We start from the raw sequence: 144,179 nt of genomic DNA, 5'->3' as shown, positions 1-144,179 counted from the left end.
GCCATTTGCCATTTGCTCAAAAAAAAAAACCAAATGAGCTAACCTGCTTGCAAGACCCATTATGAGCTGCTCCCCTCCCCCGCCACCTCTTACCACTCTTCCTCTCTCCAGAGGGGGCTCAGGTTTTCCTGTGTAGAAGGCAGGGTGTTTTGAGGTTATAGTGAGCTATGATTGCACCATTGCCTCAAAGCAATACTTGCATTATGCTTTGCATAAGGCTGAGACAACCTCGATTTGCCATCTCAAAGAATGGAGGCAGTGAGATACAGAAAACATGGAAGCCACCTGTTGGCATCTCTTCTTTTGTGTGTCAGTCATGTGGAGCTTGGCTTGGTTCCTCTTATAACTGATGACTGAGAGTCTGTGCTGTGCTTGTGCTCACCCTGGGGTCTTCATGCATGCTGTTCCCTCTGCCTGGAGCGTATTTCTCCTTCCTTCCTTCCTTCCTTCCTTCCTTCCTTCCTTCCTTCCTTCCTTCCTTCCTTCCCTCCCTCCCTCCCCACTCCGTCCCTCCCTCCCTCCCCGTTCCTTCCTTCCTTCCCTCCCTCCCCCCTCCGTCCCTCCCTCCCTCCCCCTTCCTTCCTTCATTCCTTCCTTCCTTCCCTCCCTCCCTCCCTCCCCCTTCCTTCCTTCCTTCATTCCTTCCTTCCTTCCTTCCCTCCCTCCTTCTTTCCCTCCCTCCCTCCCCTCTCCGTCCTCTCTCCCTCCCCCTTCCTTCCTTCCTTCATTCCTTCCTTCCTTCCTTCCCTCCCTCCTTCCTTCCCTCCCTCCCTCCCCTCTCCGTCCTTCCCTCCCTTCCCCTTCCTTCCTTCCTTCCCTCCCTCCCTCCCCTCTCGGTCCCTCCCTCCCTTCCCCTTCCTTCCTTCCTTCCCTCCCTCCCTCCCCTCTCCGTCCCTCCCTCCCTTCCCCTTCCTTCCTTCCTTCCCTCCCTCCCTCCCCTCTCTGTCCTTCCCTCCCTTCCCCTTCCTTCCTTCCTTCCTTTCCTTCCTTCCTTCCTTCCCTCCCTCCCTCCCCTCTCTGTCCCTCCCTCCCTTCTCCTTCCTTCCTTCCTTCCTTCTTTCCTTCTTTCCTCCCTCCCTTCCCCTTCCTTCCTTCCTTCCCTCCCTCCCCCCTCCATCCCTCCCTCCCTTCCTCTTCCTTCCTTCCTTCCCTCCCTCCCTCCCCCCTCCGTCCCTCCCTTCCCCTTCCTTCCTTCCTTCTTTCCTTCCTTCCTTCCTTCCTTCCCTCCCTCCCTCCCCCTTCCTTCCTTCCCTCCCTCCCCCCTCCGTCCCTCCCTCCCTCCCCCTTCCTTCCTTCCTTCATTCCTTCCTTCCTTCCTTCCCTCCCTCCTTCCCTCCCTCCCTCCCCTCTCCGTCCTTCTCTCCCTTCCCCTTCCTTCATTCCTTCCTTCCCTCCCTCCTTCCTTCCCTCCCTCCCCCCTCCCTCCCTCCCTCCCCCTTCTTTCCTTCCTTCCTTTCCTCCCTCCCCTCTCCGTCCTTCCCTCCCTTCCCCTTCCTTCCTTCCTTCCCTCCCTCCCTCCCCTCTCCATCCTTCCCTCCCTTCCCCTTGCTTCCTTCCTTCCTTCCCTCCCTCCCTCCCTCCCCTCTCCGTCCTTCCCTGCCTTCCCCTTCCTTCCTTCCTTCTTCTTTCCTTCCCTCCCTCCCTCCCCTCTCCGTCCCTCCCTCCCTTCCCCTTCCTTCCTTCCTTCCCTCCCTCCCTCCCTCCCCTCTCCGTCCTTCCCTCCCTTCCCCTTCCTTCCTTCCTTTCCTTCCTTCCTTCTTTCCTTCCCTCCCTCCCTCCCCGCTCCGTCCCTCCCTCCCTTCCCCTTCCTTCCTTCCCTCCCTCCCTCCCTCCTCGGTCCCTCCCTCCCTTCCCCTTCCTTCCTTCCCTCCCTCCCTCCCTCCTCGGTCCCTCCCTCCCTTCCCCTTCCTTCCTTCCTTCCCTCCCTCCGTTTTTTGTCTTTCGACAGAGTCTTGCTCTGTCACTTAGGCTGGAGTGCAGTGGTACAATCATAGCTCACTGTAGCCTCCAATTCCTGGGCTCAAGTCATCCTCCCACCTCCGCCTCCTGAATAGCTGGAACCACAGGTGTGAGCCACTATGCTTGGCTAATTTTTTAAAAAAATTTCTTTTGTAGAGGCAGGGTCTTACTGTGTCGCCCAGTCTGGTCTGGAACTCCTGGCATCAAATCATCCTCCTGCCTTGGCCTCTGAAAGTGCTGGGATTACAGGCGTGAGCCACTGTGCCTGACCCTGGTACACATTTCCTGACCATGCTTTGCCTGGATAACTTCTACTCATCCTTCAGATCTTAACTGTAAAGGCTCCTCCTCCAGGCAGCCCTCCTTCCTTTTCTCCCTTTTCACTATCAGTTGATCCTGTATTACGATAGTTTAAGTGTCTGTCTCCTGTGCTAGACTATAGACATCTTTTGTACTCCAGCATCCTGCCCAGTCCCGTGCTCCTGGCCCAGAGCAGACATTAATAAATGTCTGTGGAATGACACGTCAAATGAATGAATGAATGAACGAATGAACAGACGAATGAACGAACTCCGTGAGGCTCCAAAGAAACAGTGAGCAGACTCAACCTGTAGGTGGCGCAGTTGAACAGGCGACCAGAATGGGAAGGGCTTATGGCCAAGGATCTGTCACCTTTGTTGCTGTTAAACCACGTGGCGCATGATCCCTGTGCAGTTGGCTTTTGAGGCTGAAATCGTGACTTTATCTTTATCAAACTGTGGGTGCTGTGGAGTCACCCGGTGATTACATTAAAACCATTGGTTTTGGACTATTCGAGTTTAAATCCAGGTTTTTGCTCCTTCCAGCTGAGAAACCTCCGGAAAGTCATTTAACTTCCCAGAGCCTCAGTTTTGCCCTCTGAGAAATGGGCAAGGTAGTAACAGTACCTGCTCCCTCACAGAGCTGCTATTAATACGATCAAAAGGGGAGTGAGTCGCTCGGGCATGCCCGGCCCAAAGCAGGGGTGCAGGCAGCTTAGGGATGAAGAGTGTGGGATTAGGGCAGGTCTCTGTGGCGTCTTCCTCCCCTCCCTGCGCCATGGGGGGCGCGTGCAGGCTGCGCTCTGTGCACCAGTCCTGGCACAGCCTCTCCTGAATGCGCGGAGCGGGGTGCAGCCGAGATTTCTGGGGTTTCGAGCCTACTGGGGAGTCGCAAGGCGGCTCCAGGGCTTGCGGACCCATGGCTGCTCCTCTGATGGTGAAAGCAGCGCTGCGGCTCACAAAGTGGCTCTTTCAGTGGTTTTTGCAGCGGCAGAAAAGCGCCTGCGGGCGGCCGAGTTCCTCCACGGTGACCTCCGAGCTGGTGGTAAATTGCATCTCTCGGCAGAGGTAGCTGCGGGAAGCGCCGGGATCAGTCCTCACCCGGGTGGGGACAGGGCTGGAGCGCTGGACCGGCACAACCCTGAGTGCAGTGCGGTCGGGGTGGAGGGTCCACTGGGGCTTGGCCATGCCAAAAGGCGTGCTCTGGAAGCCAGGCCACGACAAGTCCTCCCAATCCCGCGGATTGCTGGGGAAGGAGGAGAGACTCCACCTGGAGCCCCCAGATCCTAGGAACTCCTGGGGTGGGTGGGAGTGTTTGGAGGATGGGCTCAGAAGAGTGGAACTTGGATTCTGGAGCTGCAACTCCGCCAGAAGCAGCCCTTATTATCCCCTTTCTGCTGAACGTCCACACAGGGGCTGGTGTCACATTAGGGGGCGCTGTCATAACACCATGAGAGCTGCCAGCATCAGCGCTGCACTCAACACACTTAGGGGTGATTCAAGCTTTGCCTCTTACTAACCGTGACTTTAGGAGCATTATTTCTTTGGGCCTCAGTTTCCTCATCTGTAAAATGGAATTATAAAGTAACTTCCTCGAGTTGTCGCTGTTACAGGATTGGCACACACAGTTTGCTGCCGATCCTAAGCCATGCAGAGGACTAATCGATGCACACAGTCTTTCCCGCTAAGTCTAGATAGCCTCAGTGTGGTGCTCCACACTCTGATCAGTTACTGCACAGTGTGAAACCTTCAGGGCATCGCTGGCCTTGGGCCTTGCCAAATCCCGGGCATCAAACTTCATTACAATTACACGTTTCTAGCCTCATTCAAGAATGAAGAATCTGCAATTGCACATCACTGCGGTTCAGCTTTCATTGCACTAGAGAAGTGTGTGTTGGCCAATGTATAAATGTGCATATCTTCTCAGCATTATTTAGAGGATGACAGTGTGTCTGGGGATACTTCATCAGCAGAATCTAATAAACTCAACATCATTAGATAGTTACATAAAACAAATGAAAACGTTGATGTATCGTTTACCTGTTAGGACGTATTATGTAATAGCTCATCGGGTTGGGGAAATTAGATGAGATAATGTATGTAAATCACTTAGCACGGAGCCCGGCCCATGACATTTGCTCAATAAAAGTTAGCTAGAGTAATATTAAGACATAGTGAAGTTGAAATATTGATAAGGTTTGACTGTGTCCCCACCCAAATCTCATCTTGAATTGTAGCTCCCATAATTCCCACGTGTTGTGGGAGGGACCTAGTGGGAGATAATTGAATCATGGGGGTGGTTTTCCCCATACTGTTCTGATGGTAGTGAATAAGTCTCATGAGAGCTGATGGTCTTATAAGGGAAAACCCTTTTTGCTTGGCTGTCATTGTCTCTTGCCTGCCGCCACATAAGACATGCCCTTCACCTTCTGCCATGATTGTGAGGTCTCCCCCGCCACGTGGAGCTCTGAGTCCATTAAACCTCTTTTTCTTTATAAATTACCCAGTCTCAGGTATGTCTCTATCAGCAGCAAGAAAACAAACTAATACAGATACAGTGGAGTTCACAGAGCTGTGACCGTGCATCATTGTTTTGTTAGGATTAGGTTCTGCTGCATAAACAGAATCTACTCTGCTTGGTGCCACACCCTGACTTCATTCCTTCCCTTCCCAGTCCTACTTTCGACTCCCCTGCAGGCTTTTCCTAAGAGCATGCCTAGTAAATTACCTTCAGGTGAATCATTATTTTGAGGCTCCTAGGGAACCCAATCTAAGAACCACCATCACTCATGGACATTAGGACCTATCAGATTCCAAGCCAGTTCAACCAATCACAACTCAGCACCTCATCCTTGCTGGTCACATTCACATTGTTGATAGCAGTTAATATTTGTGCCAGACACTGTACTAAGTGCTTGATATATATTAATTCATTTAATCCCCACGGTAACTCTATGAAGTAGGTAGTCTTATTATCCACATTTCCAGATGAAGAACTGAGAACCAGAGAAGTCAAGTAACTTGCTCAAGGTCCCGCAGGTAATAGGTGGCGTGGCCTGAATTCAAACCTAGACGATTTGGGTTTTTGAGTTTGGGTCTTAACAGCACGCTCTGTAGCTACTCACTGCAATGCACCCAGTAGAACTCAGTAACTAAATGGTAAGAATTGTTAATGTGAGCAACAGAGACTAATTGGGAAGTGAATTACCCATGGCTAATATAATAATTTGGTTGTAAAAGCAACCAAAGTGTCTATAGAAAGAAATTTTGAATAAAGCCCTGGGCAAAAATAAAATAAAATTGAGCGATTTTGAAAAAAATACAACAGGTTTGTGTATCATGTTTTCCTGGGGCTTTGCTGGGGTTACCTCTGACCTCTAGACATCCTGCACATATTAACACCACACACACACACACATACATACACACACACACACACACACGTGGAGATGTTGTCTTTACAAAGCTAAAGAAGCCCATGCTATTCTCATGAGGCCTCTGTTGTCTGAATTTCTGCTCACAGAAGCTGGGGCCGTCTTATCTGGGTGATAGCCAAGAAAGATGGTGTTGGGGGTTACTTGAAGCTTGAGCTAGGATGAGGGAGGTAGGCACAGAGATGTGGACTGGAATGTCCTAGATGGCTTCTCCCATCACATGTGTGGTGGTTGGGCTGAGATGGCTGAAACAGCTGGGTGCCAGCTAGCACCTCTCTTCCTCTCATTCACTTTCTTTTCACGTGGCCTTTCTTGTGACTGGCTTCAGCTTCCTCACAATATGGCAATTTCAGGGTAATCTGACTTCTCACATGGGGAAAGCATTCCCTCAAGAGTGCCAGCAGAGGCTGTCTGACCTCTCTCAAAGGCCTAAAAGGGGCACAGCATCTCTTCTGCCAAAGTTCATTGATCAAATCAATCATAGAGGCCAACCCAGATTCCAGGAAAGGGAAAAGGATCTCCCCTCTTAACAGAATGAATGGCCATCTTTACCCTGCCACAGACTGTAGTTTAAGCAAGATTGACATGAAGTTTTATTGTTATTAGGATGTTGGGATTGTTTGTTACGGCAGCTGACTTACGCTGAATAATGCACCTTGTCATCGCTGCATGTATAGGGGCTTATTCTCATCTTCCATCAAAAAGGGTCATCTAGTAAATGAAGCAAAACTGAGAGAATGGAAGACACTGTCCAGGGAATATTCAATCTCTGTTTCTCCTCAAGACCTTAATTTCTGATCTTCTTCCAACTCCTTTTGCACTGAAGAAAAATAAGTTCAAGTAGGAGATGTATGAACTCTCATATCTGGTTCAAAGAACAGTTTTCATCAGGGAAATTGAGCTAGTAGTCAAAGTGATTAAAGCCATTTGGAGGTAATGAGCACCTCATCACTGGGAGGCATTTGCGCAGAGGCTGGTTTCATTGGGATGTTGGAGTTGAAATTCAACCACTATCCCTTCCACTACTGAGGCTGCTTTTCCTCAAACCCAACGAGATCCCAGTTTGGTGGAAGTCTTTTCCAGCCCATGAGACCACCTGGGTGGAAATCTAAGCTCTTGATTGTCATGAGCAGGCAACCAGGGAGTGTAAACATACATCTTTCTAGAAAGTTCCAAGGCCAGGTAATAAGAAACTGGTCCTTGGCATTTGATAGAAAATAAAGGATTTCAGAAGTTTTTTCAAGCAAAGACTGGAGGCTGATAATAATAAAGATGTGTGAGTGTGAAATAGATGAGACTTTGACTTCTACTTTGCCTGGGTATGGGGAGGGGGTCTTTTGTAATCTACTGTGGATTTCTCTACAATAGTGACAATGTCTTAAATATGCTTGGTTCCTGTCTTTCCCTCCTCCTCAACATCCTATGCTTCAGCTTGACCTGCCATCTCTAACTCCAAAATACATACTGAATGTGTCCCTTTCTCCCCATCTCTGCTGCCCACACCCTGATCCAAGCCACTATCATTTCCTGCCTGCACCACTGCCCCAGCCTCCCAAATGGCCTTGGTCACATGCTCATCTCTCCCCCCTACAATCCATTTTGCACACCTGAGTCTGAGAGATCTTTCTGAAACAAATCACGTTACTCTTCTGATTAAAACTCTCTCATGGTTTCTCATGGCACTAAGAAGAGAGTCAGAGTTCCTGCAATGACTAGATGCTCTACAGATTCCAGCCCTTTCGTGTCTCATTGACCTTATCTCCTACCCTCCTGTCCTCAGGACTTGCCACTCAGCCATACGGGCTTCCTTTCAGTTATTCATTCATTCATCCAGCGCGATCCCACTTGCTACTCTCTCTGCCCGAAATGTTATTACCTTCCCATTCTTCTTGTCATCTTGATCTCTGCTTAATGTCACCTCATCAGAGAGACTTTCCGTGATCGACCTATGTAAAACACAGCCCCTCATCCTTCTGTATCCCCCCACCCTTCTTTTCTTTTCTTTATGTCATCAATTTATTTGCCTATTTATTTATCCAACGTCCTCTACTCCAAAAGGTTATGCCCAGAAGACACTTTGGCTATCTTGTTTTCTGCGATATCCCTCTAGCCTAGAATAGCACTTGTCATAATCAATTGAATAAATGAAAAAGTATCAAATAAATTAAAAAATGAATGACAACTTGGCACTCCCCCAGGTTCCAGCAGAGATCTGGATATGCAGTAGGCAACCACTAACTTTCTTCCATTTGGTGACTAAATGGAAAACAAAGTAGGCAATGGCTTCATGTCGTCACTGTGCTGTGGTTGTGTTTCAGTATATGCAACATGGTGATTTTGTTCTTCAGAGGGGTTCCTCACATCCCAGAGAAAATGACTTGAGACACAAACTGCAGGACAAGGTCAGTTTACCAGGATCCTTCCCAGCTCTATCTGAGCTCCCAAAAACTCATTCATCTGCCCTCTCCCTGAACCACTTTACACACTCCAAGCTGACCCAGCAAGGAGCTGGTGGGCGAGTGAATATCTTCAAGGCTTTTTTAAAACAGACCATCAACACTCAGAATGTATAGCCTTAAGTGTGTTCCTAGAAAGACAGACTGTCTGGGAAGATAGAATATATAATCAGAATTTCTTAAGTGGTACTGCTTGGATACTGTTGTGAGACATTAATTTGTATTTTCTCTCTTTTCCTTCCTTCCATACAGGCAGGTGGCTGGCTTGGTGGTTGATTGCTTTAAGGGAGGAATGTGTCAGGACTAAAGGCAGAAGTATCCCCCGAGATTTCTGTCTTTGTTGCTGAAAACTTAAACATGTGAGGATAGGTTTGTGGGAGGAGGTGGAATGGCTTAGATGACTCAGAAAGGAGAGAGAGAGAGACTTCCCTGAGATTAAGAAAAAGAGATGTCCTCTGGGCTGGGGTAAGAGAGAGAATCCAGTGGGTTCCCAGAGAAATAGGCAGGCAGAAAGCCCCCAGGGAAAAATGGTACATGATGTGTCCATGGACATAAGACCACAGGGACCTGGATCCCCAGCCTTGCCAGAGATCCTTGGGTCCCGTGTCTGGGGTGAAAGCAGCATGCAGAACTTGGAGCTGAAGGTACCACACAGATGAATGGAACTCTCAGGGGTAATTGACACCATAGATCTCACACTCCATGCCTTGGCACTGGATAAGATCCTGGATCTTTGGCAGTACAGATGCATTGAGCTGAGGGCCACTCTAAGAGACAGAGGCTGAAGTTCCTGCTAGTGCTACAAGGTTCAGAATGGGAAATTTGGCTGTTTTGTTTGTTTGTTTGTTTTTTATAAGGAGATGTGACCATTCTTGCACCCTACACTTTTGAGACAGAGATTCCCATCCACTCTGTGTTTATTATTGGAGGGATGAGAACTAAATGAGAGAGGAAGCAATAGATGGGGCACAATGACAGAGTTTCCAGTTGACTAAGGGGGTGGCCAGGCCTCTCATACTTGCTTTCCAGGGTGTCCTTGAGGAGTTCTCCAGGAGTTGCTTCCCCTGGCTCTGTATTCATGGTTAAGGAAGTAATCCATGCCTAATGATGCCATAAGCATGATCACACCTTCTTTTGTGTAAATAATGTCTGATAAAATGAGGTGTGAGCCTGCTGTTGCAAAGAACAACACTTAGCTCTTAAATGCTTTCTTTTCCACTCCATTGACTTTCCCTATTTATAGCTTTTCCAGCAGAGCGTTTGTGTCATATTCCTTTCCTACCAGCTGCTGGGCTCCTCAACTTAGTTCTGAAGGAAAACCCACAAGTACCTCCCTGGCACTACCTGTTCCGTATGGCACTGGCCTCTGCTTGGGTCAAGAGTCAATAGACAAAGTATGGGGTGAGGTCTTGTATTAGTCTGTTTTCTTTTGCTTGTAACATAATACCTGAAACTGAGTAATTCATAAAGAAAAGAAATATATTTCTTACAGTTATGGAGGCTGAGAAGTCCAAGGTGGAGGGTGCTGCATCTGGTGAGGGCCTTCTTGCTGGTAGAGTCTCTGTAGAGTCCCCAGGCAGCACAGGACATCACATGGAGAGGTGGCTGAGTATGCTAGCTCGGGTCCTTCTTCCTCTCTTTTACTTTCTTTTCTTTTCTTTTCTTTTCTTTTCTTTTCTTCTTCTTAAGAGACAGGGTCTTTTTAAAAATTTCAATAGGTTTTTGGTGAACAGGTGGTGTTTGGTTACATGAATAAGTTCCTTAGTGGTAATTTCTGAGATTTTGGTGCACCTTCAACTGAGCCGTGTACACTGTATCCAATGTGTTGTCTTTTATCTTACTCCCCTCCCACCCTTTCTCCCAAGTCCCTAAAGTCCATTATATCATTCTTATGCCTTTGTGTAGAGACATGGTCTTGCTCTGTCACCCAGGCTGGAGTGCAGTGGCTTGATCATAGCTCACTGCAGCCTCAAACTCCCGGGCTCAAGCAATCCTCTCGCTTCCAACTCCTGAGTAGGTGGGACTACAGGGACACATCCCCACACCTCACTAATAAAACAAATTTTTTTGTAGAGACGGGGTCTCCCTATGTTGCCCATATTGGTCTTGAACTCCTGGTCTCTTCCTCTTAAAGCCACCATTTCTCTTCTCATGATAATCCATTAATCTGTTAACCCACTGATCCATGAATGGGTCAATCCATTCATGAGACAGCCCTCATGATCCAATCACCTCTTAAAAGCCCCACCCCTCAATACTGCCACATTGGGTATTAAATTTCAATGTGAGTTTTGGAGGGGACAAACATTGAAACCATGAAAGTCTCCTCTCTTCCTCCCTGAACTTGCCCCAGAAGCCTCTTTGCCAGATTAGTTAGTAACAGTCCCTTGACCTTGTTAACCTGGTCAGAGGTGACAGGCATCTACTGAGAGGGGAGAATTATAGAAACTAGGATGAGAGGAGGCTTTTTGTCTTGAAAATAGGACAAAGGGTATTGAAACAAGAACAACAAAAACATTCCAGTGAGGGTGATAACATACTAATATTAACATTAGTATTAATGTTAATGGGAATACTGTAGTTAACCTTTATTGAGTTGCTTACTGTATGCTGAGGACCATACGAAGAGTTTAAATGCGTTATCCATTTAACCTCACACCAACCCCACAAGGTAGGTTTTGAGTGGGCAGTATTGATCAGAGGCGAGTCCACTTAGAGGAGGAGATAAGGTATTGTGGCTGCTGAATGAAAGTAAAATGAATTATGTGAGCATGTTCAGGAGAAATCATAGAGGTCGATTTAGTCTTATTTGTAGAAAGACAAAATAAGGAACAAGGGTAGGCAGAATTGTGGGATGCTTTTTTGTTCTTTGACAGCAAGAGTGGATTTTAGATGTGTTTTTCTTATTTTTTAAATTTGTATGAATTTAGGGAGAAGTGCAGTTTTGTTACATGGATATATTATAAGTGGTGAAGTCTGGGATTCTAGTGTAACCATCACCTGAATAGAGTACTTTGTACCAACTAAGTAATTTATCATCCCTCAGCCCCTCCCACATTCTCACTCTTCTGAGTCTCCAATGTCTATCATCCCTCAGCCCCTCCCACATTCCCACTCTTCTGAGCCTCCAATGTCTATCATTCCATGCTCTCTGTTCATGTGCACACACTAGCTGAGAAGATGCAATATTTGACTTTCTGTTTCTGAGTCCTGGATTTTAACCCAGTAAAACCGAGGTCTCAGTAAAGACAGAATCCACACAGGCATCATTTCTGGTTGCCCCAGTAATAGGATCCTCACTTTAGGATAATATTATAATGAGAAAGTGAAAATGAAATAAACAGGAAATCAAGAAAGAACTGTGTATGCCTAGTGAATGCCATCTTGGGAGGACGGAGATGGGAAAGGAGGGCAGGAGGGAAAACATATGGGTTATGTATAAAAGTTACCTTGAGATAAATTGGCATGGCATGTATCTTTGGCATCTCCCACAAACTTTAGGGAAAAAATGGGATGGAAATAAATAATGAACTTGCTTATCCCCATTGACTAATCCTTTTCAACAATGGCATAGCCTCCTGGAGAAATGTGTTCACAGGAAATGGTGAAAGACGATCTTCCTGGTGCTCTGTGGCCTTGTACTTAGCTTTGAACACTGGGATCATGGTTGACCTGGAATCTGAGATGCACACCCTAGAGTCAATCCTTGCTTCTCAGGGCACCACCAGGCAGTGATTTTGACAATCTACTGCTTAAAATTTTCTTCCTGCTCTTACTAACACCAGAGAGTTGGACATGTCCCAAAGGAGTAAAGGGGATAAGAGAGGAGGTCAGCAGTTCTTATGTTTGACGCCACTTTACAGACAAGAAAATTGAGGTTAAGAAAGGTTGAGTAACACATGTGGTAGGGCTGGGGTTAGAATGCAAATGCTTCTGTCTCTAGTTCAAGCATGTCATTCTTTCCAGTGTCTTATTTACCTTCTCAAAACCAAAGAAACTCAAGGAGGAGAAAGAAGAAACAGTAGATTGCTTGCTAAAATTTGTCACAATTCTTTCCTTCTCTGAATCCTTTTCCTATGCCATGGAAACTTCTCCCATCAAGAAGTAGAGTTTGGCCAGGTACAGTGAGTCACACCTATAATCCCAGCACTTTGGAAGGCTGAGGTGGGAGGATTGCTTGAGGCCAGGAATTTGAGACCAGTTTGGACAACATAGCAAGACCCAATCTCTACAAAAATTTAAAAAAAAAAATAGCGGGACATAATAGTGTGCACCATAGTCTCAGCTACTCAGGAGTCTAAGGCAGGAGGATCCCTTGAACCCAGGAGTTCAAGGCTGCAGTGAGATATGATGATGTCACTGCACTCCAGCCTGCGAGACCCTCTCTCTAAAACAAATAAACAATCAAAAAAGAGGCAGAGTTTATGTCTCACCCCTTGAAATTGGGCTGCCTATGAAACTTGCTGGCTTGAAATTGAGCTGGCCTTGAAACTTGCTATGGAAGTGAGGGTGTGCCAGTTCTGAGCCCAGGCCTCCGGGGCTCTTCTGGGCTTCCATTCACTCTGTGCCAGCCCTGCCACGGCCATGTGAACTAGCCCAGGCTAGCCTGCTGGAGGACAAGAAACCCTAGGGAATGGAGCTGAGGACCTCCGCTGATGCAGATACAAGAGATCAGCCGATGGTGGCCCCGGTCAGCAACCCAGGGATTCATGAACAAGAATAAATGTTGATTGTTGTATACCACTGGAGTTTTGTGATTGCTTATTACATGGCACTGCTGTGGTAATAGATGACAAGTACAGAAGGCTCTGGAGACTCCATCCTGGGAAGACGCACGATGGAATATTAGACAGCAGGATGAAAGAGTATGTTTAGCAGGTCACAAGGACTCTGGGAATCCGAAACCCTCTGAGGAGTCTGCACTCAGTGATGGATGGAAAAAAAATAGATATTATCCAATACCATCCTCGGAGACATTGCCCTTGGAGAAACAAAAAGGAAACCAACATTCTGTGCCAGGTAGTCTAGAGTCATTCTTCTGTTTTCTCTTTGCAGCTATCCCCATGAACACCATTTCACAGCTGAGGGAGGGAAGGGACAAACTCAAGGTCACACAGCTTAAAAGTGGCAGAGTAGGGGCCGGGCACAGTGGTGCATGCCTGTAATCCCAGTACTTTGGGATGCTGAGGCGGGTGGATCACCTGAGGTCAGGAGTTCGTGACCCAACCTAACATGGTGAAACCCTGTCTCTACTAAATACAAAACAAACAAACAAACAAACAAACAAAAACCAGGTGTGGTGGCACATGCCTGTAATCCAAGCTACTTGGGAGGCTGAGACAAGAGAATCACTTGTACCTGGGAGGCGGTGGTTGCAGTGAGCCAAGATTGAGCTATTGCACTCCAGCCTGGGCAACAATTGCGAAACTCCATCTCAAAAAAAAAAAAAAAAAAAAAAAGTGGCAAGGTAGGAATTCTCACCAAGGTCCAATGGACTCCAAAGACCACCTTCTTAATCGACTCCATGTTTTCCATGTAGTCATTGAGCAGGCATTTACTATGCCAGACCCTGTGCTAGGCTTAGAATTTCCTAGTTGACTGTAAGATAGTCTCTGTCCCCAGAGAACTGGAAGTCCATGTGAAATAGGGTGTTTTTGGTGCTATGAGACTAGTCACTCATGGACTTCCAAGGTGCGATTCCTTCTCAGTAGAGGAATGTTGGGTCAGAGGGTTCTGGATCCAGGTAATCATCAAAGGGCAATGGATTTCAGTTACTCAAGTACTTTGGCTTCTTGTTTTGTTCCTCATCCTGAAATGGGCTTGGGATTTAGGCCCTGGTTATGGACTTTAGGCAATAGTGAATTCAGAGCTACTGTTCCATTGGGTTCTGGGCCTGAGAGTGCTTTAATATGGATTATGGAGGGGGCTCTAGGGTTAGACTTGGATTAGACTTTGGCTTCTGTCTGAATTGCGCAGGGAAATGTTAGGTCTTTACATAGCTATGATTTTCATTAGGCTTGGGATTAAGTTTTGCGCTCCATTAATCTCTGCACTTGGCTTGGAACACCAGTATCTTGGCTGGGCTGGAATCTAAGATGGTTGAGGCAGGTGGGCTCAGGGCCACCACCATATCTCAATGCCTTGGCTGGCCTGTCTTTGATTTCTCTCTCCTTCTCTTGCTCAATCAGCTCCTACTATCTCATCTCCTGGGAAGTTTTCCTCAACTTCATTGAATGAAGTCCACACTTTCTCCTTCACCCAGGTGTGAAAATAAGAAAGCAAGCTTGGGCCGGGCGCGGTGGCTCAAGCCTGTAATCCCAGCACTTTGGGAGGCCGAGACGGGCGAATCACGAGTTCAGGAGATCGAGACCATCCTGGCTAACACGGTGAAACCCCGTCTCTACTAAAATACAAAAAAAATTAGCCGGGCGAGGTGGCGGGCGCCTGTACTCCCAGCTACTCGGGAGGCTGAGGCCGGAGAATGGCGTGAACCCGGGAGGCGGAGCTTGCAGTGAGCTGAGATCCGGCCACTGCACTCCAGCCTGGGCAACAGAGCTAGACTCCGTCTCAAAAAAAAAAAAAAAAAAAAAAAGAAAGCAAGCTTTCCATGGTTCTTTAATCTATTTGCCACTTCCCAAAAATAACTCTACCACTTCCTTAACCCTTGCTATTGGCGAATCCCGTGTTGATCTTATGTCCTAGAATCTAGAAGAACTCTAAGAACAGATTCTGACTGCAAAATCCCAAGACTACTGTTTCTAAGGGCTCCTGGCCACTGGATTGAAGGTGACCCTAAGGTCACCTTCTGAAGGGGTTGGGGGCCACCAGGCCATGTGCTGAGGGGTTCAGTGTGTGCAAAGCAAGCTAAGCAAATCAAGGGAGCTGGGATGCTTTGTTTTGGAGAATTTTTTTTTTTGGAGGTGGGGGAGTTCCTAGCAGAAAAGTTGGTAGCTGCCATATTTCTATAGGTTCTAGGCCAGCAGGTGGCTGTATACCCAAGCCCACCAAAAAGCCCATAGGGCCAGAAACAGGTGTACAGAAATACATTTCAAGATTCAGAGCCAGGATTGACAGAGAATGGGGCCACAGCTGGAAGCCACAGTGAGAGAAGATACAGGAGCAAGGAGATGGGAAATTTAATAATCACATTAAAAACTTAAACAGCAGGCCCCAGTGCTTGTCACTTTCCATCCGTTGAGATTCACAACACTTGACATCCAATTATAATTGTGGGTTCCTATAAAACAGCCCATTAACTGCAACTATAAATTATTATTGCTTATGTGGAGTAGGCTGCTGGCTTAATGGCTGATACTGAGGATTATGGAAATTATTATCAAGCAACAATGTCTCTCTGAGTCCTCTTGCTCTGGGGAAGATGTATGGACCCTGGAAGAATGAAGAGGGCTGCCTAGGAGTTTTGACTACATGTTTTGCCACAAATGGCAACTTCCTTTGTAATTGACAAAGGGAGGGCTTCTTTCTCTACCACTCCTCAAATTTCCCATCTAGTCACCTCCCATTAGACAGGAACTTGCATGGCTGTGCTTGAGGACCTGGTATACAAGTATACACATACACACACATGCACGCAGCTACAGATGTTATTAATGCCTCTTATTTGCTGAGTGCTTTCTGCATACCTGGAAAAAGGTGATTTGTCTATGTTTTCATTTTGTCTTCATATCTCCTTATGGGATGGTGATACAGCTAGTCCCATTTTACAAACGAGGAACTGAGGCACGGAGTGATTATGAGTTATTTGCCTAAGGTCACAGAACTAGTAAAGGATGGAGTCTTGATTTAAACCTAGGCAATTTCACTCTGGTCTGGGCTCTTCACTACTTTCACACGCTGCCTGCAGCAGATACCCTTTCACAAACAGCTGCTGACACTTCTGGATAGAACAGACATCCACAGATGCACTCCAAACACTTTGCAAATACAGTCCTGCAAAAGCTACCTGCTTAGCTGCTCATGGATTTATGCATAGACACTCCAATATGCACACACACACACACACACACACGCTCATGCATGCATATGCCATATGCATGCACATACAAGCACATACCACACACGCACACGCATGCACACACCACACACATGGATATGCATGCAATAACCCCCATACACACGCTTGCAAATGCCAGCCACACACACACACACACACACACACACTACACACACACACACAGTATAACTCTTGCCAACCACTCCTACTCCTGAAAAATAAATCAAGGCTGGGGGCGGTGGCTCATGCCTGTAATCCCAGCACTTTGGGAGGCCAAGGCGGGTGGATCACGAGGTCAGGAGATCGAGACCATCCTGGCTAACACGGTGAAACCCCGTCTGTACTGAAAATACAAAAAATTAGCCGGGCGTGGTGGCGGTCGCCTGTGGTCCCAGCTACTCCGGAGGCTGAGACAGGAGAATGGCGTGAACCCGGGAGGCGGAGCGTGCAGTGAGCCGAGATCGTGCCGCTGCACTCCAGGCTGGGCAACAGAGCGAGACTCCTTCTCAAAAAAAAAAAAAAAAGAAAGAAAGAAAAGAAAAATAAATCAGCATACATCGTGGCTCCAAATAAATACTTTCTAAAATTCTTTAAAGAGCTTATTCCATTCTTTATCAATTCCTGAGTCAGCAACTTCGACTCTCCTTTCCTCCTCTGCAGATAGCACTGCTTCCTGGGAGGGGAGAAACACCAAGGAGCCCTGGGCGACTGCCGTCTTGCCATGGATTCTATTGCAGAGTAGGGAGCGCTCAGCCCGGATGGGATTTTCTGTCAGCTTAACAGTGTCACTTCATGTCTTCCAAGAATTCCCGAGAGCTTCTTGTCTACTGGTAGTACCTTTCTCTTCTTTTCCAGATTTTCTACAGTTTTAAAATTTCTATCATTTCAGCGGCATTTGGGGACGGAATAGAGATAAACATGGAGGTTAGATTTACCCTTTAGCAAACAAAGATTGTCCATTGCATTTTAAAATTTGGCAATTTTTGTTTTTGTTTTGGTTTTGTTTTTTGAGACAGAGTCTTGCTCTTGTCGCCCAGGCTGGAGTGCAATGGCATGATCTTGGCTCACTGCAACCTCCGCCTCCCAGGTTCCCGCCATTCTCCTGCCTCAGCCTCCCAAGTAGCTGGGATTATAGGCATGTGCCACCACGCCCGGCTAATTTCTTTTGTATTTTTAGTAGAGACAGGGTTTCGCCATGTTGGCTAGGCTGGTCTCGAACTCCTGACCTCATGATCTGCCAGCCTCGGCCTCCCAAAGTGCTGGGATTACAGGTATAAGCCACCGCGCCTGGCCAGCAATTTTATTTTTATAGCAAAATAATATGTACCACTAATGACTGCTTTGCCACATATGACTTGGTATATATTGTCACATTTCATATCCCCTAGCAGTCTGTGAGGTAGGAACTATTATCGCCAGTCCTTTTAACAGCTAAGGAAACTGAGGCATAGGAAAAGTTTACCTGATCAAACTCACATCGCTAAAAAATGGCAGAGCCAAAATTTGAACTCAGTTGGTCTAACTCCAAAGCTTGTCCTTTTCACCTACCCTACACCTTCTTTTGGCCGAAAACAATATGTCTTAACCATTCCCTTTTTACAAGCGTAATCTTCTCAAGTCTTAAGAAAATTTGGAGTAGGAATAATTATAAAAAGTGTTTTCATTTTTCTTGGCTTACATCTAAGAAGAACCTTTTAGCACAATCTCATTTTAAACTCCTGAATCTTCTCTTACTTTTTTCCTTTTCCTCTATAATTTTTCTTTCCTGGACACATTTACTGAGGGAGATCTTCTTGTTCTTTCCTGTTTCTTTCTTTTTTTTTTTTTTTTAATGGGTCTTTGTTTGATCCTTTTGTCTCATACTAAGGGGAAATGGGAGAGCTTGTTTTTTTGTATTTTTCTTTTGCTGGATTGGGATTTGGTTACTTCTGATAATGAGTAGGAAGTGAGTTTCTGGGGGAGTCAGCATTACAGAAGAGAAGTTTCCTGCTAGGCAAAGCAGTTTCCTTTCTGAGTTTATTTTGGCAGCAGAAGTTAGTAGGGCACTGCCCTCTCCTCTAAGTGCCCTCATTAAGAGCTCACTGCAGAAATGCCTCCGCTTGGCTTGGCGCACTGTCCAGGGGAATTGCCAGGGTGGACAGCTCCGTGGTCTAGCGCTAATGCTGCCCGTGTCTCATGTCCTGTGTCCTGTCCTGGTCCCATCACTCTGCTGGGGGGATCTTTGTGGAAATCCCTCTTCCAGCCCCAGCTTTTGAATGGCTAGCTTCCCTGTCTCCCAGTATTAATGAAGATCTCCCCCAACCCATTTTTTCTATTTCTGTGACCATTTCAATTGGACTTTATGAAGGAGAGGAATTAAAAGCAGGAGCTTCAAGTATTCTAATGAAAATGCAAATTTAAAATTTTCTTTTTAACAAGAAAAAGGACTGAAAGGATAAATATTCAAAGGTATATCTGGGTAGTGGAATTATAGGTGATTTTTATTCTTTTCTTTGCAATTTTTCTTATCTCAGTTGAGTATCTGTTACTTTTAATTGATAGGTTTTTATCTCTTAATTTTAAAACGTCAAACATATAGAAAATAATATGACAGACATCCACATACCCACCATAAAAGTTTAACACGTGTTAACATCTTCCCTATTTGTTGCAAACTTTTAAAAAAATTTTCTGAGGATATGTATTCCTTTTCTAAACAAAGACTTCAGTACTCAGAGAAAGCTAACTCAGGGACTCTCTGAGTCCTGGAAGTAGTTCATCGCTTAACAATGAAATAGGCAGTTAGCACTGCCCGAGAGGCCTGGTACCTGGCCATCAGGGGAACCAGTTCAGGTTTTGGGGTAGTGCTGCCGTTAAACAGACTCAGGGAGGGAAGCTGGAGGGTGTGTATACCAGTTTAGTGCCTGGGAAGATTTCCCCCAATTCCAGAGTCTACAGACGTCCACTCCATGCCTTACAGACCTCTTAGAGCCTTGCTACTCAAGGTAGGGTCTCAGACCAGGATCCCTTGGCAGCTTTTTAGAAATGCACTGTGTTTCTCACATGAAAATGTGCATACGAGTCACCCGGGGATCTTGTTATAATGCAGATTCTGATCCAGCAGGTCGGAGTCAGAACTGGTGTTCTGCATTTGAACAAGCGCCCAGGTGATACTGCTGATGCTGGTCTGCAGAACACACTTTGGGTCGCAGAGTCTTAGAGGGCTCTGTGTTACCCCAAGCTGAAGGAAGCCACCCTGGCTATACGTGGCTGGAATCTAGTCTCATTGGTCAGAGCCAATGTTGCACTGGTTTTTACATTTTTGGAATAGCACCTTGCTCTTGGAGAAAACGTTTGGCCATTAGATCACTTTAGGTTTTGCTTTCAGTTTTGTGTGCCTCAATTATTACAAATTATTGTAATTAACTCTTTGAATAGAGTCCATCAGGGCAAACTCAAAGCATAACCTATTCTAGCTAGAAAAAAAGGATATACTTCTCTAATTTCCCAAATCATTATCCATATTCAGTATGTCTCAACGTGGGATGAATGTCTCATTGTTGGTGTGTTTAAGTAGTGCATTGATGGTTTAAAAAATTTCTTTTTAGCATTTGTTGGGCTTTGAGAGAACCAAAAAGGCACAACCCTATTATTTTTTTCATCTGAAGTCTGATCCAATTGAGAAAAAGACAAAGCATAAGTCAGATGGGAGATTACAATAACGTTCTCATTGTGGTAAAGACTCAACTGTGATCTGATTTTATTAGAGTCAAGGGCCCTACTAATGCCCACCATACCTCGTACCCCAGCTGGAACATTGGGCAGCCCACCTGAGGGTAAGTGTGATTCTTAGGAACAGACTCAATTGCCCAGATCACTGCGTGACTGTAGTCAGGTTGGAGAGGAAGGAGAAAGAGACAGAAATGAGTATTTACGGCCGGGTGTGGTGGTTCATGCCTGTAATCCCAGCACTTTGGGAGGCCGAGGTGGGTGAATCACCTGAGGTCAGGAGTTCAAGACCAGTCTGGCCAACATGGTGAAATCCCCTCTCCATTAAAAATACAAAAATTAGCTGGGCATGGTGGTGTGCGCCTGTGGTCCCAGCTACTCAGGAGGCTGAGGCAGGAGAATCGCTTGAACCCAGGAGGTGGAGGTTGCAGTGAGCCAAGATCACGCCACTGCACTCCAGCTTGGGCAACAGAATGAGACCCTGTCTCAAAACAAACAAACAAACAAGGATTTATGATAAATCACCTCCACCCAACCAGGAAATGACCAATGACTGCACCCACCAACCAGATAAATTGTGTGCAAAAGGAGAAGGAATAAGTAAAATCTAGGAGTGTTTTGTGAAAACCCCTTCTCTTGAAACCAGATAAATGTGGGAAGATATTCCCTTATAGCAATAGTTATGCTTTGGTATTTTATTTTATTTCATTTCATTCATTTATTTAGAGACAGGATTTCTGTCACCCAGGCTGGAGTGCAGTGGTGTGATTATAGCTCACGGCAGCCTCAACCTTCTGGGCTCAAGCGATTCTCCTGCCTGAGCCTCCCGAGTAGCTAGGACCACAGGTGCATGCCACCACATCCAGCTAATTTTGCTTTTTTGTGTGTTTTGTTTGTTTGTTTGTAGAGACGGGGTCTCACTATGTTGCTCAGGCTGGTCTCAAACTGGACTCAAGTGATCCATCCGCCTTGGCCTCCCAAAGTTCTGGGATTACAGGCCTGAGCCACTGCGCCTGGCTGCTTTTGTATTTTAATGAATTAGGGTTAGTGGAACTGACTTTTCATTTATAATTGTCCTGCCTCAGCCTCCTGAGTAGCTGGGACTATAGGTACATGCCACCAAACCCAGCTAATTTTGTGGGGTTTGTTTTGTTTTTTTTGTAGAGACGGGGTCTCAGTATGTTGCCCAGGCTGGTCTCAAACTCCTGGGATCAAGGAATCCACCCGCCTTGGTCTCCCAAAGTGCTGGGATTACAGGCCTGAGCCACTGCTCCTAGCTGCTTTTGTATTTTAATGAATTAGGATTAGTGGAACTGATTTTCCATTTATTATAGGAACATAAGGTCTCCTTTTTAAATAAATTGAAGTAAATAAAATGGAGATAACTTAAACGAAGATTAAGGTAATAATAGTACACGTAGTATGTGGATATGGCAAAATTGTAAAGATGATGCTCAAATGTCCAAAGTCTGGGAAACACTGGCCCACTGACTAGTCCCTGAAATCTCAATGCCACATTTCATCTTCATAAACTGAAGACCAGGGTCATTTGTCCTCATGTTTTCCACAAGGGACAGAAAAGGAACAGAAGGCTTTAGTTTAGTTCTTCAACCATTGATCATTTTTGATTTGGTTTCACTCAATAGAGTGGTTAGAACAAATAAACTAAGACCCTTGACATATTATTGGTCTTGATTTCACATATATAAATCATTTATGAGTCGAGTCATATGATCTTAATAGTATTGATCCAAGGCTTTTAATTCTGTCTCTCTCTTTTTAAAAATTCACTGAGAGAATCTAAGTGGGTTGGATACCAAATTCTACCTTTAAATGGCATGAGATGAGACTGTGTCCTTCAACAATTTGATGCAGTTTTTAGACGAACTAGAAACATGTCCGACGGCCATAGCAAACAGGGACACCAGTTTCCTTTTATCCGTTACATGTCAAGGTTATAGTCACAGTTTCCAGGAGGCAGCATGATACAGCCAAACCTGTTGACTAAACGGTGCTAGGTAGAATTAGCTAAATGCGACTGATGCCAAAAAGAAAACATGGATTTGGCAGATAAATCTCGGCATCCACATGACGACATTAAATTATTCTACCCCAGAGGTTCATTCACTCTGTTACCTGGGGCCATGTTGCTGCCAAATCTCCCTGAAAGGTTGACTGCTATACATTTGAAGTCAAAATCAAAAGCCCTCTGCAAGCATGCTTAAATAAGGTATGACAGCTGCCCCCACTAAAAAATCCCTTCAGAAAAGATGGAGCCATCCTATAATTGAGTCCTGATAAAGTCTGTATATTAAAAGGCATTCTCTACTTTCTTTTGAACCATGAAGTACTGTCTGTACAGTCTCGTGTGAGCTGACTTAATGCTAATCTGGAATGTTTATATAGGTCACCGGATGGACTTGGTAACAGAGAAGGCAAAGAAATTTAACACAGATTTAGTCCTTATTCTTGGTGATGTGAACTCATAGTGCAAGTGTTGGATGTAAACAATGTGCTGGAAGGTCATTTGAACCAGAAAGATGTGAAGTGGCTAAAAAAGAAGACAACGTGTATCTGTTCTCTAGTCCCAGGTCTAACAAGCTTTGCTGATGGAAAGTTCTTCTTAAAAGACAATTTAAAGTTTAGTGTTGCAGCGTAAGTCTTTTCCTCGTGAAGATAAGAAGTTAAAGTTGTTGATTTGAGTTCTGACTGTGTAACCTCAGACAAGTCACTTAAAAAAATAAAAACAAAAAATTGCTGGGATCATGACTCCAGCCCTTCATGACCAACCACCAGGTAGGTCAACTGTCCTAACATCTTGGGAATGGGTGCATGGGGCTGGGAGAAAATTTCCCCAGTGTCACCACACATGGATTTGAAAACTGGGGCCTCCCAGACAGCTGTTAGATAATGCAAAACAAGATCCTGATGTCAAAGATTAATGAGCATGTAAATAATATCATTTCATAAGATTTGAGGGGAAAAGCAGTATTTTAAATTCATATATTAATGTAATTTTAAATACAATCCGTCAGAGTAACTAAAATAAATGAGACATTACAAGCAGATGGCTATCTCATCTAAATTTCTAAAAGTTTATATTATGTTGAAACGTATGAAATTGCTACTTTTGTAAGTCAAAACAGCTAAGTATTGGCAATTTCATGTGGTTCAACTTTACAAACTCAAATTGGCAGAATACTTTAAAAAATACCATTGGGAAAATGGTGGATCATGTTAGCGGGGGCAGGCATTTATGCTACAAGGTGAAAGTGGCACCTTGGAAGTATCTGACCTCAGAATCTTTAAAGCTAGAGCCGTGACGGCATTTTGGAGATTCAGTGGAGTGTTTGTTGAATTTTTTACTTAACTGAGAACATTTTGGGAGACAAACTCTTGGCTCTTGACTCTCGGTGATATGGAAATGGAAATGGAAATGATATGGATATGGAAATGTTGGATGTACACAATCTGTTGTAGGGTCATCTTAACCAACAAGATACGAAGTGATTTCATATTTCAATTATGATGATATACCTAGAAATTATAATGTCTGTTGACTATTTGCCCAATTTTTTTGACAGATAGATCTTCTTTCATACAATGTCATAGAATACTTGTCTTTCATACACTCACCAGTGACGTTAGTGGCGAATTGCTTGCCTCCAGCTAATGCCAAAATCAAACGGTGGAGGTTCTAGGGAGAATAAGATCATCACTGTGCATCTCTCAGAATTCTACTGGCTTTCTCACTCTATCAACCCATACCACCTATAATTTGCAGTTCTTGCACTGTATCACCTTGATCCCCCCTAGACTCGCCCTAATAGAACCATTATTTCATACGTTTTCTAATTCATACTTATCATTAGTTTGTATAGAAAATAGCAATATGAGGATTATCCTAGGATTTCCTGTGAAAATAATTATAGAAGATCCATTATGTTGACCAGCATCTCTTATATAAAGAGGAAATAAGCCCTGTCTCCTTGGAGCTCACATCATGAGACCATATGATGTCGTAAGAGACACATGACCCATCAGTTTTCCTCCTTGCTTTTACTGTTAGGAAACTCACATCTATGTTTGAGCTCAATCATCAGAGAGCTTTTCTCACCATAGTATTTCTTTATATGATTCTACCTCCCTCTTGATTCCACATGAAATTGCCAATACTTGGGTATTTTGACTTACAAAAGTAGCTATTTCATAATATATTTCATACGTCTTAACATAAACTTTTAGAAGTTTAGATGAGATAGCCATCTGCTTATAATGTCTCATTTATTTTAGTTACTCTGACGGATTGAATTTAAAATCACTTCACTTTTTGTCAGGAATTTTGTGTTGACCCCTGTAGCAACTCTACCCCCAAACGTCAGCTTAGTTTTGGAGAGCAGGCTTGGTCACATTCCCATTCTATACCCCTGTCTGCTTGTTCTTGTTGCTATAAACAGAGCACCAGGATTTTTGTCTAATTTCTTAGTATGAGCTCCACTTCTCCATTAGTAATATACTGGACTTAATGAACAGTAGGAAAAAGATAACGTGTATCTGTTCTCCCAGGTCTAACAAATTTGCTGATGGCAAATTCTTCTTAAAAGACAATTTAAATTTTACTGTTGCAACATACGTCTTTTCCTCATAAAGATAAGAAATTAGAGTTAGAAGTTGTTGATTTGAGCTGGCTATGTAACCTCAGACAAGTCACTTCTAAAAAAAACTTCTGGGATTCAATTTCTTTCCTCTGCAGAATGGGAATAAAAATCTTTGTTATTACAAAGATTAAATGATATAAAGTATATGAAAGGACTTTATTTCCTTAAGCCAGTATACAAGTCATGTTACAATTATTCAAAGGCAGGAGGAAAATTGAAGTCTTGTATAAAATACCTTTGTGCCCTAAGTACCTTGCCTCTATTATCTTTGTTTCTTCTTATTACCCAGAAGCTCCTTGCTATACCTCTGTCCAAGGGCTTGAATGGCTACAGCTTTTGGAAAAGGATCCAGGGCTCTGACGGTGGCGTGTATTGCCCTTAAAGCCACTGTGAGGACCCTGGAACTCTACCCCATGAGGGCCAGGTTCATCTGAGTACAGTGAGCTGCAGAGCCCATGCTGATCTGGGACACAGCAAAATGCCCAGCGTGAAAGGGTAGCTAGGTCAGGGGCTGAGCTGCAGCTACAGTCAAGCTATAAATACATCCTTCCCTCTAGGCCTGGAGAGGAACAGAGTGTCTTCCTAGAAGCCTGAGGGCAGGATAGCAGGCCCATCAACAGATGGCAAGATGCCAGCCCCACGGCAAGGCTGAGCATATGTCAATTGACTGGAACCCCACAGATAAGCTGCAGACTGAGGTGTGCTGGGGTGGGTGCTATCCATTAAGTATGTGTCAGTCAGCCATGATCTAATTAGTCATGTGCAGTCAATCATGTTCTGGTCAGATGTGGATCAGCCAGACACATGCCAGTCACACAGACTCATCTCCAGTTCTTCAAGGCTTGTGGGAGTAAAATAAACGTCAGTCACACACACGTCCACCGGGTGCATTTCCATCCAACGCTGTGTTGCATGAGAAAGGGGCACAAACCATGTGCCCCCAGCAGCATGCAGGAAAAAGGCTGATGTAAAAATTAAGAAGTTGCTAGAAGCCCTTCCATCCTCCCTGGCTCTTCTCTTACCACCTTTCTGGTCCCTTTTCCTGCAGTCTGAGTGTGCTATGTACCCAGCAGTGCAGATGCCACATGGTGGGGGACAAAGAAAGTGGAGTGGCATTTTACTCAGAGATTGGGTTCTGGAGTGAACAGGTCAGATGACAAAGGCACGGACGCAAAGTCGCCTTGAGAAATCCCCTCAGTCCAACTTCGCCCGTTTTACCTTCTGTGCATTGGGGCTGCTATACAAAATACCACAGATCTGACAATTTATAAATAATAGAAATGTCTTTCTCACAGTTCTGAAGACTGGGAAGTTCAAGATCAAGGTGTTGACAGATTTAGTTTCTGGTGAGAGCCCGGTCTTTTCCAAGATGGCATCCTGAACACTGTGTCTTCGCACAGCGGAAGGGATGGAAGGGCCAAAAGGGGCCAAACCCACTCCCTCAAGCCCTTTTTAAAAGAGTGCTAATCCCGCCCATGAGGGTGGAGCTCTTGTGGCCTAAACCTCCCCAGAGCTCCACCTTTTAATACTGTTGTATTAGGGATTCAGTTTCAACATGAATTTTGGAGAGGACAAACACTCAAACCATACTGCCTTCCATCACTGCTGCACATTGCTGTCTATTCAGTTGGTCCGAGGAAGTAGGTAGCTTGCATTTGGGGACCACAGAGGATAAAAAATAAGTAATAACTAACATTAGAATCACAGTTAGTAGGGAAAAATGCTCACACTGTGAAGGGTATGCCGAGATCGAAAGGACGAAAGATCTATATCTCCCTTCTCATGGTTATCCTGCAGTGTATGTTCATGAACAAGATAGCAGGTAAAATTGCTTATACTATTTAAGTCATCTCTTTTTTTCTCAGTTGACAGAATAGGATTGGATTTAGGTGAGTTAAATGCCTTATGAGACGACTCCCTTGCATCATCAGATGAAATGCAATCTGATTTGTTTTAGAGGTGTTGAAAATATGTTTGGTCCAGTTCCCAGAGCTCAGGCTAAATCCAGGTACCAGGCCCACAAGTGCATAAGAAAACTCCAGGGCCTCGATGTGTTCTCTCAGGTGTTCCCTGGCTACGGGAAGCAGGGAGAGTGGTGTGCCTGAGCTTGCTAGTTCTATCTCCTGAGAGCTGATTGCGCTTATCTCTTCCTAATTTGCATGCAGCGATGCCACTTTGGTAGCTTGAAATTGGCCCAGGTGAGTGTATTTACACCAGGGAAATTGGCAGATGCTGCAAATCAGACGTCTTTCCTTCCCCTGATACTCCTTCAGAGAGCCAGTTTATGAGCTGGAGATAAAGGCAGGGAGAAGTTGGTGCTGGGGGCACTTGCCTTGAGAAGTCAAGTGGAAGGGATAGTGAGACAAATTGGAGGTCTCTAATGTGGGAGGTGCTGGAGTCATTTTGAAGATTGGTTGGAAAGTGTTGGTAAGCTAAGAGACAGCTTTTTCAAATAGTTGAAGTTTCATTGTAACACAGATTGTTAAATTTTTCCCCAATATTCATTCTCTCCTTCTTCCTTAGCAGAAACTTCAATTCTGGGTTGTCAGGGAAGCAATGTGTTCAGCCAAGAGATTACATTTTCTGGTCTCCTCTGTAGTTAGAGGTGGCCAAAAAGATGTTCATATAAGTTACTGGGCCAGGTGTGGTGGCTCACGCCTGTAATCCCAACACTTTGGGAGGCTGAGGCAGGTGGATCACCTGAGGTCAGGAGTTCGAGACCAGCCTGGCCAAGATGGTGAAACTCTGTCTCTACTAAAAATACAAAAGTTAGCCAGGTGTGGTGGCGCTCACCTGTAATTCCAGCTACTTGGGAGACTGAGGCAGGAGAATTGCTTGAACCCAAGAGGCGGAGGTTGTGGTGAGCCAAGATCACTACACTTGCACTCCAGCCTGGGCAACAAGAGCTAGACTCCATCTCAAAAGAAAAAAAATAAAAGAAAGAAAGAAAAAAAAAGAAATAAGTTACTGGGTAGAATTTCTGGGAAATATCCTTAAAGGGAGTTGATTTAGTTAGAAGGAGTAACTTCTTTCTTTTCCTTTTCTTTCTGGCTACAACATAGATATGGTGGTTGGAGCCCCAGCAGCCATTTTGGACCATGAGGATGGAAACCATGGAATAAGTATGGTGTGGCAGAAAGACCAAAGGAGGCTGAGTCCCTGATAATATAATGGAGCTGCTGCACCAACTCTTAACTGTCTGACTCCAGACTTCTTTGATTTGAGAGACTAAACCACGGATTTATTTAAGCCACTGTTGTCAATAAAAAGCAGTTAGGAATACAGTTCCTAGAAGGCACATTCATAGTTTCATTTCACACTAGAAAAATGGAATGAAATGTGTTATAAGTTGTTTGTGGGGGGGAGGGGGCTTGCTTTTTTCCCTTGAGGTGATAAAAGCAACATGTTCTCAGTATTTACCAGCAAACCAAAGGCAAAGTTCATTGTCACAATGTGAGGAGCCCCACTGAGACAACTATTTATTGGCCTAAATTGGTTTTTCAGATCTCTGGAGCTGAACACTGGGAGGTGGTGTGAGAGGGTGAGGAGACTGCGTATGTCTACCTAGGAAGGGGACTAAACAGGAAGGAGACCAGCAGCCCATCTTATCCTTGGAAAGGTGGGTTTGTATTTCTGCCCCTAGTACAGGTAGGTAGGTGTGAGATCCACCTTGAATCTATGGGAAAGCTGAGTATACTCCCTGGACTGGGATATGGTGTAGATGGGTCCGGGGTCAAATCTTGTGACCAGAATTTAGCCCAGTGGCCTGAATTCTTGGTCCCGATTTCCCCCACCTAAAACAATCACGCCTCCAGATGCTTTTCAGACTGGCATGTAACACTCTTCCAAAAGATGAAAATTGCTCTCATTCTTTAAGGCGGGACTCCGCTGTCACCTCCTCCTGTCCCGATTTTCACCAGGAAAGTCTCCACTCTCTTCTCTGTGCCCTTCATCACATAGATTCCACTTATTACATTATATAGTAATTACTTGTTTATATGACTCTAATTCTCATTAGTTTGGGGGCTCCATGGGGGTGCAGGAAGGAAGGCCAATATGACTGCGCATCTCTGGAGCCCGGCTAGTACACCTAAGTGTTCAAGGTTAAGTGAATTAAATCCCATCAATTACTCATTTTAAAAAATTCATCTAGTAGGTTCTTCATCAAGTTTAAGGAAAAAATGTAACCTCATTGTCCCTCTGGGGCAAGCTTGTCCAATGAACGATTTGGTTCAACTTTTATGTAACAAAGTTGTGAGTTGTTTCTCAGCTGCCACAAACCCTCAGCTCATGTAACCTAAGCATGCTTACATGAACCAAGCTTGCAACTTCTGGGGAAATGTAAGTGCCCAGACCAAGGAGCGGGGACTGAATGGAGAAGCAGATATCACACGGCAGGATCCAGAATCCAATCAGATCAGGCTCTGCTGTCACCTCATGGCAGGACCCAGTCAGATCAGGCCTCCTGACATCACCTCATTTCAAGATCCAATCAGATTGCACCTCATTACCCTATGCTTATAAAACCTGACCCAGCCCCAGCTCGAGGAGGCACTGCTTTGGAAGCTATCCCTGGTGTTCCTCTTACTTGTTGCGAGTAATAAAAACCCCCTTGTTAAACCCCTCTTGGTTGTGGTCATTGGGCTGTCACCGGCCAAGCTACAAAACCTATCCATTGTGTGGGTAACAAGCTGAACTTCATCTAAGAGGTTGAGAGATTTATCATAAGTGGGAGAAGAGTGGGAAGGTGTTCCATGGCCTTCTTCATGAAGTTCTTGCTGATTCTGTGGTTGTTCTCCTCGTTTATATGACCGTAAATTCTTGCATTGCTCTAATTATTGCACTTTGCTCACTGTCTCATGTGTCTCCTGTGTGACTTGCTCCAGGGCAGTGCTCATACTCTGGCAATCAAGGGTGTGGCCTTGAGACTAGAGCCTGATTTGACTCCTGGCTCTACCAGATGTGAGAACTTTAGACATTTTCTTTACTTTTTTTAAGCCTTACTTTTCTTATCTCAAAGTGAGGAGAGCATCAATATCAGCTATCACGTTTGAGTGTGATTCCAAACACTTCATATGAATTAAATTTGTTGAATCCTCATGAAGCCACTATGATATTGGTACAATTCTTAATCCCCCTATTTTATAGATGAGGAAACTGGCACAGGAACCTAAAATAACTTGTTTAAGGTCTCAGAGTAAGAGAGTAGTAAGCTAGGGTTAGAACTTAGGCATCCGTGGTCTTAACCACCACACCGAATAGTTTCACTTTTGACTACGCTTTGAAATAGTACTTGCCTTGGCCGGGCGAGGTGGCTCATGCCTATAATCCCAGCACTTTGGGAGACTGAGACAGGTAGATCACAAAGTCAGGAGATTGAGACCATCCTGGCTAATATGGTGAAACCCCGTCTCTACTAAAAATACAAAAAAATTAGCTGGCCTGGTGGCAGGCGCCTGTGGTCCCAGCTACTTGGGAGGCTGAGGCAGGAGAATGGCGTGAACCTGGGAGGCAGAGCTTGCAGTGAGCCGAGATCGCGCCACTGCATTCCAGCCTGGGCAACAGAGCCAGACTCCGTCTCAAAAAAAAAAATAATAATAATAATAATAAACTATTAACAAAAAGGAAATGGTACTTGCCTTACAGAGTTATTATAAGATATGGAAAGCACAATTGTTGGCATACAAAAAGCACTGAATAAATGTTAGCTGTCATTACATTTGCACTTCCCTTTTGCACACATTCAGTAAATTTTTGTTGAATAGTTTTGAGTGTTAATAAGTGTTTATGAGGCTGTAATAAAGAGACACATACACACAAGAAGACACAAATCCACATATAAGTATGCATCCATGGAGAGACACACATGTGCATACCAAAAGGACTGAATGTGGAGTATGAGGAATCACTAAGGATCACAATACCAGCAGAGTTGGAGAAGCTCCTGAAAGGCAGAGCTAGACAAATAGAAAGAGTCTTGGATGTCCAAAGGCAGAAGTATCTCATTGCTAATTTCCAGATCATTCAGGGACATGGAATCCCAGTGAATGGGGAGGAACTGCAGACAGGGCTGCCATGCAAGACTGCAGTTTGTGCCTTACAAAAAGATGCCAGCTGGGGGTTGGGGGGCAGTGTGGGGCGTGATATCCAATCTGTACTCCATTCACCATGCTGTATACTCAAAACGCTGTGTCCACCCCAAAGACACACCTTTTCCCACTTATCTGCCAATGAAGAGTGCCTTTTTCTAACCTCACAAAGGCTAATGATGGCAATAAAGATCCCAAGAGACCTGAGTGATTTCAGGCAGAAGACAGAGCCGAGGAACAGGGTCTATTCTTGTGGTTAAGCAATGATCAAAAGGGCTAACATTCAGGTTAGAGAGCCCCAGAAGTTCATTCATGTACTCAGATAATTATTAAGTACTTACATATGTCAGGCACTATGCTGAAAAATATGAGCACAGTTCCCACTCTCATGTAGCTCCTAGACCTCTAGAAGAGACAGATATCAAACAAGTAAACTAATATATAATGTCAGATAGTGATAAGTGCTATAATAGACTTTTAAGAATTACAAGATTGAGAGTGACTGGGGAAGACAAAGGGCAAGTTTTGAGTGGATATTTGAGCTTAGAACTGGATGATAAGAAAGAGATGGCCATGAAATCTTGAGGATTAGCCCTTTAGGAGGAACAAGTTGGTGTCAGAGTTTGGGGACAATAAGGACACCTAGAGATTTACCATCCCAAGTGGGGCATGGTTGAGAGTGAAAGAGGCAATGTTGATAATTATGCCAGGACAACAGGTATAAACTGGGTCTGAACTGGGAAAATCAGAGTGAGAGAGAGCACCTTACCCTAGGGGGCACAGGGACTGGGTTTATTTGGCCAGAGAATCTGGAGCCCAGCGTTTAGACTGAGCCACTTGATTCTGGGTTGTGAAAGTGATTTAATTCACCCATTCATAGGAAAAAGGAAATTGCTATGAGCAATTCTGTAGTTCTGTTAGAGCTGCAGCTGATCTCAGCCAACAGAAATATTGGAGCGGTAGTGGATTCCACTGCCAGGAATAAAGGGGATATGAATGGACTGCCTACTACGTGTGAGGCAAGTGTTTTCTCACTTAATCTTCACAACAAAAACTCCTTATCATGGGTACAAATTTATGTCCCAATTTACTTATGATACAATTGGCTCAAAGAAGTTAAATAATTTCCCCAAGGTCATGTAGCTAAGGAATGACAGAGGTGGGATTCAAACTCAGACCTACTGGGTCTGAGCAAATTGTGCTTGCTTCTATACCATATTGTCCTTAGACAGAGGCAGGGGAAAGAAAGCAGGGACTGAAACAAGTACAGACACATTCCAATATGTGTGGAGAAGCATACTCACATATTGACACAAAGCCACAGAGAGAATCAGAGACACCTGGAGGCTTTGCTACACTGATATGGTTCTGTGGCCAAGACAGCTAGATATCCCTCAATATCTGTTCTCCCCTTCTTTCATAGAATATCCTAGTTTTAGCTCAGTATAGTGACACCCAAATTAAAGATTACATTTCCCAGCTTCCCTCACATCTAAGTGTGACCAAATAACTATGTTCTACCCAAGAGGGTGTAAGTCAAAGTGGTACCACTACCTTTGCACAACCACAGGAGGCACCATTCACAATATGAAGATGCTGTGAGTAGAAATGATGTTGCAACCTCAAATGGAAAAGGCATGTTCTTCCTGTGCCCCTTTTTGCTCCTAAGAGATTGAATGTACCAACGAACAACGGCAATAGAACTCTGATCCACAACCTCTTTAGCAACCCGCTTGGGAAGCCAGACCACAATCCCTGCAGCAACCGGCCCAGAATGAGAAAGACTTGTTCAATAACTGCCAGCTCCTCCATTTTTTGTCCCTGCTTCCAACTCAGGACCAGACAGAGAGTCACATAAACCTCTGAATCAATCACATAAGATGCCCGTTTTTGTTTTGTTTGTTTTGATTGTTTGTTTGTTTTGATTTTTGTTTTTGTTTTAGATATCCAGGCTACAGTGCAGTCGTGTAATCACAGTTCACTGCAGCCTCGACCTCCTTGGGCTCAGATGATCATCCTGCCTCAGCCTCCCAAGTAGCTGGGATTACAGGACATGGCACAATCCTAGCTATTTTTTTTTTTTCATAGGGACAGGTTTTCACCATGTTGCCCAGGCTGGTCTCGCACTCCTAGGCTCAAGGGATCTGCCAGCCTCAGCCTCCCAAAGTGCCGAGATTACAGATGTGACCCGCTGCACCCAGCCAAATGACCCACTTCTAATGAGCTCGCTTCCAGCTTTCCTATGCTAACTACCTACAATCAGGCACCCCTGAAGCCTTCTCTCTTTTCCAATATGAACCTTTCCCACTGTTCTGCCAGCCTGTGAGTTTCTGCCAAATGCAAGACTCCTTGCTAGAGCAAGCTCTGAATCGATGACCTCTGCTTGCTCTCTTTTGGATAGTCTTCATTTATTTCTACACCCTCTTCCTGCTGGGTGGAATGCAGACATAGTAGGATGCATGGGTCTCCAGTCTCTGGTGTCATGGAACTGCCGTCCACTCTGGGCTGTTAGTAAGAGAGAAATACATTTCAGCCTTTTAAGACACCGCCATTTTGTGTCTCTGTTTCAACAACCTAACCAAACACACACACACGCAGACACACACACACACCCTGAGGAGCCTTTCTAGTTCAGATTGAACATTCAAACTTCATCTATTTAAAGCATACTAATTTGGAACTTGCACAAGTTTGCCCTGGGGCAGCCTGGGTAAAAGGGTCCATTTGCACTGGATTAAAAAATCAGAGTTTGCTGAGCAGATTCATGTACTCCAGATTTTACTCATTTAAACTAGGATTTTTAAGCATCTTTCATTTGCATACAATGATTGAGATGATAATTACGAGAGACTCATACCTATTCATTAATACTTGAAATTTACTTAGTCCGGGCAGTCTGAGAGTGCTTGTCATGCAAAGGAATAAAGCTGCATTTATGCGCACAAAATTCAAAATTTTCATCAATTCTGACTGATCTCTTCAGAATAAACAAGCAAATTGCATTGACTCCTTCTTAGGCGATTCCTTTGTGTCTCAATGCACTTCCGTCTCCCATTGGATATGGCTTTGGCCCCTATAAGGCCCAGAGTTACAGAACACCAAATGCTTTTGGATGGGAAGTGTATAAGGGCAATTAATTAATGCCCATATATAATCTGCCCTTTTTCTGATCACCAGAGGCTCAGGGCCCCAACTTCCAAGCAGGAATGGCTTGCACCCTGTCACTTCTCCAGATCCACAGGGGAAGCACAGAGGCAGACCTGCAGAATTGATTTCTTGATGCCACGGATCCAGTCATCTGATTCCCTGTAAGACGCTTGGGAAAGGAAGATGGACCAAGATGCAGAATTGTTGCATTACACTTTAGTGTCTTCCACCCTTATAAGTCAAAACTGATCTTCAAGGAGCTTCTACTGTGCCTGACAGAGGACACAAAGTCCACGCGGTCCCCAGATGTTCAGCAATCCTTCCTTGCTTCCTATGGATACATGGAGCTATCTGGGAAGCATCCCCCAGAAATGCAGTTCCTTGGGACACCCTTATCCACAACCCCAGACCTCCAACATCCATCCACCTCTCACACATTCAACCATCAGACATCTGCTATGTTCCTACTACATCTTAACAAGATATAGTCTTGACTCTTGAGGAGTTCATCGTCTATGGTGGAGGCAGACATTTACACATTTACACAAATAATTATAATCTAGTATGATAAAAGCTGCCATTGAGTCATGTACAAGCTCCCCAGTGAACAGAAGAGTGAGCAGATAGTTTAGCTGGAGAAGGCTTCAGAAATATCAAGCAAACGACACTTGAGTGAAGGGAGCATGGGTTTCCATTAGCTGGAGATGTGTCAGGGAAGAAAGCATTCCAGGTGAAGGAAATGGCATGGGAATAGGTAATGGAGGCTTGAAAAATGCAACAAAAGGCACATCGTTCTGCAAGTTTGGAGCAGAGGATGAAGGAGAAACTGTAAGTTGGGGTCGTCTTGGGTGCCATGCTGGAGGATTTGGGCTTTACTAGAGGTTATAAGACACATTCAAGCCAGGGCTGGGAACTCAAATGCCTACAGGAGCCTGGCAAATGACAAACCAGCAAGGGAGGGTGCCTACATGGGAGTTGTAAAACTGGGGAGTGCAGGTTCCATCCAAAGGCAGTGGCCAATTGTTGCCATGATGCGAGGTGGGCTTAGTGTAGTCAAGTTTCTCTCTCTCTTTTTTTAATAGGAAGCTGGAAATCCATAATTTTTACATACGAATGCTCCCAGTTTCTAACTGTTGACAGTTATTTCAAAATATCATCCTGGCCAAGCAAAAGGATATCTGATGTCCCATCAACCTTTGGACCTTCAGTGTGGCACTTCTGATCTAAAATTTCTAAGCAGAGAATGAACACAGACTTGTGTTTCAGATAGAGGGTGTCCCCATAGGTCTCACATGATCTTTCTGCCTCAGCTTCTGCCACCAAGAACTTCCTTCCTCATCTCCACCACCTTGCCTCTGCCCCAGGTAGTCCTTGCCCTCCTCCCTGACCCCCAGACCACCCCCAGCACCAGCTACCTTCTAGCACTGGGAGAAGTTGAATTAATGAACTGTGCTGCAGACCCAGCTTACAGAGAAAAACCCAGCATTAAGGACATGAGAGAGCCATATTTATTTCACATGGACAAGCATGATTCCATTGCATGCTGAACATGAAAGCTCGAATGAGCAGAGTACCCGTAACAGCAGAATTATGTGCTTTTGTCCACAGGGAGCAGGGAGAATCACAAAGTGGTTTTCAGAGACGGTGTTTTTCAAGCACAGTTGAGACCACAGGCTCTGAAGTCACTGGTTTATTTCATCACCAAAGGGTCTGTCTCCCAGGAGCGGCCGGAGGTGCTTTCAGCTTTGCAATTTCTCAATGAATTGCTAAGGTCTGAGGAAGGCTAAGGATGGTCTCCCATCCCACCACCCAGAGCATCTTGAAGAAACGAAGCTCAGAGGGAAGATACGTGCCACTTGGATTTAACAAGGCCACTCCTGCGTGGACAATGACAGAGACTGACCGCTGTGCCCACAGCAACAGAACCATCATCGCTTATAGTATCTATCATCACTGGAACATTCACTCTTCTTAAAGCAATTCCTCAAGGACCCTTATGGGCAGAAAGGAGAATGATTCTGGAATTTACTGGACATGCCAGGAGCAGATCAACTTTGCTTGAACAGACTGATGAGAGATAGTGGCAGGGACTTTCTGTTCTCTCGGCTTTACCTGGGCTTCCTGGTTCCAAGATGATGCAGCTCAAGGTGGGAAAGGGGGCTGGAGCTGAGGTGTGTTGGAGGGAGAAGATCAGAGGGTCTGGGAGCAAATCTCATGGAAGAGATAAGCAGAAGAGCCCTTGCGAGCCCTTTCCTCTCGTGGGCTTATTCCCATCTGAAGTCCTGCCCAACAGTTTCATAAAATTTGATATTGTAAGGTCTATAAAATTCCCGGAGCTGGTCTATCACTTCAGGGTCAATCTGTACATGAGTTCTCCCTTTTGATTTGCCCAGGCATCGAGGCAGGAGGCTCGATTCTGTTTTTTTCAAGCAAGGGAATCCTTTGGTCTTGTTGAAATAGAAGTGCTTGTCCGTGATGAATCTCTTAATGCCCAGGAAGTCCTGGACTCGCCCCATCTCGCCGGCCGGGTCAGTGATGAGTCGCTCGCCACTGACGAAGTGAATCTGAGCTAGCGGGAAGTACTGCAGCCAGCTCTCCAGGTGCAGCACGTACATGCCGATGCGGATGGCGTTCCACGACACGTCCACCAGGCCCAGGGTGCGGTTGCGGAAGGAGAGGCCCTCAAAGGTCGGGATGTCGGGCTTCTTGGAGAGTGTCTGGGTGTAATCAGAGATGGCGCGGGTCACAGGGTTCCGCACGACCACAATCAGCTTGGTGTCTCGGGACATGTTGAAGATGCGCCGGGGAGCCTCTTGAGTGACGAAGTAGCTGGGCGTCTTCTCGAGCGTAATCTGGCTCTCCAGGGTCCTGGGCATCAGGCTCCTGTGTGGGCAGAAGAAACACATCATCAAATAGGTTTGCGTGGGGCCAGGCCTCAGGCCCAGCTACATCAGCCTTTCCACCCAGGGACCTGTTGCATCCCCCTCCTCGCCTCTGTTCCGTTCAAAGCTCTCACCTGGTGAGGGACTCACTTTAAATCTTGTTGCTTTTCTTTTCTTTTCTTTTCTTTTGAGACAGGGTCTCACTCTGTTGCCCAGGCTGGAGTGCAGTGGTACAGTCACAGCTCACTGCAGCCTCCAACTCCTGGGATCAGGCTATCTTCCCATCTCAGCCTGCCAAGTAGCTGGTACTACAGGTGTGCGCCACCATGCCTGGCTAAGTTTTTCTATTTTTTTGTAGAGCAGGGTCTCACTATGTTGCCAGGCTAGTCTCGAACACCTGGGCTCAAGCAATCCTCCCACCTCAACCTCCCAAAGTGCTGGGATCACAGGCTTTTTTTCTTATTTAATGTTTAACCTGTTTGCTTCAAGACTGGAAACAATCTAAACATCCATCATTGTGAGCTAAATAAATTGTGGAATAGCCAATTAATAGGGTTAGGTAGATCTGTATGCATTAATATGAAATGAGTTCCAACATACGGTGTTAAATGAAAATAGGCAAGATACAGCTTGTACATCTTAGGAAGGATACATAAGGAACCAATAAGAGCAGTTGCTTCTAGGGAGGAAACTCAAGGTGACTGCAGAATTAGAAGATGAGGGATAAATGAGAATTACTTTTCTTTCTTTTTTTTTTTTTTTCAAGGGACAAGGTCTCACTCTATCTCCCAAGGTGCAATGCAGAGTTACAATCATGGCTCACTGAAGCCTCGAACTCCGGGGCTCCATGATCCTCTCACCTCAAGAAGCCGGGTCTACAGGCTCATGCTACCACTCCTGGCTGATTTTTAACAATTTTTTGTAGAGATGGGGTCTCACTGTGTTGCCCAGGCTGGTCTTGAACTCCTGGGCTCAAGTGATTCTCCTTCCTCAGCCTCCTGAGCAGTTGAAATTACAGGTGTAAACCACCATGCCTGGCTTACTATTTTTTTTTTTTTGTAGAGATAGGGTCTCACTATGTTGCCCTGGCTGGTCTCAAACTCCAAGCTTCAAGTGATCCTCCTGCCTTGGTTTCTCAAAGTGTTGGGACCATAGGCACAAGCCACTGCACCTGGATAAGAATTACTTTTTATTTTATAACCTTTAAAACTGCTTGAAAATTTTAATGCATTTATTACATATTCAAAAATTACAAAGTAAGCCACTGAATATTGTTCTGGCAAAAGATATTTCTCCAAATATATTAAGAAAATCTTTTTTTGGGGAAAAAGTCTTGTCTTGCAGGAATAGCAACTGTTTTAGATATGAGTTCTGACGTCTTCTTCTGCTGAAAAACGGTTGAAACACATCCTTTGTGTAGGCTTGAACAAGCCAAGAACTCCAGGCTGGTTGGGATCTCAGTCAGGAGCCAGGCTATGTAACCTCTCTTTCCCTTGTTTTTTAATTTCCTGGCTGTGCTGGAGACCTTAAGGGATTTGGGAAAAAGCACTGAAGTCTCTTTCCCGGGAGCATCTCATTCAGACCTTGATGGAGGGGAGCATCCCTGGTTCCCAACCGCTACTTCTTGATGAAGGCACTGTTGACCCTTACGTGCATTTAGAACTACCTGAGAAGTTCTTTTCCTTTCTTTCCTTTCCTTCCTTTTTCCTTCCTTTTCTTTCCTTCCTTCATTCCTTCCTCTCTCTCTCTCTTTCTCTTTCTCTCTTTCTTTCTCTCTTTCTCTTCCTTCCTTCCTTTTCCTTCCTTCCTTCCCCTTCCTTCCTTCCTTCCCTCCCTCCCTCCCTCCCTCCCTCCCTCTCTCTCTCTCTCTCTCTCTTTCTTTCTTTCTTTCTTTCTTTCTTTCTTTCTTTCTTTCTTTCTTTCTTTCTTTCTTTCTTTCTTTCTTTCTTTCTTTCTTTCTTTCTTTCTTTTTCTTTCCTTCCTCTGTCTTTCAAACATGTCTGGGCTCTGTCCTAGAACAACTGATTCAAAATATTGAGGGAGGAGATATGCTTATATAAAGTTCCTCAGATCATTCTAATGGGAAGGCAGAGTTGAGAAACACCTTTCCCAAGCCTAATGTGATAGGAGGCTGGTCTAGACTCCAGAGGCAGGGCTTGGATACAGGACCAAATTGAGGACTAGCTAAAACAGGGCGGGGCGGAAGCAGCTTTCCACAAGACACGCCCACCAGTGTGCCCTGTCAGCTTACCACTGCCATGGCAACACCTGGAAGTGATCATCCCTTTCTATGGCAACAACCTGATGACCTGGAAGTTACCACCCTTTTCCTAGGGTGGTAGATTTCTGCCTAATCTGCCCCTTAATTTGCAAGTAATTAAAAGTGGGTATAAATATGACTGCAGAACTGCCTCCGAGCTGCTACTCTGGATACTCTGCCTATATACTACCCCTGTAGGGTAGCCCTTCTCTGCAAGGAACAGTGCCTCTGCTTCTGCTGTACACTGCTGCTTCAATAAAAGTTGCTTATCTAACAACACTGGCTTGCCCTTGAATTCTTTCTGGGCAAAGCCAAGAACTCCCCGAGGCTCGCCTGCCCTGCATCACTAACACTATGATTTACCAACCCCCAGAACATTCATTCTCGCATCCTTTGGAATATCAACTCCCAGTTTTTAGCTTTCTGCTTCCCGGCTCCTATCACTCTCTCCACCCAATACCCTGGCCTCACAGTTCTTTGACCTTTGCTACTCCAAGTATTTCCATTTTCTCTTCCCTTCACCAACTCTTTTTCTTGGCCATACCTTGGGTCATGTCATTGAAATTTGCTTAACTCTGAAGTGGTTAATTCAGAAATTTCACTCTAAGACTATGTAGAGGTTTGAATGGTGACCCTCCAAAAGATATGTCCACCCAGAACCTTTGTTCTGTTTTGGGTTTTGTGTGTGTGTGTGTGTGTGACAGAGTCTCACGCTGTCACCCAGGCTGGAGTACAGTGGCGCCATCAGGGCTCACTGCAGCCTCAATCTCCCCTGGCTTAGGTGATCCTCCCACCTGACAAATCCCAGGTAGCTGGGACTACAGGCACTCGCCACTACTCTTGGCTAATTTTTGTATTTTTTGTAGAGACAGGGTTTCACCATGTTGCCTAGGCTGGTCTTGAACTCCTAGGCTCAAGAGATCTGCCTGCCTTGGCTTCCCAAAGTGCTGGGATTACGGGTGTGAGTCACCATGCCCAGCCCACCCAGAACCTTTGAATGTGACCTTATTTGGCAAAAAGGTCTTTGTAGATGTAATTAAGGACTTGCAGATGAGATCATCCTGGATTAGAGTGGGCCATAAGCACAGTGACGAGTGTCCTTGTAAGAGAAGGGAGGAAGAGTCACACATTAAATACGGTGACCTGAAGACGAAGGCAGAGTGTGAAGTCAGATATCTACAAGCCATGAACACCTAGGACTGCCACGATCAGCCACTGGAAGCTAGGAGAGAGGCACAGGGCAGATTCTTCTCAGAGCAGTCAGAAGGAACCAACCCTGCGAACAATTTGGTCTCAGACTTCTATCCTCTAGAACTGTGAAATAATGCATTTCTGTTGTTTTAAGCCACCCAGTTTGCAGTAATTTGTTATGGCAGCCACAGGAAACTACAGATTACAACCTCGTCCCTTTCTACCTTTTCCAGTCTCAAACTTCTTATACCCATTTTCAAATTCATCTGGGATTCTCTTGATTTCACTTTATTCCATACCTTCTCTGGACCCAATGAACAATCATTTCAATAGCATCATCTTCATCCTCATCCATTTTCCCATTCTAATTGCTCTCTCCAGTCTCTAATAATGCATCCTTCCAGCCTTTTCTCCTTTCCAGGTCTGTCCCTGGGTTGCCAAACAGCAGTGGAGAAAATTGCTGGCACTTACAAGTAGATCCTTACTATGTTCATGGATTCTAGCTTCCATTGAATCTTCGATACTCCTCAGTGATCTTATATTTGTCTTATCAGAGCCTTTCCATCATTTTTCATAGTAAGTGTTTCCAATTCTCATCATACACTCCCAGCCTGAATCCTGTCATCCATCCTTAACATGCAGCTAGTCTCCTGACACTAGAAAGCCATAAGCCTTCAACCTAACACCTCAACTCCTTCAACCTGCCTCTCCTCCAGCTTAAAGCTGATCCTTATGTGCAACCATCCTCAGTCCCTCCTGCTAGTCTCAGAGAACAAGGTACCCGAGGGCTCACCCATCCACCTGTGCTTAGATCCCTTCCCCTTCTGCCTTTCCTGCAAACGCACCCATTAGCGCCTTGAACCTTCTAATTCATTGCTAGGCTGATACAACTGATCTCTTGCTTCCAGGCCCAAAGTCTATGTGGACCCTTTTTGGTCGATTGAAATAGTACTTATTAGTATTAAGTAGGACAATTTTTAAAAATAGTATTTATTAGTATTGAGTAGAACAATTAAAAACAATTTTTTAAAACTTGAGTAGAACTAATTTTAATAAAGTAGTATTGAGTAGATAGTTTGCATTATGTGCAAACAATCACAAGGGCACTTGAATAGAACTCTTTGGCTGGATTTTCTTAGAAATCAGGACATATTATATCGTGACTGTGGCATATATGGTAATTAGGTGTTGGCCTGTATGACAGGAATAGATGAAATTACATAAGGATAACAGTGCATTTAAACTGTGTTTAAAGACTTCCCAAACTCTACAGGGGCTATTGAAATAAAGGTCTTTCCCAGCACAAGGAAATTGACTTGACTTGCCACTAAACAGATTCCTTTGCAATATCCTTCAATACGCTAAAGAATATCCAAGAAAGGAATTGAGGACAGATTTTCTAAGCTTACTTGACTATAGAGCTGTGAAGCACCAATTAACATCTCTTTTTGTTACCAGTTTGGAAAATGCTGACCAAATCCAGTGATCTCCAAAGTACCACATTATTCCCCCATCTGTGCACTAAAGTGAAGCTCCACCCTTCTAATTTCTTTTTTTCTTTAATTTCCTTTTTTTTTTTTTTTTTGAGACGGAGGTTTGCTCTTGTTGCCCAGGTTGGAGTGCAATGGCACAATCTCAGCTCACTGCAACCTCTGCCTCCCGGGTTCAAGCAATTCTCCTGTCTCAGCCTCGCAAGTAGCTGTGATTACAGGCATGTGCCACCACACCCAGCTACTATTTTGTATTTAGTAGAGACAGGGTTTCACCATGTTGGTCAGGCTGGTCTCGAACTCCCGACCTCAGGTGATCCACACACCTTGGCCTCTCAAAGTGCTAGGATTACAGGCATGAGCCACCGCACTCAGCCTACCCTTCTAATTTCTAATTGGTGTTATCAGTTGCAAAACCAAATGGCAAATACTAAAGAAGATACAAAAATCAGGCTGCAAACACGCTGTAGTCATGCCGCAAGTCAGAGGGCTCCTGGGTACTTCAAATTTTCTCTATCCCACCAAAAAACATCCTTGAATATTTATTTCTCCTTGTGTCATTGGAATAGAGTGTTGGAGTTCTGTGTGATGATAATGTGCAAAGGTACTGTGTATACCTTCCCATGCCCTGTGCACATTGGAGGAAGGCATAATTAGACTTTGCCTTGGGGCTCATCTTTCTTCTTTATGTCACTATTTAAATTTTGCTTACTTGTTTCCAGCTGCTAGCAAACAGCTGAACTTTTCTCTCACCCTGCAACCCTTTTAAGCTTTTGCCTCCTTTGTTTTCTATGTAGCTCTGCAAAAGTTACTGAAAGAATAATCTAATGCTCATTGTTTGGACTTTCCTCCCATCTGTTATTTTAACTTGCTTAGGAACTATTTTCCCTACATCTGGTAACAGCCCCAGATTTTTCCTTGAGGACTACCACTCCTGCTTTGGACAAAATCTTGGTGGGCCAAGGGTGGGGGTGCATGTCCAAAGTTAGGCTATTGGGAACCAATTGTGTTACAAAGACTAAAAAGGTGTCATAAAGATTGAAATTCCAATCAGATATAAAACCCTGGAAGAATTCCTCATTAGTTTCTGTTGCCAAATCCCTGCAGCTATGTAGGTTCTTGCCCTTTCCGAGACCTGACTCTTCCCCTTTCTTCTGGATTCTCTGAATTACTACACATCTTTCCAGTAAGTTTCTACTATCTTAAGTTAGTTAGAGTTGGTTTTTGTCGCTTGCAATCCAAGAATTTTAACCTTTTATAGTCTGGCCTCTTGCGATGGTTTGAATATTTGTCCCCTCCAAAACTCATGTTGAAATTTAATCCTCAACATGGTACTATTGGGAGGTGGGGACTTTAAGTGGTGATTGGGTCATGAGGGCTCTGCCTTCACGAATGGATTCATCTATTCATGGATTAATGAATTAAAGGATTAATGTGTTAATGAATTAGTGGTTTATCATGGGAGTGGAACTGGTGTCTTTATAAGAAAAGGATGAGAGATCTGAGCTAGCAAGTGAGCACACTCAATCCCCTTGCCATTTAATGCCCTGTGCTGCCTCGGGACTCTACAGAGAGCCCCCACCAGCAAGAAGGTCCTCACCAGATGGAGCCCCTTGACCTTGAACTTCTTAACCTCGATAACTGTAAGAAATAAATTCATTTTCTTTATAAATCATCCAGTTTCAGGTAATCTGTTATGAGCAACAGAAAATGGACTAAGACACTTATGTTCTGTAGAAGCTATACTCACCACTTGAGTATAAATTCCATGAGGGCAGGGCAGGGTGTATCTTAATTGCAGCTGTATCTCCAGAGTCTACCACACTCCATGGCACAAGTAAGGTCTTTATCAATATCTTTGAAATTTAAATGGAGTCAGCAACCTATCTAATCCATTTATGCATTGAAGCCCTCATCCCCTTTACAAATTCCTAACTCTCCCCAAACCATTCCGGAACTTCTCACTGGCCTGCATTCCACTTCTCTCATGCTGGTTTGTGTTTGTTTGTTTGTTTGTTTGAGGCAGGGTCTTGCTCTGTCTCCCAGGCTGCAGTACAGTGGCACAATCTCAGCTCACTGCAGCCTTGACCTCCCAGGCTCAAGCAATCCTCTCGCCTCAGCTCCCCAGGTAGCTAAGACCACAGGTGCCTATTTTTTTTTTGTATTTTCAGTAGAGACAAAGTTTCGCCATGTTGCCCAGGCTGGTCTCGAACTCTTGGGCTCAAGCAACCCATCCACTTCAGCCTCCCAAAGTGCTGGGATTACAGGGGGGAGCCACTGCACCCAGGCCCACTTCTGTCATTCTATGTGATCCTCCTGGATGACCTCATTCCTTCCCCAGCCTTTAACCATCACCTAAGAGATGCTGACACACAAATCTGTAACTGCAGCTCCGACTGAAAGCTTTCCTATGTTCTTAACTGGAATGCCTGCCTATGGACTGGATACCTCACTTCAACAATTAACATTTTCCTCCCCAGATTTGTTTCTCCCTTTTGCCTGCTTTGCAAATATCATTATGAAAGGAGGAAAACTTCAGAATCATTCTTTTCTCTTCCTCAAATGGAATGTCTTTCATTCTTATAAGTTTACCTCCCCAACCTTCTGAAGTCTCCAGCCTCCTCCCTTAGTCCACGAACACAGCCGCGGGCCCTTGTCAACTCTTCCACAGACCACAGATTTCTCTCTGCCCTCCATGTTCCTATTCTTTTTTCCCTTTTCAACTCATTTCATGTCCACCAGGGAATCCAATCATGGATTCTAAGCTTTCTGGAGCAAATCCAATTAAGTCAGGCATCAATGATTCTTTTGAATAAGGTCCGTATTCCTTGGCTTGGCATTTGAGGCCCTTGTCTACCTTTCTAGAATTAATCTCTTGCTCCTTCCTTGGTAGCCCGATGTTCATGCCATGCTGAACATAAAATCCTCTCCCTAGATAGGAACCTGCCCTTTCATGTGTGTTTTGCACTTGCCAAGTGTTTTATTTTTATTTTTTAAGACTCTGGTCCATCTTACTTGTCTCTCTTGCCCTGGTGAATGCCTACTCATATTTCCAAGTACAAACGAAAAGTCACACACGCCCTCTGTAAACCCTTCTTTGTAACCTCATGGCACTTTGTATAACCGCCTACTAGCACCCTCATCCCCTTGTGTGGGAATTGTTAGTTACGCATCCATTTATGCCAACAGATCCTCAGCAACTTGCACGTCTCTTGTTCATTTTTACCTGCCTCACATCACACCTAGCATACCATAGGTGCTCCATAAATGGATCAAAGATCCAGTGTCAGAGGTGGGGCCCATTGAGAAGTGGCCCTTGAGTCCTCAGAAGTTGTCAGTGCTGTTTTATAAAGTTCAGCCCTTCTTTAGCATTCTGGCCTCGGGCAGCTAGTTCTGCAGGGAACTTTTCTGTTGTTTTTAAGATTTCATTGTGCCCACAGGGGCTCTGGCTCACGACTGAGGAGGAGTCCAAGCTCTACTTCACCAAACTTTCCAAATGTAGGAAGGTAGAATGAGATTTAAGCGAACATCTCACGCCATTTCTGTTTTGCCACACGTACACTGTCCCTAGCCCAAGGCTCTGCCCTGTGGCTGCTGGGGAGGGGGTGGTGAAGTTAAGCTGCATGCCAGGACCACTTGAGGGGGTTTTGGAGCAGTATAAATGTCTGGGTCCCACATCAGACTAATTAAATAAAAAACTCTGGGCATGAGGCCCAGGTACCTGCAATTTTATTTATTTATTTATTGAGAGGGAGTCTCGTTCTGTCGCCAGGCTGGAGTGCAGTGGCACAATCTTGGTTCACTGCCACCTCCACCTCCCAGGTTCAAGCGATCTTCCTGTTACAGCTTCCTGAGTAGCCGGGATTACAGGCATGCACCACCACGCCCAGCTAATTTTTTGTATTTTTAGTAGAGATGGGTTTCACCATGTTGGCCAGGATGGTCTCGATCTCTTTACCTCGTGATCCGCTCACCTCAGCCTCCCAAAGTGCTGGGATTACAGGCATAAACCACCGCACCCGGCTGGTACTTGCAATTTTGAAGCTCTCCAGATGATGCCAGTGGGCCACCAGTGCTAAGAACCACTGTGGCAGACTGCACCTTCCTTTAGCCACGTGTCCCTTAATACAGTTGCTCATGAGAATTAACTGAGTGCATCTTGGAGAAAAAATTCCCAGGTCCCTCTTCAGTACATTCCAATTTCAGTGGGTTTGGGGTGCAGTTCAAGAATATGCATTTTAAACAAGCTCCCCCCATGATTCTTATGATCAGAGAAGCTTGGGGCATACAACCTCAACAAAAGGTATTCTCATAAGTAACATGGGCACACTCATTACTACCTAATATATTTGATGTTGATTCGCGTGTTTACTGTCCCTGGCCACACCCATCCCATCCCACGGTAGATGGTAAATTTTGAGAGTGAAGATTGTTGTCTGTATTATTTACTGCTGTATTCTCTATGCCTGGACAAAGGCTGGCACTTAGTAAGGGTTCAGAAAATACTTGCAGAAGGGAAAAAATAATAAAGACAAGGCTTTAATCTCGGAACAATGAGGCAGAATAATACTGTTTGTACTGATGAAGATGTGTCACTCTTTCTATGCTATAAAAGTCTGTACTCTTTCACCCTAAGGGAAACATCACAGACTTCCTGTAGCCCCTTGCTAAAGAAAAAGAAAAAAAAAAACCCACCCAAGTACTCTCTTGTCATCCTGAGGCTTTCTGGAAATTATATTTTTAACCCACACTAGGTTACCCAGTGGAACATAAGACAGCTCCCTTAGAACCCACTGTCCACCTAAGCAACATCCCTTGCACGTGTGAGCACGTGGGAACCTGCCTGATGTCCGGCCATCATTGGAAACTTACAGAGCTGGCACACCACTGATTATTACTGATAGGATTCTCTGGAAGGTTTCATTTTCTGCTAAATTTGTACACTCTTTATATGTGTTCTGGAAGACCCGGCTGCCTGGAGGCCTGTGGTGATTTATTAGCTTCTAACTGGGCAACCAAGCTCCTTGAAAATCATTGCAGTCTCCGGAGAGATAATTAAGAGCGGAAGAGGAGGGAAAAGGCCTTATTGCAGGAAACCGGTTCTTCAAACCAAACCTGCTAAAGCCCCATACACTGAGCCATGTGGCAGGCGCAGCACCTGTGGCTGTTTATCCTCGTCTAGTTGAGCGTAGTCATGAGCTCCCTCTCACACTGTGGGACCATTTCCTTCCAAGTCCACAGCCCCAAATCCTTACGCTTATGTGACCCTGGAGCAGGTCACTAAGTCTCAGCTCAAACTCCAGCGACCATTCTCATTGCTCACAAGATAGAGACTTCACCAGGATTTCTGTGGCTCTTCCTGATCCTGCCCATCGCCCCTCCTGGGCTCTGGCTAGACTAGATTATTTGAAGCCAGTCTGTACTCCTCCAAAAACTGTATCTTTCATGCTAAGGGAACTTTGACATGTTGTACCCTTTGCATGAAGCCCTCCTTAACCTGCCTGGCAAAACTTCATCTCTCAGCTCATTGTCACCTCCACCATAAAGCCTTCCCTGACCATGCCCTTATTATTTCTCCCTTCCCGGAGAAATCACTTTTGTGATTCCATGGTACCCACTACAGACATAACCCATTTTTGATACATTATCTGAGTCTATCATCCCTCTAGAGTTCAGTGTCCCTGAAGGCAGGGATCATGACTGTGGCATCTCTATATCGACAGTGTCTAGTCCTCTGCTGGTATGCAATCATGGATTCATTCATGAGATAAGTGTTTATTGAGCACCTACTATATGCTGGGGATACAGAGATAAGTGAGGTGCAGTCTCTTTCCTCAGAGTTAACAGCTTTGTGGACCAACTGCGACAGGAGGCGGCAGGGTCCCCTTTTCCTAGTGTGAGGGGCTGCACCTAAACTTGGCTCTCTATAAGAAGTGGTAACTTTCTTCCTCTGGCAGGAGAGGTTGTCCTTGAACCCAGTTTCTCATAGGTCCTCAGGCATTCAGGTGCTGGGCAGCTGGCTGTCCCAGATAACTCCTGTAAATAGCTGGTATCTAAATCCAGTCAGCCAGTTGTTTGATTATTCCCCAACTGACAAGGCTGCTCTAATCCCTGCACTACAAGAGGGAAGTTGATAAAGCTGAAGGGGCAGAGTTCCTTCATCCTTGGGGCATATACCACATTGGGTCCAGGTCCCAGCAGTCCCCTCAATGAGATGGTGAGAAGAGAGGGTAATGTTGTCCTTCCCCCTCTTCTGTTGTGACCCATGGCTTGCAAATGTCCCCAGTAAAGCCTATTCCTTTATCCATCCCTTGTGTATTGTGGAATTTATCCCTAGTCCTGCTGTGTGACAAGTGGAGACTACAAAGGGATCCTTCTTACATGGTATGTCCACATAGAGGACCACTGAGCAAAGAGATTGCACCTCGCTTATCTTTGTATCCCTGGTATATAGTAGGTGCCCAGTAAACACTTGCCTCAGGAATGAATACACTACGCATGCCAAACACAGGATGAAGCATTGCCAATACAGAGATGTGACAGTCATGATCCCCACTTTCAGCTACCAGCTACTTTAATGGCTGGGTATGAGGATAGGATTTGGAATCAAAGAGACCTGAGTCTTGTCACTTGCTAACCATAAAAAATGGGTACACAGCAGTCATCAGACATACACGTGGTCATTGGTGCTTTGGACATAAGACAATAGCTGACACTTATTGCACAGTGACTGTGGGCCACACGCTGTTCTAAACTCTAAATCATCTCACTTGATCTTCACAATAACCCTACAAAGTAGGAACTCACGCTATTCCAGTTTTTGTGCTAAGGAAACTAGGACACAGAGAACTAAAGTAAATCAGCAAAGCAACACAGCCAGTTTGCAGAATCTAGATTCAAGTGTGACTCTCACACAAGAAGAAAACGTGAGAATATAAAAATGAATCTTGGCACGAGGACAGCCTTTCTAGGCATGAGACAAAAATCATGAAGGAAAAGATGGAAAAGTTAGACTCTCAAAAAAATGTAAGTCCCTGGAATAGAAAAATATCACAAATAAAAAGAAAATGACTAATTGGAAAAATATCTGCAGCACCTACACTATAAACACAAAGAGCTGATTTCATATCTATTTTTCATATCTTTTTATGTTTTATATATTTTTACAGACACATTGCAAATCAATAAGTAAAGAAGAACCAGCCAGTAGAAGAAAGGATCATAGGCATGAGAAAAGAGTTAATAAAGAGCTATGAATAGAAAATAAACATATGAAAAGATAAATCTCTAAAATTAAGGAAACACAAACTAAAATCATGATGAGACAATATTAGTCACCTGTAAGGCTGGAAAAAATTGTTTTTTTAAATTGTAACAATTATGACACCAAGAATGTGAAGAATTAACACTCTCCTAATTTTGGTAGCCATATACACTGATGCAGTCTTTAGGAAGACAATTATATATTATCTATCAAAATGTAAAATGCACATACTCTTTAACCCAGCAATTCCACTCCTGGAAATGTATTTGCACAAGTGCGTAAAGACTCATGTGCCAGCTGTTCATTGCAGCATTTGAAGTAGAGATGGGAAGGCATCTCCCAAGGACACCTGCCTAGGTTGTTCCCAGAGGGCAGGTCTAAAAGGTAGAAAGGATATGGGAGAACACCTACAACTAGAAAACAACACCCTTGGACTATTGTCTAAGCAGGAAATAAAATTTTCCTAGGGGTTTGCTTGTTATAACAGCTAGCATTAACTTAGCTACTGCAACATTGTAATAAAAAAAAGACCAGAAACAACATGTCTATCAGAACAACAGTGAGGCCATATGACAGATTATGATTTGGCTGTCAAGAAATGAGGTGGATCTACAAATACTGACACCAAAAGGAGTCAACATAATATTAAGTGAAAAAAAGCAGGTTGCAGAACAGTAAGTTTAATATGTCCCTATTTACGTACAAAATATACACATGCGTGCTAGTGCCTATATGCATAGACCTCTTCTAAAAGGATACACAATACATTTAACAGTTATTATCTTTGGAAAATAACCTTGGGGAATCTGGGCTGGGCTGTAGTGTAGAATGGGACTTTATTTTCACCTTTAGCTTTTTGCATTTGGATTTATTTTTGTCTTTGCCATGCACATGTATTTTTTGTCATTTTAAAAAAAACTAGCTAATGAAAAGCTATTTTTAAAAGTCTCCATTGATATTATTTAGGATGAAGAAAGCCTTTACTGTGGAGTGAGGGGGAGGAAACATGTCTGGAGTGGCTGAGGTGTGGGTGGGAAGGAAGGATATGGAAGGTGAAAATGTATAGCTCCTTTCTCAAGAAGCTCGCTTGGAAAGGAGGAACGGTGATTGTGGGTGTTGAAGGAATGTTTTTGCTGCTGCGTGTACAGCTCTGATAAGTTTCCAGGCAACTGGACTTCAATTTCTTCAGCCCCATCTGCAGCTGACCATGGGACACTATCTGGAGGTAACTCCCAGGATATCTCTTCTTCTGTGGTCTGGGCTTAACTTCTCTCCCTGCCCTCCCTTCTCTCTGGAAGTGGACCCCATAAGCCTGTGCCTCTCACACTTTAATGTGCATTTGAATCGCGTGTGGGGTTCTTCTTGAAATGCAGATTCTGATTCAGTAGGTCTAGGGAGGGAGTGCTAAGAGTATGCACTTCTAGCAGGCTCCACGGTGAGGTTGACTTTCTGCTCCCTGGGCCATCCATTGAATTGCAAGGTCTTAAGGCAGCCCCGGCAATACTGGTACAAAGGATATAGCCAATGAATGTTTATTGCCTTAATCGGAATCGGCTAATTGATGTTGGGTGAAAAATTGCGGATGACTTGAATTCAGAAAGCCTGGATTGGAGTCCCAGCTTTTCCTTTTCCTGGCCATGTGACTTTCATGTTAGTTTCTTCACCTGCAATGTGTGGATCATGGTAATGCCGACTTCACCTGGTTGTTGTGAGGTCTAAGCTGCGAGAGTCCCATATAAAATGTAATGCACCGTGACCATCTATCAGTGAGTTCCTCTTTCTCTACTTGATTTCCCCCTTTGGTTCAAGTCTTTTTCATTTTCAAAAAGCTAGCCATTTATCCCTTCACCTGCTCCTGCGACAGTCCTGTATATCTCCTTTTCTTCCCAGCCAGAGTTCTTGAAATAAAGCTCCATGGCTTCACTTCCTCACCTCACATTCATCCTCTTGCTCCGTCTCCTCCCACCCCATCACCCTCTGAAGCAGTACTCTCCGAACACAACCCTAAATGCTAACTCCACCTCGAATCTTGGTCTTGTTTCACTTTTCTGTGGCCTCTGAAGCACTTGCCCACTCCCTGCTTGTAGAAACTTGTTTTTCTTCCTTTGAGAACACATTCTTTCTTCCTCCCCACCCCTGCCTCCCACTGACCATTCTTTCTCCATACACACTTCAGTTATTTCTCCTCAACTTACCATTTCTGATGTCTCAATTAATGGCCCCACTATTCACCAGTTGTCCCAGCAACACCCATGTCTAATCTATAACCAAATTCAATTGGTGATCTCTCCTCACTCACTCCCTTCCGACGTCTGTCCCAGCCAGCTCAGGACACACCACAGCTCTCTTCACTCATGGTCAGAGCTGTGGGGAGCAACTCAGTGCCTATCTCTAGCTAGGCTCTACTTAGTAGCTTCCAGCCTGAGGCAGCTTGCTCTCGTGAGATGTTCCCCAGTGACATTAGCATCCAGGAAACAAAATGGCACATGGGGACAGTGATGGTGCCAAGTGGAGGCCAAAGGGATCTTTATCCCCCTCTAGTCTCCGTCAGTCAATCAGAGTGAATGCATGCCATGAAACAGCATGCATGGCAACTCCCAGACGAGCTTTCTATCCTTCCTCTGATGGGGCCACTCCTACCCCTTCCCCCATATAGAAATTTTGAAGCCACCACCTCCAGAGTGAATGATGGATCATCCCTGAGTACCTGCAGGAGACCCTCAAAAAGGGCCAGGAACCTGTACAAGAAGCTTCCTGAGGCAACACTGGGAGCCAGGAGCACCTGACTGCCCTCTCTCTATACTCAGCAGGGCAGAGCACTGCTGGAGAACACCTGAAATCACAGGTTGGTTCCACTCCAGACACCTGATTGCCAACACAAAGGGGGCTGATATGGTTTGGCTGTGTCCTCACCCAAATATCGAATTGTAGCTCCCGTAATTCCTATGTGTCCTGGGAAGGACCCGGTGGGAGGTAATTAAATCACGAGGGTGGGTCTTTCCCATGCTGTTCTCATGGTAGTGAATAAGTCTCATGAGATCTGATGGTTTTATAAAGGGGAATTCTCCTGCACATGCTCTCTCTCTTGCCTGTTGCCATGTAAGATGTGCTTGTGTTCTTCCTTCACCTTTCACCATGATTGTGAGGCCTCCTCAGCCATGCTGAACTGTGAGTCTATTAAACCTCTTTCCTTTACAGATTACCCTGGGTATGTCTTTATTAGTAGCATGAGAACAGACTAATTCAGGGGCCTTTAGTACACAGCACAATTGTGCCATGTGTCTCTGGACAACTGGCTCTCTCACTCTGCATGACTATTTCAGACCATTCCCATTCTCTGCAAATGACCAAACCCTGCCCTTTCTTGCCACTGTCAGTAGGTGACCTTGCATCCCATTCCACAGACAATATAGAAACCATTAGAATGTAATGCCCTCAATATCCTGCTACCAAGCACATAACATTTTCTATTCTGCCCAGCACTAGGCTGAGGATGGAGCAGGTCAACCCAGCCGTTTCCTGATGCCAGCTTCCCTGCTCTGAAACCTCCCCCACCTCCCAGTTTCCTGCCTGAATTGTCCACGTAGTCCCCACCCTCCACCATCTGCACCCTCATCCTTTCCCACCAGATCTGAATGCTTCCCAGGCAAACTCCCCAGCCAACAACTGCATGAGTCAGTGAGTTTATTTTGTTTGTTAACACCAAGCTTTACAACCTCACACTTCAGAGTCCCCCGGGGGTATTAATGGTTTTGCAGGGATGAGTTCCGCAAGCCAGCCCCACTTCTTGCAGCATAGCAGCGCCCCCTAGTGGGTAGTGGGAGGTGATCCAATTGCAGTGGTTGGAGCCAACACCTGTTGCCTCCCTGGAAGAAATTAACCAATGATAGGAATGTTTTCCATTCTGACTCCCGAATGTTGTCGTTGTATCAGGATACATTAAGCTCCATTATTGCAATGGGTGAGCAGGAGCTGGCTTTCTCGTCATGGAGGGAGCAAGGGCCATGCACTGGGAAGTCAGCTGCCTACACATAATTCATGTCTCAGATGTGCCTAAAACCACACGTGTAGTTGTTGGGTCACTAATACTCCTGCAGGTTCAAGGCCTGCCTAAACTATATACATGTGAGTTCTTTTCTAGGCTTTTGTGTAGAATGGTCCAGCTCTGCACGTCCGTTCTGGAAGACATTTGCAAAACCCAGCAAGATGAACTAGCAGACACTCTTGAATCCCCCAGTCATTTCCCTTTCTGTCTCTAGGGCTGTGCTGTTCTTTCTGCCTGGATCACTTTACCCTGGCTCTTCCTGTGGCTCAATCCTTCTCACGCTCAGGTCTCAGTTAGAATGTCACCACTTTCAAATGTCACTCTCTGAAGTGGCTTATTTCCTCATCACTCTAAGCACAATCTGTAATTACCTTGCCTCTCTGTTTATCTATTGCGTTCCCCCCTCCCCAGGTTAGACTGTGGACCCCATCAGGAAGGCACTGTGCCACTCTCTGAAGTGGCTTATTTGGCTTATTTCCTCATCACTCTAAGCACAATCTGCAATTATCTTGCATACCTGTTTATTGCCTCCCCCCTAGTTAGTCTGTGAACCCCATCAGGAAGGCACAGTGTCTTGCTTGCTGGCTGTGGTATCTTCAGTCCTTGTCACTGTGCCATGCCATCTTAGGCAGGCAAAAGAGAATGAATCATACCTACCAAATATTTTGCTTGTTAAATGAATAAGATGGGAAGGAATCAAAGCCTAAATCAAGAAGATATGAGCTCCTGGAGGAAATGCAGCAGCCTGAGATCTTCAGAAAGAATTTCCCAAAGTGTGTTTACTTATCATTTGTGGCGCACAAGTGATTCATGGATGAAATTTACATTTTTTACAGTTACATTTTTATTTTAATATATTTTAGAAAATTGGAACCAGGACATCACTTTTACTTAACTGACTTCATTGTTTAGGATGAAGCTTAAATACATAGTGAAGGTAGAAAATGTAAATTGATCTAAACATAAATATTAAGTAAATAATAGTCTATGTCCTTGAATATGGTAAAAAGTTGATCCTTCAATGACTAAAGTTTGGGAACCTCTAGCTCAAAACAATATTGGTGTGGCCAAAGGGAATCCAAACCAGAGTAATCTGAACATATACTCACTCAGCAAGTATTTACTGAGCACCCACTCTTTGCCAGCAGTCTTAATAAAAAAAATAATTACAACGTGTGATAAAGGAAAAGAAAGAGAACAAGCGTAATGAGGAAATTAAGTGATCAGAGAAACCCTGGGGGACATTTGAGCAGAAGGACAAGAGGTGAGCACAGGCTTAAGCAAAAAGACAAGGGTAGCACGGTGGCACACGCCTGTAATCCCAGAACTTTGGGAGGGCTAGGTGACTGGATTGCTTGAGCTCAGGAGTTTGAGACCAGCCTGGGCAACATGGTGAAACCATGTTCCTACAAAAAAAATTCAAAAATTAGCCAGGCATTGTGGTATACACCTGTAGTCTCAGCTACTTGATGGGGTTGAGGTGGTAGGATCACTTGAGCCCAGGAGGTCAAGGCTGCAGTGAGCCGAGATTGCGCCATTGCACTCCAGTGCCTGGGCAACCAAGCAAGGCCCTGTCTCAATTAACAAAATAAAAAAAGAAAGAAGAGAAAAGAAGGAAAACAAAAGAAAGAAAGAGAAAAGAAAAGACAGCAAGACGACATGAAAACACAGATCAGAAAAAAACAAGGTATGGATGAAGTAAGCTAGTACCAAAAAGAATTTAAAAATACGACTATACTGACAGCAGTAAAGAACAGGATTAGTGATGTCAAAAATAAACATCAGAACAAACTGGAACCTGATCTTAGGCTTCTAAAATAAAATTCACAAGATTGAGCTGATGAGAGAGAAAGTGGGATGGAAGACAGAGTGGTTATAGGCAACTTGTAGTTTGCTGGTGTTATTGAAGAAGAAACCCAAAACAAATTGCACAGAGCTATAGCGAAAGATTTCATTAAAGAGACATTCCCAGAGATATAAGATGGCTATGTGGGTATATTAAAAGGTTAGCCTAGTCCGAATGAAATAAAACCCACATCCGTGAGGCTGAATATCCATCATCCATCCATCCATCCACCCACCCGTCCATCCACCCACCCATCCATCTATCGTCTATAATACATAATACACCAGGACAAACATTTTAAATTATAGGTAAAATTCCAAAGTTCTACAAGTATTACAGGCACCCAGGGCAGATAAAGCAAACAAAACAGTTTTTCTACAAATTTAAGCCAGTCAAAGGCCTTTTAGCAGCATTAAATGCTAGAAAAACACGTATTATCATCTAAAGAGTTTTGCAGAAAAAAATGTGTAACTCCTAATAATAATTATTATTGAGCTAACATGCTTGTGAAGGCAAAAGAAAAGTGTTTTATGGCATGCAAAATCCTGAAAAGCATTAGATCCTGCTCTTCAAAAAAATCCCTTGAAAAGAAAAACAACATCCCGAGTGATGGTGTGGAAAAGCTCAAGAATGGAAAAGTTGTATCTGAAAGGACAGTGATGGGGTTAAACAAACACTAACCCCAAATAAATAATACATGTAGCTTCTAATGTCAACATTATACTTTTAAAAAAGATACAGACAGGCATGGCGGAGTGCACCTGTAGTCCTAGCTACTTGGAAGGCTGAGGCGGGAGGATTGCTTGAGCCCAGGATTTTGAGTCCAGCCTGGGCAACATAGTAAGACCCTTTCTCTCTTAAAAAATATAAAAATTAATAATTTGATGCATCAAATCCACATTAACAAAGACAGAAGAGTTGGCAATATAGGAAGAAAAGGAGAAGGGACAGAGAAAAACTACACAAGTCTCTTTACTAAGAGATACTGCCTACTCATTTACTCTATTAGAAAACTGCAAAATGAACTATTATAAACAGGATACATACCTTCCAAAATAGTGGAAAATTGAAAAGAAAAGAAAATTGTTTGGATATAACAAAAGATAGGAAAGCCAAAAAAAAAAAAAAAAAAAAGCAAGCAAACATTTTAGGGCAAGTTGAAGAAGTATAAAAGACGGATTGTATTAATATTAAAAATTGTTGGAAATAGGCCAAACACCACAATTTTCTTTTTCTTTTTTTTTTTTTGAGACGGAGTCTCGCTCTGTCGCCCAGGCTGGAGTGCAGTGGCCGCATCTCAGCTCACTGCAAGCTCCGCCTCCCGGGTCTATGCCATTCTCCTGCCTCAGCCTCCCGAGTAGCTGGGACTACAGGCGCCCGCCACCTCACCCGGCTAGTTTTTTGTATTTTTTAGTAGAGACGGGGTTTCACCGTATTTAGCCAGGCTGGTCTCGATCTCCTGACCTTGTGATCCGCCCGTCTTGGCCTCCCAAAGTGCTGGGATTACAGGCTTGAGCCACCGCGCCCGGCCTACGATTTTCAAAATGACAACAATAAGAGCATTTGTGTTCACAAGACCACCCCAGAACACAGAGGCAGGAACATTTTATACGAAAATGGAGAGGTAAAGATACATCACGAAAATGTAATGCTAAAGAAAGCTAGAGATAGGATATTAATTCCACAGAAAGTAGAATCCTAGGACAAATATATTAAATGAGACAAAGTGAACCATTCAATATTGAAAAAGGTGCCTGTAATCCCAGCACTTTGGGAGGCTGAGGCGGGTGGATCACCTGAGGTCAGAAGTTCGAGACCAGCCTGGCCAACATGGCGAAACCCTGTCTCTACTAAAAATACAAAAATCAGCCGGGTGTGGTGGCAGGTGCCTGTAGTCTGAGCTACTTGGAAGTCTGAGGCAGGAGAATAGCTTGAACTCAGGAGCTGGAGTTGTAGTGGGCTGAGATCATGCCATTGCACTCCAGCCTGGGCAACAGAGAGAGACTCTGTCTCAAAAACAAAAACAAACAAACAAACCAGAAGAAAAAAAAAAAAAGAAAAAGGGACCAATTCATAGTTGGAAATTGTACATAACACAGTAAATCAAATCCAGCTTTTACTTCCACTCCCTCTCTGATTAGCACTAGATTGATAATAAGTGAATACAAAATATAAATATCAAAATGTCAAAGAGAAATGGTGAAGCATTGGTGGCAGACAACAAATATAGGCATGTTTTTGGAAGAAGGGAGGCTAATTTGTTTTTATTGATATATCTATTCTTTTTGAGACATGGTCTCATTCTGTCTCCCAGGCTGGAGTGTAGTGGCACGATCATGGCTCACGGCAGCCTCCAAGTCTTTTTTTTTTTTTAAGAGATGGAGTCTCGCCATGTTGCCCAGGCTGGTCTTGAACATCTGGCCTCAAGTGATCCTCCCACCTTGGACTCCCAAAGTGGCTGGGATTGCAGGCGTGAGTCACCGCACCCGGCCCTGAGGCTGATTTGTGAGAGGCATTGGACTTAGAAAAGAGGAGAAGGCTGAAACTCAAGTGGCTGTGGGAGAGGAGGTGTCACTAAGGAAGAGAAAGTGAGTTCTTGACACAGAACCTTCCAAAAGCTCAGGAACTGGAGGCACCAGGGACCCCAGTGGTGGTGAGAGGTTTGGGAAAAGGCACAATCAATGTTAGAGGTCTCTAGAAGGAGGAGCTACATTCACAGAGACTTCCCCTGCCTACAGCCAGGCAGCTGCCCTACACCTATTAGGACAGCAGAGGGAAGATTATGTCTTGGAGATTTTGAACCAGGGAGCCCCCAGGGTCGGTGACGTAGGGAACAGAGAAGAACGTGGTGAGGCACCAAGCCAGAATGCTGGCAGGAAGTGTAGCTACTCCCACCTGACAGTGGGAGAAATTGACCAAAGTGTCGAGTTCAATCTACCAGAGCACAATGTATTGCAAGAAAAGCATGGACGGGCGTGGTAGCTCACGCCTGGAACCCCAGCACTCTGGGAGACCAAGGCCAGCACATCATTTGAGCCCAGGAGTTCAAGACCGGCCTGGGCAACATAGTGAGACCAAATCTCTACGAAAACAAAAAATTACTAAAACATTAAAAATAATAAAAATAATTAGCCAGGCATGATGGCATGGGCCTGTGGTCCCAGCTACTTGGGAGGCTGAGGTAGAGGATCGCTTGAACCTGAGAGGTTGAGGCTGCAGTGAGCTGTGATCACGTCCCTGCACTCCAGCCTGGGCGACAGTGGGACCCTGCTTCAAAAAAGGAAAAAACGTTCCCCTTCCTGTGTCCATGTGTTCTCATTGTTAACTCCTACTTATGAGTGAGAACATGCGGTGTTTGGTTTTCTGTTCCTTTAAAAAATATATATATATTTTAAAAAGGAAAAAAGAAAAAATAAAAGCTGCCAAATCCCATCAAGATCAATATCACTGCATCTAATCCAGTTATAATTCAGTGCAGAAATAGGTCAAAAGAAAAAATTATCATCTCAACACATTCTGAAAAAGCACTTAGTAAATTCTACATCTATTACTCATTAAGGAAAAAAATAATAATCTTAAGAAAGTAGGAAGGCTGCATCTTTAATGTGAAACAGAATATCCATCTCAACCCCATAGGCGCTAGCATATTGAAGGATGAAATAATACCAGTAGCTAACATTTATTGAGAGCCTTGTGGTAGACATAGCTATATGAGCTTTTACATGTATTATCTCATTTAAATACCACAGAATATCATCAAGGAGCTATTACTATTAACTTTATAGCCTTATTATTAACCTTATTATCACTTGAGGGAATTAGGCAGAGAAGTACCCACCCAAAGACCCAAGGGACTGAGTAGTGAAGCTAAGATACAAATTCAAGCGTTTTTTTTGGTTGTTGTTGTTTTTTTTTTTTTTTTTTTTTTTTTTTTTTTACATCTAGCTTATTTGTCTTTTTTTTTTTTTTAATTTATTTATTATTATTATACTTTAAGTTGTAGGGTACATGTGCATAACGTGCAGGTTTGTTACATATGTATACTTGTGCCATGTTGCTGTGCTGCACCCATCAACTCGTCATTTACATCAGGTATAACTCCCAATGCAATCCCTCCCCCCTCCCCCCTCCCCATGATAGGCCCCGGTGTGTGATGTTCCCCTTCCTGAGTCCGAGTGATCTCATTGTTCAGTTCCCACCTATGAGTGAGAACATGCGGTGTTTGGTTTTCTGTTCTTGTGATAGTTTGCTAAGAATGATGGATTCCAGCTGCATCCAAGTCCCTACAAAGGACTCAAACTCATCCTTTTTTATGGCTGCATAGTATTCCATGGTGTATATGTGCCACATTTTCTTAATCCAATCCGTCACTGATGGACATTTGGGTTGATTCCAAGTCTTTGCTATTGTGAATAGTGCTGCAATAAACATACGTGTGCATGTGTCTTTATAGCAGCATAATTTATAATCCTTTGGGTATATACCCAGTAATGGGATGGCTGGGTCATATGGTACATCTAGTTCTAGATCCTTGAGGAATCGCCATACTGTTTTCCATAATGGTTGAACTAGTTTACAATCCCACCAACAGTGTAAAAGTGTTCCTATTTCTCCACATCCTCTCCAGCACCTGTTGTTTCCTGACTTTTTAATGATTGCCATTCTAACTGGTGTGAGATGGTATCTCATTGTGGTTTTGATTTGCATTTCTCTGATGGCCAGTGATGATGAGCATTTTTTCATGTGTCTGTTGGCTGTATGAATGTCTTCTTTTGAGAAATGTCTGTTCATATCCTTTGCCCACTTTTTGATGGGGTTGTTTTTTTCTTGTAAATTTGTTTGAGTTCTTTGTAGGTTCTAGATATTAGCCCTTTGTCAGATGAGTAGATTGCAAAAATTTTCTCCCATTCTGTAGGTTGCCTGTTCACTCTGATGGTAGTGTCTTTTGCTGTGCAGAAGCTCTTTAGTTTAATGAGATCCCATTTGTCAATTTTGACTTTTGCTGCTGTTGCTTTTGGTGTTTTAGACATGAAGTCTTTGCCCATGCCTATGTCCTGAATGGTACTACCTAGGTTTTCCTCTAGGATTTTTATGGTATTAGGTCTAACATTTAAGTCTCTAATCCATCTTGAATTAATTTTCGTATAAGGAGTAAGGAAAGGATCCAGTTTCAGCTTTCTACTTATGGCTGGCCAATTTTCCCAGCACCATTTATTAAATAGGGAATCCTTTCCCCATTTCTTGTTTCTCTCAGGTTTGTCAAAGATCAAATGGCTGTAGATGTGTGGTATTATTTCTGAGGACTCTGTTCTGTTCCATTGGTCTATATCTCTGTTTTGGTACCACTACCATGCTGTTTTGGTTACTGTAGCCTTGTAGTATAGTTTGAAGTCAGGTAGCGTGATGCCTCCAGCTTTGTTCTTTTGACTTAGGATTGTCTTGGAGATGCGGGCTCTTTTTTGGTTCCATATGAACTTTAAAGCAGTTTTTTCCAATTCTGTGAAGAAACTCATTGGTAGCTTGATGGGGATGGCATTGAATCTATAAATTACCTTGGGCAGTATGGCCATTTTCACGATATTGATTCTTCCTATCCATGAGCATGGTATGTTCTTCCATTTGTTTGTGTCCTCTTTTATTTCACTGAGCAGTGGTTTGTAGTTCTCCTTGAAGAGGTCCTTTACATCCCTTGTAAGTTGGATTCCTAGGTATTTGATTCTCTTTGAAGCAATTGTGAATGGAAGTTCATTCCTGATTTGGCTCTCTGTCTGTTACTGGTGTATAAGAATGCTTGTGATTTTTGCACATTAATTTTGTATCCTGAGACTTTGCTGAAGTTGCTTATCAGCTTAAGGAGATTTTGGGCTGAGACAATGGGGTTTTCTAAATATACAATCATGTCATCTGCAAACAGGGACAATTTGACTTCTTCTTTTCCTAACTGAATACCCTTGATTTCTTTCTCTTGCCTGATTGCCCTAGCCAGAACTTCCAACACTATGTTGAATAGGAGTGGTGAGAGAGGGCATCCCTGTCTTGTGCCAGTTTTCAAAGGGAATTTTTCCAGTTTTTGCCCATTCAGTATGATATTGGCTGTGGGTTTGTCATAAATAGCCCTTATTATTTTGAGGTACATTCCATCAATACCAAATTTATTGAGCGTTTTTAGCATGAAGGGCTGTTGAATTTTGTCAAAAGCCTTTTCTGCATCAATTGAGATAATCATGTGGTTCTTGTCTTTGGTTCTGTTTATATGCTGGATTATGTTTATTGATTTGCGAATGTTGAACCAGCCTTGCATCCCAGGGATGAAGCCCACTTGATCATGGTGGATAAGCTTTTTGATGTGTTGCTGAATCCGGTTTGCCAGTATTTTATTGAGGATTTTTGCATCGATGTTCATCAGGGATATTGGTCTAAAATTCTCTTTTTTTGTTGTGTCCTTGCCAGGCTTTGGTATCAGGATGATATTGGCCTCACAAAATGAGTTAGGGAGGATTCCCTCTTTTTCTATTGATTGGAATAGTTTCAGAAGGAATGGTACCAACTCCTCCTTGTACCTCTGGTAGAATTCAGCTGTGAATCCATCTGGTCCTGGACTTTTTTTGGTTGGTAGGCTATTAATTGTTGCCTCAATTTCAGAGCCTGCTATTGGTCTATTCAGGGATTCAACTTCTTCCTGGTTTAGTCTTGGAAGAGTGTAAGTGTCCAGGAAATTATCCATTTCTTCTAGATTTTCCAGTTTATTTGCGTAGAGGTGTTTATAGTATTCTCTGATGGTAGTTTGTATTTCTGTGGGGTCGTTGGTGATATCCCCTTTATCATTTTTAATTGCGTCGATTTGATTCTTCTCTCTTTTCTTCTTTATTAGTCTGGCTAGTGGTCTGTCAATTTTGTTGATCTTTTCAAAAAACCAACTCCTGGATTCATTGATTTTTTGGAGGGTTTTTTGTGTCTCTATCTCCTTCAGTTCTGCTCTGATCTTAGTTATTTCTTGCCTTCTGCTAGCTTTCGAATGTGTTTGCTCTTGCTTCTCTAGTTCTTTTAATTGCGATGTTAGAATGTCAATTTTAGATCTTTCCTGCTTTCTCTTGTGGGCATTTAGTGCTATAAATTTCCCTCTACACACTGCTTTAAATGTGTCCCAGAGATTCTGGTATGTTGTATCTTTGTTCTCATTGGTTTCAAAGAACATCTTTATTTCTGCCTTCATTTCGTTATGTACCCAGTAGTCATTCAGGAGCAGGTTGTTCAGTTTCCATGTAGTTGAGCGGTTTTGATTGAGTTTCTTAGTCCTGAGTTCTAGTTTGATTGCACTGTGGTCTGAGAGACAGTTTGTTATAATTTCTGTTCTTGTACATTTGCTGAGGAGTGCTTTACTTCCAATTACGTGGTCAATTTTGGAGTAAGTATGATGTGGTGCTGAGAAGAATGTATATTCTGTTGATTTGGGGTGGAGAGTTCTATAGATGTCTATTAGGTCTGCTTGCTGCAGAGATGAGTTCAATTCCTGGATATCCTTGTTAACTTTCTGTCTTGTTGATCTGTCTAATGTTGACAGTGGAGTGTTGAAGTCTCCCATTATTATTGTATGGGAGTCTAAGTCTCTTTGTAAGTCTCTAAGGACTTGCTTTATGAATCTGGGTGCTCCTGTATTGGGTGCATATATATTTAGGATAGTTAGCTCTTCCTGTTGAATTGATCCCTTTACCATTATGTAATGGCCTTCTTTGTCTCTTTTGATCTTTGATGGTTTAAAGTCTGTTTTATCAGAGACTAGTATTGCAACCCCTGCTTTTTTTTGTTCTCCATTTGCTTGGTAAATCTTCCTCCATCCCTTTATTTTGAGCCTATGTATGTCTCTGCGTGTGAGATGGGTCTCCTGAATACAGCAGACTGATGGGTCTTGATTCTTTATCCAGTTTGCCAGTCTGTGTCTTTTAATTGGAGCATTTAGTCCATTTACATTTAAGGTTAATATTGTTATGTGTGAACTTGATCCTGCCATTATGATATTAACTGGTTATTTTGCTCGTTAGTTGATGCAGTTTCTTCCTAGCCTCAATGGTCTTTACATTTTGGCATGTTTTTGCAATGGCTGGTACCGGTTGTTCCTTTCCATGTTTAGTGCTTCCTTCAGGGTCTCTTGTAAGGCAGGCCTAGTGGTGACAAAATCTCTAAGCATTTGCTTATCTGTAAAGGATTTTATTTCTCCTTCACTTATGAAACTTAGTTGGGCTGGATATGAAATTCTGGGTTTAAAATTCTTTTCTTTAAGAATGTTGAATATTGGCCCCCACTCTCTTCTGGCTTGGAGAGTTTCTGCTGAGAGATCTGCTGTTAGTCTGATGGGCTTCCCTTTGTGGGTAACCCGACCTTTCTCTCTGGCTGCCCTTAAGATTTTTTCCTTCATTTCAACTTTGGTGAATCTGGCAATTATGTGTCTTGGAGTTGCTCTTCTCGAGGAGTATCTTTGTGGCGTTCTCTGTATTTCCTGGATTTGAATGTTGGCCTGCCCTACTAGGTTGGGGAAGTTCTCCTGGATGATATCCTGAAGAGTGTTTTCCAACTTGGTTCCATTTTCCCCCTCATTTTCAGGCACCCCAATCAGACGTAGATTTGGTCTTTTTACATAATCCCATACTTCTTGCAGGCTTTGTTCATTTCTTTTTCTTCTTTTTTCTTTTGGTTTCTCTTCTTGCTTCATTTCATTCATTTGATCCTCAATCGCTGATACTCTTTCTTCCAGTTGATCGAGTCGGTTACTGAAGCTTGTGCATTTGTCACGTATTTCTCGTGTCATGGTTTTCATCTCTTTCATTTCGTTTAGGACCTTCTCTGCATTAATTACTCTAGCCATCAATTCTTCCACTTTTTTTTCAAGATTTTTAGTTTCTTTGCGCTGGGTACGTAATTCCTCCTTTAGCTCTGAGAAATTGGATGGACTGAAGCCTTCTTCTCTCATCTCGTCAAAGTCATTCTCCGTCCAGCTTTGATCCGTTGCTGGCGATGAGCTGCACTCCTTTGCCGGGGGAGATGCGCTCTTATTTTTTGAATTTCCAGCTTTTCTGCCCTGCTTTTTCCCCATCTTTGTGGTTTTATCTGCCTCTGGTCTTTGATGATGGTGATGTACTGATGGGGTTTTGGTGTAGGTGTCCTTCCTGTTTGATAGTTTTCCTTCTAACAGTCAGGACCCTCAGCTGTAGGTCTGTTGGAGATTGCTTGAGGTCCACTCCAGACCCTGTTTGCCTGGGTATCAGCAGCAGAGGCTGCAGAAGATAGAATATTTCTGAACAGCGAGTGTACCTGTCTGATTCTTGCTTTGGAAGCTTCCTCTCAGGGGTGTACTCCTCCCTGTGAGGTGTGGGGTGTCAGACTGCCCCTAGTGGGGGATGTCTCCCAGTTAGGCTACTCAGGGGTCAGGGACCCACTTGAGCAGGGAGTCTGTCCCTTCTCAGATCTCAACCTCCGTGTTGGGAGATCCACTGCTCTCTTCAAAGCTGTCAGACAGAGTCGTTTGCGTCTGCAGAGGTGTCTGCTGCGTTTGTTTAGTTTACTGTGCCCTGTCCCCAGAGGTGGAGTCTACAGAGACAGGCAGGTTTCCTTGAGCTGCTGCGAGCTCCACCCAGTTCGAGCTTCCCAGCAGCTTTGTTTACCTACTTAAGCCTCAGCAATGGCGGGCGCCCCTCCCCCAGCCTCGCTGCTGCCTTGCCGGTAGATCACAGACTGCTGCGCTAGCAATGAGGGAGGCTCCGTGGGTGTGGGACCCTCCCGGCCAGGTGTGGGATATGATCTCCTGGTGTGCCTGTTTGCTTAAAGCGCAGTATTGGGGTGGGAGTTACCCGATTTTCCAGGTGTTGTGTGTCTCAGTTCCCCTGGCTAGGAAAAGGGACTCCCTTCCCCCTTGCGCTTCCCAGGTGAGGCAATGCCTCGCCCTGCTTCAGCTCTCGCTGGTCGGGCTGCAGCAGCTGACCAGCACCGATCGTCCGGCACTCCCCAGTGAGATGAACCCAGTACCTCAGTTGAAAATGCAGAAATCACCGGTCTTCTGTGTCGCTCGCGCTGGGAGTTGGAGACTGGAGCTGCTCCTATTCGGCCATCTTGCTCCGCCCCCCCCCCCCAAGCGTTTTTACTCTAGTACCTGTCCCCATAAACTCCAGACTGCAAGTCTCATTAAAGTTAGGCAAGGCAAAGACGTCCCCTAACACAATTAATATTTAATATTGTTCTATAATGTGTAGACAACTCAATTAAAACTTTAGTAACTGGAGAGATGGAAAATCGTAATGTTCGAAAGACATCAATTCTTCTCAAATGAACGTATAAATCAAGTGTAATTCCAATCCAGATCCCAAAAGGATTTTAAAAATTGAATTTGACATAATAATTATAATGTTTCTATTGGATCAGTATATGAATGAAAAGAGCTAATGCATTTTGAAGAGCCATGGGGGATGGAATCGTAATAGTCAATATTTTTATATATATATACAGTAAAGCTGTAGTAATTAAAACAGTGTGGTTCTGGCTCAGGAACAGACAAATGGATTAACAGGAGAGAATACAACATCAGAAATAAGTAGAGCTACGTGAAAAAAAACACGTGATAAAGGTGGCATTTCAAATGAGTTGGGAAATTATGAATTATTGGGGCTTTGTTGAGGCAATTAGTCAATCATTTGGGGAAAAAATGGTGTTAGGTTTTCTCATTCATACCCTACCCCATTATTAATTCAAGATGAATGAAATAATTCAATGTTAAAAAGAAAACGATGCAAAGAATTAAAATATCAATAAACATGTATATATTCTTGAGAATTGGGGAGACTTTATAACCATGGTATTATTAGAAGAAAGCAAAGAAAAAGACTTTAGATGGACCACATAAAAATTTTAAAGTATTGGAAGACAAAACACTCACCATATAGAGGAAGCAAATGCAAAAGATAAACTGTGTTCCAAATATAATAGATAAATAGTTTCAATATAAAGTTTTATAAATCAATAAGAAAAATGTCCCACTAGAAAACTGAGGAAAGATATAATTCCTGAAAGAAGATATAAAATTGGCAAAATATTCACATTCGTTAGATATTAAAGAGATACAAATTAAATCCAAGATAGCATTTTGACCTATCACAGTGTTAAAAATTATTTAGCAATCCATGGCACATAGAAATATGCACTCTTATAACATATTTGGATTGCAGATAAGTTTAAATTTTATGGAATGCACTCTCTATAATTTATCCTGTCAAAGTATTAAGATATTTGCAAAAAGATGGATAAGGATGCTTAACTTAGTATTATTTATTTAAAGTAGTGAAATAATAGAAACAACCTAAGTGTAACACAATGCTAATATTTATTAAATGATAGCACATTCATTTAATGAAACGCTATGCTGTGATTATAAATAACGTTTTAGAAAATGCTAGAGATATAGGGAAAATGCCAGTGTAAATTGGTAGGTTAACAAAAATCAGAAAATACTTCATATGCACAATAACTGGTCTGTATATTTGTGTACTGGATATTAAAAGGAAGACATAATTTTTTCATGATATTCTGGTATTCTCTACTTCTCCCAACCCTATAAAATATACCACTTGCAGTTCTTGACGACTTTTCCTGAAAGATGTGTAGAACAGCCTATTCTTTGTTTGATTTTCATACAAAACCCTTCACTGCTTTACTCCCTGTGCACTTATAAATTCGAAATAGGAAGCTTCAGAACAGAGGTAGAGTCCATTTCAGCCAAACAAATTATTACAACAACTTCAAAGAGAAAATCAGGTGTAGATGCATAGAATATATTGCATGATACATAAGAACATATTACATTGGGTCTCTGAGGAGGGAACTGAAGGGCTAAGAGTTGGAAGGAAACTCATTTTTTATTGTGAGACATAATTCCTGAAAGAAGATAGAAATATTGCAAAATATTCAGTCATTAGACATCAAAGAAATAAAAAATTAAATCCTTTGTAATTTTAAAATTGATTTTTTAACTGTAATTATGAATTAATGTTTAAATTAATCCTTTGTAATGTTAATCCTTTGAAATACAAATTATATCCTCATTGCACCCTTTGACTTCTTGGGTCAAGTGCATTTTTTTTTTTTTTTTTTCCAAATGAAGATTGTACAAGGGAAAAGTCTGAATTTCTGTTTTGCTGCTTACTGTTGTGCAGCCTCAGGCAAGTCACTTAACCTCAATCTGAGCCTCAGTTTCCCCATTAAAGGGGATAAAATAAAACTCACTCTGCAGAAGTGTGGAAAGCCTTCGAGATGATGCATGGAAATTTCTCAGTATGTTCTGATGCGTAGTAGGCGCTTGTTAGCTGTAGTTATGATTAACCTTGTACCTGCCTGAAGCTGTGGGAGAACTGAAGCAGAATGTAATTATCCATGTTGGAACCAGGCCAGGATACCTGAGTCTTGCAAAACATGCAGCTGAATGTTCAATCAAGATATGTAAGTACACAGCCTCAGAACCTACCCAATGCTTTCCCCTAGGGTTCAGGAAGTAAAATGCATTTCACCATAGCACATCTGCTCGTTTTTAAAAATTCCATAACTAATTAAGCAGAATCCTCATCAGCGAGCTCTCTGTGGATTAGCTAAATATGTCAGCAAACTCTGGCCATTTTCTGTTAAACACAGGTGATTTCTTCTATCTACTAGTGCCTCCAGCCAGTTGCTGAATGCCTGGAGAATTAGATGGTTAAGGCTTTTACTTAATCCACGGAAAGGCACTTCTCATGCAATGGGTCAGTTTGATAGCTCTTTAAAATTCGGAAGGCCCAAGAGTTTGGTGGTTAAACCTACAGACTCCAGAATCTGCCTGACATGGTTTCTAATTCTACTTGCCCACCTCCTGAGTAATCACGGGTAAGCTATTTAACCTCTTTAAGCCTCAGTTTTCTCCTCTGTTAAATGGGTCAAATTGTGGTGCTTAGCCTCCTGGGATTATTGTCATAATTAAGTGTGATGTACTTTGTACAGTGCTTGGTGCTTGGTAAGACCTAAAAAGTTTGACAAAATAAAGATGTACGTGCTTTTGCATTAAAAGAACCTTCCTCAGGAAGGTCACCTATTGCAGAAAAATGTATATAATTGGGATCTCTTTAAAGAAAGTTTTAACAACAGGATAAAAGCAATCACAAAGAACATTCACATTGTCCTCTGTGGTAAGCTTATAAATAACTGGCTTTTTAGATATCCCTAAAGGTAAAATATGAGAAAATGTATCATTCTATTGTGGTCAAAAACATTTCAATGGTTTCAAAGAGAAAAAAAATAAAGCAATGCTCCTTTAAAACGAAAATCTTTGTAGGAAACCCCAAACTCTGATTATTAATGTGATTATTAAATTGTATCTCTCATATCTCCCCATTTTTCAATGGGCATGTTGTCATATACATGTAATTAATTATTAGTTAACCCTAAGCCCTTGTGTGGAAAGTAATCTTCGGATTAGCAAGGAGGTCAAAGGAGAGATAATCCGAAGCTTTTTTCTTTTCTGATTGTACAAGATTGTAATGAAGGATATGTGGGGTTTTCCTTATTATGCCAAGAATCTTGAAATAGAGGAAATTATTCACTGGTTAACTATTATATCGTGAAGTCAATCCTAAGAATAGTCACTGCTGAAGAGGCAATAATTTAGTCGGTTGTATTTTACTTTATTTTTAAAAAAATATTTTTGTCAAAAGTCTGTTATTTCCCAGAAATTTATAGGCAATTCCCAAAGTCTCCCATCTCATCTCACTTCCTAGTTGTGGTATAAACCTGTTGAATGTGTAAAGGGTAATCCCTACTGGAAACTATTTTAGTGAAAAACACAAATCTAAGTTGTAATCTTGTTTCCATCACCTAAAAATTGAGGTACACTGAGCAAGTCCCTTAAGCTCCCCAAGTCTCAGTTTCCACACATCTAAAATGGAGAAAGCAATTCAGGTTGAGTATCCCTTATCCAAAATGCTTGAGACTAGACGTGTTTCAGATTGGGGATTTTTTCCAGATTTTGGAATATTTGTATTATACTTATCGATTGAGCATCCCAAATCCGAAAATCCCAAATCTGAAATGCTCCAATGAGCATTTCCTTGAATTGTCATATTGGTGCTCAAAATGTTTTGGATTCTGGAGTATTCCAAATTCTGGATTTTCAGATTGGGGATGGTCAACCTGTATATTTCTTACAGGGCTTTTGTGAGGCTTCAGTGAATGATTCATATGATTAAATAATTGTATATGAAGTGTTGGCACATGTTATAGGATGCCCTTCACAACTTCCCTCCATACTCATTATCATTGCAAATAAGTTTGATTTTGATTGTAAATTTGTCACCAAAGTCTGTGAGTCTGAAGCTTTCATTGTTGTCTCTGCTTATTCCTTTGTCTGTTTTTAGGAAATGTGTGTCTGTGTTTGTGTGTGTGTGTGTGTGTGTCCAAGTTTTTGCATGTGAATTTTCAGCTAGACACTTTTGTGTGTGGCTAAAGCATAAAGGAAGATGGGCCGACCTCGACTGTCACGATGCCATGGCTGTTGTACAGTTTTGTCAACCAGTTCATTCAGCATTGACAGAGAGGGGAACTTGTTTGTGCTATGTACTGTCCCTGGTGCTGATAGCAAATTTTTGCCTTAATTAAGGAATTCATGTTTTAGCCAAGAAGACAAAGGGCTACAAAACAAAGAGAAATGCTCAGGGCGAAATGCACCCAAGGTGCAATGACAGCCTATGAGGCAGTGGCACCTCACTGTGTCCCAGAGAGTGCAAGAGTGTCTCAGTTAAGCCAACATTAATTTGGTTAAATCTACATCCAAACTAACACTCAGATGAAGTGACGGCCAACAACAGATCATATAGTTTCCAGAAGGAGCAAATAGTCAATGGTGTCTAATGCTAAGAAAAGCCAGAGACGGGGCCAGGTGTGGTGACATATACCTGTAATCCCAGCACTTTGCCAGGCCTAGGCGGGCGGATCACAAGGTCAGGAGATCGAGACCATCCTGGCTAACATCATGAAACCCATCTCTAATAAAAATACAAAAAATTAGCCGGGTGTGGTGACACACACCTGTAGTCCCAGCTACTTGGGAAGCTGAGGCAGGAGAATTTATTGAACCTGGGAGGCAGAGGTTGCAGTGAGCCGAGATCGTGCCACTGCACTCCAGCCTGGGCAACAGAGCGAGACCCTGTCTCAAATAAATAAATAAATAAGAAAGAAAAGCCAGAGATATTCTTGAAAAGTAGTCTTTGTATCTGTGAGATTACACAGCCTCAGTTATATGTGGGCGTAAGAGCACAGATCAGTTAGCCTTGAATGAGTGAAAGAATAGCGACTGGTTTAGGGAGTGTTCAGATTTGTTTCTCCTGTCCCCACTCCAGAAACAGACACAGAGACAAGGATTTAAACACAAGAAATGTATTTGGAAGGTGATCTAAGAAAACACCAGAGAGTAAGACAGAAAGGAAGCCAATAAAGGGTGTGCTGTTAAGCCAGTTACCACTGTGGGAAACTGAGGCTTGGTCCCACTGGATCTCTGGAAGGCAGTGTGGGATCCAGCCTAGAGTTGTCCCAACTGAAGAACAAGAAAGCTGTTGTATTTATCCTCCACATCTTTGTCTGTTATTCACTGAGGGCTAGCTCCAGGCTTATGAAGTCTCCAGAATTTTGGCTTACAGTGGCATGATCATGGCTCACTGCAAACTTGAACTCCTGGAAGCTTAAGGGATTCTCCCACCTTAGCCTCCCGAGTAGCTGGGACTGTATGCACATGTAGCCATGCCTGGCTAGTTGTTGTTGTTGTTGTTGTTGTTTTTCCCGTAGAGATGGGGTCTCGCTGTGTTGCCCAGGCTGGTCTCAAACTCCTGGCCTCAAGCGATCCTCCCACCTTGGCCTTCATGGGCCAAGAATACCCCTACTGAGTCACAGCCTTCATCATGTGAGGGTGAAGACTAACCGTGATCTGAGCCAAGCACCGATCGTGTCTGCTACAGGTGCAGGCAGCTGTGTAAATAGTTTGGAAGGTGCTATAGACTGAGTGTTTGTGTTGCCCCAAAATTTATATGTTGAAACCTAATCCCCAAGGTGATGATATGTGAAGGTCAGGTCTTTGGGAGGTGATTAGCTGATGGGGACAGAGCCCAGTGAATGGGATTAGTGCCTTTATAGAATAGACCTCAGAGAGCTCTCTCATCTCTTCTGCCTTGTGAGGACACGGCAAGAAGATGGCTATTAATTAACCGGGAAATGGGGCCTCACTGGACACTGAATCTGCCAGCACCTTGATCTTGAACTTCCCACCCTCCAAAATTGTGAGAAATAGATTTCTGTTGTTTATAAGCCACCCAAACAGACAAAGACAGTGGGAAATGGAAGGATTTGCAGGAGCAAGGTCATGTGCTGAAGAGCAGGGCCAAAGATTTACAGTGGACTGAAAGGTTTGAAATGGCCATTGGGGGAATAGAGTGGGAGGTTCCCAGGTGCACACAATAAATCACTAGAAATGCTAGGGACTCTGATGAATTGTGACTCATAATTTAAAAGTGGAATCAGGCCAGGCACAGTGGCTCGTGCCTGTAATCCCAGTGCTTTGGAAGGCAGAGACAGGAGGATCACTTGAGGTCAGGAGTTTGAGACCGGCCTGGGCAACATGGCAAAACCTCGTCTCTATAAAAAGATGTAAAAACTAGCTAGGCATATACCTGTAGTCTCAGGTACTTGGGAGGCTGAGGTAGGAGGATCGTTTGAGCCCAGGAGCTTGAGCCTGCAGTGAGTCATGATCATACCACTGCTTTTCACCCTGGGCGACAGAGCAAGATCCTGTCTTTAAAAAAAAAATGAAAAAGAAGTGGAATCGAAGCCACGGTAACACCAAAAATGTGAAGTATAAGCCAGCAAAGGAAAATAGAGTAAATGTCTCCCTTTTTGGATTCTTGAATTTGTTGTGTTTCTTCAATCTATGAAACAGAGGTCACTCTCTAGGTGGTAGAAAAATAATTGCGTCAGGCCCGCTACTTAAAGTTGTGCCAAGTTGTTTTATGGCCAAGGGTGCCCAGCCAAGGGAGAAATGGAGGTGAAACCAAGTCTTCACTTAGTTTACCAAGCTGTCTCCCCTATAGCTGGGCTTACAGGGAAGTGGCACTCTGTCTATTTTCCGTGAGGCCAGCAGCATCCCTGCACTTCACACAAGAAGCCCAGGGATTTGGGCCAATGTAGGTCTTCAAATATGGGTCATCAAGGCCCTGTGTCCAATGGAGAGACATGAACACAGCATTTTACATCACCGCATCCCCAAGTTGTACTTCCCAAGAAAGGTTTTCTGCCCATTAGTATCAGAGAAAGAAACAAAAAGCTATATTTCAGTTTGTTTATTGCTCTAAAGCATCTGTTACTTTGCTATGTTTTGCAGGGAAACTTGGCATCTCATATTCGTAAATGAGCTGCTTTGGGTTTAATTGTGCAGCTAACTTGAGCTATAAAACCGAATCCGTAGCTGCCTGGAGAGGGTTTTGAGGGAAAAGCAAATGAACCTCCAGGGCTACTTTGCTTAGAAGATAATCTGTGTGTTAACGGCATCCCTTGTAAACCATGTACATTCAGCTCTCTGTGTTGGGGTATGAGGGAGCCTGGGCTTCCACGCATGAGCCAGGAAAGAAAGGCTGATTTCTAATGGCCTGACCCTTGGGGACAGGCTGAGACAGCTGGACTGGGCCAGATGGTCTGTCCCTATCTCTGACTCCAGGCATTTTGTCTACCAGTGACCACAGTGGGTGGACTGGGTGACTGTCTACAGAACCTTCTGTTCAGTCTTCCCCACTTTGCCCCTGGCAGAGGAGTATCTTCAGTAAAAATTAAGGACTTGGCTGGGCGCAGTGGCTCACACCTGTAATTCCAGCACTTTGGGAAGCTGAGGCAGGTGGATCACTTGAGGTCAGGAGTTCGAGATCAGCCTGGCCAATACGGTGAAGGCCCGTCTCTATTAAAAATAGAAAAATTAGCCAGACATGGTGGCATGCGCCTGTCATCCTAGCTACTCGGGAGGCTGAGGCAGGAGAATCGCTTGAACCCGGGAGGCGGAGGTTGCAGTGAGCTGAGATCCCGCCACTGCATCCAGCCTGGGCGGCAGAGTGAGACTCTGTCTCAAAAAAAAAAAAAAAGAAAAAAAAAATTGAGGACTACATGGCATCCACAATGACATACAGTGAAGTCTTCTAGCAGAGAGTGAGATTTAAAGTTCTGTTCCTCCTGGTTTTTTTTTTTTTTTTTTTTTGCTGGTTTCCCCCCACCCCTTCTCAATTTTATCTCTAGGGACGGATTGCATTGACATCTGGAAGATTTTTCTATATTGGAGGCTTACAGAATCAAAGTTGGGGCAAGACTTTTTTCTTCTAAGCCACCTCTCACAGATCCTTAAAGAGGGAAAAACGGGGGATGGGGGAGGGGGTGGCAATATGGCAGTTTTCAAGAGTGAAAAATGTTGGCTGGGAGCGGTGGCTCACACCTGTAATCCCAGCACTTTGGGAGGCCAAGGTGGGCGGATCACTTGAGGTCAGGAGTTCAAGACCAGCCTGACCAACATGGTGAAATCCCACCTCTACTAAAAATAAAATTAGCTGGGCATAGTGGCACCTGTCTGTGATCCTAGCTACTCAGGAGGCAGAGGCATGAGAATCGCTTGAACTGGGGAGGTGGAGGTTGCAGTGAGCTGAGATCATGCTACTGCACTCCAACCTGAGTGACAGAGTGAGACTCTGTTTCAAAAAAAAAGAGAGAGAGAGAAAGAAAAAAGAGTGAAAAATGCAATGGTTCAGGGCTGAAAAGCTACAGGGCAAAAGGAGGGATGGTCAAGGTAGATGTCTAGGTGGGATCGAAGCCTGACTAACTTTGCACAGGGGATAAAACTGAGAGTACATATATATATATATACATATATTCCCGAGAGAGAGAGAGAGAGAGTGTGTGTGAGTGTGTGTGTGTGTGTGTGTGTATGTATATATACATATATATATGGCTCACTGTAACCTCTGCCTCCTGGGTTCAAGCAAGTCTGAGAATATATATGAGAGTATATATGTATGTGTGTGTATATATATATACATACATATATATATATATTTATTTATTTATTTCTCTATTTTGCAGATTGGAAAACGGAAATTAGGGAAGTTACCCAAGGCCATCCAGTTCAAAGATAGCAAAGCAAAGGTTTGAACCCAGAAGCTACAGGACCTGTCCCAGGGCTCAGGGAGAAGAAGAATGCGAAGCTCCTTCTATTATGGATAGAATCCTGTGATGAGAAGCTAGGAGAGTCCCGCCAACACCCGCATCCTCTCCATAAACTATTGTAAATGAAGCTTCTGCTTTTCCTTTTACCTTGGCAGGATCTCCAACGTGGAGTCAGAAGAATCTGGGTTTAAAAGTCAGCCCAATCTCTTAACTAGTGTGTTCTTATACAAATTATTTAACCTCTCTATTCCTTGGGTTTCTATCTATAAAATAGAGACAGTAGTAGTAATGCTTCATAGGGTTGTTGCAAGGATTCAGTGAGATAAAATGAGATACATTATATCGTGTAAAGCCCTAAGAATGGTCCCTGACACATAACAAGTGCCCTGTAGGTATCAGATGTCAAAATTCACGTTTACATGGTGCAATCTGGGTCAAGCATAGCTCAACTCCTTTCTTGACCTTGGGTCTTTCACTTTTCCTCTGTCTCTGTGACTTGCCCATTACAGAAAAATGATAGAGCCTCAGTGGGGCAGGACCAAATTGTTCTGATTTCTAGAGGTGGGTCTGGAAGCCACATCTATGATTTTTCTCTACGAGGCCCCAGAGAAGGTGAGGGAGGTCCAGATCTCCTCTGCGGCTAGCTAGGTGGGTGCCCCAACTTTTCCTTCAGGCAGATACCGAAGTCAAGTTTAAGAGGTGATGAGTAGCTATGGAATGCCTAATTTTGGCCTTGGGTTCCAGATGTATTCTTCAATCTAGCTTGATCAGGAATACAAGTATAAATTATATTTTAATGTCCATCTGCACCTATTTTTTAACTTAGTTTAGAACCAGAAAGTGAGGAGAAGCATTAATTGTTGACTTCAAACCTCAACTGAAGGAAAGTGTACAGTTTAGCCATCATATAATATTTTACCTTCAATCCAAAAAAAAAAAAAAACACAAAAAACAAACACCAGTTACATAGATTCTAGCCACTAGAGTGACTTTCTAAAAGAGCTCACTTTATTTTTTGGATTGTGCTAATTGTGGATCCCTGGACTTCCTACCCACCCTACGTAGCACAGACCCAATTTCTCCTCCACATAACAGCTTTTCAAATACTTCTGTCTTAGATAACTCTTTTGTCCCAGAAAAAGCTCCTATTCATTCAACTCTTTCTCATCGGACCTGTTTTTTAGTTTCCTTGCCCTTCTGGCCTCTCCAATTTTTTCTGGCTCTCTCTAAAAGGGTATAAACCCTGACTGAGTTGCGGGTCTGATGTTATGGACAATAGTTGTCTGATACAGCTGGGCTGGTGGGACACTTCCCGAGCTTCTTTACAGTCATTTGCTTTCATCTTGTGGTTCTCAGAGGCAAGAATGGCTCATGTGCTTGGGAACTGGCATCTGCTGCACTTTACAATATTCTGCAAGCACTATAAAGTGATCTGAATTTTCCCCAAATAGAGTATATAGATAGCAGGAATGTTGCTACAGTCTGGGAATCTTTTCTTCTCTTTTCTTTTTTTCCTGAGATGGAGTCGCTCTCTGTTGCCAGGCTGGAGTGCAGTGGCACGATCTCGGCTCACTGTGACCTCCGCCTCCTGGGTTCATGCAATTCTCCTGCTTCAGCCTCCTGAGTAGCTGGGAATACTGGCGTGCACCACCATACCTGGCTAATTTTTGTGTTTTTAGTAGAGACGGGCTTTCACCATGTTGAACAAGATGGTCTCCATCTCTTGACCTTGTGATCCGCCTGCCTCAGCCTCCCAAAGTGCATGAGCCACCACACCCAGCCTCTCTTTTTTTTTTTTTTTTTTTTTAAGATGGAGTCTCACTCTGTCACCCAGGCTGGAGTGCAGTGGCACAATCTTGGCTCACTGCAACCTCTGCCTCCTGGGTTCAAGCAAGTCTGGCTCAGCCTACTGAGCAGCTGGGACTATAGGCACGTGCAACCATGCCCAGCTAATTTTTTCATTTTTAGTGGAGACAGGGTTTCATCATGCTGGCCGGGCTGGTATCAGACTCCTGACCTTAAGTGAGCTGTCTTGGCCTCCCAAGTTGCTGGGATTACAGGCATGAGCCACTGCACCCAGTGATCTGGGAATCTTAATGCAGCTAAGTTTACTCCCTTACTGATCTCCAAGGTTCTCTTGAAAACCCTAGGTATATCATTTTTTTTATTTTTTGAGATGGGGTCTTGCTGTGTTGCCCAGCCTGGAGTGCAGTGGTGCAATCACAGTTCACTGCAGTCTCAACATCCCAGGCTCAATTGACCCTCCCACCTTAGCCTTCCTGGTAGCTGGGAACACAGGCATGCACCACCAAGCCTGGCTAATGTTTAAAAATTTTCTGTAGAGATGAGGTCTCACCATGTTGTCCAGGCTGCTCTCAAATGCCTGGGCTCCAGGACTCCTCCCACCTCGGCCTCCCCAAGTGCTGGGATTACAGGTGTGAGCCACCACACCTGACCTTGTATATCATTTTTAAAATGTGATGTTAGAAATAAAGATTTCGTGCAAAATTTCTCAGTTATAAAATTTTGGCAAATTATTTTTAAATAACATCAACAGCTACAAAAACAAACAAACAAACAAAAAACATGGTAAGAGCCAAGTAAACTGTGTCTCCTGATTCTTCAGGCTACTGTCTGCCAGTCTGCAGCCTGCATGCCTCAGCCACTGGCCTATTCTTCTTTCTTTTGCTGATGTTTACAAAGGACCTGTTCGATTCCAGGCACCTGAGAAGATGCTAGGAGAAGAGAAGTGAGTAAAGGACCCACAGTTCTTGTACATGTGAATCTTGCCCAGAATTAAAGTAACCCTATGAACCTTTGTCGTAAGTCTTTTAGATGCTGTGAAGAGGCTTCTCCAGCTTTCCAAGGCCCCCGGGAACCCTCCTGTCCTCATCTTGCTGAGAAGTTAGGATTCTGTTGTAAGAGTCATCTTCCCCTAGGTTGACCCCTTCGTTCCCACTCCTGTCAGCTTCCTGCAAGCTCTGCTTTCTCTCAACTGGCTTCTTTTGGCTCTTTCCATTCCAATATGGCTGAATGTGGATTTTGAGACCCTCCGTAGAGTATGGAGCCCTCTGGAGACTGAGAGGAGATGAGGAAACAGGAACAAGGGTAGAGACAGAGCAAGAAGCAGGGCCCAGGAGAGCCCTCAGAGCCTGCGGTGACCACGTGGACTCAGCCCTGTCTCCTCCCGACAGCACCGATGTCTGCTCAACGCTCAGCAGTGGAGAAGGAAGGGAAACAGCATTTCACAAATCACCTGCTGAAGTCAAGAAGTGGTCAGGAGCCTTCATAGGTGTTCCTTTCAACTCTCCCAGCAGCCCTACAAGACATGTGCTGTGATTATTTCTACTTTTCAGACGAGGGAAGTGACTTTAGACGAGGGAAGTTCTTTCCCAGAATCATCTAGCTAGTAATTGGCAAAACTAGAATTTGAATGGAGATCCGTCCTTTGGTTGCAGATGATGGAAACTCAGTTTAAACTCGCTCAAACAACAAGGGAATGTATTGCCATGCATACTTTGAAAGTCCCATGATGCATCTAGTCTCAAGCCCATCCAGATCTAAGGCATCCAATAGCATCCCTGGGACTCTCTGTATCCATCACTCAATTCTGCTGTTCTCTGTATGTTCATTTCGTTTTGCAGATCGCTCCCTTCAGGTGACTGGCAAAGGTGTCTATTAGCACCTGGGCTACGTAATCCTCAACAGCTTGATCCCAGAGGAAAAGACACTTATTTCTACCAGAGTCCATAGACCGTATCTTAGGGAGTTTTGGGTTGACCCATTTTGAGTCACATGCCATTCCTGAACAAATCCCAGCGGCCAAGGGGCATGGAGTTCCCTGAGTGGCCAGCCCAGGTCATGAGCCCATCTCCATGGGAGGAGGGCAGCGTTATACACTCCTTAACCTGGGCCACATGGCACAAAAGTCTCCCTAGACAAAAATCAAAGTGGTACCAGCTAAACAAGGGACTGGATAGGTAAAACAGAACATATAGACAACAGATGTATATATCTGGGTGACAGAGTGTACACATTTGTTTTCTATACTTTGTTACTGAAGGTTTCCCTCCCCCACCCCCGGTTTTTAATTTTAATTTAACTTTATTTTATTTTTAGAGACAAGGTCTCACTCTGTCACCCAGGCTGGAGTGCAGTGGCATAATCATGGCTCACTGCAGCCTCAACCTCCCAGGTTGAAGCGATCCTCCCATTTCAGCCTCCCATGTAGCTGGGACTACAGGTGTGCCACCACACCCAGCTAATTTTTTAATGTGTTTAGAGATAGGGTCTTGCTGTGTTGCCCGTGCTCATCTGAAACTCCTGGACTCAAGTGATCTTCCCACCTTGGCCTCCCAAAGTGTTGGGATTACAGGAATGAGCTACCCCTGGCCCCCACACTTTTATTGGCAAGAAGACAAATCAAGATAGGAGAGTTAGCAGCTGTGAGCCTTTCCTTATGTGGTTTGATTACTCTCCAATACCTAAGTTAGCAGAATGTTCTTCAACAGTCCCAGAGGCCGAGCTCTGTGCTTTATGGAGCTTTGTGCATTTTCAGAGGCCCCTTATTCTTTCTCACCATGACTCACCCAGTCTATGGTTGGAAATCACAGTTTCCCTCCCAAGTCCCTGAGTCCAGTCTGGGGTTCATGGTTATGAAAAATCCCCATGCTTTGATGGCAGAAGGCAGAAGTGACTGCCTTATCTTCTCTGGGAGCCCAGGGAACAATTTCAGACACAAACATATTGGAGGAAGAATTCGGCAGTGGAGTCGGTACCTCCAGATTAATTTACACTCCAGCGGCCCCCAGAGAGACTGACAGACTGATGGATGGTAATGCCTGCTGGGTGTGCGGCCGCATTAATGCTGCCAGGAACTCAGCTCATTAGCTCAGAGCTCCTTTCCTTCCCTTGCCACACCTCAGACACAGCTAATCTCATGTAAAGTGGGGCCAGCTCACTTGGGTCACGTGCACTCAATGTTGGGTCCCTGAGGTGGATTTCCAACTGGGATGCTCCCCAGCAGAGTGTGCTCATCACCCCCACCTCATCCACCCTCTGCCTTTATCCTTCCAAGGGCATGGTGCAGAATACCTGGCAAGAACACAGTCCTCAGAGGAGCTCAGTTACCTTCCCCTGGAGAGCCCAGTAACAGTTCCGAAGGCGGGAGTGCTGGTGATATCAGCAGTCCCGCCTGCGGGGCGTTAGCTATTAGAAAGCTCTGGAGACCATCTACAAGACACTGAAACACCTGGTGGATTCTGTTGGAATCCAAAGAAATTATCAATGAGACTGGTTATTTGCTCAGAAAACAGAGCCTGAGTTTGGGGCTGTGTAGACAGAGATGCTGGGTTGGTGACGACATGGCACTGTTGCTGAGTTTGCAGCCAGAGCCCAGGCAGTCTGCATAGATGGCCCTGGCACTGACTTATTATTAAGATGGGTGCTCAGCTCATAAAAAGAGAGCATGAAGCAGCCAGCTGACCTTTTAACTTTTCTCCCTCTAAGATGATTGCAGAAATATGTAGATAGGGCTTTGGGCAAATGCCAGGAGACCCTCTGCCCTGCTCCCCTAACTTCTCTGACTTTGTCTCCAGCCATCTCACCCTCCCTTACTCCACTCCAGCCTCACTGATTGTTTTGCAATTGAACATCCAGACACCTGCCTACCCCAGGGCCTTGGCACCTGCCATCCACCCTGCATGGAAGTGCTTCCTCAGATATCCACATGGCTTTTCCCTCACCTTCTTCAGGCTTGCACTCAAATGTTGCTATCTCAGGGGGACTTCCCTGGCCACATGTCTAAAATTGCAACACCCTTCCCTCAGTACCCCTCACCCTCAATTCTTGTTGTTGTTCTCTGCCTCACTTACCACCTTCTAAAATGCTCTATAATGTACTTATTTCTTTTGTTTTGACCCTGTTAGGCCCCCGCTTCATATCCTTCAGTGTTTCCCCCAGGCTTAGAGGGAGGATGCTTCTGATGGTCAGTGAGCCCATCATCAACTAACCCTGCATCACAGACCCAGATGGTCAATCCCTTTCAACTCCTCCCTTAGTTGAGGACAAAGTCTCAATTTAGTGTTAGTATGACTTAAACATGTACGAATCTCCCTTCTTAACCAAGACAGGGCAGGTCTCAGGCTCCGAACCTTCCACGGGCAACAGTGTCTAATCGGAATTGAGTAACATCATTTGGGTTTTGTTTACTTATTTCTTTGACAAAGGATCCCTGTTTTCCATTTTCTGCAGTGTTAAAAAGTTGACCTTCTAAAAAAAATTAAGCAAAAAACTCAGGTAGCTGATATGAAGAAAATCCCTAAGGGGCTACATGAATGACAGAAGTTTAAGACATCATAATGTACACAATAAATTCTAAATATGTTTGAGCAGTGCACTTGGAGCTTTCCACACCTGATACTAGCTGCGATCTCAGACACTCTCCTCTGCACAGCCTGAACTCTGGTAATACAGGAATATTTAAGGTTTCTCCCAGCACTTAACACACTTTTACACATCTTGGCCCAGAACGTGCTTCCCAGCATTGTCTTGTGGGTGGGGTCCTGCTTGTCCTTCAGGTATCAGCACCAGCATCACTCCCTCCAAGAAGCCCTCATTATCCCCCTCTACACAAGAAAGAATTCATCCTTTGCTTCTTTCTGCCTCCTGGATACCTTGTAATATCCATATTGTTGCACTCATTACACGGCACTGTCTTACTTGGTCAGACAAGCAACACCTTGAGGGTAGACATTGCCTTCTTCCTCTTCATTACTGCTATGCCTAGCACAGTGCCTGGCTCGTATCAGGTACTAATAAATGTTGAGTGAAACACCATCTTACATACATTCTGTGGATGATTTGCTTGCCTAGTACTTTGGAGTTAGGGGTAGGTCTGGGATGAAATCCAAGCTGATACAAACCTGCACCCTTCTCAGCATAAGTCATGATCCTACAACTCTCTTGGATTTTCAGATCCTCTCCTCTGTATAAATGAGCATCTCATGGACCAATAAAGAAAGACATGCATCCTCCACTCTGCAGTAAGTCGCCAGGCCAACCTAGTGTGTTAGAAGGAGGCTCCGTTTCCCTGCCTACTTATAACCAGTCTGCTCATGTCGAGTCAACTAGTTGGCAAATTTAGGAGAAGTCACCGAGCACGCCATGGTTAGCAATCCTCCCTGTCAATCCTGCTAGGGCTAGCTAGCCTCCAACTAAAGTATTCCTGCTCCTCTGTGCCATCCATGCAGAGAGAGCGCTCTTTGGGGGAAAGGTTGCAGTCACCCAACTATTCAGGTGACCAGGTGGGTGAGTCTAACCCAGCAGGCTCTAGTGACTTCAGAACTAAAGTCATATCTCCCCGTCACATTCACCCAGTGATATAGCTGACATTTTATCATCATTATTATTATTATTTCAATAAGCTTTTGGGGAACGGCTGGTGTTTGGTTGCATGGATAAGTACTTTAGTGGTGATTTCTGAGATTTTGGTGCACCTGTCACCCAAGCAGTGTACACTGTACCCGATGCGTAGTCTTTTATCCCTCACCCAATGTTTGGTTTTCCATTCCTGAGTTACTTCATTTAGAATAACTGCCTTCAACTCCATATAAGTTGCTGAAACTGCCATTGTTTTGTTCCTTTTTATGACTGAGTAGTATTCCATGGCACATATATACCACATTTTCTTTATCCACTCATTGATTGATGGGCATTTGGGATAGATCCATATTTTTTCAACTGCATATTGTGCTGCTATAAACATGCATGTACATGTGTCTTTTTCATATGATGACTTCTTTTCTGCCGGGTAGATACCCAGGAGTGGGATTGCTGGGTCAAATTGTAGATCTACTTTTAGTAGATCTCCACACTGTTTTTCACAGTGGCTGTGCTAGTTTTCCATAGTGGTGGCGTTTCCACTGGCGGTGTAAAAGTGTTCCCTTTTCACCATATCCATGCCAACATCTATTATGTTTTAACGTTTTAAAAAATTACTGCTATTCTTGCAGGAGTCATGTGGTATTGTATTATAGTTTTGATTTGCATTTCCCTGATCATTAGTGATGATGAACATTTCTTTCATATATTTCTTGGCCATTTGTATATCTTTTTTTTTTTTCAAGAATTGTCTGTGCATGTCCTTAGCCCACTTTTTGATGAGATTATTTGTTTCATTCTTGCTGATTGTTTGAATTCCTTGTAGATTCTGGTTACTCGTCCTTTGTCGGGTGCATAGTTTGCTATAGCTGACATTTTGATGGCCATTTGTCTCATTCTTGACTCGACTCATTTTGAACTTGGGAGGGGAAGAAAGGAATGCAATATTATGTGCAGACATGTGTCACTCCGTGACAGAGATATGTTGTGAGAAATGTGACATTAGGCAACTTTGTTGTGTGAACATCACAAAATGTACCTACACAAACCTAGATGTTAGAGCCTACTACACACCCAGATTATATGGTATAGTCTTGTGCCCAGGCTACAAACCTAGACAGCATGTTGCTGTCCTGAATACTCCAGGCAACTGCAACACATTGGGAAACATTTGTGTGTCTAAATACGGGAAAAGAACGTAAAAGTATGGTATAAAAGGTTAAAAATGGTATACCTATATAGGGCACTTACTATGTACGGAGCTTGCAGGACTGGAAGTTGCTCTGGGAGAGCCAGTAAGTGGCGAATGACTGTGAGGGCCTAGGACATTCCTGTACACGACTGTAGGCTTTATAAACGCTGTATACTCAGGTCACACTGTGGTGGCTCATGCCTGTAACCCCAGCACTTTGGGAGGCTGAGGCAGGCAGACCACGAGGTCAGGGGATCGACACCATCCTGGCTAACACAGTGAAACCTCGTCTCTACTAAAAATTCAAAAAATTAGCTGGGTGTGGTGGTGGGTGCCTGTAGTCCCAGCTACTCAGGAGGCTGAGGCAGGAGAAGCACTTGAACCCAGGAGGTGGAGGTTGCAGTGAGCCGAGATCGTGCCACAGCACTCCAGCCTGGGCGACAGAATGAGACTTCATCTGAAAATAAACAAATTAATTATTAATTAATTAATAATTAATTTGTTTATTAAAAGTATTTTTCTTTCTTCAATAACAAGTGAATAAGAGAACCTGAGCTCACTATAACATTTTTACTTTATAAACTTTTAAACTTATCTTTAACATTTTGACTTTTTTGTCATAACACTTAGTTCAATATCTTTGTACAGCTACACAAAAATATTTTCTTTATCTCTTTATAACCATTTTTCTATTTTTAAAAAAATTTTTACTTTTTACTTTTTGAACATTTTTTTAAAATTAAGACACAAAGACACACATTAGCCTAGGCCTGCACAGGGCCAGGATCATCTATATCACTGAAATTGCCTAGCAATGCATTTTACAGCACACGTCCCCATCAATAAACGATACATGACTGTGTAGGTGAGTGTTCTGTCAATGCTGGTCGCTATTAGGATTGTCCCATTAGGACATGTTGGTGCAGTCTTGGCCCCCATGCCCTTCCCTGTATGTGATTTGGGATTGACCCTCAGGCTCCAAACACTCTCAGCTGCAGAGGAGTCCTGACCACTGTGTCGACTCAGCCCTTTAAGGTTAATGGTCTAGGAACTTAGGATCCAGAAATCTGAGGAGAACCAGGAGATTTGTCATTGGATCAAGTGGTTCAGCTTCCTGGGGCCTGGAGGTATAACAGGTCCCAGTACTGTCTTGACTGTAACAGGTTCCAGCCCCAGCAGGTGCCTCTGCCAGCTCTCAGCAATGACATTTACAGTGAATAATGCTTCGTTCCAGACAGCATATGGCCCTGGCAGAGTTTGGCACCCAGGAGAGAGAGTCACAGCCATATGGGCTCACTGCCTGTGGTCAAGTCAGGCCACACAGGGAAGCATGGGGTGGGAGACTCAGACGGGATCGCTGTGAAACCAGGCTTGAGGACAGCGGTGTCTAGGCTTTGCTGGAACCCTGTTTAGTGCAATTGCCAGTGAATAAATTCCACGCAAATCTGAGAACTTGCAGATGGGATGTGGAGGAGGAAATCTCACCTTCTGAACTTATCTCCTGTAAAATAAGTCTGGAATAAGCATCTTTAGGGTCGATATGAGAAGCAAAAGGTAGATTATTAAATAGCCTTTTACTTGGGTTTATCTCCAGGGCTGCCATTTGAAATCCTAATGCTCAGTTGACAACTAAAAGTTGAAGGAACAGTTTTCTAGCTTAGTTTATGGTCCTGAGGGGGTCTACTGTTTGCAAAAATGGCTACACGCAGTCCCCTTCCTGTATTAACCCCCTCTGGTAGTGCCCTCCCAGGATGACTCAAAACTTGGCTCCGGACCTGCTTTGACAGACAGGATAGTTGCAAACGTGGCACATGCAGACACTTGAAAAGCTTTTGAGCACTGAAGCTTGCCCTCCTGCTGTTCCTGGAACCCTGTGATCTCCATTGAGTAAGCCCAGGCAAGCTTGTTGAAGAATGAAAGATCACTCAGAGATGGGGCAGCCTCCATCATCTCAAGCACTCTGGACCAAACTGCCGTCCATCAGCCAGCCCTGCAGTTGACCCACTAGTTGATCCCAGATGCATGAGTGAACCCAGTCAAGCTCAGCTAAACCAGGCTCAGTCTAGAACTGCCCAGGTGAACTCAAGCCAAACTGTCAATCGGTAGAGCTGTTGGACTCTATAAGTGGCTGTTGTGTTAAGCCACTAAGTTTTGGGGTGGTTTGTTACACAACAAAAGCAAACTGAAAAACACGGGTTTTGTTTTGTCAGAGGTTGCCAAGATAGAGTAGGCTTAATCCTGGTAGACTAGGATATCTGCCCAGAACATCCCAGAATGGTCACTTGTAAAGTTTAACAAAGACAGTGACTCTACATTCAAAAATTCCTGCACCAAAAACAAAAAACCATCTCCCATTGCTCTTGCTCTTCTAATCTAGTTTATCTGCTACCCAGCAGGTTTAGAGGTTGAGAAAATTGTCCAAGAAAGTTGTCATTAAAGTGAGATAAGATTTAGTGAACATTTAAATGTCTGCCATCTTCCAGCCTTTGAGCTTTGTATTTAAAGAATTCTTGGTTTCCTTTGCCCCCACCACTGCCATTTAATAATCTATGAAATAGATTCTTCTTCTACACATGCTGAAGATGAGGCTCAGAGAAGTGGTGCTGGTTTTCCCTTGGAGTGATGGAGCAAAGCTTTGAATTCCACTCTGCTAGCTCTGAAGTTAGACTGTTTTGCTGACACCCCAAGATTCCTCTTCCAGCGGACACTTTTTGACCACTACTTACATGCCAGATACTTTTCTAGATGCTTTATATGAATAATTTAATCCTCAACTCTAGCCCAATACAGTAGTAAGTATTGCTATCATCACTTTATAGATAAGGAAACTGAGGCACTGAAAGGTTAAGAAACGTGTTCATGGTCACATGTCCGGTGAGGGGTTGAGACATGATTTGACACAGGGCTTTGTGGCTCCAGAGCCCAACTTCCAGCCAGAGCTCTCAGTACTAATGGTTGAAAGTCTGGAAGTCATTATATCAACAGCTTTTATACAATGTGACTCTTATAAACCAACATGAGGGCTCTGGGTAGGGAAGCCGATTGCCAAATAAGTCCATGTTTTGGGTTCTCCGGGATGATGTTAGGGAGAATCTTGTATTCTCGGGTCCAGGGCTGCTCCCTCCTCAACCTCAGTGAGGCAGTCCACCACCCAGTGGTCCACTGGTTGAGGTGCTGGTTGAGGTACTTACATGGGCCAGGCAGGTAACAGATGAGTGCAGTGGGCTGGGTGGGGCTGGTGGGGAACCCTAGAGGGTGCGCCCATCTACAGAAGGAACCACTTCTTTCCGGCTGATTATTTACAAGCAGGAATATACGTCCAGTGTTGCCCAATTTCCCCATTTTTCAAGATAGAACTATATATTTTTGGTATGCTTTGATTTTTAAATCAGCAACCAATAAAAGAATTTTTTCTCAAAATACCCTGTGAGCCCCGCAAAACTTCTCTGGATCAAATATTATCCAAGAGCAGCATTTGCTATATTTGGTGTAGGAGATAAAGCTCTGGGTAAATGACAATAAAAATCAGAATGCATTGAAGGAGGGAACTTATCTCCTTGAAAATAAGTCTGGAATAATCATCCTTAGGGTCGATATGAGAAGTGAAAGGTAGATTATTAAATAGTATTTTACTTGGGTTTATCTCTAGGGCTGCCATTTGAAATCCTAACGCTCAGTTGACAAATCACAAGATTGTCCCACTTCTGTGTAGACAGCAGATTTATAAGCCAAGTTCTGAAATTTTCATCTCAAAGTGTCTGCTGTACTATTGGCTCTTTGGGTATCTAAAGTATACAGATCTCATTTCCATCAACAATAAACAGACTGTCTGGAGAAGCCCTGGTACCTTCTGTAATCGTTGCACTGGTACCAAAAGAAATGTATTTCACCTGGTCACTTCCCTGCAGAGCTATTCCAGGTCTGTTTGCACCTCCCAGGTGAGTCCACCCTGGCCCTGGAAATGAATCCTTTCCCTGCCAACATTGGCGTCGGAGTCACACAGGTTTCTAAACCACAAGGTGTTACCGCTAACAGCTGCCCTCAATGTAGGAGTCTTTCTGGTTTCCCTGAGACTTGCCTGTCAAATCGCAGACCCCTGTGGATAGAAGGGCATTGGGCCAGGTTCATCCATTCATCAAATATTTATTGAGCATCTACTATGTGCTAGGTACTTTTCCTGAGCCTAGAGATAGACTGAACAGAAGAATCAAAATCTCTGACCTATGGAGATTGTGGTGTTGTGGGGATACAGACAGTAAGATGCATAACAAAGTATAGATGATTGCCAACTTAAAATGAGGTCACATCCTGCTAAATCCACCACAAGTTGAAAATATCTTAAGTTAAAAATGCGTTTAATGCACCTAACCTACTGAACATCGTAGCTTAGCCAAGTTGACCTTAAACATGCTCAGAACACTTGCGTCACCTTATTATTGGGCAAAATCATCTAACACAAGGCCTCCCCCACCCCTCCCCCTTTTTTTGTTTGAGACAGAGTCTTGCTCTGTTGCCAGGCTAGAATATAGTGGCACCATCTCGGCTCACTGCAATCTCCACCTCCCGGGTTCAAGCAATTCTCCTGCCTCAGCCTCCCAAATAGCTGGGACTACAGGCGTGAGCCACCACGCCCGGCCCACAAAGTCTATTTTATACGAAAGTGTTGCATAGCTCATGTGACTTATTGAATACTGTACTGAAAGTGAAAAACAGAGTACCTGCGTGACTAGTTGAATGGTTTCTACCGAAGGGTTATTGCTTTTGCACCATCATAAAGTCGAAAAATCTTAAGTTGAACCGTTGTAAGTTAGGGATCATCTGTATCTAATGGTTAAATCACATTAGGTGGTTATAAGTCCTAAGCAGCAAAAATAAAGCAAGGGAGGGACGGAGGGCCAGGGAGGTTAAGACTGTGCAAAGGGTGGCTGGGGAAAACTTCCCTCAGAAGGGGAGTTTGAGTAAAGACTTACAAGGAATGAAGGAGCTGGGCATGAGGCTCTCAGAGGAGCAAACATTTCAGGTGGGAGAAACACGAGTGCACAGTCTCCAAGGTGAGAATGCACCTGGTGTCTCCAGGGGACAGGGAGGAAGCCGGTGTTGCTGGAACAGAACAGGCAAAAGAGTGAGTAGCTGGGGAGGAGATCAGAGAGACAAACAGGAACAGGCATTGGGTGTAAGACCTTGGGGGCTGTATAAGGACTTCAACGTTTGAATGAGATGAGAAGCAGAGGAGCGACGTGATTCGACTTATGCTTTAGCAGACCTGTGGGCTGCTCTGCTGGGGACAGACAGAAGAGAGGAAAGGGCAGAGCACTAATCAGTTAGAAGCTGCACATGGTCATCCACGAAAGAGATGATGGTAGCTTGGCTGAGAGTGAGTGAGTAGTCGTCATATCTGGATACATTTTAATCCTGGAATTATTCCTGTCTCCATAGGTTATTAGGCATTCCTGGGCGGGCTTCAGGGGCTCCAGAACACCATGGAATGCTGTTTTGTGTGTGATATATGCATGAGCGAGTCAGAGGAAGGCAGTGTATCCCAGGGCACCACAGTCAAGTGGCCCAAGTTCAAATTCCACATCAGCCACTTTCTGTAACCCTAGAGGGAGGTATAAATCTCTCTCTAAGCCTCAGTTTCCTTACCTGTAGGCTTGGAGATATTAATAATTATACCTACTTTATAAACGCAATGTGAGAATTTAAGACTATGTTTGCATAGCACTTCATAGTAAGTGTTCAATCTACATGAGCTATTTCCATCCAGTTTTCTCAAGGAGTCTGTGACCCAAATTAAGATTGAGTTCTGGGGCTTTGCCTTCAACCTGAGATAGACCATAGGTGCTGAAAGAGGACTTCTTTGGCTTCCCTGATCTACATTAACAGGAGGTGGAAGATCTTAGGTTTTTGATATGGTTTGGCTTTGTCCCCACCCAAATCTCATCTTGAATTGTAACTCCCACAATTCCCACATGTGGTGGGAAGAACCCAGTGGGAGGTGATTGAATTAGAGTGGCGGGTTTTTGCTGTGCTGTTCTCATGTTAGTAAATGAGTCTCACAGATCTGATGGTTTTAAAAGGGGGAGTTTCTCTGCACAAGCTCTCTTTTTGCCTGCTACCATCCATATAAGACATTTCTTGCTCCTTCTTGCCTTCCACCATGATTGTGAGGTCTCCCCAGCCATGTAGAACTGTAAATCCATTAAACCTCTTTCATTTGTAAATTGCCCAGTCTTGGGTATGTCTTTATCAGCAGCATTAAAACAGACTAACACAGTTTTTAACAGAGGCCTGCTCTATAATCTCAAATCAGGGAACTGAGTCTTGGGCCAGCTAAGTAATTAGCAGTAACCTGCCCAAGATTACAGAGCTAGAAAGTGTCAAAGCTGGATTTGAACCCACAGCTGTCTGATGCTAAATCCATGCCTTTAACTACAACACCATGCTGCCTCCCATGGGGGCTGGAAGACCTTTTGCTCAATGATTTGTCCAGCAGGCCAGATGAGGGAGGTCTCTATCAGGAAGAGTCAGGATCAGCTCTGTCTCTGAGGGCTAGTTTTACAGAGCATCCCTTTTCACTAGGCTTCCGGGCTGTTCCAACAACAACATACATCTCATTTGCAGTTCTTGCTGTTTAATACCTGTTAGGAAAATGCTAATTTCATTGTAGGTCCCACTGCTGTTCAGAGGATCACAAACAGGCTCATCATAAATCAGCAAGGGACAGCATTTACACGTGATTCCCCCATAGACTCTACCAGTGGAGCCTCCTAAAACTGCTGCTTCATTAATGGGCCATCTTCATACTAGTTAATGTCTAATTACTGACACTAATGGGTCCATGTATTTTAAAAATGAAATTATAGGTTTTATTCAATTAGGAAAAGCACTAGATAAACTGCTGAATAAATCTGGCAAGAGACACACAGGACCGGTAGTTAAACAAGCGCCCCCAGCTCAGGGACCTCAGAAAGCTGCAGCAGCAAAATTAACGCTAAAAGGAAACAAATCAATGCCCAGAATTGTAAGACAGAGCATGGCGGTGGATGAATTTATCTTTAAATTAACAACAGTCCTGGGTAGGGCCCAGGCTCAGAAATGGATCTGAAACTTAACTGCTACTGGCTTCAGAATACTTCCTGACTTTGCATTCTCTGGCTGATGTACATGGAAATAACACGTCCTGCCATGGAGGGATAAACACTATTAACAGTGTGTTGTAGATCCTTCCAGACTTTCTTTTTTTTTTTTCTTTTTCTTTTTCTTTTCTTTCTTTTTTTTTTTTTGACGGAGTCTTTCTCTGTCGCCAGTCTGGAGTGTAGCAGCATGATCTCAGCTCACTGCAACTTCCGCTTCCCAGGTTCAAGCAATTCTCCTGTGTCAGCCTCCTGAGTAGCTGGGACTACGGGTGTGCACCACCATGCCCAGCTAATTTTTGTATTTTTAGTAAAGATGGGGTTTCACCATGTTCGTCATGATGGTCTCCATCTCTTGACCTTGTGATCCGCCTACCTCGGCCTCCCAAAGTGCTGGGATAACAGGCGTGGGCCACCACGCCCAGCCTATCCTTCCAGACTTTTAATGTTCTTATTTGTATGTCTGTGTAATTTTTGTGCATGTGTAGTATTTTTTAAAAAATAAACAGAATCACACAAATTGAGTGCATCATTCTGTAACCTTTTAAAACTTGATCATACACAGTGGGTAATATTCTGTATTAGTTGTTTACATCCATTTACTTAATCTTTTCAAAGAGCTTATAGTATTCCATACCAATGTCCCATATCAGACACTTGTTTGGATTTTTTAATAGTCAAACAAAACTATATGAAACATCCTCGAAGTTAAATATGCATATACCCTTTATTTCCTTGAAGTTGTTTTCTAAAAACATATCCTAGAAGTGATTGAGTCTAAAGCTTTTGCAAAATATCCTTGCAAATATCCTTCCAGAACAGTTGTACCAACTGACACTCATAATAGCACTAAAAGTGGATCTTTTCCATGTTTCTCAACTGTAAAAAACGCTATCATTATTTTGCTCCATTTTTTCATGCCTACTGAGTCAAGCATTTTTTCTTTCACTTGCTGATTGTCCATTTGAATTTCTGCTTTTACATGTTGCTTGTTCATGTTCATTGCACAATGCTAGGTTGTTTATCTCTTTCTTGTTTATATGTCATAAATGTTTACAAGCTCAGGATATCTACACCTCGACTTTATATGTTGCATATCCCATTACCCATTTTGCTGGCTGCTTTGCCTTTGTGATTTTCTAATGTAAACATATTTCACATTTTTATGTAGTCCAATTTCTTAGTTTTGTTCTTGGTGTTTTCTGTCTTTGGTGCCATGCTTAGAAAATTTTCACCATTCTGTAACTTAAAAAGTGGTTTCATTTTTAATGTGTAAGTCTGCAATTATTTTGAGACTTATTTTGGTATACATGAGGGAAGAATTAGTTTCCAAATGGCAAGCCAGTTGTCTCAACACTATTTGTTAAATAAGTCTTTCCCACTGATTCAAATGCCACCTTGCCATATAGTAAACTCTGTTTTTAAAATGGATTTTCTCTTCTATCCCACTGATCTTTCCACAGCAGTACTATACTTTTAATTCCTATAAACTTATGTTTTAAAATAATAATCTTACTCTCCACGTTCAGATTTTCTCCAAGTGTTCGCACCAATCTCTAGATGAACTTTAAAAGTGAAAGTGTTCTTTTAATAGGAGTTTCCATTTAATTAAATAAAACGAATAGATTAATTAAAAGAGAATTAACATCCAGGTATATGCCAGGCCCTGTACTTACTCAGGTCTTTTGTTTATATTATCTAGCAAAGTTTTATAGTTTTCTTCATGCAAATTTTTTATCTTTCTTTTTTTGAAACAAGGTCTCACTCTGTCACCCAGGCTGGAGTGTGGTGGCATAATCTTGGCTCACCGCCCCCTTGACCTTCACAATCACCACAGTGATGCTCCCACCTCAGCCTCCCAAGTAGCTGGGACCACCGATGCATGCTAGCATGTCTGGCTAATTTTTCTGTATTTTGTAGAGATGGGGTCTTGCCATGTTGCCCTTTGTAGAGATGAGGTCTTGCCATGTTGCCCAGGCTGGTCTCAAACTCCTGGGCTCAAGTGATCTGCCTACCTTAGCCTCCCAAAGTACTGGGACTATAGGCATGAGTTACTGAGCCCAGCCTTCATACAAATTCTTTCTGGTTTTTGTTGCAAGTAACCCTTCCTCTGCCCCAACACATACACACACACACACACACACACACACCCCATATTGTCAAATTTGTTAATGTGTGTATGTGCATGCGTGTGAATTCTCCCCTCTGCCAAAATCTTTTATTAGTTCCAGCAGGTTGTGAGTTGGTTTTCTTCGTTTTTATAGGCAGACAATACCATTATCTGCTAATCACAAAACAATATAACTTCTCTTCAAGATTTGAGACTATTTTTTTCTTTTTCCTTGTCTTGTCACATTGGCTATACCTTCCAGAACAATACTAAATAATTGCAGTCATGTTGTTCTGGGTTTAAATGCTGCCTTAAACATAAGGTAAGGAGCCAGTCAGGTATTTGTTCTTGATTACATTAAAGACCATCTTTTAGTCCTAATTTAGGATTTTGTTTTCAGAAATGATCACTGACTTCCATCAATGCCTAATTTAAAAACTATCCATTCGATTGTGCATTTTCCCCTCTTTTGACCCACTATAGCACTTTAATTATATTACTGGGCATCCTAATAACAAGACATTCTTGGCATCCTTAGAAGGAATCCTATTTGGCTACTACACATTTTCCCCACACCCTGCCTCCCTAAATTCTCTAAATGCAGATTTATCTTTGCTAATTTACTTGAATCCTGTTTGCTCCTATATTATTCACATTTTATGCATCTGTATTCAGAGTTTGTTTTCAGAGTAATCCAGTTACTCAGTAGTAAAATAAACAAGGAAGTATGTTTTTTTATATTTCGGAAACAGCATAAATAGCCTAGTTCCTTGAAGACTTGATTGAACTCATATATAAAATCTTTGGGTCCAGCAGCACTGTTTTTTTTCAGAGAGTCTCACTCTATCACCCAGGTTGGAGTGCAGTGGTGCGATCTCGGCTCAATGCAACCTCTGCCTCCCAGGTGCAAGCAATTCTCCTGCCTCAGCCTCCTGAGTAGCTGGGATTACGGGCATCTGCCACCACACCTGGCTAATTTTTTGTGTATTTTTAGTGGAGACAGGGCTTCACCATATTGGTCAGGCTGGTCTCGAACTCCTGACCTCGTGATCTGCCCGCCTCGGCCTCCCGAAGTGTTGGGATTACACTGCGCCCAGCCTAGCAGCACTTTTTTTTGGACATTATTTACAAACTCTCCAATGGTTGTTGGAATATTCAGTGTTTCTTGAGTCAATTTTTTTTCCTAGAAAAGTATCTTCTTAAATGAGGTTTCCACTTTTAATAAATGCAATTTAATTTTTCAAAAAATCTGCATTTTGTCTTTCTAATATTGTGCATATGAGGTTTTTTCGTTTCCTTTTTTTCTTTTTTCTTTTTTTTTTCTTTTGAGACAGGGTCTTACTTGGTCACCCAGGCTGGAGTGCAGTGGCAGGATCATGGCTCACTGCAGCCTCAACTTCCTGGGATCAAGTGATCCTCCCACCTCAGCCTCCTGAGTAGCTGGCACTACAGGTGTGTACCACCATGCCTGGCTATGTTTTTATTTTTTTTATAGAGATGGGGTCTCCCTATGTTGCCCAGGCTGGTTTCAAACTCCTGGGCTCACGTGATCTTCCTGCCTCAGCTTCCCAAAGTGCTGAGATTACAGGCATGACCCTTGGTTTATCTAGCCAAAGTCTGTCTATTTTGTCTTTTTAAAACAACAGCACTTGGGTTTATTTGTTAATTACAGTGTCTTGAGGGCCCTCTTCCTAGGAGAGTGGTAAACATGTGATTCGTATGCACTCAGTCACTAGGATAGATGCACTCTAGGCTCTGCTCATTCTCCATCTCCCTTTCCGTGAGCAGACCCTTCACCCTCGGGCGGGACTCCTGCAGCCACATTTGGACTGAATAACCCGGCCCTTTTGATCTGGACCAGACCAGCTACACACACGTGGCTCAAGCTACCTCAAACAATCTCTCCTGGGAGCTTGGAATTGAGAATTAGAGATGCTAGTTAATGTCTGCCATGTGTTCAAACCAATAGTTATCACCTTGGTTCCCAGGTACAGTTCCTCATGAGGTCCTGACCTATTTCTTGTGTTGGTTCCATGAAATATCCTTGTAACTTGATAATTAACCCTTTTTCTGCCTTATCTAATTTTAATGTTTCTGCTCTTTGCAGCCAGAGGATTCTTGATGAAGACAGTCACTGAGGGTCAGGCATCCATCATATCACCACCTCCAGAAGTAGAAGAAATTATATGCTGAGCATGTGGGTGCAGCCTCGACTAAAAGGGCAGGGTGGATGGGGTGACTGCCGGTCAAACCACAGATCAAATGATCTGAATCCAAATGATCCAATTGTCCAGGGCGGTTGAGTTTACATGCTGCAGGAGCCAGGCATGAATTTTTGGTTTTTAAGTTTATATGTTACTTTGAGACTTCGATTCCCACTCTACTAAGAGAACGTTTGTCCTATACATTTGAGGTTTTCTAGTCACTCGAACTCGAGGGTAGGGTCTTTCAGATAGAGTGGAGAACCCTGCCAAACTCAATATGTGAAGGAACTGTAGAGCACTGAGTGCTGGGAACCACAAAGGATGAAGGGAGAGGATGGCAAGTAATTGCCATTGAGCTTCTTGCACGGCCTGGAGAGCTATGGGTTATGCTAACAGAGCCAGAATGGCCCTCATCAATGGGACTTCTAGGCAGTCCCTTATGTGTGAACCTTGTGAGCAAAGGCAGCTTGCTGGGTCAGAGGCACCGTCACAGGAGCTGATGATTTTAGGGGCAGCCAGAAGATGGGTCCCAGGACAGACAGATGGTAACAATAGACACTAGGGATTAATACGGGGTGGGGGCAGGGGCAAGGGGTGAAAAACTAACGGTTGTGTACTATGCTTACTCTCTGGGTGACGGAATCATTTGTATCCCAAACCTCAGTATCACACAATATACCCAGGTAACAAACCTGTACGTGCACCTCCTAAATCTAAAATAAAAGTTAAAATGATTTTTTTTTAAAAAGAGAGCAAGACAAAAGGTCCTTCAGAAGGGCCCTGGCCAGGGAGGTTTTTGAGGGCATCCTGGAGGAAGAGGAGCATTGAGTCAGAGGACACACATTGAGTCAGAGGACAAGTGTGGAATGACAGCAGTGAGTGAGGTGGCCATTTTTAAGAGCACATTCAGGAGACTAAGACCAACGTGATGGCCCCAAGGTGGGAACAAATTGGCAATGACGTCTACTGATGTGCTATCCCAAAGGGCAAGACTCCGGAGGTACATCATTCTCAAACATGTATCATGAGTTCTGTTCATCTGGAGGCACTAGTGGGGCTACCAGAAATTCCAGAAGATCCTACAGAAGCTTATTTGCGATTTCTAGTGCCTTGTTGGCAGCCAGGACAATTGGGAAAACTGTTTGTAGTTGGCTGAGGAATGGTCCCCAGCAGGTCCTAACCCCGGAACCTGGAAATGTGACCTCATTCAGAAAAGCAGTTTTTGCAGATGTGATTAAGTGAAGAACCTTAAGCTGGGGAGAGTTTCCTTAGTATTCAGTGCATTCCAAGCTATGCTGGACGTTGAAGACATAAACAGTGAACAAAACAGACCTGGATCTTGCCCATGAGGGCTGCCCCCTGCATCCCCGTAGGAGATGTTTCAAATCTTTATTGTCCACTCCATGCTTCTTTCTTGGCTATCAAACTTGCTTGGCTTCTCTGGGAGGAAGAAAGCCATCAGTCATGCCTTGAATACCCCTTGAGCCTGGGAATGTGGTAGACATGTCTTGGACTGGCAACCTGGCTGAGTCCCAGGTGAGAAGACTGGTTTGCCACCCAGGTTCCTGAAAATGAACTTTGATCCACAGGACAGCAGTAGAAGCTACAGAACCCACATATCAAATGATCTGAGTCCAAATGATCCAATAGTCCAGGGTGGGTGAAGCTTACATGCTGCAGGAGCCAGACAGATAACAGAAAATGTGTGAGATAGCAATGGTATAACATGACTATATTGAACAGCTGGGATTGCAAGCATAACAGGTGCCTGGTTAGTTTGCCCTTAAAACATGGTGGGAGACCAATCAAACCATTTCAACAGATCCACAGGCTCCATCTAGCCCACGTTCTACCAGTTTGCAACCTTTGCTTCTGATTTCCTACAAAAAAAAAACTGAGGAGAAGCCTGCCTCATGAATGAGACACATACCCACACACACACACAGTTGCTTTTAGATTCTAAAACAGGAATGCCTAATTGGTCTGTTGGTGCATTCCTCCATTTATTCGTTCAACAAATGCTTACAGAGCACCTGTTAAGTTCCAGGTGCTGTACGCGGCATTAGGGCTAGAGCTGTAAATGAACCAGAGAAATGAACTCATAGAGCTCACATTACCACAGTCGGGGCGGAAAGACAAGCAGTGAACATTTAACAAGTACATTTACTTTTCTCTATGAAAAACATAAACAGGATGGGGCAGCTATTTTAGATAGGAAAGGTCTCTCCAATGGGATATACTGGGCTCAGGTTTGAATGATGAGAGGAGGCTGAGATTGGGGAGCAGAGCTCTTTAGGAGACCAGTGCAAAGGTCCCGAGGCAGGGAAGTGTCTCAGCAGGTTCAAAAGCCAGAGAGGGCACTGTGACTGGAGGGTGGTGAGCAAGGGGGAAGTAGGAGGTCCACAGAGGATTGCAGCAGCCATATCACATGAGATGCTGGAGGCCACAATAAGAGATGTGTATTTTATTATTTTAAGTTCCCTTGCCCCATGACTTCTAGAAGGAGGTTCCATCCCCAGCTCTGGATTAAAAATTGTATTTCTTTTAGTTACTGTGCTCTAAAAGTCTCTGACTGTCAATATCTCCATGCACCATTTAGTACTCAGATGATAGCTCAGATGCCTGTGGAAGAGGAGAGGGCCAAGGCTGGTCCTGGGGACTGTGGCTCCTCCAGCTTCTGGTCGCTTCACCTCCCCACTGACATTCCAGGGCAAGGCCCCAAGTCCTCCAGGCCTCTCAGAAATAAGAAACTCCTCTCCAGCAAGTACAGGTGCTATTTATGCCAGTAGCCAACTGGGTTCAACTCTGGTTCAGATGCAGTCAGGGCAGCTGCCCCCAGGCCACAAGCAGAGACAAAAGTAGAGAGATGGGCCCACAAGTATAGAGTCTCTAATGGACCCCCCAGAGTGGGCTGTGGTCCTAGAGGCCACAAAAGAACGTTATATATCAAAACTATGATATGCAATTACGATATATAAAATATATTTTTAGGCCAAGTATAGTGGTTCATGCCTGTAAATCCCAGTGCTTTGGGAGGCCAAGGCAGAAAGATTGCTTAAGCTCAGGAGTTCAAGATCAGCCTGGGCAACAAAGTGAGGTCCTATATCTATAAAAAAATTTTTTAAATTATCTAGGTGTGGTGGGTGCTTGCCTGTAGTCCCAGCTACTCAGGAGGCTGAGGCAGGAGGATTGCTTGAGCCCAGGAATTTGAGACTGCATTGAGCTATGACCACACCACTGCACTCCAGCCTGGGCAACAGACCAAGATCCTGTCTCCCTACACATAATTATGTTAAATATATATTTATATATTACTATATTAAATATACTATATATTTTACCATATATTATAAGATGTTAAATGTACATTAAGGGTATTCAATTATTAAATATGTATATTTTATGTTTCATACTTTTATACACTCATAACTGTGATACATAAAGGCAATTTATATATCTAAGACTACGGCTTTCATTGGTTCCTTCCACAAATTTTTATTGGGAGCCAACAATTGCCCAAACTGGTGTAAGTGTTGAGGATTGCAGCAGTGAGCAAAATAGATGGCAATTCCTGCCTGGAGGTGAGAGACAGACTTTTCCCCAAAAGCAAGTGATATGGTAAAAAGTGATCATTGCTCAATAAATAAATAAATAAATAAACAAAGCACAGAAGTCAGATGGGGAGTTCTGATGCGTATGCGGGGTGAGATGCTTTGGCTGTGTCCCCAGCCAAATCTTGAATTGTAGCTCCCATAATTCCCATGTGTCATGGGAGGAACCCAGTGGGAGGTAGTTAAATCATGAGGGTGAGTCTTTCCCGTGCTGTTCTGATGATAGCGAATAAGTCTCATGAGATCTGATGGTTTTATAAAGAGGAGTTCCCCTACACAAGCTCTCTCTCTTGCCTGACACCATGTAAGATGTTCCTTTGCTCTTTGTCTTCGACCATAATTGTGAGGCCTCCCCAGCCATGTGGAACTGTGAGTCCATTTAAACCTCTTTCCTTTATAAATTATCCACTCTCAAGTAGGTCTTTATTAGCAGCATGAGAACAGACTAATACACAGGGAGTGAACTTGAAGTGTCTGAGGAAGAGCTATGTGGCTGGACTTCAGATTGAGGAGGATGTCGAGGACCTGGGGTGCACACGCTCAGATCCCTCCCATTCTGCATCCACCCCACTGCCAATCACCCCTACATGCCTAAGTCAGAAATCCCCTCGGACCAGGTCCAAACCAGATCAGAGTAACTCTCATGCCTTGGAAATAGGCATTTGTTGCCTGCACCCTCACTTAATACTGCTCAGTTACTGCTGGAGATTAATGTTTGTAGGTTTCACTCAGCTATAAGTCATAGATTATAGATTGCTGGAATTTTCCATCAAGCCTAGCAGTGGGAATTTTGAAATCAGAGGTAGAGAATTCCTCTAAGATGGGCTAAGAAAGCAATTCTGTCAAGAAAGAACCCCTTTGACCCAATAAGGAAGACTTTGAGATAGGAGAGTGGGCACAGTGGATTCTTAACACGAGACCCATAAAAGATGTAAGGAATCTGACAGCTATAACACTGAAAATGAGAATAAGTAGTGAATCACTGATTCAATTACGTTTTCAGCAAATAACAACAGAACATGGACTAAATTCAGTTATCTAGCTTTCTGCAAATGTGTGAGGCCCCAATATCTTTCCTAAAGTATCCCTTCTGTGTTAAAAATTATGAAAGACAGTTTGCATTGTTTGCAAATAAGAAAAATAACTTGTACTCTGTATACTGCAAAATACTTCATACTAGTCGCTAAGGTGAAGGTTTTGGTCTTCTTAGAGCATAAGTAACATTTGACTGGGAGAACTGGGCAGGGAAATAGAATCAGAAAAATAAGGATAAAGTGTTTGTTTGTTTGTTTGTTTGTTTGGAGGCAGTATCTTGCTCTGTCACCCAGGCTGGAGTACAGTGGCACGATCATAGCTCACTGCAGCCTCAAACTCCTGTGTTTAAGGTATCCTCCCACCTCAGCCTCTCAAGTAGCTGGGACTACAGGCGTACACCACCACGCTTATCTACTATCTTAATTTTTTTGTAGTAGAGACAGGGTCTTGCTATGTTGTCCAGGCTAGTCTTGAACTCCTGGCTTCAAGTGATCCTTCCACCTCAGCCTCCCAAAGTGCAGGGATTATAGGTGTAAGCCACTGCACCTGGCCCAAAGTGGTTTTTATCATATTTTGGATCAGTAAGACTTTGAGCTTTCTTTATTATACTGATATAGTACTTTGCAATCCATACCTTGAATTCATGCACATTATCTCAGAGAAGCCCAGCGAAGGAAGCATTTTCCTCATTTTACAATACAGAAACAGACTCAGAGAGGTCAAGAGACTTGTCTGAGGTCACACAGTACAAAGCTGGGACTTGAACCCAGGCTGTCTAGCTGCAAGTTTGTCTTTTTCTACTCTCACATCCTTATAAAATTGACTTCCTCCAAGAATAGCTCACTTCCTTTCAAACAAACAAAAAAGGATTCCAAAATAAGCTCTCTTAGAATTATATTTGTAATAATATAGTGATCTAATTATCGTATACTTCATTGTTTGGGAACATAAAACATCTTGATTGTCTTAGCAGCTGAATTTTCTGGTTAAAAAGCCCAATTCACATCACAAACAAAACATGCATGCTTATACATCTTTTTTGATAGTCCAAGAGCTATTTTTTAAAATTAAAAAAACTTTTGTGGGTACATACTATATATTTATATATATTTATGGGTTATATGAGATATTTTTATACAGACATGCAATGCATAATAATCACATCAAGGTAAATGGAGTATCCATCCCCTCAAGCATTTATCCTTTGTGTTACAAACAATCCAGTTATACTATTTTCGTTCTTTTTTAAAGGTACAATTAAATTATCTTTGACTACAGTCACCCTGTTGTGCCAGCAAATACTAGGTCTTATTCATTCTTTCTAACTGCCAAGAGCTCTTAAAGAGCGCAAAAGTGTGTGTTATCCTTTTACCTTTTGTGTCTAGCACAGCGCCTGGCACATTGTAGACATCCGTGAGGGTTTGTAAAATGAATCAAAGAACAACCACCGCAAAAGCTATCCTACTTAAGAATCTCTCACATCTCTCCTTCAGCTCCCCTCCAATGTACTGAGTGGCTTATTAATTATGGATGGAAATGGAAGCTCTGAAACAGAAGCCGATGTGGGTATAATCACACCCTGTGTTTGCACGATCATAAGTAGATTATTAAAAATGGATAAGGCAGCCATAATTGGGCTCCAGCCTACCAGAAATCTTAGAGGAAGCAGATGGAGCATTTGGGCATTTTCTGTGCTTTAATCTAAACCAGCAGAAAAAAAAAATTGATTAGAAGATTGTCTTTCACATTCCATTATTGATGTCCGGGCTATCATTAGCAAACGGGTCAGTGTAAGAGCTTTCCCCAGCGCAGAATCAGAGGCACGGAGATTTTATTTAGAGCAAGTTAAACTTTGTTCCATTTGTTAGGCTCTTTGCATAGTTTAGGCATTTGGCCAACCTTGTAAGTGAATTTTTCCCCAAACACATTTCCCTTTCATTTTGAAATGAGGCTGGAAAGGAAATGATATTAACGTGTTTTCCACTGTTTACGCTTTAAAATCATCTCAAATACTCATCAAGAGGCTACAGTGAAAATCACAAAGAGGTACTTTCTTAAAAGAAAATAATCAAAAGGCCTCTAGCTTGAAGAAAGAAGACGGTGGTTGGGTAACATACGTGTGGAAGGATGCAAGAAGCATCTTGTGAAACCATTTGCATTCATATTGACTTGTGTTTAAAATTATAGCTGTGGAAATTAATAACATTACTTTCATCACTGTACTTAGTACCAGGAAATCACATACAAAGTCATGGGATTGAGACCTAACTGATTTTTTTTAACAAGGTCTTATTTAGCCTCTCTGAACCTCGCTTTCCTCATTTATGAAATGATCATGATGGTAACACATATCTGTGGGGGTGCTGGAAAGATGAAACGGCATGGTGCATACAAAACACCTAGGATAGTGCCTTGTATGTATTATATGTACATTGTATTAAGGATTGCCATTGAGATTAGGTAGCATCTGTTGAAAATGTTTTTATTCTTATCATTGAATGACACCCACAGGCATCAGATCTGAGCATGGAAAAGCCTTCAGAAATGACTCAGCTCTGCACTCCCGTGGAAAGGCCCAGAGAAGTGATGTGACATGCCCAAGGCAGAGAAAAGTCAGGACTAAAATCCAGGTGATTCCTTGCCTGGACTCCTGATTGCAAAGTACGGCTCCCTAAGGCCCTCTGAGGTCACGGTCAACTGGACACATCAGCTACTGAATGGAAGCAGACGCGGCCTCTCCTGCTCCTCCAGAGTCAAATCCAGCTACCCCAGGAGGGACTTCCCAACACTCTTTCCCATCAGAAATGCTCAAAACCCAAAAGATAAAGGACGGGAGAGTTGGGTTTCTTAGTGGAGGTTATGTGTTTTGGGGATAAGCATGGGAGCAAGAGAGAAGAACAATCCTACATTAGCAATAGGATTTCTATTTCTGGGAAAAGACAGGAGACTGAGGACTTACAGACTTAAAGATGCAAAAATAATCTGAAGAAACTGCATCAGGACTGGCAGCTCAGGGAAAGGAATTGCAGGTCATGGAAACAAATATTGAGTAAAGCTATCTTGACAGGACTGTCACTTGTCACCAGTCTACATGGCATCTTTATATGATTAGCAAAAGGTGTCCCTTCCTCAAAACCCTACTTCTATCTGCTGGAAAACTGTAAAAGTTATGCAAATCTATAGTGTCTATGATGTAACTTGGGCCCCTTACATATGCACGGTTGTGCAGTGCACAACCTGCCCAGTCTCACATGGCATCCCTGCTGAGCCAGTTCACAATTTACTATACTTAGGAAGCAGAGTGCTTTTGCAGAATTAAGTGGAGAAGTCTTCTGTAATGTATGTCTATTATTTCGCCATCTACCAACGATTCATCCTTCTTATGGTAATGATACCCCAACATTTCTTTTTAGAGTTTGAGTGGGGCAGATCCAAATCCCTGCTCAACAAGTGAGTATATGACCCATGCGCAAACCAGGCAGAACATCCCACTCGCTAGTTGTGATGAGTGGTCCAAAGATGAGCAGATGACCCAGTCAGAGCCAATGAGTCACAACTAGAAGTTTTCTGGGAATGCTGGGAGAAAAGAAAATTCTGTTGCACTTGGAATTGTGAGGATATAAGGGTTGAAGCATCATGTCAACATAAGGGGTCTGAGAATGAAGTCAGCATATGAAGTGGAGAGGAGACAGAGAGAGAGAGAAACCCCAGAAGCCAGACAACTTGGAGTTGGGAGAGGGTCAGAGATTGAAAAGGAATGCTTTCTGAGTTCAAGAGCAGGGTGGCAGGAGAGCCTTCCAGATGATGAGAGAGCAGCAGGGGCATGGTAGTTGCAGCTGGACAGGGGAAATTTCCCAAGGCAGCAGGAATTCTTGCAGGCATGGTAGGAAGCAGGCAGCCAGACACAGCCTAGAGGCTGAAGATATTTGAAACCTGCCATGGTGACCTTGTCAAATGTTCAGAAGTCACAGGCCAGGGCTGGGACTGTCTGTGGCCTCACCTTCCTTCTGTGTCCCCAAGGATGCTCAACCACTGAACTTGCAAAACCCCCCAGCTCAAGGGGAAACTACTAGAAGAATCCACTGCCCTCTGCTTGGGAGGACATGCCAGACCCAAATAGAACTCTCATCAATTAGAAGCAATAAACAAGGGGAGAAATATGAGGCCTATGAAAAATGCCTATGTCATAAAATGGGCAGAGGAAAAATGTGGTTTGGAAAATGATTTACTGCAGGAAATAGAGTAAATTCCAATAGCATTTGCTTTCTACTTTTCATAAATTTCTTTTTCAATGCAGACTCCATGCCACAAAAACATAGACGAGTTGAGAAGAAAAGAGATTAAAGTGATTGTAGTTTAAAGCCAGAAAGAAATTAAACCATTTAAAAATGCATTTGAGGCTGGGTGTGGTGGCTCACGCCTATAATCCCAGCACTTTGGGAGGTCAAGGTGGGAAGACTGCTTGAGCCCAGTAGTTTGATAGCAGCTTGAGCAACCAAGCGAGACCCTGTCCCTACAAAAATTTTTAAAAATTAGCTGGGCATGGTGGCACATACCTGTAGTGTCAGCTCCTTGGGAAGCTGAGGTGGGAGGACTGCTTGAGCCCAGGAGTTTGAGGCTGAAGTGAGCTATGATCATTCCACTGCACCCCAGCTTGAAAGACAGAGTGAGACTTTGTCTCCAAAAAAAAAAAAAAAAGCATTTAATACAGTAACAGATAAATTAACAATGCAGAAAAGCAATTCAGTGATAACAAGAAACTTGAGAAAGTTTCTCACGATTCAGAGGAAAAGGATAGAGGGAAGTGGTGATAATCAAGACAGATAATGTGATATAACACATAGGAAATATATGTCTGTGAACAAGATACCAAAACAAGTACAATAGAAGCAATATCCAAAATGAGGGAAAAGTTCCTGAATTAAAGAAAAACCTGGACCTGTGTTTCAAAAGAGTATAAATCACGTCAGAAAAAAATTCATAAAAAAGAGACTAAAACCTAGATATGTATCCTGGCACAATTCTAACTTCAAGGAAAAGAACTCTATAAATACTCAGGGGAAAAGCCTACTATAAAGGATGAAGTCAGCCTGGTCTCAGACTTTACCTCCCTAACAGTAGACATCAAAGACAATGTTGAGTTTCAGGGTTCTGGAAGCCTGCAATCCCAGAAATCTACACACACAACTGAGTTGCCATTCCCCTATGCACAGCAATGGGAAGATATTCTCAGATATTTAAGGGCTCAGGAAGTTCAAGACCCATATTCTACATGACTGAAATCAAGTTCCAGCCAATCATCAGCTGATTAAAAATACAATAGTGAGACCACATGGGTCCATGTTTAGAAAATGAAAATATGGACAAAGTAGATGCTCTTCTAGGAAAAGATAAATCACCAAAATTGACTCAAGAAGAGTCAACCTGTTGAGGCCAATAAGTGTGCCAGGCTTCTTGCCTGACCAGACAACCAGCCTCAGAGGATGCCCTGTCTCAGTGGACTTTTGTTTTGGCTGCGGATGCTGGGGAGATGCTTTCCTTGGAACTTTTGTGATCGTGGCAGCCTTCCAGTCTTGGAGGAGGCCCAGCCACTTCTGCTGTAGGGACCTCTGTCTGTCCCACAGTGCTCTCTCCTCTTCTCAGGATGGGAAGAGGGAAGCTGACTTCCGTGGCACCTTCAGACCCGTCTCATCTTGAAGTCTCTATCATAAGGATGAAGCTATCCTAGCATCTGAAAACCAATGCCGATCATCCTCCGATTAGCGCTGATCTTTGTCATGGGAGTGAGGGGAGGAAGAGGGGAAGATGTAGATGCCTATGTTCAAGTCCCCATCTTCCCCAGGAGGCCTAAATTCTCTCTTTTACCCGTTCATGGATTCCTGAAATAGTAGTGGCAGAAACTGTTATGAAATCCTTCCTCTTTTCTGTGGAAGATGCCATTTAGAATCCTTTAACTGTTATACCCAACAACATAGATGAATTTTAAAACTTTAGGTTGACCAAAAGAACCTTGACACAAATGTGCGTATCTTGCAAGATGCACCATATGAGTCCACATGTAAGAAGTTTGAAAACAGGCAAAATTAATCTCTGGTGATAGGAGACAGAATAGGGTAGATTTGTGGGGGTAGTGACTGTCTGGAAAGGTGCATGGGGGGCTTTCTGAGGTGATGGCATGTCCCAGACCTTGATCTGGGTACTGGTTACACAGGTGTGTGCAGATGTAAAAATTTATCAAGCTGTACCCTTCCAATTTGTGCATGTTGCTGTATGCAAAGTTAAACCTCAATTCTTAAAAACTCTTCAAAGTGGGTGAAACAGGTAAGCTGATATAAAATGGGATGCATGTTCAGTAGAGAAAGAAATGTTTCTATAATTTCTTTCGTGTAGATTAGTCAGAACCCAATTTCTTTCTCGGTTTGGAAACCAAAACTATGTAAAAATATCCTAAGGGATGTGGGGATTTTATGAAGGACCAAAAGGAACATTCTTCGTCTTTTCTGGAAAAGTACAGAATGAATTCGGTTCCTTGGGGAACGCAAGTCACCATCAAGGGCACGTGGTCCTCAGGGCTGGAGAGTCAAGCCTGGAATGATGAGAGAAATGGCTGAGCTTTTCTACAGGAGAAACACGCATTAATAACCAGCTGGAGAAAATTCTTCAGACAAATTGAATGTGACAGAGAAGGGAAGGGGCAGGCCTTGCGAGGCAGAGAGTCATTAAGGGCTTCAAAAGGCAAGAAAGAGGGTGACACAAAGCTTGAGGGAGGAATCTTTGGGGTCCAAGGTAGTGCCTTCTTCTCCCAGGATGTCTAAGAACTAGTACACATCTGAGCTCATCTGCAGGACTGCCCTGTGACAGAAGGAATGACTGGGGACCAGAGCCAGCAGGGAGATTGCAAAGTTTTACTAGAAGGAACTTGCCTACTGAGCTTGCCTCATAAAACATGGTTCTCACATTTGCCATTATATCTGCTATTTACTACCACAATCATGCTGCATTTAAAACCTCCCACAAAACTCAGAGGTTTCAAACAGAAATCACTTATTTTTGCTCCTGTATCTACACTAGGAGCTCATTTAGACCAGGGTTTCTGAACCTCGGCACTATTGACATTTGGAACCAGATAATTCTTTATGATGGGGGCTGTCCTGCTCACTGTACTGTTTAGAAGTAACCTCTATCCACTAGATGCCCATAACATCCTACTCCTAGTTGTGACAACCAAAAATGTCTCTAGACATTGCCAAATGTTTCCTGAGAGGCAAAATCACTTTCAGTTGAGAACCACTGGTCTAGGCTGAGCTTGAGCTGGGCTCACCTGGGCTTGTGTCTAAGCTTCAGGTTGGGTCCAAGCCTGCCCCACGTGTCTCTCATCTTTTTGGAACCAGGTGGCTCAGGGTGTTCTCATAGGTGACTGCAGAAGGACAATCCCATGAGCACATTTCAAACGTCTGGTCATGTTACATCAGCTAACATCCCTAGGGCACAGCAGTGCACACAGTCAAGCCCAACACTGATGGAGTGAGGAAGCACATCTTGTCCCAGTGGAGGGGAGATGGGAGTGAATATTTATGGAATAATAATCTAAACTATCACAGCCATCAACACTACAATTGCCTTGAAATTATATTAGTCTAAGGAGTCCTTCACCTTTTATCTTAAATTATCCTAGAGGAGACCCAGGAAATATGATAAGTAACTAGGGGATGGGAAACTCCCAGGAATTAGGAAAGTGTGGATTGTATCTGAGATTCCCTCCTTCAGGAGGATAGATTTTCAACTTTATTCTTAAACCCATGTTTTACAGCTATACCACTCCAATGAGGAGACAGCTGGGCTGCAATGGAGAAAAAAAATAGCATCAACTTAGAATCAGAAGACTAAGTTCTAGTTCTTGTTTTGCCACTTACTAGCTCTTTGATTTTGAGCAATTCCCTTGAATCCAGTAAGACTTGGTTTCCTCACTTATAAAATGAGACAAAATCAGTTTCTACCCAATAGAGTTGATGTGAGCATTAAATTACATTATGCACATAAAACGCAGGTGGTTTATATATATGATGTAATATATGCCCCATCAGTTCCTCCCCTCCCTGTACACACAGGATGCTCTTCACACAAGAGATGGGGTCTCATTCCCCTTCCCTTGAATCTAGACTGGACTCAATGACTTGCTTAACTAGTAAGGCAAAAATGATGCTCTGGGACTTGTAAGACCAATTTATAAGATGTCCTGCGGCTTCTGCCTGGGCTTCTGGAAATGCTTGCCCTTGAGATGCTCCTTCCCAGAACCCAGCTGCCACGTGCAGGAAGCCCAGGCCCTACAGAGAGGACATGGGTAGTTATTCTGGTTGACAACCCAAGCTGAGCTCACAGGTGACAGCCAGCAGCAACTCCCAGCCATGCGGGTAAGTCATCCTTGACATTCATCCCAGTAGAATCCTCAGATGGTTACAGCCCAGCTGATATTTAACTGCAGAACTGAAGCTGTGTGAGATATTCTGTTTTTTTTGTTGTTGTTGTTGTGTTTTTGTTTGGTGTTTTTTGTTTGTTTGTTTTGTTGTTGCTGTTGTTGTTTGAGAGAGAGTCTCATTCTGTCGCCCAGGCTGGAGTGCAGTGGCACAATCTCAGCTCACTGCAACCTCTGCCTCCCAGGTTCAAGTGATTTTCCTGCCTCAGCCTCCCAAGTAGCTGGGATTACAGGTGAGCTTCACCACACCTGGCTAATTTTTGTATTTTTAGTAGAGACAGGGTTTCACCATGTTGGCCAGGCTGATCTCGAACTCCTGACCTAAAGTGATCTGCCTGCCTTGGCCTCCCAAGGTGTTGAGATTACAGGCATGAGCCACTGTGCCCAGCCTATATGAGAGATTGTGAATAAGAACAGCTTAGCCCAGTCATCACATGGAACCATGAGAAATAATAAATTATGGTTCAAGCAACTAAATGCTAGGGTTGTTTGTTACATAACAACAGATAACTGGAACAATGGCATGCTATTATAAGGTATTATTTTTTAGGGCGATATCACACATGTATACCTACAGAGAGTATTACACCCACTCAAGCCCTGACATAGTTACTAGAGTGAACAGTTACAGTTGCTGCCACTGTCCTTCATTCTGATCATGCTACATATCATTGCGTTGGAGGGAACCACCCTTTCCCTACATGTGTTTTGGAAAGGGGCTCCCATTAAGGGTTACCCGTTTTATTAATAGCAAATACAAATACAGGATGCCTAGTTAAATTTAAACGTCAGATAAACAATGAATGTTTTTAGTATAAGTGTGTCCCATTCAATATTTGGGACTTACTTATACTAAAAAAAATTGTTATTCATCTGAAATTCAAATTTAGCTGGGAATCCTATATTTTATTGTATGGGAGCAACTCCACTCCCATACCCAGTCCCAGAAGCGAGAAGGACCTTACACTTAGCCAGTAATGGTAATGCACTGTATTCCGCTAGCTACGGTTCTCCCTTCAGGATGGCTATATTACCCCAACCGGGGTAATGGGAGAGGGAATCCCAGGACTGGTGTGAGAACTATTCAAAATCATCCTGTCCCTTTGGCTGAATTAGGTGCTGTGAGGTTATCGAGTAGAAGCTAAGAACAGAGATTAGCCAGAGGAAGCAGATCTGAAAGATGGAGCATAATGGTATAGTCTGTGTCCTGAATCAAGCCTTGCCTGAAGCTGCCTCCAGGCAGACATGTTGAGAACAAGTGCACAATTACTCCATTCCTTTTCCTTTTCTGTGATGACCTTAGAAGCCTATGTTGAGACGAAGTGTCTGTCAACTGGGTCCCTGAGGGGCCACAGTGAGTACATTGATACCTGTAGGACATGTAGCTTGAGCAAGAAACACATTTTTGCTGTGTTAAGCCATTGATATGCTGTGGTTGTTACTGCAGCACAACTGAGCCTATTCTGTCCTCCTAAATAGATTCAGAATAGAACTAGGCCCCCACCTCCAAAAAAAAAAAAAAAAAGAGAGTATTTCCATATATAGAAGATGAGCTGTAACATTTCTGTATTGCAGACATTTTAGTAAGAGGTTTGTTTGCCCTTATACTGTTAGTCTCTGGGTGGGCTGGCTTATTTTAAAGAGAGGATTGGGATAAAGAGGTAAGTGCATACATCTGTGAGATCCTGTTGACTGGAAATGGTGAGACAGCACGAGTGTGTTCCTGTAGAGGATCCGGGAGTCATAACTGCCAGGGAGTTGGTCTACATTTGTGAAACCTGCTATTTAGGGCACATTACATGCTTCAAGTCCGTCTGGGTGTATATGCCACATGGAAGATCATTCCCGTTTCTTAGATGAGAAAAACAAGGCATAGAGATGTAAAAACACCCACCCAAAGCACAGTGAGTCAGTTTCATTGTCCAAACCTGCTGGATTTTTAAATGTTCTAAATGTGAAAGCTTTTAAAGACTCTCACATTGAACGCAAGATTTTATAAAAGCAGCTGGATAATTGTAAGGCGGGTGTAACCTGCTGGTAAGATGAATGCAAACAATCTAACGGCTTCAGAAAATCACCACCATGCATGGTACGGTGTCAGGGTTCCTTCCCTCGGCAGCCAGCATGGGGATAATCATAGAGCCTCATGTTAAGTTATGGCCTCTTTAACAGACAGCAGAGAACAAAAGGGAGAGAGAAATCAACTTGAATATGTAGAGCACTTTTCCAAGAGACCAGCAGGGAGGAAGGTGAGTGAGAAGTCACAGGATGCTCAAGACTGAATGCAGAAAAACAGAGCCAGGGAATGCAGTGGTGGAGGCGTATGTGAAGGTAGAGAATTCCTTTCTAAAGGTATTCAAAGGAGCATATTTCACAACTGCACTCAGAAGCAATCCTGAGGCTTTTTAAAAAATGCTGTATGGAAGTTCTTTTTCAGCTTGAGCTAAAGCCATCATCTTCTGCTCCAGTCTCTGGTGAACATCAGTTAATGTCTGTTCAAAAAATCTTGACAGAACACCTATAATGTGCTGGGGATTATAGGAAATAAAATCAAGAAGAGGAAGCTAGCATTTTCCTAGTGCCTATTGTAGGCACTGTATTGGCAATAGCCCAAATTTCATTTAGTCCTTGTGACAGCCATCAGAGGTCTTCTTGCCCTTGTTTTCCAAGTGAGGAAACTGAGCCTCAGAAGATGAAGTGACCTGCCTAAGGTGAAACAGGCAATAAGTGGTAAAGGCTCCTCTGACCCCAAAATCCAGGCTCTTCCAGCTACATTTCGCTGCAGCCATGTAACAATAAACAACAAATGAAACATAGCAACAGCAATTAAGGGGCTTACCAGCCAGTTGAAGGAAAAGGACACATTAAAATAAGAATTATAGGATTCCAGAAAATACATGAGGCTGACCTGATCAGGCAAGAATTGAAGAAGAAAATGAGACTATTAATTGAACAAATGTTTCTTTCTCACTCTTTGTTTCCCTCCCTCCCTCCTTCCTTCCTTCCTTCTTTCCTTCTTGCTTTGCCTTTCTCTCTGTTTCTCTTTCTTTCTCTTTCTCTCTCTTTTTTCCTTCCTTCCTTCCTTCTTTCTTTCCTTCCTTCCTTCCCTTCTTTCCTTCCTTCCTTCCCTTTTCTTTATTTTTTTCTTTCTCCTCCTCCTCCTTCTCGTCTTTCTTCTTCTTCTTCCTCTTTCTCTCTCTCCCTCTTCTTTTTTTTTTTTAACATCAGGTGTTTAGAGTTAATTGTACTCCTGACTCTATGGCTTGATAGCTTATCAGGTATACCCTTTGCACAGCTCCTTTAAAAATATATTTATAAATTCATGTTTTCAGTTTTATCCTCATTCTTCTCTTCCATTCCCCTCTCCTATAGGCACTCCATGAGGAAACATATCTAATGGATATCTTTTGGCTACAGTACGATCTTGCAAAATGTATATTGTTTTGCAATATACACTGCATTTTTAAAAATTTGCACGTGGGCTTCAAAAATTTGCAAATGGGTTTTTAAAAATTTACATAAATGATATTTATCTAAATATCTCACTTCCTGTCTTGCATTTTTCACTAGGCACTATGCTTTTAAGATCTATCTGTGTAAAGAAGGTGTGGTATATATACACCATGGAATTCTATGCAGCCACAAAAATGACATCATGTCCTTTGTGGGAACATGGATGGAGCTGAAGGCCATCATTCTTAGCAAACTAATGCAGGAACAGAAACCCAAATACCATATGTTCTCACTTATAAGTGGAAACTAAATGATGAGAACACACGGACTCAAAGAGGGGAACAGCAGACACTGGGGCACACTCGAGGGTGGAGAGTGGGAGAGGGGCGAGGATCAGAAAGAAATAACTATCTGGTACGAGGCTTAGTACCTGGGTGATGAAATAATCTGTACAACAACCCCCGCCATGGCATGAGTTTACCTACGTAACAAACCTGCACATGTACCCCTGACCTAAAATAAATGTTAAAAAAGATCTATCTGTGTTGTTTTGTATTCATCACATTTACTGATTCACAGCACTGTAGAGGAACTCCACACTGTGTATCCCCACTTTTGTATCCCGACTCTGCCAGAGATGGACATCCAGACCGTCTCCAGCTCCCCACCGTCATAACCTCCCTGTAGTTACTTTCCTGGAACTTTTTTTTTAAATTAAGGTTTATGAGACTATCTTTGAGTTACATGCCTAGGAGTGGATCTCTGGGGTTTGATATGTTTAATTTGACAGCAATGTCAGATTGCTCTTTGGAACTGCCCTAGTCCACCTTCTCATCAGCAGTACATGGCAGTTCCTTGAACCTCTCATGACTCCAACGCGTGGCATTTTTCTAATTGTTGCCAGTGTAATTGGTGTGAAATGGCAGCTCAAATGGTGGTACTTTTAATATCTCTGATTACAGAGGAGTTAACGTAAACATCCAGATTTTTAAACATCTCACTGTGTGCTTGACACCATAGGTGATATGAAACACTCATATGACTTGGCCCAGACTCTCACTAAGCTTACATGAAGGTACAAAATAAGACCAGGAATATAACAAGAGAGGCATTAGAGGTGAGAGCAAAGAAAGGGTTTGCAATGAGATTATTGGGCACACCACTGCCCGTAGTCAACAATAATATATACACATATACATATATATATACACACAATGCATATATACACACATATACATATATACACACACACACATATATATACATACACACACACACATATATATACATACACACACACACATATATATATATATATCCTTCTTTTTTTTTTTGAAATCGAGTCTTACTCTGTCGCCCAGGCTGGAGAGCAGTGGCGTGATCTCGGCTCACTGCAACCTCTGCCTCCCAGGTTCAAAGAATTCTGCCTCAGCCTCCTGAGTAGCTGGGACTACAGGCACTCGCCACCATGCCTTGCTAGTTTTGTATTTTTAGTAGAGATGGGGTTTCACCATGTTGGTCAGGCTGGTCTCGAACTCCTGACCTCAGGTGATCCACCAGCCTTGGCCTCCCAAAGTGTTGGGATTACAGGCGTGAGCCACCGTGCCCAGCCTCATAACCAACAACAATATATTAACAAGTGTTGACTGGGCCTCTTGGCCTAATGCAGCAACCAATCTGAAGTATCAACTCCTGTCTTCCCATCTTGTAATAACATCAGACAATAAGGATCTCTTGTCAATGAGAAGAAAACTCAATCTGAAAAGACTGGAACTTTACCAGAAGTTGCATTTGCTTTAGCACAAAAGCCTTACCTTCAGCATCCTACTAAGTTACTTCTTGTGTTGCTAAACAAATGTTGCCATGATGAAAGAGACATCATGAGGCCTAACGGCAAAGTAGCCTGACCTAACATGGACTTTTGTATCAATAGAAATGATAGATAAAATATCACAAATAGGCCGGGTGTGGTGGCTCACGCCTATAATCCCAGCACTTTGGGAGGCTGAGGCAGGCAGATCACGAGGTCAGGAGTTCCAGACCAGCCTGGCCAACATAGTGAAATGCTGTCTCTACTAAAAATACAAAAAATTAGCTGGGCATGGTGGCAGGCACTTGTAATCCCAGCTACTCAGGAGGCTGAAGCAGGAGAATTGCTTGAACCCGGAAGGGGGAGGTTACAGTGAGCCAAGGTCACACCATTGTACTCCAGCCTGGGCGATAGTGTGAGACTCCATCTTAAAAAAAAAAAAAAGAAAAATCACAAATAAATAGATGAGTTCACACAAAAAAGGAAATTCCCAAATGGCAGAAATAATGACAGCATTGGCAGCTGGAATGATGCTACAGTAGCCTACAGAGCCTTAGTGGATGAAGTTGTACTGCCCCTTGTATTAGTCTCTTCTCCCATTGCTATAAGGAACTACCTGAGATTGGGTAATTAACAAAGAAAAGAGGTTTAGGCCAGGCAAAGTGGCTCATGCCTGTAATCCCAACACTTTGGGAGGCCGAGGCAGGTGGATCATGAAGTCAGGAGATCCAGACCATCCTGACTAACACAGTGAAACACTGTCTATACTAAAAATACAAAAAATTAGCTGGGCATGGTGGTGGGCACCTGCAGTCCCAGCTACTCAGGAGGCTGAGGCAAAAGAATGGCATGAACCTGGGAGGCGAAGCTTGCAGTGAGCTGAGATCCCACCACTGCACTCCAGCCTGGGCAACAGAGCAAGACTCCATCTCAAAAAAAAAGAAAAAAGAAAGAAAGAAAAAGAAAAGAGGTTTAACTGTCTCACAGTTCTGCAGGCTGTACAGGAAGCATGGCTGGGGAGGCCTCAGGAAGCTTTACAATCATGGTGGAAGGTGAAGGTGAAGGTGAAGCAAGCACATCTTACATAGTGGGAGCAGGAGGAAGAGAGAGAGAAGGGCAAGGTGCTACACACACTTAACCAGATCTCGTGAGAACTCACTCACCATCATGAGAACAGCAAGGGGGAAGTCCACCCCCATGATCCAATCACCTCCCACCAGGACCCTCCTCCAACACTGAGGATTACAATTCAACATGAGATTTGGGTAGGGACACAGATCCAAACCATATCCCTCCCAGAAGGACTGAAGGTGCCGCCCTGAGTTTATATGAAGAAGTTACCTGGAACTGAGACTCTGCATAGAGTTGAGAATCTTATAGAGGTTGCCACTTTGGGGAAGGAATACTAGGGAAGCTCTTCCCACTAGCCCCTGGGAACTGTAAGGAGCTTTGTCTCTACTCAGGGCTCTGGAAAGAAAAACTAAGTCTTGAGAAATTGAAACCCTGAGCTTGTGTCTAGTGTGATGCAGGAATCCCAAAGTGAAAAATAAACCAAAAAGTTTGTCACAGTGCAGCAGAAGTGAAATGTAAAGCCACTCAAAGGCTTCCACACCTGGGACACATGGCACTCACATGGCAAAAAAATGAAAAATGAAACTCAGCTAAAATGAGCTCAAAATTCAAAAATTATGAAACATACCAGGAAATGATTCATCATAATGGAAAGTAAGAAGACATATGTGGTGTTATGATGTGCGTGTGTGTGTGTGTGTGTGTGTGTGTGTGTAGGTTTTCATCCAAGATTCCCAGTTCATAACTCCCATATCCCTTGTTACAGTCTTTTGTTATAATGTTGGGTGCCTTAGGCCTTAGGAAATAGTGTCTCTTTCTTGCCTTCCTTTCTCGCCTGCCCCAAGGCAGGACTCTAATCTTCCCCACTTTTCTGATTGTGGGTCTTCAGATCCTCCCCAGAGAGGGTCTCCACCCTACACGCTGGAGAAAGGAATGCTGACATCTTGAAGCTTCCATAAAAACCCAACAGAACAGGATTCAGGGAGTTTCCAGACAGCTAAACACATGGAGGCAGACAGGAAGGCAAAGAAGAGCTCATCCACGAGCTCAGGTAGTGAGGCACCCCACCTCCATGCAGACAGAGCTCACCCACTGGGGACCCTTCCAGACCTCACCCTTTGTATATCTTCATCTGGCTATTTATTTGCATCATTTAAAAGAGCCTTCTTCATAAACTGGCAGATGTAAGCGCTTCCCTGAGTTCTTTGAGCCACTTTAGCAAATTAATCAGTCTCAAAGAGGAGGTCATGGAAACCCCAACTTGAAGCCAGTCAAACTTGAAGCAGATCAGTCAGAAGTTCTGGAGGCCTGAATTTGCAACTAGCGGGCAAGGGGGAGCAGTCTTGGGGACTGAGTCCTCAACCCGTGGGATCTGACGCTGTCTCTGGGTAGATAATGTCAGAATTGAACTAGAGGACACCCAGCTGGTGTCTGCTGCTTGGTGATGGGAAATTAACCCAAAAGTTTGTCCTAATACAGCAGAAGCAAAACGTAAATCCACTCAGTGGCTTCTACACTTGGGATACATGGCACTCACATGGCAATGTGTTCACACACAGACACATACATTTAGTCACAGTGATCTTATTCTGGGATTATGATTTTTGTAGTGTGAGAGTAGAAGAAAAACATGAGAAAATTTTTCCCTACACAACATGACAAAAAGAGAATGGCACCTTCCTCAAAACTTGAAATAATAGAGTAATTTAAAAGAAACTATAAAATAAGTATATTTAACACAATTGAAGAGATTAAAAAACCAGAAACACTAATGAAAGAAGAGTACATTATGTGGCATGATGGGACAGACAAATCCCAGTTCTGGCAAAAGCTCTAGCCTTTCCAAATCGAGCCTTTCTCTTGTTAAAAATACATGCTCTAAACAAATGAAAAATCACAGAGGAAGTCTCTAGAGCTCAACACAGACAGACTAAAGGAAAATAAGCTAGGGAGAAGGTTAAGAGATGGGAGGAATGCATCCAAAGGTGTAACGTGTGTCTAACAGGAGGCTCTGGGAGGAGGAAGTAGAGATCATGGAAAAGAACATAAGCAAAAAGATGATGGCTGAGAATTTTCTGGGACTGATAAAAGGCATGAATCCTCAGAATGTGGAAGTAAAATGTATTCTGATAAAAATATAAATAAGTAGAAGGATGGTTACCAGAGGCTGGGGGTGGGTGGGGAGGTGTTGATCAAAGGATATAAAATTTTAATTAGGTAGGAGGAATACATTTGAGATCTATTGTACAACATGGCGACTAGTTAATAACAATACATTGTAGTCTTGAAAAACGATAAATAAATAAACTAATCCATGTTTAGACACATTGCAATAAAATTACAGTACTCCAGCCAGATTACAATACTCTAGCTGGACACAGTGGCCCACACCTGCAATCCCAGCATTTTGGGAGGCTGAGGTGGGCAGATCATCTGAGGTCAGGAGTTTGAGACCAGCTTGGCCAACAACGGTAAAACCCTGTCTCTGCTAAAAATACAAAACTTAGCCGGGTGTGGTGGCACATGCCTTTAGTCTCAGCTACTCGGAAGGCTGAGGTAGGAGAATCACTTGGACCCGGGAGGTGGAGCTTGCAGTGAGCCAGGAGTGCACCACTGCACTCCAGCTTGGGTAACAGAGCAAGATACTGTCTCAAAAAATAATAATAAAATAAAATAAAATAAAATAAAAAGAAATTACAGAACACCCAAGATACGGCAAAAAGCGACCAGAGATAAAAGAAAGGTTGTTTAGATTCTGAGAAGTTTTCTCAACAACAAAAGGAAAGTTCAGAAGATTCTGGAATTATATCTTCCAGGATCTATAAGAAAATAATCACCAACCTAGGATTCCATACTGAGCTAAATGATTAATTGAAAGAGAAGGCAAAACAGAGGCATTTTCATTAAAAAATATTGACAGAATTCACCAGTGAAAAAAACCACTACAGGCAACTGAACTCATAAGAAGAAGTAGGTGAAAGAAGCAATAGTAAGCAGGGGAATTAGGAAAACTTCTGGATAAATCTACAATCTTGTTTTTTAAAAAGGAAGCAATAATGATGCTATGGTTTTGGTTGATACAGACACGGTGTCATTAAAATACTAGACAATCGCATGGTAGGTGGGGGTGGTGATAGGAATTAGTGTGTTAAGGTTCTTGTATTATTTAGGGAGAAGGTAAAATATTGATGAATTCTGAACTGTTAAGTCAAGTAAGCATTGTAAGAATAACCACTAAAGAATATAAGTAGAACAGACAATTTCCAAAGTAGCTGAAGGGAAGAAGTCAGTGAAGCTGTCAAGCTGGTTTGTGATTAGGAGCAGAGAAAGAAATGCGGGTAGTGCCAAAAGAAATTCAGGGAGTGAGACCAGGCGCCGTGGCTCATGCCTGTAATCCCAGCACTTTGAGAGGCCAAAGTGGGCAGATCACGAGGTCAGGGGTTCGAGACCAGCCTGGCCAACACAGTGAAACCCTGTGTCTACTAAAAATATGAAAAATTAGCTGGACGTGGTGGTGGGTGCCTATAATCCCAGCTACTCAGGAGACTGAGGCAGGAGAATCACTTGAACCCAGAAGGCAGAGGTTGCAGTGAGCTGAGATCGTGCCATTGCACTCCAGCCAAGATGACAATGTGAGACTCTGTCTCAAAAAAGAGAAATTGAGGGAGTGCTTCCACAGAATGTCATCACCTACTCCAGAACCACTGGCATTTCTCCTAATAGTATGAGGATGGTCATGGAGAAAATGATAATTCCCCCATTCTTTCTAGCATGTAGCTGGATAAATTGCTGCCGCCTCCCAGTGCAGCCAGAAGCCTGTATGCACACTGACACCATCAAAGAATTCCTGTTTTGTCAGCCTGGGCAACATGGCGAAGCCTCGTCTCCACTCAAAGTACACAAAATTAACCGGGCATGGTGGCACATGCCTGTAATCCCAACTACTGCGGAGGCTGAGGCAAGAGAATCGCTTGAACATGGGAGGTTGCAGTGAGCTGAGATTCTGCCACTTAACTCCAGCCTGGACGACAGAATGAGACTCTGTCTCAAGAAAAAAAAAAAGTTTCCTATTTTGTGAGCTCCTGTTGGTAAATTGCAAAGGTTTCTTTATCCAGCAAAGAACATGCAGACTGGGCTGGAAGTGACTTCCCTGACACAAGTATGAAGGAAATGATGTGGCACGAATTCATCTTAAGAAGTCTTGGAGAAATCTTGTGCCCTTTGACCTCTGGCCACCCTTACCAGGCAAAGGTGCCTATGGAATCCTCTGGCTGGATTTGCTTCTGCTTACCTTTGTAAGTCAGGTGCCTGTCACCATCAAAACCAAAAGTCAGAATTGATTTGATGTCAAAGATGGCAGGTGCTTTGCACCACAATTCCAGCTCCTTGTGCAATCTAAACATCAGTCACATTATCATTGAAATTTGCTTTTGGGTAAGGTTAAAGGTTACTTTTGGTCTTATTTTGCACAACGTTGAGTTTATATTATTTTCCAGAATGTGATCATTTATTTTTACATTAAAAAGCTGAGGTGAAAAGGCATAGATAGCTCTTTGTAAAGATCACATTCATAGTGCATGGTTTTGAAGGCACTCGTCTTCCACTGAAACAGGATGCATTGTCTGCAAAATGTTGCATGTGTGTATTTACAAATTTGGTAAGAAGCATCCAAGACATTAATTCTAACTAGCAAGAGTAACAGGTGGCTGATATCAGAATCTTTAGGTAAAAGGGGAAAAAACTGTATGTCATCTCAAAACAAACAAACAAACAAAAAAACCAAAAAATAAAAACCATACAATATCCTAACTTGAAGAAAAAGACTGAAATTACTGCTACCCAGGAAAGAAAATTTCACATAACTCTCAGAGTTACCTATGCAGCAGCTTTTAAGCCAAGAAGAAAATAATGTTGTGAAATGCTGCTGTAAGGTATGATTTAATTTATCAAGTGTGATTGACAGACCATTCAAAATTACAACTATTCTGAAGCTCCAGGCAGGAAGGAGCATTGTTCTACTCCTCCTTTGCCACTTATACTTTTGTTCTTGTCAGGAGCCCCTTCCAGGTTTTCTGAGCCCTTTTCAGTCTTTCATGCATTTGCAGCTGTAAGTCAACAGTCTGATGTGTGTTCAGTGGGTGCCTGTGAGCCTTGCTGAGTCCTGCCCCATCCATCTGGTGCAAACCCTCATTCATTCATTCGACAAATATTTATCAATCTTTTTATGTGCCAAGCACTTTTCTAGGCACAGAAGCTGGAGGCATAAGCAGGGCTATGTTTCATTTTGCAGTAATGCACAGGTGTTTGAGGATGTTCAGTACAGCGAAGGAGCGAGTTCACAGGGTTGTCAGAGGAAATGCAGGGATATGCACCATGTTAATTACAGCCCAGTGCCATTCACAGATTGGGGAAACAGTGTTGGCTTGTGCTGTGCAGGCTGGACTCTGCAGGGAAGCATGGGGTTGTGTTTGCTGCTGGGCAGTGAAGGGCAGCAATGGCCTGGACTGGTGAAAAAGGAAGGTAATGAGATCCAAGGCAAAGCAGCAGCATCCCCTGAACTCTCTCCCAGGCTTCAAGAGTCGTAAGGTACAACCTAGCAGATACTGGATGATCCACCCAGCTACCTAGCACAAGGAAGAACTGACTTTTCATCGGCTGCTTGCCTTCGCACACCATTGTCCTTTAAACAGATTGCCTCCTCGCCCCATCACATTCTTGCCCTTCTCCATGCCCCCTGCCCTTTCATAAATGCAGCTCCAGGAGCTTCCGCGGTTGAGTTTCAGCAGCTGTGGACACCTAATCGATAGCTTTTCATAACGATTTTCTCCCCAGCCAGGACTCTGGTCCAAACTATTCAGCTACCATACACCTGGATTGAACTAAATAAGAATGTCAAAGCAGCCAAAGAGGCCATTTGTCGTCTATGATTTTTAAGGACTCATTCTGTGGCTGCTGTAGGAGAGAAGCCTCCACCAACTGTTAAAAAAGCCTCTTTGATCCAGTGTGGCAGGCATGCTTGCCTCTGAAAGGTGCAACTCCAGGCATACTCAGCGGGTCAGCTTCAAACATATTCCAGAGGAATCCAAAAGGGAGCCTTCAAAATCCTGGGCCGTGGAATAGTGCATTGTGAGCCCCCTTTGAGCTCAGGAGCTAGATCCTTTGTCTAGCTCTAGAATCTCTTTGTGCGAAAATCCCTGTGAGTACTGCACAGAGGGATTTTCGCACAAAGAGATTCTAGAGCTGGACAAATGATCTTTAAGTCTATTTTCTCCAAATTCAGTCATTCACATGCAACTCTCACAGTTCCTGCCACATCCTTGCACTATTGTTTACTTTATATTTTTCTTTGAATTCCACTCACTTTGTTTTCACTTACATAAAACTATTTTTTACGTACAATTTTGTTAGACACTTAAATGGAAAACCGGTACCTCTTCCCACAGACCGTAGATACATGTAAAAGCACATGCAGAGAGTTGAAAAGATTAAATTCTTTTTTTGGAAAACATTAAATTCTGACTAGTGTGTTATAGATCATCTCACGGCATCACAAAAAGAATAAGCAGAGTAAAATAAGATATTTTGCGAGAGACCACATGTACATAACTTTATTATAGTATAGTTATAAGTGTTCTATTTTATTATTAGTTGTTGTTAATCTCTTAGCAACAGTACTGTGCCTAATTATGCATAACTCTTACTGTCCCTAATTTGGACCTTAAACTTTATCATATATAGATATAGATATAGATATACACACACACACGTATATAGTGTTTGGTATTATTGGCAGTTTCAGGCATCCACTGGGGATCTGGGAACACACCCCCCGGATGAGGGATGACTACTGCAATACTGAAGTAGAAAACTCCTATATAGTACTTGCTATGGGCTCAGCCTTCCTCTAAGCACTTTACACAGTTAATTCCTCATTTTTCATAACATCCCAGTATGATTATTACCCCTACTTCACACATGGGAGAATGAGGTGTAGAGAAGATAAATAAGTTGCCCAAGAGGACACAGGTTACTAAGCAGAGGAGCAGGGAGTGGAACTCAGGACATTCTGACTCTAGAACCTCTGTTTTTACTTAAATAATGGAAAAAAAACCTGTATAGGCATCCAGGAAGGGAAAGCAATGCAAAACAGTTTGCCAACAAAGGGAAAAAAATGATCCTAGCTGACATCAATCTTGTCCTCTGCCACACACACACAGATGACCTAAGACAACAGATCCGTGATTTCAGAGGTGCTTTTAAAAAGATTTTGTCTTGGCTGGGCATCGTGGCTCACACCCGTAATTCCAGCACTTTGGGAGGCTGAGGTGGGCGGATCGCTTGAGACTAGTTCAAGGCCAGCCTGGCCAACATGGTGAAACCCCATCTCTACTAAAAAATAAAAAATAAATAAATACAAAAAAATTTAGCCTGATATGGTGATGCATGCCTGTGATCCCAGCTACCTGGGAGGCTGAGGCAGGAGAATCACTTGGAACTGGGAGGCAGAGGTTGCAGTGAACCATCCTAAACACTTCAATTCAGCTGAATTATTGCTCATGTGTGAGAAAAGCAGAAAGATATTCTTAAACTTGCACAGCAGTCAGGTTAAAGCAGTAACTGGAAAAAAAAGTTACCCATAAAAGTCTATCAGCTGATTGAGAGATAAATAAAAACACGCAACTAAAGGAAGGTATAAATTAATGGAGACAGGAAGGAGAGGACCAGAGCCAGTAAACAAGGATGTAATTGTAGATACAGTTATAAAGCTTAAGTGAAGCATCCAAGGTAACATCCTCCTGCTTCCTCTTCATCTTCTGCCGTGGTTGTAAGTCTCCTGAGGCCTCCCAGAAGCGGAAGTCGCTATGCTTCCTGTATAATCTGCAGAACTATGAGTCAATTAAATCTCTTTTCTTTTTAAATGACCCAGTCTCAGGTACTTCTTTATTGGTAGTGCGAGAACAGACTAATACAGACGGCATGTCTCTATTAGCTTGAAAATTATTTTTAAAATCATGCTAGGAAAACATCTCTAACATGTAACCAGTGTTGTATGAGGATTAAATGTTAGATTTTTATCTAATCCTTTTTTCAGTATCATAAAGATACTTGAGCCCTTCACAGATTGTGGTTATATCCTCTTTCTCATTCTTAATTTTGTCTATTTTTGTTATCTCTTATTCTTAATTAGATACCATAAATGTTTGTCTATTTTATTGTTTTTATTTCAAAGAATAAGTCTTGGGTTTGTTTTTTTAAGAATCAATGTTTCCGTTTCCCTCTATTCATTAATTTCTGTTTTCATCTTTCCAAAATACTTCCTTGTTTCTTTATCTTTAACATTCCACTCACTTTTGTGGTTGAATCCTTAGCCAATTCATTTTCTTCATTTAATAAAGAAGCTAAGTTGCTGCTGAGTGCAGCTTTGGCTACATCTGACTTGTTTCAGTAAGTATTGTAGACATGAGTATTTTCTTTATGTTATACAACTGCGGTTTTGAAATTTATCTTTTACCTGAGTAACTGACAGCTGCAATTTTAACTCCCAAGGCTATCCTTTTTTGTGATTTGTAAGACTTCTCAATATAAGCAGGTTATTTAGTAATATGGAGGAACATAGAGGTGGAGAGAGAGCCCAAAGAATTGAAAATCTGTTGCTTCCGTGAAGCAAGAATCAGAAGGCAGGGTAGTCAGACAGTAGGCTGCTATTTTGTGATAAGCCTTATAATGTTATTTACCTGTTTAAACTATGTAGACATGTTATTGTTGTTTTGATAAGCATTAAAATCACAAAAACAAACTGGAGTAAAATACTTGGCATCCATAACATGTATAGAACTGGGGAAGAGGGAGGTTTGGAGTCGTTGTTCTCTAAGTTACTCTTTGTTAAGTCTTAGTGTGGTCAGATAAACGAGTACTATTAAAAATACAAAAACGAAGAAAACAAACAAACAAGAAGTACACAAATAGCCTATATCGCTTCCACCTCAGAGGGAAAAAGAGGGGAATAGAGAAGGCTCCACCAATCCAGTATTGAAGAGTGAGGAGAAGAAGAAAAAAGAAACAAAAAAATGAGCAAAATGAACATTTGAAAAGTTCAAATACGTTGATAATCAGAATACATAAAAAATTCAGACTTTCTTACTGAAAGATGAAGATGATCACACTGGATGAAAATGTAAAACCCAGCCAAAATCAGCTCACTAGAAACATCTGAAGTAATAAAACACTAAAAGATAAAGTCAATCCAGTATAAGCATCATTAATCATTAAACACCCTCTTTTAAAAATGGAAAGAAATATATCCAACAGGGAAAAAATTAAGCAAAAATTTCAGAAAATGAATGCAAATGGGCAATAAATATTTTTAAATAACTACCCCTAAATTCAAATTAAAAGAAGATAGTTTTCATGCATTAGATTGACAAAGAGTAAATAAATAGGTTGCTAATAGTCAATGTTGACAAGGATGTGGAAAAAAAGCCCTTTCATACTTTCATGCTAGGGAAGTATAAATCCTTCAGCTATATTGCCATAGGGGTGGGTAAAACTTCATAATTTGTATCAAAAAATGAATACTTTTTAAAGGATGGTTACCCTCAAACCCCAAAATTCCTCTGAAATAAATTTATTCTGAGGAAAATCATTGGGTATGATACTTGCTGCTGCCCTTTCATTGTTAAGGAGCAAAAGTGGGGACAATCTAAATGTCTATCAGCAGACGATCTGGTTAGTGGTTGTATAAATAATAGTATATCTATCCAACTAGATGCTATTTAAAATAATTCTGAGCATTTAAAATGAATCCGTAGATATACTTATTGGCATGGAGAGATATCTGCATCACATTGTTAAATAAAATTGCAAGTTATAAAATGGAATATAAAGTGTATGATATCCACTATATATGCTGATATAAATAGCGGTATAAAATGGTGTATTAAGTATACACATGATTTGTCTAAAATGGTAAAAAGCAAACTCCTAACAATGATTACAACTGTGGGTACACTTTGGGTAATTTTTTTTTTTTTACTTTGGGTAATTTTTAAATTCTTTAATCAGTTTCTTAATTTTTCCACAATGCACAATTTCCATTTTTATTTTTCAAAGGATATATTCACACAGCACAAAAAATGCAAAAGATATACAGAAAAGTCTGTCTCCTATCCCTGCTTTTCCATGCACCCAATTTCACACCCAGAAAACTGTTATTAGTTTCCTGTGTATGCTTTCAAAATTTATTTATGCATAAATGAGTTAAATATACATTATCTATTCCCCCCTCTATACAAAAGATAAAATGTTTTTTACTTTGCTTTTTTTTTTTTTTTTTTTTTTAGCTGAACAGTGTATCTTGAGAACTTCCCATAGGAGTATATATTTTCTTTCATCTGCTATGCTGGATTCTGCCATGTGAAAGTCTCTTTAATTTTTTGTTTGCTTATTTAAATAATTATTTGTAAATTATTCTTATAATCAGGAAAGATAAAAGTATATGTTGGAGACAATGATGATAGTAGCAGATCCCACACATCTCAATATGTAGTGTGATTGTCATTATTTTGGAAATAGGCAAATATAAATAACTAAAACTGACCCTACAAGAGTCCACACAGACCAATAACCATGGAAAAATGGTAGGAAATAACAAATATCTTTCTCTCATGGGCTGGCCTAGAGGAAGAACCTTTGGAATAGTAGACTCCCCAAACAGGTCCCATGTGCCTCTCCTCTGCCCCACCATGGTTTATGAAGGGACACCATCCTCTGCCCCTCCTCCCCATTATGTTAATCTATTTCCTGGTCACACCCTACCTTTGACCTTCTTCTCCAGCTATACGTGCTCCTAGGTCATTGCTGCTGCTTCCATGAATTTAATTATCATCCATGGGTTAGCAAGACACACATTCTTGCCTCCAGTCCTAGTGGCTTCAGCACAATCACTAAAGTGTGTGCACTGACAACCACACAGGTAGTGTCTGAGTCACCTAAGAAAAGAAACCCACTCAACCTCGCCCAAGTGAAAAATGGTGGTTATGGAAGAATGCAGGGGTGCCTTGTGGATATAAAGTGCAAGCAGTACAGCCAGGCTTTAATGGCTACTCTCTCTGTCATATACATAGTCTCTGTGTCCAATTCCAGATCAACACCATTGGTGGCCCATCTTTAGCAGAGGCTGGGGAGTGAGGTCTTGTAGCACACGAGCCTCTGGGAAGCATGGGTTCTCTACACAGTACTGAGAAGAAGGAACTGAGGGCATCAACAGTCCAGGGTAGATGCTCTCCCCCAGCTCTGGGGGTGTTCTGGCTGGGGAGGGTGCATCAGGAAGGATTTCATCCTTGCTGAGTTGGCTCAGGATGTAGAGTGGGTGGGGTGAGCAACAGGGATGCTTCTCACTCAGTCCTCAGGCTTTCTGGTGGGCAGGAGGTCATCAGTGCTGTCAGTAGATTGTGAACTGTCTTGTTTGGGGAAAACCCCGGGATACCCCTTCCACTGTGGCTCATAGCCCATCTTTCCTCATCTTATATCCCATTCACCTTTCCCCAGGACCTTCAGGTGGATCTTTTTATCCACCAGCATTCACTCCTATTATGAGATGCATTTCCCATAGCTGCCTTCCAGTATCCTGATCTTATGCCTTTCAGGCTGGACATCTATGCTGGCCACCCTGGCCTCAGACTACAGTGGAATCTTCCCAGCCTTTACTTCAGACCCCAGCATCATTCAGGAATGTGGGTGTGGGATGGGGAAGACTTGAATACTGTCCACATCCACATTCTAACTCATAATAAGGATGAAAGTTTAAGGAAGCTTGTGAATTCCCAAAATGTGAAGGCTGGATCTCTTTGATCATTAGGAACCACACTCTGTTGAGGGGTGTAGGATGCTCACCAGTTGCTGAGTTCTATAATCAGGGATATTTCTTGAATAAAGATTTATTTTTTAATTTTTTCTTCAGATCAGGGACAGTGGCTCATGCCTGTGATCCCAGCACTTTGAGAGGCTGAAGTGGGAGGACTGCTTGATCCCATGAGTTTGAAACCAGCTTGGGCAACACAGAAAGATCCTATCTCCACTAAATATTGAAAAAAAAAAAGATTAGCTGGGCATGGTGGCACATGCCTGTGGTCCCAGCTACCCAGGAAGCTGAGGTGGGAGGATCACTTGAGCCTGAGAGCCCGAGGCTACAGTGAGCTGAGATCGTGCCACTGCACTCCAGTCTGGGCAACAGAATGAGATTCTGTCTAAAAAATAAAAATAAAATAAAAAAAGTTATCTTTTAAAATTATCATACAGTAAAATCATCTTTTTATTGGCATTCACTTTATGAATTTTAACACATGTATAGATACATGTGACCACCACCACAATCAGGTACAGAGTTCCCTTTGGGTGTCCCTACAGAACACCCAGAAAACTTGCTTGGCTGCCTCTTGTGGTCAACCCTCCCTGCTGCCCTAAGCCCTTGGAACTACTGATTTGTTCTCTGTCATTTTCATTGTGTCTGAGAGTGTTATAGAAATGGAAACATACAGTGCATAACCTTTCTTCACTTGGCATAATGCCTTTGAGATTCATCCAAGTTACAGTTTTTAAGAAATAATAAACAAAGGCTTCTCATCGGTGATTTAAATTGAGATTGTAAAAAAAAAAAAAAAATTAGGTTAGCCCTCAGGTAACGTATTAGAGAGCAGATATCAGAATTTATCAAACCTACAGTCCAGATACAAATTATGTAAAACTGATCCAGGAATGGAGACCTAAAAATACTGTGGAGTTGAATCTTTTCCTCCAGTTCTTCACGTCTGCACTTGCTTTCCCATGATGCCCCATCCATTTGCAATTGAAATTGGAATCACAGCTTTTTAAACCACCCAGACTTTGTAATGTCAGCCAGACCCTCCCAGGCTATTGATAGACCATGACAACCAAACATGATAAAATAATATAGTGCCATCAAAGCAGGGAGAATCTTAGTGGGCATTTCCCAACATGTGGGATACGTACCACTAGTGGCTAAAAACAAATTTAGGTGGCACATGATATGGTTTTAAATGTCGTCTAATCACATCATAAGAAGATAATTATCTTTCCTTTTCCATTCTATTCAAGTCTTCTTATTCCATCATGGAGAAAGTCTTCATTGGGTGCTAGAATGTCGTTAACACTTTTCTTGATCTCTCTCTGGAACAGAGAAATAGGTTGCCTCACATAGAACAAAGCATAGGCAACTGTATCGGGATGGAATTGCACTGCATTGTTTGGTTTTCACTGCATTCGTTTTATGGCTACATTCTATTTCTGGCAAGAGATAAGGAGACTCATTTAGGATGGTGATATAAAGTTTCAATTTTAAGTAAACGTATTTGAGTAAAAGTTATGAGTGGACCTCAATATGATGTAAAGTAAATGGAACTATTTGTAGATATGTCCAAAAAACAAATCATGAAGATGGCACACAAATGACTGAAGGATGGGAGGCAATGTGTTAGATGTTGTAAGGACATTGATGACCCCATGATTGGGGAGGTTTGTAGACAGGTTGCCCCAGAAGCAAGGCAAAGTTTGGATGGTCTCCCAGCTCTTCCACCAAGGGTTCATGCATCCAGACTCTCAATACTGAACTAAGAACCAATCCCAACAAACCTCCATTTGTATCAAAGCTTTGCTTGACTTTAAAGGGAATTGTATCATCTCTGAGGCCACCTTGGCAGGTATTCATTCTCCATCCCTCTCTGTCCCACCATCCCAATATTCCTCTGTCATTCTGCGGATGCAAAGTACTGATCAAGGGTGAATAGAAATTCTTCCCAGCTGATCTTTATGGTGCACTCCTACTCATCTCTTAGCCTCCTCCTGTTAGCAAGACCACATGCTCCAGGGTAGACTTCATCTACACCAATAGAATGAGAGAGGTACTCACCTTCTGTGCAAGCAAGCTGATCTCTAAAACAAGAACCTGTGAGCACCTCTACCCAATTCAGGTGGCTGATGCCAAGAGAAGTGTATAGGCTCTTCGTTTGGTGTTCTGAATGTGTCATTGGGAGCTGGAGGCAGTGACCAAGTTGCAGAGAGCTTCTATCCCACAGAGAAGCATCACAAACTCGACATCCTACAGGGAGTCTGTGGGCATGTACATGAATGACAATAAAGAGAGGTGGAGATTGCTGGCTGGCTGGCTGGGGTCTCGTTCTATAACCAAACGGATTTCCTCAAGTATGGGTCATCTTGGCTTGAGATTCTTCTCCTCTGTATTGGCCCAGTTATTAAGACCTCAGCTCCCCTCATATTGACCAAGGTCCATGTGATGACAGTGAGTGCCTCTTGTCTTCCAAGCACAGCCATCAGCTTAGTGATTATTACACCTCCTTCAAACACAATCAGGGAAGCAGGACCCAAGATAGGAATAATAAAATCAAACACTTTCTTATCACATTGAATCACTACAACAACCTAAAAGGCAGGAACACTTCATCATATCCTCATCTTATATAGGAGAAGCCAAAACTTGGAAAGATGAAGCAACTTGCCCCACAGCCATGGCAGAAGCAGGATTAGAAGCCACTAGTACCTATTTCTAAGACCCACCTTCCTAGAATCATAAGAGGGCAGATTGTAGGTCACATCCAGCCCACAGACATGTCCTGTTTGACCCACAAGTGTTCTATAACAGTTATGAATCAGTCAGATGTGATTATAAATTGAGAGTTCACTTTCTTTAAAATGCTATATTCAAGTTTTTCTTTAAAAAAATAAAAAGCCATAACTGGGAGATCTGGCCATGCAGAGATATCAAAAATATCATTTAGGACTGACTACTGCTTGTCCTCTCTAAATGGGATAATCAATATCCTATCTAAATGGGACCAAATACCCTATTTAAACAAAATTTGTATAAATGGGACAAGTCCCCACCTATTCTTCATAACCCACAGCCAACTTCATTCATTCATTTATGTGCCCACAGAATCCCTAAGGATGTTGAGTTTGTGATGCCATCCCTCCTTCCACCTGCTTCTCCATGGGATAGGAGCTCTCTGCAGCTTGGCCACTGTCCCCAGCTGACAACGACATATTCAGAACAGCTCAGAGCTTCCCCATCCTTCTACATACCTCCCTTGGCACCAACCACCTGGACAGAAGGAGGTGCTCAGAGGTTCATGTTTTAGAGACTACCTTGCTTGCACAATTGCCATTTGAATGATGACCAAATTTGAGAACCTATAAGTGGCTCTGACATGAGTACTTCCCAGAGTCACTTCTGGTTATTTCTCTTCTTCACCCTAGGCAGGAAAGAACAATTGAATTAAGTCAAGTTCTTTCCCTCTCCATGAAATGAGTGACAGACAAACATTTGGCCAAGTTACCCAAGAATTTCTTGTTAATGGAGAAGTTTGTGTTAGAGAAAATACAGGAAAGGGAGCCTAAAGTAGGGACTGCACCACCACAGAGCTTTGCAATGACTTAACTCATTTTTCACGGAATTAATAATTCAGATCCCACAGTGTTTCAGCTAGAAGTGGCCATAAACTTCAGAGAGTTTAACCAACCACTTCTGAAAATGGGGATTGATCCTAGGAAATGCTACCTCCACTTTAAGCCATCTCGCCTGAGCAAAATGAAAGCTGTTAGATGATTTCATGTCTTCATTAAAGCCATCAAAGCAGAAACTCACTGCAAAGAGGCTGCCAAGGCAGAGAACATTTCCCCATGCTTCAGCAGCTTTGGGAAAGTCGGAGAGATTCAGATTCTGACCATCTTGCAGGAAGGTGTTATCATGTTCAATTCTGCTTAAGGGAAGCCACACGCACAAGCCCCCTAAATCTGGCAGTGTCACCACAGCAGCCACCTCCCCATGCATGTTGATGAGGCTGGAACAAGAATGAGAAACAGGGTGGCTCCCATTGGGTGACACGTGCCTTTTCTGGGTTGAAGAAGGGCTAATTTAACCTTTAACAGATCTCAAGAGGTTACCTAAGAACTCTGTATTTATAAAAAGGGCCTCAAAGATCTCTAGAAATGAGGAGTCTGCTATCTCCTACCTATGGGAGATGGCAGATTCCTCATTGGGAGTGGAGACTCCAAGCTACAGTAGAACATAATGTTCTTTTCTTTGGTTAGTTTAGGGACATCTATAGATAGACAGGACCAGTCAAGTGAGGGGCTGTATTGGGAAGTATATTTGGTTCAGACTCCAGCCTGTCACTTGTAAGGAAGGGCCTGAAAGATAGCAAGTCCTTAATAGGAACTTGGGCTGGGCACAGTGGCTCACGCCTGTAATCCTAGCACTTAGGGAAGCCAAGGCAGGAGGATTGTTTGAGCCCAGGAATTGGAGACCAGACTGGGCAACATGGTGACACTCTGTCCCTAAAAAATACAAAAATTAGCCAGGCATGGTGCCTCATGCCTGTAGTTTCATACTAGGGAGGCTGAAGTGGGAGGATCGCTTGAGTCTGGGGCTGCCGTGAGTCATGACTGTGCCACTGCACTCCAGCATGGGCAAAAGAGCAAGACCTTGTCTCAAAAAAAGAAAAAAGAAATGCTATCATCATCATCCTCAGCAGCAACACTGCTACCATCATTATCACAAATGCCATCTTTCTTGAGTCCTCTCTCCCACACTTTGCCCCATGCAATCATCAGCAAATCCTGCCACTGTCCCTTCAAAGTGTATCAAGCATCTGTCCCCTCTCCCATCTCTCTTCACCACTACTGCTCTGCAACCACTTTTGCAACAGCCCCCTAACCAGTTTTCCTCCTTCCATCCTTACTCCCTTGCATAGCAGCCAAAGAAATCCTTGTAGAATGTAAGTCAGATCATATAATGCCTTCACTCAACACTACCCAATAGTCCCGCATTTGCTCAGAGTAGAAGGCAAAATTCTTGCAAAGACCTGCACCAAAGACCTTGCAAAGACCTGCACTACAAGGTCCTGCACCATCTGGCCCCTGTTACCTCTCCAAGTTTATTTCCCATCCCTGGTGCACTTCTTGGGCACTCCAACCTGGACGCACTGGCCCCTGGGTTTTTCTCAATCATACCAGCCACCCTCTGTCCTCAGGGCCTTTGCATGTGTGCTTCCTCTGCTAGAACGTACTTCTCCCAGATCACAGCATGTTTTCCCTCCTCACCTCCTTCAGATTGTTGCTCAAATGTTGCCTTCTTTGCTAGGCCTTCCCTACCCACTCTGTTTAAAATTGCAATACCCTCCCCAGACCAAGTACTCTCTCTCCTCCTCCCCGTATTTTCTCCATAGCACTTACCACCATCTGACATAGATATGTTTGACTGACTTATTTATTAACTATCTCCTTCTTACCCCGTGGAAAGTAAGCAGCATGAAGGCAGAAATTGTTGTATGTTTTTTTCATTCCTCTCTCTCCAGTGACTATGTGGCTGGCACACAGTAGGTGCTCAATAAATACCTATTGATGACTGAGTCACCAGCATCCACATTCCACATTCTTTCAGAACAAGGTGTGGCAAGCTTAACAAAGGGGTGGACCAGTCTGTAGCTCCAGAACAGACTCATCAATTCCTAATCATCCCTCATAGCTAAGAGTATTCACTCAACGCATATTAATTGAGCACCCACTGTGTGCCAGGCACCGTTCTGAGCTTCAGGGATACGGCCATGAATAAGACAGACAAGGTTCCTGGTCTCTAGGGGGAGTTTTCAGGCTAGTGGGGAAACAGTAAGTAAAAGAGAAAATGAACACAATAATTTCAGATGGCAGTGAGAAGAGAGAAGTAAATAAAGCAAGATGGTGAGGAAAGATAGAGAGTGGACAGGAGGTGAGCCAGCCTAGACTAGGTGGCTGAGAATGGTCTCTTTGAGGAGGTAACATTGGAGCTGGGACCTGCATGATGAGAAGTAGCCAGACCTGAGATGTTCTGGGGGAAGAATGATCCCTGTAGAGGAACAGCAGATGCAAACATCCCAAAACATAGGCACCAGCTCTCTTGAAAGCCTCTTTTGTTCACCCTGGGTGGGGGCCCCTCCTCTATGACCCCACAAATGCTGGGAGCTTTCTCTCTCTCTCAGTAAGTCTGACTACTGAATTTCTCTGCATCTTTATCTCTTTAAAGGAGAGATTAATTCTTTCCCATCTTCATTTCTCCAGGGCTTAGCACAGTACCTGGCACATAGCAGGTGGCCAATAAATTCATGTGGAACTCCTCCAGGAAGCTTTCCCAAATTCCCCTAAATGAATTTTCCCTCCTTTCCACGCCACTTACCATAGCTCTCCGTGTATCTCTAGTATGGTACCTATTCTCATCTGACTTGTGTGCAAACTTTCCATGGACATCTAGTAGCCTCACCAAACAGTGAAGAGCCCAGAGGCTCTGTGTTATATTCATCTCTGTGTCCTCAGCATGCTGCTCAATAAAGGTATGATGAAGAAATCAATGGTCAACAATGACAACTAACAGGCTTTTAATAACTCTCGTGTGCCACAGATGTTTCAAGCACTTCTACGTGTAATTGTTCATTGAATCCTCACAGCAACCCTATGTGGCAGTCAATACGATTAGTCCCAGTGTGCAGATAGAGGAACTGAGACCGAGAAGCCACTGGTTGGCACACACGCACCTTGCATGTGGTGGAGCTGAGATTCCAACACATTCCTTCTCATCTCAGAGTTCGAATTTTTCATAGCTGTGCTGAAACTGCCTTCCATAGTAGTTTCTGCAACTTTATCTCCATTTTGAGTTCATGCTTGGAATCTCAGTTTCTCTCTCTCTCTCTCTCTCTCTCCAATAAGATCTGTCTTTGTATTGCTTCCGAAAAAGCCCTTGTGCCACCATGAGGCCTTGCTTCAGTGCCCACTCATCTCTCCATCAGCCTCAGGGTTGATCTGGGGTTCTTTCACCCAGCAGCAAGCACTGAGGCTAGGGGGCACCCTGAGCGGGCAGAAAGCCATCTCTCCTTAATTGACCATCTGCCCTATTAAAGGCAAGTTTGGGAAGCCCTGTCTTCATAGACACCCTCTACATTGCCTCTGTTAACAATATAAGGGAAATTCCAGGCACCATTTTCTGCAGTGGGTCTTCTTTCACACAGTTAAAAGCACACAAAGAAGTTGCATTGTCTTCCGCTCTTGATCCAGTGAAATTAAACTGCTTGAGAAAGCAAAATTGACATCCTACCCTGCCCTGTGTGTAAGCTTCATGTCATGGTTTTTTTGTTTTTTGTTTTTTTTTGAGAAGGAGTCTCGCTCTGTCACCCAAGCTGGAGTGCAGTGGTGCAATTATAGTTCATTGCAGCCTCAAACTCCTGGGCTCAAGTGATCCTCCCATGTCAGCCTCTCAAGTAACTGGGACTACAGGTGCATGGCACCATGCCTGGCTAATTTTTTGTTTTTTTTGTTTTTTTTTTTAGAGATGAGGTCTCCCTATATTGCCCAGGCTGGTCTCCAACTCCTGCGCTGAAGCGATTACCCAGCCTCGGCCTCCAAAAGTGCTGGCATTACCACCACACCCAGCCCATCATTGGATTTACTTAAGCTGAGTTTTCAGCAAATTCCAGCAATATTTCCCAAAACGTCAGTTGTGTGCCTCATCTTGGTAATTTTAGGTACTACACAGACCTACTAAATACCACCACATCACACAGTGAGATGTATTATCTCTTCCTCTTCACCTTCATTCCTTCTGATTACATCAAGGAGAAATGTCTCACATTGATATTGGTATTTCTTTAACTGCTCTTAGCAGCGTCCCCTAGTATCCTTTTTTAAGCAAAGATGGAAAACACTGTAGGCTTGGAACTTTCCAGCCACACTAGAGAGCAAAAATTCAATCACTGTTTTGTTTTCAATCTAACTTACTTTTATGATCACTTTCTAATTATGGCAAGTGTTGCTGGTTTTCCATTTAGGGTGGCTTTAAAATAAAGTTGCTTTTAAACAATATTTACTTTAACTATACTTGCACAGTATGCTTTAGATTTGCAAATCCATAGCATATCTTTAGAAAGATACACAAAAACAGGTACCTATGGTTGCTTCTGGGAAGAGGAACTTCTTGGTTGAAAGACGAGGTGGAAAGAAAGGGATTCATTTTCTCTGAATACCCTTTGTCACTTTTGAATTGCACAATACAAAATTTTTTTTTTCTGAGACAGAGTCTTGCTCTGCTGCCCAGGCTGGGGTACAGTGGCACTATCTTGGCTCACTGCAACCTCTGCCTCCCAGGTTCAAGCAATTCTCCTTTCTCAGCCTCCCAAGTAGCTGGGACTACAGGCACACGCCACCACGCCCGGCTAATTTTTGTATTTTTAGTAGAGATGGGGTTTCACCATGTTGGCCAGGCTGGTCTCGAGCTCCTGACCTCAGGTGATCCACCCACCTCGGCCTCCCAAAGTGCTGGGATTACAGGCGTGAGCCACCACACCCAGTCGAATATCTTGTCTATTTTAAAATATATAAACTGAAGGGGAAAATGTGTTCTTTGTGATAAATTATAATTTTTAAATGGGTTATCTTAAGCAAAAAAATTAAGAAGGTCAGACAAGATGGCTGACACCTGTAATCCCAGCACTCTGGGAGGTCGAGGCAGGAGGATTGCTTGAGCCCTGGAGTTTGAGACCAGCCTGGGCAACAAAACAAGACCCTGTCTCTAACAAAGGATTTTAAAAAGTAACCAGGTGTGTTGGTGCATGCCTGTAGTCCTAGCTACTTGGGAGGCTGAGGTGGGAGGATCACTTGAGCCTGGGAGATTGAGGCTGCAGCGAGCCTTGATTGTGCCACTGCTTGATTCTCAAAAAAAAAAAAATTAAGAAAATAATAGTAGAGGTCGTGCTGTGCTTTGGCAAATGTCATGAAGGTGGCACAAGAATGTCTGAAATCTGAAAAAATTCTCCCTCCCAAATAACTATGCCACCATTTGGAAGGCAGCGTGAGAGGTCCTTGAGCCTCCACCCAGATAGAGCAGACACTTCTGGCTTTCTCACGTGGGGAGTGTTCATGGTGGCTGGTGGCCATGGGCACTGAGGTGGAGCCATTGTCAGCTCCTCTGATTTGAAAGCTTAGGAAGACACCCAATGGACCCATGCCCAGGAAATCCATGTGATGCTCGGGCTCCAGATCACCCAAGCCCAAACGTCTGTCTCATGTGCCCTGGAAAAGCATACTTAATAATAACTCCCCTGTCCCCTGTCTTCACCCTGTTCCCTTATCCCACTGAGAAAGCCACTGGGAGCATAGCATTGAACCAACAGCCCAGCAGTGTAGCTTGACAGGCAGCAATTACCTCAGAAGCACAAGGTCATTTCCCCTCCTGGGTGGCTTTTACCCACCTTGTCAAACTGCTTGTGAACTTCACAGTGCTTCAGCCCAGCCATGCAGCCCATTAGGAGAACAAAGTGGCAGCTGAGCCGGCCTACAGCAGCCTGGCACTGAGCCTGGCCAATGGAAAGCATTTGACAAATGAATGGATTAACCCGCACCGGAGTTAGCTCCAGTGGAGACAGTGAGTCCCACAGGTTTAGGTTGCCTGCGTGACTTATGAGTTCCCTTAAGGCTGACTCACTACCCCCCAAAGCCCCACCCCCCCATCACCTGCCCTGAGCCCTCACAGGTAGAGATGACCTCTCCTCAAGTCCTCCAGAGGATCTGATCAATAGGGAACTGTGTGCTCCCACCCCCTCCCCACCCACCCTGTCACTCAGTCATTCAGGAATGATTCATAGAGGTCTAACCAAAGAGAGGGAAGTTATTCTACAGCCCTGCACACCAGATACACAGAACATTACCAAAGCATTACCAAAGCATAAATGCAAGTAATAGCACCTGTTGGGCATTGACTCTGCTTCAAATCCGTTAGGGCCCTTTGGATGTGTCCCAGATATGTGTAAGGTACAGCAAGTGCCTCTGTACAGCAGGCCATGAAGGACATGCCCACCATCGCATCTTATCTCCTGTGAGCACTAGCCCCACACCTTCCCTAATTTCAGGATAGTTGCTTTCAGGGAGATGGCATGGGTAACATTCAAAAATACAAAATGAATTCAGCTCCTGGACCAATCAGAAGAGAGCCCTGCTGGCTACAGAGATGAAGCAGGGTCTAGTCACTGGCTCTTTGGAAGATCCAGAAAGTCCAGGTTAAGCTGGGGAAGCCAGGTCTTCCAGGCAGAGGGCATTTCGGGAATCAGTATGGAAACATCCTGTATCTCAATCTAAGACACCATCAATCATAAGATACATGCTAATTTCGGAGATGTTAAAGATGCTTCTCAGAATCTCTCAGTGGTATTTTCACATGTTCACATCCAAAACAGCCTTAACAATGTGTGTAGCTGGAAAGTACTGGGGCTGTGAGCATCTTCTCCACCTAAAATTCTCCTGTACCAAGTGATAGGGTTTGGCTGTGTCCCCACCCAAATCTCATCTTGAATTGTAGCTCCCATAATTCCCACATGTTGTGGGAGGGAGATAATTGAATCATGGTGGTTTCCCCCATACTGTTCTCATGATGGTGAATAAGTCTGATGAAATCTGATGATTTTTTATGGGGTTTCCCTTTTTGCTTGGCTCTCATTTCTCCCTTGCCTGCTGCTATGTAAGACATGACTTCCACCTTCTGCCATGATTGTGAGGCCTCCTCAACCACATGGAACTGTGAGTCCATTAAACCTCTTTTTCTTTATAAAGTACACAGTCTTGGGTATGTCTTTGTTTGCAGTGTGAAAATGGACTAATAGACCAAGGCTTTGGGGTAAGCCTGTTCTTCATTGCAACCTCTTGCCAGTCCTCAGCTCCAAGGGGAAGGGAAACCACCTCTTCAAAAAACTTCCTTGAGCAATGACAGTTCTCCTTGCCTGTTCTGAATGTTCCTCCGTGACAAGAACTGTACATTTGCTGGCACTAAATATTATATCTCCAGCATGCTACAAGGCTGACAGAGTGCTGCAAGACAAATGGGGGGGTGGTTATAGACTCAATGGTTTCATTTAATCATAGTGTATGATGTTCGCCTGGACCAAGACAGGGAATTTCTGTATAAAGGCCTAAGTCTGCATAGATGCTGCAATTGTGCATGCAGGTGCATGTGTGTGGGTGTGCACACACATTCATCTGTGTGCATACCTAGCGAGCACAGATCAGTCTGTTTCATGTGTTGATCAATTTGTTAAAAGACTATAAAACTGTCTGCATTAACTACTTCATGCAGGAGGCCCCTTACTTTCTGCCTTTGATTTTATTTTTTCTAAGGTTTTGCATTTCCAGAGAACTGGGCTTTGCAATTAGAACATGATTTCTTGATTAAAATGAACTGGAGATCTCATTCTGTGATTTTTATTCTCTTTCTTACTTAGACTGTTGCCTCTGGGGCAAATATTCTGTCTTCTTTGCTTTGCGCCATCCCAAGAACATCATCGATGCTGAACAAATAAATAACCAGAGTTGTGAAGTGAAGTCTGAAATTTATAGAATAGGCTCATCTATCAAAATTTGGACACCAGAACACAGAGTCAATTATCACGTATTAACTTGCTCTTGTTGGCATTTCAATGCGTTTAGAAAAGATACACTTCCTCCACACACGTTCCCCTGACATACCAAAACACTAGCAAAATTGAGAACACTTAAGACATAACTCAGCTTTCCCTATGACTCTAAAAACCACTACACACAGCAAAGCTTATATCTCCTTATAAAAGATGACCCTGAAGAGTCTATTTCACATCCAAACTTTCTTAGAATGGAGGGCATCCTAAAGATAACCTTAGATTTGGAAAAGCATTTTCACGTAGTCTTACTTGATTTTTATAAGGTTGCAAAGCACTTCAGGCATCATTCCCATTTCATAGGTGAGCAAACTGACACCCAGATATGTGAACTGACTTCCTGTTAACATGGAAGGAAGGAAGGAAAGAGAAAAGGAATAGAGGAAGGAAGAGAGGAAGGAAAGGAGGGGGAGAGGGAGGGAACAAGGAAGGAAGGAAAGAAGGGAGGGAGGGAGGAAAAGGAGAAGGGAACAGGGAGGGAGGGAAGGAAGGAAGGAACTGGGGAGGAGGGAAGGAAGGAGAAAGGGAAGGAAAGGGAAGGAATAAAGAGGAAAGTATGGAACTATCTTTATAGCAATTGATTAATTCTTCAGCCCGATTTAATAACAGCAGCAGGGTCAGAAACTAATATTTTAAATACTAACAGAATTAATAGTGATAACAGGGGTGTTGTAGTAATTAGTAGCAATAACAGTGTAACATTACTGCCTTATCTTTATATATCATAGACTTTTCCAGGGCAATTTCATGTACAGTTTTGCATTTATTCTTCACAACAAGTTTCTAGGATAGTTACTACAGGTCTCATTCTATGATGAGGAAGCTGAGACTTGGGAGAATCACCTTTCTTCAAATCATACAGCACCTAGGTGACTACCTCTGGTCTTCCAATAGTGGGTCCTGTCCTGGTTCCCTCGTCAGCCCGGTGTTGCTTTGCCCACCTGTCCAAGCAGCTAGGAGAGGCCACCCTGCAGCTCTTACCTCGGGGAGGAAATGTAGGTGGGGGAGAACCCAGGCCAGATACATAGTTGAGGTAAGCATCAGAGATGGCACTGCAGAAAGACAGCAAATTGGAAAGAACCCACTGCAGAAGGCTAGGTTTGGTGGTGGCCTGAACTGGACTGGTTCCCAAGAAGGGGATCAGGCTGAGGACAAGAAGGTGCAGACTCTGTCTCCTGGTGTCTCCAAATGATGGTGTCTCTCTGGCTACATCACCCGGCCTTCAGCTTTATCTCCATTTACCCACAGAAAGAAGCCCCTTCTTTGTGTTAAGGGTACAGCTTTTGATTTTTCCACTATCTGGATTTCAGCCTCCTGACCAGGAAGTTATCACCAGGGGCTTTGATGTGGGCCGATCGTACTAAGATCCACACTGCCTGCAACTTTGCAACACCCCCTTTGGAAAGCACAGTCCACACCAATGGGCGCAAGGGTTCTTTGGCCATGTCTGCCCAGTGAACCCTGGCTTTATGATGGGAAGTTGTGAACTGACAAGGCAGTGGACAGAGAGGGGAATATCCTATCACCCACCGTACATAGCTCATGGACTTCAGGAAGAAAGTGAGAACGTGGGTTTTAAAGGATTCCGGAAATCCCCATGATTTCTGCAGTTAATGCATATGAGTTGGCCATAATAAAGAGAAATGTACATAAATGTTCCTTATATACAGAAAGATGTTCTGGAGGTTATGGAAACAGCATCCAAGTGGGGTAGTATTACCTTGCACAGAAATGGCAATCCACAAGCTAAACACTTGACTCTAGGGGTGTGGATTTGTAACTGAAAGAAGCACAAACCACACAGCCCTTTCCTGACACTGGAGCTTCCCAGCTTTCCTGGTCGAGCAATGGGGAGAGGGCAATTACGATCAGAACTCTAGCATAATCTTTTAGAAATATAAAGTAGAGAAAGGTGGTAGAGGGGGAGAGGAGAGAGAAGCGGAGCTGTCAGCATGCTTGATGTTAAATAAAACCTACCAAGACTCAGCTGAGAATTTTAGCAGAATCCAAATGTGCTAAAAAAAAAAAAATAAAAAAAAAATAAAAAAAAAAAAGGCATGGCTCCCATCTCTAAGGTTCACAGTTAAGCTGGCTTAGAATCACACATGCCAGGGTTAAAAATAAAAAGCAGCCATCCCTGAATGACAAGGGCTCCGGGATGGAAGCCTGAGGTATGCTGTTTAGTGGTGGAAGGAAGAGAGGGGAGGGAGGAGAGTCTGGGTTCAGGGTATAGGTATTTATCGGAGGGCACACTATCTGAAAGCCAGATGCTCAGAATTTTGCTGTTTTGCACTTAAAAGGCACTTCACATTGGCAAAAGGTTTCATAACGATCTTCAGATTTTCCATCGAGGAAATGCTGGCCTGCATTCGAATGTCGTGGCTGACCCACTCCAGGGTCTGCTGTTCAATGTGTTTGCCTCCCCCATCCCGGGGTCTGGCTCAGACAGTGTCCACATGCACCTAGACGGGATGCCCATGAGTCATAGCTTGGAAAGCACAGCGGGCTATTGGCATTGCCACGAAGCCAGATCTGCCACTCTGTGCCACCCTACCCTATTAACCAGACATAATGGTGCTGGGGCCACCCACAGGCTGGTTAGCCCCTGCTTGGCTGCAATGGGGACAGACTATGTGTTGGCTTGCTAAGGACGTACATGACCCACTCCTTGTCCCCACAACCACAACTATTGTGGGTCAGGGCTAACCTGCAAAGGTGCTAAATCAGGCCTGTGGTCCCCCTACTTTTGGTAAATCCAGGGCCCTCTGTTATAAGTCCAGTGGGGTCCTCTTTCTAATGAAGTTGTCCCTTGTCCAATATGCATATGACCTCTACTGCCTAAAGCTGTAGATAAAAATAGCAGATTTAGCCTCAGCTACTGTGTCAGCTACCATGTTACCCCTCCCCAACGTCATTACTATGCAGATGTTTCTAGAAAGTCTTCAAAGGGTCAGGTGAATGGTGAGAATTCTGTGACCTATGTGTTAACAGGGAGCCCAGACATTACATCCCCAAATGTGGGCCGATCCTATACTTCAGCACCATAGAGGGCTGGGGAGGCAGATGGGCATTGAGGAGTGGACGCTGCCACCTTACAGAAGCTTTGGTCTGTGCCTTGACACCCCCAGTGGGGATAATTCTCCTTCCTGGCATGCATGGGAAGCATAGACAGTCTATGCATGACTGGCTGCCCCTAGGACCCTCGCCAGCCTTCACCCACATGCCCACCTTCAAATTCCACATTTTGGCTGCTGGTTTAGAAGTATCACTTAACGTGAAGTGTTTTTTTTACACCTTTAAGGCACTTTAGAAAAGCCTTGGAAGGTATACAGGGCAAGAACTGTTTTCCTGCCCTTGGGATGGATGAGAAACTAAAGGCTGATAGAGTTTAAGAAACTTGCTCAAGCGTAAGTGACAGACCCAAGACTCGAATCCAGGGCTCTTTCCACTACTCCAAGACCACCTACCCAGGGCCAGATCTACTGGGGATCTCAGCCCCGGTACAGCAGCAAATACCTGGGTTTGAGATTGAGACTCCCTAAGGCATCTTTCTTACTGGAGACCTCTGGGGATGCACTGTCATTTGACCTGAACTCTGGGGATTTTTCCCAAACAGAGCCTTGCTGCAAGGAGTCTCTGAACCGCCTTCCCTTTTTCAGGGTCCTTCAGGTGCTGGGTACCAGCAAATACCTACAGAGGGTCAGGATGGGGCCGTGTTCAGGCATCACAGGTCCTCGCCCGTCCCTTCCTTGAGCACCCTAAGGGCTGGTCACAGAGGGAGTTAGCCCTCCAGCTGGCACTTAGGTTTGACTGGAGATAATCCTTTTCCAACGACTCCAGTGACAACAGGGAACGCCCTCTGCAGTTCCAGAAACTGCCCATCTAGATTATCACTGGGAAGTTCTGGGTAAATTCTGTTATAGTCCCCCATGGCCCGACGTGTCAGCCTGAACCCATACAACGAGTCGGGTTAAAAGAAAAAGAAAACACAAGAGACGGATGAGTCTCCCGATGGAAGCGACCAGAGACCCGGCGCACGGAGCTGAGCTCCTGGTCCTTACCTGTACCAATCCAGCCCGCGGCCGTAGTTCCTGTCAAAGAAGTGGGGCTCCGTGCCCAAGGCCCGCACGTCCGGGTGCACGCGGATAAACTCCAGCACGGCCCGGGTGCCCCCCTTCTTCACTCCCACAATGAGGGCTTGGGGCAGTCGCTTGGTACCCAGCTTGGGTGAGCCGGAGTGGTTGGAACCCGAGAGGCGAGGGGCGGGCACGGCGGCGGCGGCCACGCTGGGTGCGCTGGGCTCGCTGGGCGTCGGCCCGGAGGGATCACAGGGGCGGGACTTCTGGAGAAGTTTCTGGCCGCCCGCGCTGGGGCCGCGGAGGCAACGAGGCGCGCCCAGGAGGCGGCTCCGACCCAGGTCGTCGCAGCAGCACAGGAAGCTGTAACACAGGTAAGTGCAGGAGAGCGAGAGCGTGAAAGCGAAGAGCAGCCTGCGCGCCCTCCGCGGCTGAGGTGGCCCCGCGCGGCCCAGGACCCTATAGGCCATGGCTCCATGGGCCCGCGCCGGGGGTCATGGTTTCCGAGGGGGCACCGGCGGCGGAGCTGCTGTGGCCCTGCGGTCGCCTAGAGGGCTCGCGTGGCGCTGCCCCGGTCGCGCGGATCGGGCGTTGGGGGCGCCGTCTTCTCCGGGCGCTGCTGGCCGGGGTGCGCACCGTGCCCCGGGATCCCGGGAGCAGCTGCTCCTCGGGGAACAGGCGGTTGCATTTCCAGCATCTCCCGGTCCTAGACGATGGGACTCCGGGCAGCCTGGCGGCTCGGGCGCTCCCTGGCTCTTACGTGCGCCGGGTTCGGAGCGCGCCCAGCGCCCGAAGCCCCATTCCTGATCCTCGGAGCGCTGCGCACGAAACGCTCGGTGGCGGCGCGGCTGTGCAGGCTGGCAGGTGGACCGAACGGTGGCGCTGGAGCGGGCTGCGATCTGGCTCTTCGGGAAATGCCGAGCGGAGCGCGCTGCCGGCTCTATTTAAGGAGTCGCCTGACGTCAGCCGCGCGGGTCCCCCGAGCCCGCGCCGCGCCCGGGGACCTGGCCCGCCCCCTGCGCCCCCACTCTCTTACCCCTCCCAGAAACACAGGACGCGGGCGCTCCTCACGCAGGCCACTCCCTACAGAGCCCCAGGCCAGCTTTGGGGCGGTGAAGCGAAGGTGTCAAGGCATAGTACTCCTCTGGGAGGCTGGACAACCCTACCACGCGGGCCTCTCGACACCGAGGGACACGAACCCAGGTCGAGATCGCGTCGACATCCAGACCAGACAGACCCAGACGCAGACGCAGGCACCCTGCCCTGATGCGCGGTCCCACCACCCTGACCCGCACACGCACGCACAGGCACAGAAGAACACACGCCCTAGCTCGGACACACCCCCACACGGGGAGGAGAAGTCCCCTGACCTGGGCCCAGATACACCGACAGGGACACTGCCCCCCTCTCGACATCTCGCCAAATGGACACACACAGCCCGGAATCCGACACGGAGCGCACGCACGCCCAGGACTGGGACACGCGCTGTAGATGGGATGGGTGGAGGAGCCGAGCGTGAGTGAGATTCCGTGACTATTCACCCAAGCTTCTTAGCCCCCCGCACGCTGACTCACACTCCGGCGGCTTGCTCTGTCTCACACCTATGAGGCACGCGCGCACCCCAACCCATTATCACCCCACCTCTCCCCGGGCCTGCCCGGAGAGCGAGCCCCAGAGCTGCAGACTCCGCGCCAGGAGGGTTCCTCTCTTAGCAGCCGCCGCCTAGCGGTAGACTGCTCCCCGGGGAGCTGTCCAGGGTACTGGAGGGTCGCCGAGGGCTGAGTGCTCAGGGCTTCTTCAGGCAGAGACACTAGGAGGAGGAAACAGAGTACAAGGAGAACGTATCCAGGAGCAATTCCACTTCGAATGATTCCTAAGTGAATGCCCACAGGACAGTTCTCGGTGACCATGTCCAGAACAGGCTTAAGTGACGATCTCCAGTACTTCCCTGAGGTACCACGCTGGTACCTTGGATCAGAACCCTGCATCAGAACAGGCCTAAATGGCCATGCAAGAACACAGCTGAGTTGTCCTTCAACAACAATGCCAATGCCAATTCACCATGTCTGGGCGTTCACAAAGTGACCCCACCACCACCCCCCCAGAGAATGTCTAGATGACCACCATCACCCCCACCCCAATCAGGTTACAACTGACTTCCTTCCTCAGGGCGTAAACTGATCATTAGGTTCTGTGGATCTTAGCCCAAACCAAAAAATAGTTTGTCCCCAAACCAGTCCCATCCCTAGAAACCTTAAACCAATTCTACTGCAGATAATAATAATAGCTACCAACTTTTTATCAAGCACCTAGCATGGGTTAACTGATTAAATATTCACCACAACCTATGAAGTTGTTACTATTACCCCCACATCACTTTGCTGTCTTAATTCTAATAGTAGCTAGCATTTACTGAGTGCTTGTTTTGTATGAGCTATGCGCTAATACTTGACATGCATTACCTCATTTATCTTTGGAGGTAGGTATTATTGTAATTCCTAATTTACAGGCAGTGAAAAGAAGATTTTAACAAACATATACACAGCAACTGGCAGAGCTGGGATTAACCCAGGCAGTCTGACTCCAAGATTCAAGCTCTTAGTTACAGCACTTTGCAGCTTCCTCACTTCCTTTGACCATTATTCATATAATTCTATCCTAGGCTCCTCTCCTGGATGTGAGCTAATTTGTCTATGTCTCTTCCAAAATCTTGCACCTGGGACTGCATGAGGAATTTCAGATATGGATTGAAAAGTTCAACAGGACTCTCACCTCTCTTTTGTAAGTTCTATTTCTAGTAATGCCACCTAAAACTCCATCATCTTTTTATTGTAGCTATATCATACTGCTGATATCTCAAACTTGCAGCCAAGTAACATCTCTAAATGTTTCTTACAAGTGCTGCTGATTAAGGCACAGCTACCCCATACTGTGCTTGCACAGTGGGCCTTTTTGGACCCAATATGTAGGTCCTTATAGATTTGACTTGATTACATTTCATCTTGTCTCATCAGTTCACTGCTCCAGTTTTTGTCAAATGTCTATTTGAAGTCAAACCATGAGGTAGCTTTCATTTATTCAAAAAGAAAAAGTAGAAAGATTATATCCCAGCTTTACCCTTTATTCCAGGTGTA

General features: G+C 43.8%; 1 protein-coding gene across 1 annotated transcript; it reads right to left on the bottom strand.

Annotated features, from left to right (window-relative positions):
* Positions 1-35,249: 35,249 nt before the first annotated feature.
* Positions 35,250-141,964, bottom strand: HS3ST2 (heparan sulfate-glucosamine 3-sulfotransferase 2). The gene is made up of 2 exons (XM_005591455.3): positions 141,031-141,964; positions 35,250-36,647 (listed from the first exon to the last, which is right to left on the bottom strand). The coding sequence occupies exons 1-2, from the start codon at positions 141,513-141,515 to the stop codon at positions 36,029-36,031; spliced, it is 1,104 nt and encodes a 367-aa protein (XP_005591512.3). The 5' UTR covers positions 141,516-141,964; the 3' UTR covers positions 35,250-36,028.
* Between the last annotated feature and the right edge of the window lie 2,215 nt (positions 141,965-144,179).

This window comes from Macaca fascicularis, chromosome 20 (genome assembly GCF_037993035.2).
Source record: "Macaca fascicularis isolate 582-1 chromosome 20, T2T-MFA8v1.1".
NCBI classification, from domain to species: domain Eukaryota; kingdom Metazoa; phylum Chordata; class Mammalia; order Primates; family Cercopithecidae; genus Macaca; species Macaca fascicularis.
Note: the sequence above shows the minus strand (reverse complement) of the source record. Positions and strands in the feature narration are given on the sequence as shown.

Excerpts from the sequence above, each read along its gene's own strand:
- HS3ST2 (XM_005591455.3), bottom strand. The coding sequence starts at position 141,515 with ATGGCCTATAGGGTCCTGGGCCGCGCGGGGCCACCTCAGCCGCGGAGG. Across the intron at positions 36,648-141,030 it reads CGCGGGCTGGATTGGTACAG|GAGCCTGATGCCCAGGACCC; the intron begins GTAAGGACCAGG and ends CTGCCCACACAG.